This window comes from Acomys russatus, chromosome 31, assembly GCF_903995435.1.
Source record: "Acomys russatus chromosome 31, mAcoRus1.1, whole genome shotgun sequence".
NCBI lineage: Eukaryota > Metazoa > Chordata > Mammalia > Rodentia > Muridae > Acomys > Acomys russatus.
This window is the reverse complement of record NC_067167.1, coordinates 5130121-5233327: the sequence shown is the minus strand read 5'-3', so window position 1 is coordinate 5233327 and position 103207 is coordinate 5130121. Positions and strand designations below refer to the sequence as shown.

At 50.0% G+C, this 103207-nt stretch overlaps 4 protein-coding genes and 1 pseudogene across 9 annotated transcripts; 2 read left to right on the top strand and 3 right to left on the bottom strand.

The window, feature by feature from the left end:
• Positions 1–3719: 3719 nt before the first annotated feature.
• Vav1 (vav guanine nucleotide exchange factor 1) lies at positions 3720–51399 on the bottom strand. Its single transcript, XM_051139605.1, has 27 exons — positions 51095–51399; positions 32358–32474; positions 31819–31877; positions 31666–31734; positions 31281–31389; positions 31093–31188; positions 29472–29540; positions 29180–29283; positions 28494–28593; positions 26534–26629; positions 25785–25853; positions 25549–25635; positions 25373–25458; positions 24499–24631; positions 22891–23000; positions 22064–22165; positions 21581–21678; positions 21472–21494; positions 21254–21299; positions 20703–20839; positions 19907–19972; positions 16842–16873; positions 14217–14333; positions 10366–10453; positions 8109–8223; positions 6551–6702; positions 3720–3819 (listed from the first exon to the last, which is right to left on the bottom strand). The coding sequence occupies exons 1-27, from the start codon at positions 51296–51298 to the stop codon at positions 3766–3768; spliced, it is 2538 nt and encodes an 845-aa protein (XP_050995562.1). The 5' UTR covers positions 51299–51399; the 3' UTR covers positions 3720–3765.
• A 10354-nt stretch (positions 51400–61753) lies between these two features.
• On the top strand, positions 61754–68082 carry Sh2d3a (SH2 domain containing 3A). Of its 2 annotated transcripts, none has more exons than XM_051139797.1 (9): positions 61754–61892; positions 63179–63528; positions 64112–64185; positions 64858–65333; positions 65875–65990; positions 66146–66320; positions 66409–66520; positions 66976–67161; positions 67795–68082. In XM_051139797.1, exons 1-9 carry the CDS (start codon positions 61803–61805, stop codon positions 67953–67955), a joined length of 1740 nt encoding a protein of 579 aa, XP_050995754.1. In that variant the 5' UTR covers positions 61754–61802; the 3' UTR covers positions 67956–68082. The 2 variants fall into 2 exon arrangements, with proteins under 2 accessions (XP_050995754.1, XP_050995755.1); XM_051139798.1 differs by having other exon boundaries at positions 64112–64201; positions 65254–65333; positions 66123–66320.
• A 582-nt stretch (positions 68083–68664) lies between these two features.
• On the bottom strand, positions 68665–81768 carry Trip10 (thyroid hormone receptor interactor 10). 4 transcript variants are annotated; one of them, XM_051172964.1, is made up of 15 exons: positions 81720–81768; positions 80396–80511; positions 80240–80296; positions 77904–78051; positions 77763–77825; positions 76982–77086; positions 76749–76877; positions 75940–76086; positions 75633–75827; positions 74013–74180; positions 73697–73806; positions 70437–70569; positions 70061–70209; positions 69657–69778; positions 68665–69073 (listed from the first exon to the last, which is right to left on the bottom strand). In XM_051172964.1, exons 1-15 carry the CDS (start codon positions 81741–81743, stop codon positions 68925–68927), a joined length of 1815 nt encoding a protein of 604 aa, XP_051028921.1. In that variant the 5' UTR covers positions 81744–81768; the 3' UTR covers positions 68665–68924. The 4 variants fall into 4 exon arrangements, with proteins under 4 accessions (XP_051028921.1, XP_051028922.1, XP_051028923.1 ...); XM_051172965.1 differs by having other exon boundaries at positions 68667–69073; positions 69657–69775; XM_051172966.1 differs by lacking the exon at positions 74013–74180 and having other exon boundaries at positions 68667–69073.
• A 1858-nt stretch (positions 81769–83626) lies between these two features.
• Positions 83627–92310, top strand: LOC127183571 (protein GPR108). Of its 2 annotated transcripts, XM_051139663.1 has the most exons (17): positions 83627–83797; positions 84473–84589; positions 86018–86068; positions 86263–86345; positions 86926–87054; positions 87130–87343; positions 87440–87544; positions 89062–89195; positions 89298–89373; positions 89736–89809; positions 89908–90025; positions 90495–90625; positions 90760–90803; positions 91130–91179; positions 91304–91387; positions 91474–91598; positions 92206–92310. In XM_051139663.1, the coding sequence occupies exons 1-17, from the start codon at positions 83672–83674 to the stop codon at positions 92276–92278; spliced, it is 1734 nt and encodes a 577-aa protein (XP_050995620.1). In that variant the 5' UTR covers positions 83627–83671; the 3' UTR covers positions 92279–92310. The 2 variants fall into 2 exon arrangements, with proteins under 2 accessions (XP_050995620.1, XP_050995621.1); XM_051139664.1 differs by lacking the exon at positions 92206–92310 and having other exon boundaries at positions 86926–87029; positions 87189–87343; positions 91474–91602.
• A 7758-nt stretch (positions 92311–100068) lies between these two features.
• Positions 100069–101142, bottom strand: LOC127183576 (60S acidic ribosomal protein P0-like; annotated as a pseudogene).
• Positions 101143–103207: the final 2065 nt, after the last annotated feature.

The window sequence follows — 103207 nt, the reverse complement described above, 5'->3', positions numbered from 1 at the left end:
AAGGAATTAAGCCTAAAGAGGTTTACATACCCTTTCCCCTCTAACTTTGTTTCTCTCTTACCTAGTATTGGGGTGCTAGAAGGGAGGAAGGGGTATAAGAAACCCCAATAAAGTAAATAAAAAGTATACCTACAGGGTAGCACCTATTGCTATTATTTTCCTAAATGGTCATGTTATCAAAGTACCTCCTAAATATGTCTGCATACATCCACAGCCCAGGTCCCAGAAGCCTCCTCCTACAGTGAACAGTAGTCAATGGAACAAAGCATATGGCCAAAGTACTGAGAGCACACGACGGAGTGCTCATCCCTAAATGGGACAACTACATGAACCCCACCATCACTGAGGCTCAGCGAGCACCACGGAGAAGGGCGTGAGAAGACTGTAAGAGCAGGAGGGTGGGGAAGAGTACACGAGACTCTGACACAGCGATGGCACGTGGGAACTCACAGCAGCTGCGGCTACCTGCCCAAGGCCAAGGCCAAGACAACCAACATCGCAGCACAGCTGGGGAGGAGTTCTCCAGGCTTCAGCCTCCACTGAGGAGCTCTGGGCAACAGGATCTCCTGAGGAGGGGAAAGTCATTCTTGGCTGAGGGTGTGGCCACTAGGAGGTGTCCCACACTCCAGGGGATGGCCACACAGCCCAGCACATATGGGCAACACTGACTGCACTTGGTGGTGAGGTGGTTTGTTCGTTTGTATGTTTGTTTGTTTGTTTGTTTGTTTTAAGAGGTGAAGTGAGGGGGGGCTATGTTGAGTGACATTTGGGTGGACTTGGAGGGGAGCCATGGAAGTATGCATGACCATATCTCATTGTATGTTTATGAAATCCTCAAGAATAAAGAAGTGGGTTACTGAGAGAATGTGTAGCCACCATGTCTGTCTGTGCCCAATGTGTGTGCGATGCCTGCAGAGGACAGGAAAGGGCATCAGATCCCCTGGAACTGGCTTCAGATTGTTGTGACTTGCCACATCATGTGGGGAATTGAACCCAGGTCCTTTGCAAGAGCAGCCAGAGCTCTTAACCACTGAGCCATTTCTCCGGCTCTAGAATAAAGAACTTCTTTTATGTTGTTGTTGTTTTGTTTTGTTTTGTTTTCCAAGACAAGGTTTCTCTGTGTAGCCTGGGCTGTCCTGAAACCCTCTTCTTTGTAGAGCAGGCTGGCCTGGGATTCACAGAGATCCACCTGCCTCTGCCTCCTGAGTGGTGGGATTAAAGGCGTGCATCATCATACCCGGCCCTGAATTTTTTTTATTCTTAAGAGGAGCTTTGTCATCCCTCACTTTCCTGGTACCCAGGGAAGACACTGGAGCTGCAGCCCTCCAGCACAAGCTGTCCTCCTGCTTGGCAGCTTGCTGGCAGCTTTCCAGACACGTGCGAAACCCTGCCTCGGAAGAAACAATGAATGAATGGCACATGAGAAATTACATACACAGTTGACCCTGGCCTCCCCACATCCATGCACATATGAACAAAGACACTTACACTCACATGTACACGGGCACACATATAAACACACATTCACATACATGCACACATGCACAAGAAGAAAAGGAAGTACAGTTCATATGACATTACACACACACACACACACACACACACACACACACACACACACACATACACATATTCTGGTGACCATATGAAACTTCCCAGGGAAACCATATAGTCTCAAATCCTTATCTTGGGGTCTGACTGCAGACAGGACAGCCTAGGACAGCAAAAGTGTGATGGCAATGCTATTGTGAGGCTCTAGTGTCACCTGGGAAACCACTCTCTGGCTGTGACTGTGAGGGGTTGTTCAGGTTAGGTTAACTGATGTGGGAAGACCCACTCTGAAGGTGGGTGGCCCCATCCCTCAGACTGGACTGCTGGACAGAACACCAAAATTCATTATCTACACTTCCTGACTGTGGAGTCACATGTGCCATGCGACCAGGCACCTCACACACTTGCCAACGTGCCTTCCCTGCGGTGAACCTTCTTCCCTTAAGTTGCTTTTGTTGGAGTATTTTATCCCACCAATGAGAAGAGTAAGGACCATGAAAGTGTAAGGCTTTGGAAAATGAAACAGAGTATCCGAGTTAGCTGCAGATGTCAACACAGCTGCTCTGAGGGAATAGCAACTGAAGGACTAATGGGATGGGGCTGGCCTTTGGCGGTGTCTGTGAGAGATCTTCTTGACTGATGGTGCCTGCTGTGGGCGGCAGCATCCCTAGATGAGTGGTCCTGGGCTGTGTAAGAAAGCCAGCTGAGCACAGTGCAGAGACTGAGCCAGTAAGAGCATCCTCCCATGGTCCCTACTTCCGTTCCCAATTCAGCTCCTGCCCTGATTTCCATCAGTGATGGCCTGTGACCTGCAAGTGTAGCCAAAGATAAATTCTTTCCTCCACAAGTAGCTCTGGCTCAGGCTGTTTGCCACAGCAACAGAAATCAAACTAGGTCATAGGTCATGATTAATAACTACACCAGGGCAACAGGCAAAAATGGTCCTGGGTAAAATCAGAGTGTGGCTGTTCCGTCTGGCAGGCAGATAAAACCCATCAAAGTTTAGCATGTTCAAGGGTTCCGGTGTAAGCGATGATGTCTACACCGGAAACAAGGTGACAGAAGAAAGCCAGCTGTCTCCTCAGGACACCAGAGCCTAGGTACATAGGATTTAAGCTGGATTTTTTTAAAGAGAATATATAGAGATTGTTTGCCTTGCTTAGCATAATGTGGAAGGAGGGACCTCAAAATATTTTAACATCTATTTCAAGAAAAGCAAAGTGTGAGAGCAGAGGCCCTTCGTTTTAGCCACTCAAAAAACTGAGGCAGAAAGATGGCAAGTTGAAGGCCAGTCTGGGCTGGAATGAGTTCAAGATGAGTCTGGGCTATATAACAAGATCCCGTCTTGAAGATTTTAAAGTGTGTGAGGGTATAGCACAGCAGTAGAGGTCCCTGCCTAGAATCCCCTAGTGAGGGGCCGGGGCATGGTCAGGGTAGAATCCCTGCCTAGAAGCCCCCAGTGAGGGTCTGGAGATGTGATCAAAGGTGGAGCCCCACCTAGAATCACCCAGTGAGGGCCTGGAGGTGTGGTCAAGGGTGAAGTCCCACCTAGAATCACCCAGTGAGGGCCTGGAGGCGTGGTCAAGGGTGGAGCCCCACCTAGAATCACCCAGTGAGTGCCTGGGGGCGTGGTCAGGGTGAAGTCCCTGCCTAGAATCCCCCAGTAGTGTGTCTTCCTTTCATGCTGAAGCCATGAGATCCATTCTCAGCACAGAGGACAAAAAAAAAAAAAAAGAAAAAAGAAGGTAGTGAGAACTGTAGACTTGATCTTTGTAATTCAGACCCTATAAGCATAACACTCTCTTTTGCTAGGTAGGAATCCCGGATCTCCTTCAACCTGTACTGTAAAAGTCAGAGAAGTGGGTCGTTGCTGCAAGGCCGGCATTGCAGAGTGAACGTTTGTAGGTGAGCACCCTCCCCGTGTGCCCCCTTACACATTCGTTTCTGCTCTCCTCGTTTTATTAGAATCAGTTGCCTCAAGCCCCACCTTCCTTCGGGGACTCGAGGGGGAAAAAAAAATCAGTGTGTTATAAATTAACCATCTCTGGGCTTCATCCGGGGAACCCCGCCAGCTGCCCACTGGCCATCTGCACTCCATCCAGATGCCCCGCCCATGAGAACAGTTCACGGCCCCTCAACCCTGCTGGCGTCTTGGGCCTTCATCTGCTTCTCTCTCTCTCTCTCTCTCTCTCTCTGACCTGCAGGGCGCCAGACTCAGCAGTATTCGGAATAGTCTTCCTCCACGTAGTTAGAAGGAAACCAGCCAATCTGGAGGGAGACGAGAAACCCATCAGAACAGCCTCTATCCTCTTCACTCCTTGTCGCATCAAGCTGGACCCCTCCTGCCTTAGGGCTTTGCATCTGCTGTTAATTCCTCCTCTGCACACGCACAAGGATGGCCCTCTGCCCCTCTAAGTCTCTGCTCGTGTGCCACCTTGTCAGTAAAGCCTTCCTCAACCTCCTTAACATGATAAGCCCCACCCACTCCTCTCTCTCTCTCTCTCTCTCTCTCTCTCTCTCTCTCTCTCTCTCTCTCTCTCTCTCTCTTTCTCTCTCTCTCTCCCCTTGACTGTTCTCCGCAGGGATCATCATCATCTGAATGGTCACATAGTCTGCTTTTTTTACAGGACTGATTGCTAAGCCAGCTCCCCTCCCGCAACACCACACAAAGTCAACAAGGGCAGGGAGTTTTCTCTTCCACTCACCAGACTCCCAAGAGCCTAGAACAGGTCCCAGTGCTCAGTAAACACATTATTAATATTTCTTGGAATGCTGGGATGGACAGCTGGAAACATGAGTGGATGAAAGATAGATAGATGATAGATAGATAGATAGATAGATAGATAGATAGATAGATAGATAACTGAGCAGATGAGTGAGTGGGTGGATGGATGGTGTATAGACAGATAAATAGATAAATAGATAGATAATGAATGGGTAGATGATGAAGGGATGGATGAATGAATAGGTGAATGGAATGGTGGATGGATGAGTGGATGGATGGATGGATGGATGGATGGATGGGTAAATGGATGAATGGGTGGATGGATGGATAGATGGATGGGTGGATGGATGGATAGATGGATGGGTTAGTGGATGAATGAGTGGATGGATGGATGATGAGTGAATGGGTGGGTGATGGATAAATGGATAGGTGAGTAGAAACATAAATGAATGATGGGTGGATGATAGCTTTACGAATACGTGGATGAAAGGATGGATGGGTGGAGAGACAGACACATAAACAGAGATGATGGTTGCAAAGAGAGACGGGTGACTTGAAGGAGCCTGCCCCTAGACTTCTTAAGCACTCTAAATGACTCTTTCATCCACCTTGTTACCCACCACCACTCACTAAACGTGACAACAAATCTGTTTATCAAATTTATAAACATTTCTCTAAATCTTGGGAACCTCCTGAAGTGTTACTCACGATAGAATAAAAGTTCTAGCCAGTGTCCTCAATCTTTACTCTCAACAAACATTTTAGAAACCTTTCAAGGCTACATGCTTGATGCTAGACAGTCAAATTCATCAGAGGATGACCCGAAGAAGGGTGTATACTCCATCCTCAGTACAAAGTAGGAGCTCAGCCAAAGCAAGTTGGCCTGAATCATCTTCAGGAACATCCCTCTTTGTAGCCAGAACCAGAGCAAACAAAGAGCACTGTGGTTCACCCCCAAGTCTGCCTCTCCATTCATTCAGTAGTTACTGAGTGCCACACCCTGCGTCACAGCAATGAGCAACGAAGACACGAATCTCTCCTCTTCCTCTCCCATGTTTGTCAATCGCCTTCTAACCCCAGGGCTTTTTCACACACTGGTGGATGTGTCTTCTGTATGTTCCCCAACCTTACTGTCCTGGCTGGTTCTATGTCAACTTGACACAAACACGAATTATCTTAAAGGAAGGAGCCTCAGTTGAGAAAATGTGTCCATAATATCTGGCCATAGAGCATCTTCTTACGTAGTGATTGATGGAAGAGGATCCAGCCCATTATGGACAGTGCCATCCCTGAGCTAGTGGTCCTGAGTTTTATAACAGGCTGAGCAAGCCATTGGGAGCAAGCCAGTAATAGGCACCCTCTATGGCCTCTGCATCAGCCCCTGCTGCCAGGTTCCTGTTCTCACTACTTTTGATGATGAACTTTTATATAGAACTGTGAGTGAAATAAATCCTTTCCTCCCAAGCTTGCTTTTGGTTATGGTGTTTCATCACAGCAATAGTGACCCTGAAAAAGACACTTACTGAAAAACGTGTGTGTGTGTGTGTGTGTGTGTGTGTGTGTGTGTGTGTGTGTGTGTGTGAAGGCCAAGGTGCCATACCTTGGGTACCATCCACCTGGTTTTCTAAGACAGAACCTCTTATCAGCCTGGAACTCACCAATTAGGCGAGGCTGGCTGTTCAGTGAACTCCAGTTGTCTGTCTGCCTTTGCCTTCTCAGCACTGAGATTGCATGCGGATGCCAACATACTCAGTTTTCTTTTCATGTGGATAAAATGAGGGAGGCACAAAGGGAGGGTGGTCCAGTGGATGGATGTACACTGGGGTGAACAGGTGAGCGGGTCAGTGAGTGAGTGGGTGGATGAATGGGTGTGTTCTGGGTGGGGGGTGAACTCCGTCTTCAGGTTTGTAATGAGAGCACTTTACCAGCAGACTGCCAGTCCGCTGGCTGTCATTTTAACCTTACCTCTAGAAGGTTCCGCAGAGGCCCTATTTCCCTTCATCATCTGAACCACTCCCCAGGGGGACTGCCTGGTTAGAGGTCAGCATGGTCTCACTAAAAATTGTTTCACAAAGATAATAATTGGATAATGTTCCCCCTTCACCTCACAGTAGGTCCTCAATAAATAGATCAAGGTGGAGGAAAATATGCTAAATCTCAGTGTCCCTTTGCCCCTCCGGCTAGGAGTGACCTGCATAGAAGCCTGACTCCATCCCACCACAGCCAGGCTACACACCACACAGCCCACCCAGATGGATATCCCTCCTGCCTCACCCGGCCATAGATCTCCCCACGCCACCAGCCTTGCTGTCCCTTCTTGTTGAGGATCTTGATGATGTCACCCTCCTTAAGGGACAACTCCGATCGGTCCCGGGCACAGAAGTCATAGCGGGCTTTGGCGGTGCCAAAATACTTGGTGCTTCCTGCTGTGAAGAGAAAATGAGATGCCTAAGCATCCGAGACAAACACCCAGGCATCATCTGGAGACAGTATAGAGAGGGGACATACTCTCAGGATGGTACCACCTAGTTGCAGGACTTTTGGGATGGCTAGCTTCAGCTGTCAACTTGACCCAACCTAAACCCACCCAGGAAGAGGGTCTCGGTAATGGACTGTCTGCATTGTGTTGGCCATAGCCTGTGGCCAGATCTGTGGGAGTTGTCTTAATGAAGTGAATTAATGTGGAAGATCTAAGCCAACATGAGTGGCATCATTCCCAAGGCGGGGCTGGAAGGGGGAGCTCTTATACCATATAAGAGTGGACAAAGTGAGCAAGCACACGTTCATTCATCTCTCCCTGCTCCTGCCTGCTGATGCGATGTGACCTCAAGTTCCTGCCTCCTTGACTTCCCCCACAGGCATGGACAGTAACCTGGAATTGTGAAATAAAATAAACCCTCCCACCGCTGTGTTGCTTTTTTGTCGTGCTATTTTACCACAGCAATAGACATGAAAACTAGAGCAGCCGTAGTACTAGGCAACCTCTAGACTGAAGGGACACAACTCTACTCCCAACGCTGTCCTCCTGGCCTGATGAGTACCCAAATTTAGGAAACTTGAATTTTTTAAGTAGGGTTACATGATGTAGCCCAGTGTGGTTCCAGCTCACTAAATAGCCAATACTGAGCCGAAATTTGTCATCCTCCTGCCTCAGATTCCTGAATAGTGGGGGTACAACCATGCACCATCACACCTGGTAAAACCAGGCCTTCAATAATCTTAATAGTGTTTTATGTACAGTCAACTTATCTACATCTGTGAGTCCTTAACCTGCATATTTAAGTCCAGATACAGAGATAAAGTTTACTGTATTTAAAGAAACAAACAAACAAAACCATTGTGGGTGACTGGAAAGGTGGTTCAGAGATTTGATTCCCAGCACTCACATGGAGGCTCCAAACCACCTGTAACCCTGTTTGCAGGAAATCTAAGACTCTCTTCTGGATTCTGCGCACACTGCTCTCAAGTGCACATAGCCATATGCAGACACGCATGTATACACATAATTAAAATTTTAAAATAGGGGTTGGAGAGATGGTTCGGTGATTAAGAATGCTTGCTGCTCTTCCAGAGAACCTAAGTCCAGTTCCCAGGACCCCAAAAATACCTGTAACCCTTTTCTGGCCACTGCAGACACTGTACTCATGGGAGTCCCACACACAGGTGCACATGCATAGCACACATATACACAAATCTTAAATAAAAGCAGAACTCTCCAATCATGCCACATAAATAAGCACTTAATAAAGAGGCGTTAAAAGCAAAGGTGGGGGCAGGCAGGTCCTGGAATTCCTGGCACTGTGCAGCCCTCAAAGCTGGGACATCTTCCTACCAGGTGGCTTGCTGATGGCTCTCCTCTCAGGTTCCTTGTAAGGGAACTGCAAGGTGGTGTCCAGCGACTTGAAGCAATCTTTGAGGGAATTCTGCTGATAAAACTCCACCAATTCCTGGGGGGGAAAATTAACCACACAACAGTCATTATCCCAGCTGGCCAGGCCATGGTAGAGCAGAGCTCAAGCCCTTGTCTGTACTCCTAAGAGCTCCTTGGCTGCACTCCCTGTGGTGGAGCAGCAAGGACCCTCTGTGGAAGGGACCCTGTGATGGGTAATACTGGCTGTCAACCTGAAGGACCGAGACTCACCCAAGAGGCAAGTCTCTGGGTGGTTCTACTTAACTGAGATGGGCTGAGCCACCTGAATGTGAGTGGCACCACCCCCATGGGCTGGGGTCCCAGAGTGAATAAAAAGGGGAAAGCAAGCTGAGCACCAGCCGCCCCCCCTCTCTCTCTCTCTCCTCCCTGTCTACAGATGCAGGATGCAACATGATCAGCCCCCTCAGGCTCCTACCACCACACCTCCCTCCAAGACAGTCCTCAGCCTCCAGCCGTGAGCTGCAAGAACTGGTCCCTCTTCAATCTGCGCTACAGGATGTTTGGTCACAGCAGCAACGAACAAAGTTACCAACAGATACCACAGGCTGAGGGCCGGTTCTCCACATAGTCAGTTCGTTTTTACGTCCTGTCAAGTTTACCAAATAGGCTCACCAAATGCAAGGCCCCCCATGTCTTTATAATTAATAATCATGGAAGCGCAGGCCAGCAGGCACACCACACATTGCCGAGGTTCTCCTAGGAAACTTGAAGGGTGTGGATGTTCATAATTCTCCCATTTAACATTTATTTATTTATTTATTTGTTTGTTTAAGGGGATGAATGTGACAGAGTGCATGTGGTGGTCAGAGATCAACCTGCGGACGTCTCGCCTTCCATCGTGTGGGTTCGAGGGGTCAAACTTGGGTTTGATGGGTGGTAACCGCCTTTACCCACTGAGTCAGTTTGCCAGTCCTCTAGTCCTCACTCATTTTATAGAGAAACAGAGACACCAAATTCTCTCTCTGCCCAGGTCCCACAGCAGACACAAGGCAATGGAGAGTGGCAGCTTATTTTAGACCTGGCCTCTGTAAAAGGCTTCAAATTTGATTTCAACTTCCCAGCTTGTTGGATTGATGGCTATGTCTCCCACAAATAGCTCATGCTATTTGGGTCCAAATTTAAGGCCATTCCACAAACAAAAGTGCCCCCATTCAAGAGCTCCAGGCTAAAAATGTTCAATATCATTTTTTTTTTAAGGGAAGGAAGAAAGAAAACTGGGGGCAGGGCAGCTGAGATGGCTCAGTGGGTCAAGTTCTTGCCTAAAAATTCCTGGAGACCTGGGTTCCATCCCAGAACCCATATAAAAGTAGAAGGAGAGAGGTGAGTCCACAGGGACCTCGGGGCTGCACGGGTTCACTGCAGTGAGCATGTGAATAATAAGAATAATGTAATTTTAAGTTATGAATTGTCTTTCGGGCTCTTCGAACTGATCATGGGTAAAGTCCACATGACTTACATACACCAATCAGCTTTAAAAGCCTAGAGGAAGATAAAATGAACTAACAGGGCAGTAAACATTAGCTAAGCACTCAAACGTTCAGCAAGACAGGCAGTCCCTCAAGTCAAGTGGAGCCAGTTTCAAGATCTGCAAACATGTGGCCTCTTAAAGCCTGTGAAACGGGAAGGCTGTAACAGTAGGAAGGTGAGTGTCCATGCACCTGCCTGTGTGTGGGTGTGGATATGAATGTGGGGACCAGAGACTGACTTCAGCCATCTTCCTCTACCGTGTTCGACCTTATATCTTGAAGCAGAGCCTCTCGCTGAGCCTACAGCCTCCTGGTTGCCTAGGCAGCTTCAGCAGCAAGCCCCGGGAATCCATTTGTCTCCAGCTCCCAGAGCTGGGGTTACAGACGTGTGCCGCCACACCTGGCTTTTACGTGGGTTCTGGAGATTGAACTCAGACCCTCGGGAGCTTTATCCCTGTGTCATAACCCCAGCTCAGCCTACTTGGCATCAATAAATGCTCCTCTGTAAGCACCCGGCACTATTACGTCAGAATTGTTTTCACCATTGGTCCTTAAGGGGATGACTTCGTGCTCCGCGACTACCTGGAAAGGGCTTCTCTAAATACAAACTGAGGACCCTAAGACACGAGTGCAGACAAGTGCTGCATGGGCTTTGAGCAGCTTCGGTGGAGGTAGGAAACAGTGGCCCTTACCGGAAGGCCCCGGAAAGCCTTCTTCTCCGTGATCCGGTACAGCCCCTCTGACGTCATGATTTTAATATGTTTGACCTCGACGTTATACCTGGTACAAGGATGAAAAAAGAATCAGAGGGTTGTATCCCAAGTCTGAGGATCGCTATCACGCCTCTACCCTGGCCACAAGCCCCAAAGACAGAAGAATCAAGCTGGACTCCTTCAAGCAAGAGGAGCCATGCCGTTCAAAGACAGGAGCAGTGCGTAACCCATCCCTTCCCTGGGTACCAGCTACTCTAAGCCTTCCATTTGTTATCTTGTATAGAAGGAGTTTTTTCTTCTTGAGGTAGTTCATCCAGAGGGTCAGCCTGCAGGACCCTGAATATGGATGCCAACATCCCATGGATTGAAGTTCTGGAGAGAGAGAGAGAGAGAGAGAGAGAGAGAGAGAGAGAGAGAGAGAGAGAGAGAGAGAGAGAGAGAGAGACAGAGAGAGAGACAGAGAGAGAGAGAGACAGAGAGAGAGAGACAGAGAGAGAGAGACAGAGACAGACAGAGACAAAGAGACAGAGACAGAGACACAGAGACAGACAGAGAGACAGAGATACAGACAGAGACACAGAAAGGGACAGAGACAGAGACACAGAGAGAGACAGAGACAGAGATACAGAGAGACAGACAGACAGAAACAAAGAGAGAGACAGACAGAGAGACAGAAAGACAGAGAGACAGAGAGAGACACAAACACCCAACACTCATCACTGTGCTGCCTAGTTTTACAACAACTTGATACAAACTACAGTCATTTGGGAAGAGGAGCCACAACTGAGAAAATACCCCCAGCAGATTGGCCTGTGGGGCATTTTCTTGATTGGTGGTTGATATTGGAGAACCCAGCCAGTTGTGGATAGGGCCATCCCTAGGCTGGTGGTCCTGGGTTCTATAAGAAAGCAGACTGAGTAAGCCCTGGGGAGCAAGCTGCTAAGCAGTGATCCTCCATGGCCTCTGCATCAGCTCCTGCCTCCTGGTTCCTGCCTTGTTGCTCAGTAATGGAGTGTGATAGCGAAGGATACGCTGACGCAAACCCTTTCCTCTCCAAGTTGCTTTTGGTCATGGTGGATTTTTTTCCCCAAAGCCATAGAGACCCTAAGACAATCTCTCTGCTCCCTGTGTGTGGATGCAGTGTGACCAGCTGCCTCATGTTCCTGCACTGCGCCTTCCCGGCGCCACGGTGGAGGGTTCTCTCCCTTGTGAGCTGAAAAGGCCCTTTCTCCATTAAGTTGCTTTTGTCAGGGATTCCTGTCATAGCAGTGGGACAAGCAAACCCACCACCTCCAGGCTGTGTTGAAAAGTCAGTAGGACCCTGCGAAGAGGACAGTGTCCTTGAACAGAGAGGATAGGACTCTGCCATGCAACGTGAAGGACAGTAAAATAGGAAGGATGCAAACTGCAGCGGCTCGGTAAACATGGTGGGTCACAGAGCAACAAATGGAAAGAGACACCCAACCTCATCAATATGGCAGACCACAAACTAAAAAAGACAACATAAGGGAAAGATGGTCATTTCTGCCAACGGGGGAGGCTAGGTAACACAAAACCCTAAAAATGCTTCTCTTTCTTTTTTTTTTTTTCTTTTTTTTCTTTCTTTTCTTCTTCTTCTTCTTCTTCTTCTTCTTCTTCTTCTTCTTCTTCTTCTTCTTCTTCTTCTTCTTCTTCTTCTTCTTTCTTAAGGGGTTGCAAAGATAGCTCAGCAGGTAAAAGTGCTTGCCTCAAAGCTTGACAACTTGAGTTCAGCCCCTGGGACCCTCACATTGGAAGATCAGAACTGACTTCGGCAAGTTGTCCTCCAGCCTTCACAGTGCACCGTGGTAGATGGGCACACAGGAAATAAACTTTTTTAAATTTCTGAGCTCTCGCAAAAAAAAAAAAAAAAAAAAAAAAAAAAGGAAAACCCCAAAGCTAAAAATAAAGGTGAAAGCAAAGCTAGAGTGGCCAGCCAGTGCAAGTTAACTCCCCAAATGCTGCGTTGAGCTTGGCACCCAAGGCAGCCGTGTCCGACGGTCACGTGCATGGGTGGACTGTGTCTTGGCATGGCAGCCATTTTCCCCTTGCTTTATGTGACCCCTTTACAAGCACAGGCAGTGTTTCTACTCCCTAATGACCTGGAGATTATGGACTAGACAAAGCTGGCCAGAGAGGCCCTTGGGAGCTTTCTGCCTCCCCCTCCCCAGCACTGAGGTCACAGGCACAGCCAGACATAGTTTCAAGTGGCGGCTGCTAAGAAACCAAACTGAGGCCCAAATGGTGGTTCAGAGGGCACTTTTCGAACTGAGCCATCTCCCAGCTCCTGTCATCATATAGTTTTTTGAAGCTACGGTGCAGATGCAAATCAAAGCTATATGGAGGTGCCATCTGATCCAGTCATTATGGCTGTCACCAAGAAAAAGCACAACCAAAATTCTGGAGAGGATTGAGTGAGCAAAGGACCCTGTGCACAGCCTGATGGAATCACAAACTCCCTAAGCTTGAAAACGTCTACCCTTCAACTCAAAGGGGGTAAGATATCTATCTGTAGGAGCTGCGGAGATGGCTCAGTCAGCAAAGGGCTTGCTGCTCAAGCATGAGGATCAGAGTTCGATTCCCGGCACCCGCATAAGGCCAAGGTGGTGTTAACACTTGTAACCTCAGCACTAGGGAGGTAGAGACAGGTGGTTCCCCAAGACTTACTGGCAGCCAGCATAGCCTGTTCTCAGGGAAAGTAATGCTCCAAAACTCAAGGTAAGGACAGCCAAGATGACTCAATATGTAAAGGCACAACAGGGGTTCAAGTTCTGAGACCCACATGGTGGAAAAGGAAAGCTAATGCTTGCAAGCTGTCATTGACTGCCACACGCATGCTGTGGCATGTGTGCCCTCCCCTACACACATACAGATAGATGATAGATAGATAGATAGATAGATAGATAGATAGATAGATAGATATGGAGTTTTTATTTCTTAAAAAAACACCAAACATAATCCTGCAGCCTTCACATGTGGACACATGAGTAAACTCCCACATACAAGCCCATGAATAACAAATAAATAATACAAGTAAAAGTCACATTTCAGTGGTGGGGGGGTGTGAGTTAGTACAGTATGGAGACCAGGAAATCTGTCCTAGGGCAGCTAGCACATGACACCAACAAGGCTGTGTTCATCACAGAGCAGACAGGACACAGAATCAACTAAGGTATCCATAGATGAAGAAACTATGATAGACACACGCACACACACAGTGGAATATCATTCAGCCATGGAATGGATGGCATCCTGTCACTTATAACCTGGAGGAAAGAGAGGACGTTGTGTTAGGTGAAATAAGCCAGACACAGGAAGACAAATAACACAGTTCCTAACTCACACATCAAAGCTAAAAGTGTTCGTCTCAAATAAGAGTAGAGGAAAAAAAAATGCAAGGGGAGGAAGAAGGAAGGGCACAAAGTAAGGAAGGGAAGAGCAGAGGAAAGTAAAGAATGGTACAATGCAGTATTTCAATAAACTGTGTGTGTGGACAGTGTACACGTTTACATGGTAAAAAGCCAAGATGTCCTTGGCAAGCCCAAGTCAGAAGGAGTATAGTTAGGCAGGAGGAGCCCAAGACAGAGGGCGCGTGGTTAGGGAGAGAGGAGTCCAGGTGAGAGGCAGCTGGTCAGCGAGAGAGGGGTGGTGTCTGGAAGAAGCAGCCCAGGCCAGAAGGGGTGTGGCCACAGAGGGAGGAGCCCAGGTCAGAGGAGGCGTGGTCAGGAAGAAGCCGCCCAGGCCAGAAGGGGTGTGGTCACAGAGGGAGGAGCCCAAGTCAGAGGAGGCGTGGTAAGGGAGGGAGGAGTTACTTAATGCTGATGGCGAATTCTGCTGCATCTTTCACCCTCTGCCGCACCAAGTAGGTCCCATCAGAGCGGTTGATGAGGATGCCCTCGGCGCCTGCTCGCTCCATGGGGCCAGCATACCTGCCGGGACACACCTGAGTCAGTCATGCCAAAGAGTATAGGATTAGGGTGTAGCTCAGGCTTTTAGAGGGCGTCCCTGGAATTCGGTGGATTGCTTTGATGAGCATATTCCTGAGTTCACATTAATCTCTGTGAGCACCAGGACAGAAACAGAATGAGGTATCAGCCTCAGATATAAAGGTTAAGGGAAGGGCGGGCAGGAGGGCTAAGCAGGTCAAGGAGCTTGCTGCCAAGCCTGAGGATTTGAGTTCAGTCCTGGGGAACCGCTAGATAGATAATCAACTGTAAGTTATGCTCTGACCTATACACACACACACACACACACACACACACACACACACACACACAGAAACACACAAGTACACGCATACATATGCACACACATATACACCTGCATACGTACACACACATAGAGAGTGTAAAAAGACATTTAAGGGAAGTCCTAAAATAAATTAATAGTATTTAATGCAATGTGTAAAAAAAAAAAAAAAAATTGGGGCTGGAGAGATGGCTCGGCAGTTAAGAGCAATGGCTGCTCTTCCAGAGGACCCAGGTTCAATTCCCAGCACCCACGTGGCGGGTCATAACTGACTGTAACTCCAGTTCCAGGGAACTATAACCCTCATACAGGCATACACACAGGTAAAACACCAATCCACATGAAAGAAAAATAAATAAATCATTCTAAAAACAGAAAAATTAAAAGCCAACTTAAAAAAAAAGGATGAGTTCAAGCACAGGTGCAGTAGGGCCTCAGGGACACCAGGCTTAGCATAAGAACCAGACACCAGCCGGGTGTGGTGGTGCACGCCTTTAATCCCAGCACTCGGGAGGCAGAGGCAGGTAGATCTCTGAGTTTGAGGCCACCTTGGTCTACAAAGGGAGTCCAGGAAAGCCAAGGCTACACAGAGAAACGCTGTCTCAAAAAACAAAAACAAAAAAACAAAAAAAGAACCAGACACCAAAGGCCACAATCTGAGACTCCATGTAGGAAATGTCCTGAGATAGTGAGATAGCAGCCAGATTCATGGGTGCTGAGGTTGCTCCGGAAAATCTTGCTTGTAGGAATAGGGCTGGCGAATGGGTAGAATGTTCTGGAACCAAAGGTGATGACTGCACTCCATTCTGAATGTACTAAAACATAGCGACTACAAATGTAAATATGAATATATTATGATGTGATGTGTTTATATCTCCTTTGAATTTCTTTATTATTGTTGTTTGGGGTCTGAAGAGTGGCAGTCGGTTCTCTCCTCTTGCCAGGGAAACAAGCCTTGTTCTGTTCCCTGAACTTGGGGCCTCACAGCAAGCACTTTTATGCACTAAGCCCTTCCACTGGCTATGTCTGTCTTCTTACACAATACATGCTGAAGTAATAATATTAAATGCATAACTACATGTAGAGCGTATTATGATGATATATGTAGCATTAATAATGGTTATATGTAATGTATAATCATACAAACATAACTACATCTTTATATATTTTAGGCATAGGCATAATATAACATATTTTATATACCATCACTTTCAACACCATCACCACCACTGCCATCATTATCCTGACCACCAATGACAATTACCATCACTATCACTCTCGCCACAACTACCATCACCACAATCACATCCATCACACTCTCTCTCTCCACCATTAACACCATCATCACCACCATCCTCATCACCACTGATACCATCACCACTGCCATCACCATCATCACCACCATTAACCCAATCATCAGCACCATCACCACCATCCTCATCACCATTACCACTATCATCAACATCTCCACCATCGTCATCACTATCCTCATCACCACCAACACCATGGCCACCATCCTCATCACCATCCCCATCACCACCAACACACCCTCATCATCATCCTCATCACAGTCACTACCATCATCACCACCACCACCATCATCACCATCTCTACCATCATCACTACTCTCCCTATCTCCATCCCAATCAACACCAGCACCATAGCCACCATCCTCTCACCACCAACACCATCGCCACCATCCTCATCACCACCGTGCCCATCAACACCAACACAATGGTCACCGTCCTCAAACAGTCACTACCATCATCACCACCACCACCACCATCACCATCTCTACCATCATCATCACTATCCTTATCACCAACACCATTGTCACCTTCTCACCACCATTACCACTATCCTCATCACCACCAACACCATCGCCACCATCCTCATCACCATCACCATCACCACCATCATCACCATTACCATCATCACCACCATTACTGTCACCCCCCCCCCCATCATGACTGTTACTGTGACTCTCATAATTTCCCAGAATGAGGGACTTTCCTTTCCCCTCTCCCTCTGTAGCAGCTCTCAGCCTAGGGTAGGCTCAGAAGTAAGTGCTTGGGATCCAAATAATAAATTACTGATTGTTCTGAAATCCCCCACATTCAGTCTGAGTTCTCCCACCCACCCACCACATGCATGCCCATCTTAAAATAAAGAAGCATGATTGTACTCACCAGAGGTGCACAGACAGGTCCTGAGGAGGACCCTGGGGACACAGACAAAAACCCATACTCAGAGAAGAGGCCCTTCCCTAGAAGTCCATGTTCCAGGCACTGTGCTATTCATGGGGAAAACAACTCTAGAACCTAGTTGTTTCCCCTCATGTCAATACATTATATATAATATAGATATACTAACCTCAAGTCAAGTCAAGTTTCCAGCATGACCCAAACTACAATCACCCGGGAGGAGAGTCTCAGTGAGGAACTGTGCAGATCAAGCAACCAGTGGGTGTGTCTGCGGGGTAGGTTCTAAATTATGCTAACTGATGTAGGAAGCCCAGCCCACTGTGGGTGGATCATTCTCTAGGCAGGAGGTCCTGAACTGTACAAGAGAGGATAAACTGAGCTGAGCACATGACAGTGTGCACAGCCATTTCTCTCTGCTCTTGAGGTATGAACAGCTGTTTGAAGTTCTTGCCTTGATTTCCCTACAATAATGGGCTATAACATGAAATTATAAGCTGATATAGACCCCTTTCTCCCCCAAGTTTTTTTTTTTTTTCTGTCAGGGTACTTTATCACAGCAACAGAAATGAAACTAAGACACAAGGAATGATGTTTCTTTCCTTCAACAATGGACAAAAGTCTACATGACATGACAGATGCATAATGTGGCAGATGTATAGATGACAAGGAAGTAGAAGCAACGAAGCCTGGATGTTGGCATAATGTTCTTGTGGACTGTGTACAGTTTACCCTTATTTATTCAAATGCTGATTTCTCTACCCCGCTCTCTTCATCAATCCAGATGTTGCAGTGTGGTGTTTATTCTAAGTATCTCCTGTTTCAAGTTTGTGTAAACATATCACCATTTGTTCTTTGTGCTGCTAATAAAGCAAACTAGTCAATGCTGAGCAATAACAGAGAATAGGGTGGGACATCCTGATCCAGTGAGGGGAGGAGAAAAGAGGAGGAAGGAGAGGACGGAGTCACGAGGAGAAGACTGGAAAACATCAGGAGAAATGAACCAGGCCTAGGAGACGATTTAAAAGCAAGTATAAAGTGGGAAATCAGAATGGGATGAAACTATACTAGCATGGAGATTTAGGATGGAGTAATGATTGCTCAGCATTGTATTACAGGCCAATTAAATAGATCGTGGTCAATCTGTGTGGTTATTTGGGTATAAAGCTGGTTAAGCAGTAACCGTTGATTTCACTAAAATAATAATTCATTATTAAATATTAGTAATCTCTCCACACCTGGAGTAAAGAGTGGGAATGACAAGACTGAGAAGGAGAGATGAGGGAGAAGGTAGGTAGACAGGGAGGGAACAGGAAATGCCATCAGAAAGCGTAATACACACGTATGACAATGGCTTCATGAAGTCCATGACCTGTGTGCAATGAGTATTCACCACTTAAAGCTACATTAAAGAAAGATCTTCCTGACATGTGCAGATGAATGAAATCACTCCTTCCAGAGACAACGAGTAGGATCCACGAGTGGCTATGTAGATAGAAGGGGCAGTGCCCCCTAGGCGAGCTGCCTACCACTCAACTACATCCTTAACCCTAGATGGTTGTTATTGTTTAGAATTTGTTGAGGGTAAAGATTCAAAGCCTTGTACACAGAAGCAAGCACTCTAACCCCTAGCTATGTCTCAGCCCCTCAGTGGGGGATTCTAGGCAGGGGGGCTCCACCCCTGACCGTGCCCTGGACCTTGAGATAATCAGTCAGTACTACCCAATCTGGGATGAATGATGGAGTTTGAAACTCACAACATAATTTGACACTAGAGAAATTTAAGTTCAGACTGAGGGCATATAAATGTGACATGAAAATAAAGGGGAACCCTTTGGGAAGAGGATAGGAGACACCAGGAAGAGACATAGAAAACAGGGAGGACAGTTGTGGGTGAATACGGACAAAGGAGGGTGACCTAAACATATAAAACTGTTGTCATGAATGCCATCTTTTGATGTTAACTGAAAGTTAATTTAGGACCAGCAAGATGGTTGGAGAGTAAAGGTCCTTGTCACCACATTTAGCCACCCAAGTTCAATCCCCAAGCTCTCTATACAGTGGAAGAGGAGAAGCAACTCTCACAAGTTGTCCTTGAACCTCCACATATAAGCCATGGAACGCACACCCACACACATGCAAAATAAGCGAATGAGTACAGTGTAACAGAAAAGAAAATTTAAAGATGAATTAAGATTACTGAACTTAGCTGGGCAGTGGTGGCACAAGCCTTTAATCCCAGTACTTGGGAGGCAGGGGCAGGCAGATCTCTGTGAGTTCGAGGCCAGCCTGGTCTACAAAGTGAGTCCAGGACAGCCAAGGCTACACAGAGAAACCCTGTCATGAAAAACAAAACAAAACAACAACAAAAGAACACTGAGCTTGAAGAGTGTGGCCCGTGGTAGATGAACCTAATGCCAGTCAATGGCCTCACTTCCACGAGCAGCACAAATTAGACTCAGGATTATGTTTAAAAGCATAAAATAAAAAGAGCACAAAGTTGGTAGGGAGGAGAATGGATCTGAGAGGAATTAGGGGCAAAGAATGATAGGTGAATATGACAAAAATATATTGTATGCATGTGTGAAATTCCCCAATAATTGATTTTTAAAATAGCTGGTTTTTGAAAGAAAAATAATAATGAACAGGAAATCATTGAGGAGAAAGCAAGAGCTTCTGTCCATCAGGAGCATGGCCAGGAAAGAGGAGGCCGTGATGCTTTCACAGGAGTCAGTTTAGTGTTTGGGAAAGAAGCTAGGGACTGGCTCACCACCATCTGCACTTGTTCTGTCCCATGTAACATCCCAGGAAAAAGTGCAAGTTCTTTCATAGAAAAAGCAAGACATGTCTGCAAGCAGCAGTTGCATGCTAACTAAAGGTAGCTCAGAGAAGCAGCCAAAGCTTCAGTTTGGGAACAGGATGGGTAGGGAGATGACAGATGGACACATGGATGACCCACGAGAGATTCGGGAGGTCACCCCCTGGTTGGCCTAGCCCACTAGGGCCCTATCTAAACCCTTGACCCTCATACAATCCAGAATTGAGGCACTCACGTGGACATAGGGACGCACTCTGTTACAGGGAAACCAGCCGACTTCATTAGTAGCAGTATTCCTTCCCTAAAAAAATGCAGGAGACAAAAACATGAGCAGAATTTATAAGTATCCATTTGTGTGTGTTGGTGTGTGTGTGTGTGTGTGTGTGTGTGTGTGTGTGTGGGAGAGAGAGAGAGAGAGAGAGAGAGTCTATCCACTCACCTACATGTGTACATCCATTTCTCCTTTCAATGGATACTATGTTTACTCATCTCTCCCTCACCATGAGGAACTAGGGACATGTTTCAGAGGTAGAGCCCCAACTTAGAATCCCCCAGTGAGGGGTTAGGAGCGTGGCTTGGAAGTGGAACCTCTACTTAGAATCCCCCAATGAAGGGCTACAATTATGACTCATCAGATACAATATCTGCTTAGCACCCTTGAAGCTCCGAGACCCAGCCTCAGGACCACAAGACTTTAAAAAAAAAAAATCTAACCCATAAAAGAAAATACACTGTAGTAACCTATAGCTAGCAAGGCTCCCAGGAAGGCATCCATCCCCAGATATCTCCACTCACATACCCTTCCCATGGGGATCAACTTCAGGACCTCATGAGACTATGACCCTATTCCTTCAGATTCCCCACACCATGACCCTGACTTGAGCCCATAGCCATGACCTCATCTACACTTGTATTCCTCAGGAAGTAACTCAAAAGCCTCATGGGACTGTACACCGGCCCTTTCCATTTCACCTGTGTCCATAACTCCATATGCATGCCTTGACCCTCGCTCCTACAGCCACAGTCCGTACCTCCCACCAGTTGTGTTCAGCTTCTGCCTTAGTGAGCTCCACAATGTCCCCAAGGTTGAGCCGCACAAAAGGTCCAAAGGCTCCAGGTGGTGGAGGGATCCCATAGTATTCCTGAAACACTTCCATCTTAGGCAGACCTGAAGGGTGGAAGGAAATGGAACAACGTGGCTGCTAGAATGCTCAAGGCTGTGTCTCGAAACCCACCAAGAGCATCTAAAATGAAAAAGACTGATAATCCCAAGTGGTGATGAGGGTGTGGAGAAACTAGAACTCAAGTTGGAGAGCATCTACTAAAAAAGAAAAGTTTATCTACTCTGGTTGCCTAAAATTCCACTGCAATGTATACCTTGAGGAAAATAAAAACACACAGCTGCCTAGAGGTGGAGCCCCTGCCTTGAATCACTTAGTAAGGTGCTGGAGTTGAGGCTCAGAGGGGGAGCCCCTGCCTAGAAGCCCACAATGAGAGGTTGGGGCATACCTCAGGGGTGGAGCCTCCTTCCTCTCCTAGACTAGCAACCAGTTTCCTCCCTCACAATACTCCACACACTCACCCAGTTCATTCCTTTTCTTGTCCTGAGCCCTTCGGTGCAGCTTGTCCTGGAAGGAGAGATAAAGAAAGTAGGTACCTATTCCAAGCCAGGCAATTCCTTAGCCCTTCACTTTCCCCATCTACCCAAAGATGACGATGCGCATTCCGATGGTCTTCTGGTTCCTCTCTCATGAGCCTCTATGATTCCCCAAGTAAAGAACAAATAAAATTGGGTCTTACCTTCTTCATAGTCCCCAAGAAATCTATGGAAGGGAAAGTCCATCATTCAGAAGGGAAATTCCCACCAAAGAGAAGCTAGCCCACCACCCTCACGTTGTCCTAGAAATACCTTGTCCATGGCGACCACATGGAGGCACCCTCCCCAGACACTCCTTGTGTGCAGGTGCCCGGCACCTGTGACAGCGATATCCCTGGTAGAATGTGCCTCTGGAATGCAGAAGAGATAAAGGGGAATCAGGGGGTATTGCTGGCACCCTAATTAACATATGTCCTTTGAAAGAAAGCAAAAGCCAAGTGTGGCAATGCCCACCTGTCATCCCAGCATTGGAAAGATGAAGCGGATGGTGCATTCAGGTCTAGCCTGGACTACTGAGGGAGACACTATGTGAAAGAAGGAAGAGGCAGACGAGAAGATGACGGGGAGAGGAGAGGAAGGATGGAAGCAGAGGAAGAGGAGAAGGAAAAGGAGTAAAAGAGAAGTAATGGATCACAGTACGGCTTCCCTTCCCTCACACAAGTGACCAGTGAAGGGTCTCTCTCTACAGGGGACAGACCAAGCCAGCTCAAGGCTCAGGCTTTCCCACAGACACACCTGAGCAACATCTGGCAAGCCTTGCAGGACGTAGTGTCCTCAAAGGAGAACATCTGAAAGTCATGTCCGTTGGCTGTGGCGTTCTCTGGGTAGATGTTGGAGCTGGAGAGAGAATTTGAAATCAGAGAGCCAATACATGGACAAATAGCATTCTACAGAATACATCTGGGCATTCATGCACGGATGTTTGAGTTGCATCCAGCATCAGGCTGCTGTGAATCAAGGTGCTGTGAATGTCAACAGAGAGAGGAAATAAGTGGGCAAGTGGGTTCCAAAGGCCACGAGAAGAATGGGAAGTGATGGATTCGTGTGAACAGTTGTCTCCTTTGGGGGTGGGAAAAGGGTTTTGTGCTAAGAGATTATAATTACATATTTCAAATGTGATAAATTCTATGGGATTGTAGCTATGAGATGTTTGAGATTTAATTATTCTTCACAGCAATAGAATGTAGGGCATGTGGGGGAGGAGGCAGAGCAGAGGGAAGAGGACATTGAGGTAGGGAAAGAGAAAGAAGTTAAAGAAAGAGAGAAACAAATGGAAATGTGGGAAGGGAGTATGTATGTGGAGGAAGAACAGAAGAAGGGAGAAGAAAAAGAAGAGAATTAAGGGAAGGGTAGAGGAAAAACACAATGCGAAAAGTCTGTTTATTCTTATCTTTGTTTTTAGTTTGTTGCTGCTGTTGTTTTTGTTTGTTTTAGGTTTTCATTTTTCTCTTCTGAGGTTTTGGGGGGAGGGTTTGCTTTTGTTTTTGTTTTGTTTTGTTTATTGATGCTGTCATTTTTGCAATATGGGGATTGAGCCAAATAACAGAAAAAATGGGACTCACATGGCCATTTCAAACTGTTCCATCCACTTCTTCTTCAGCTCCCGAGTCTTGAAGAACAGCTCATAGCCCTGGGCGCCTTGCTCCTCAATCAGAAGGAACATGTGGCTCCACTGTGTGTGGAGAAACATGTCTCAAATGGAACCCCCTGCAGAAGGCAGGACCACGTCGTACCTGCCCCTCACCCCTCAGGGTAATAAGCTGCTCTTGCTCCTGGACCCGTGCATGGCTGTGTTCAATCAGGGCATCCATCTAGACCATGCAAGCACACATCAGCAAGCCCGAGTCACACACAGCCCTCCGTGGGAACACACCAAGTCACTCTTCTCCAGGGGGTAGAGAGGAGAGAGTATGGAGGAGAGAGGAGGAAAGAAGAGAAGGAAGCAAAGAGTGCGACTTCAACTCAAGCACCATCCCCACATCCTGACCAGTGGGATCTTGTAGAATAGCCCAACTCCCTCCCATGCCCATCGCTGATCTGGGACTCTGCGTTATTTTCTTTATAGAATCCATTTCTTTTTTTTATCCTTAGTTCCTACGAGGTAAGTGTCATGGCAGAGGGGACAATGCCTGGTTTTGTTTGGGGTCTTTGCTTTTGTTGTTGTTGTTGTCAGATTTTTGTTTTGTCTCTCGGGGGTTCTGTTTCTATTTTGTAGTTGCTATGGTTTTTTTGTTTTGTTTTGGTTTGGTTTGGTTTGGTTTGGTTTGGTTTTTTTGCAGTCTAGGAATTGAGCCCAGAGCCTCCTATAATCGCTAGACCACTGATCTCATCCTCAAAACTCTCACAATTGATATTGACCCCACTCTGTAGACCAGGCAGGTCTTGAACTTGGAGTCCTCCAGCCTCAGACTCCCACGTTGCTAAGATTACAAGCCAGCACCGCCAAGCCTACCTCCATCTCTGTTTCAATCCTAGTCTCCAGAAGAATGGACGCAGATATATAAAGTGTTCAGTGTTGGGCTGGGGCAATGGCTCAGTCAAGAAAGTGCATGAGGATCTGAGTTCAAACCCCAGAACCTACATTAAAAATATCACGAATGATGTCATGTGCTTGCAATCCTAGAGCTGGGGAAGCACAGACAGGAGACTCTCTGGGCCACCCCTGGTCAGCCAGTCTAGCCTAAAGGACAAGTCCCAGGTGGATGGCCCCTGAGGAATGACATCTGTGCTTGCCTCGAGACTTTACCTCACACACAAAATAGAATGGTTCAATAAAAAGATTAAAGGACGAACAGTTAATTGTGTGTTCCCTCCCCCCTCCATTTCTCTCTCTCTCTCTCTCTCTCTCTCTCTCTCTCTCTCTCTCTCTCTCTCTCTCTCTCTCTCCATTTCTCTCTCTCTCTCTCTCTCTCTCTCTCTCTCTCTCTCTATATATATATATATATATATATATATATATATATATATATATCCATTTTTCTCTCTCCATTTCTCTCTCTCCATACACACACACACACACACACACACACACACACACATATATATATATCCATTTCTCTCTCCATTTCTCTCTCTCTCTCTCCCTCTCTCCTTCTCTCCCTCTCCCCCACAACATGCAGGCCCCAAGGCCAAGCTGCCCAAGCAGCTGAGTCCTCATGACAGAGTCCCACCTTCTTGTTGTCTCTCTCCCCGGAGGAGTCATCTCGAACTTGGAAGCTGTGCAGGTTCACCGAGACCTTGAGGTCGTAGGAGTCCCCCCGGCGCTTACAGATGAGCAGTGCCTTGTCCAGCAGGAAGGCATACCTGCAAGCCTCCGGGTCAGGGGCCCATGTTTTACCCCTCCCAGCTTTTCTCCTCATCTTCTAGGCCTCTCCCCACCACGCTGTGGATTTGCATCCTGACCAGGACAAACTTAGTAAACTCACTGGTGCAGCCTAACTTCAACCACATGATCCGGGCTGGAGTGCAACCCTGTAACACTTCACTCAAGCACATATCCACCAAGGCTCTACTCTAATTAAGGTGACTCCACCAAGCTTTCTCTCAATCAGGCTCCATGTCCATCTTGACTCCCCATCCCCAAATCTAGGATGGCTTTACCCACAGGTCTGCTCAGGAAGCTGGCTCCACAAGAATCCTTCAGGTGTATCTTGGCTCTACTGGCTTATCTATCTGGGTGTCTAGCCACGTCCCCTGGCCAGACTGCACCCCAGATCCATGTTGACTCTACCTACCTGCCTGTCTAAAACCTTGGCCACAACTGGGCATAATGTCACTTGCCTTTATCCCAGCACTCAGAAGGCAGGGGCAGGCAGATGTCTGTGAGTTCAAAGCCAACCTGATCTACACAATGAGACCCTATCTCAAATATAAGAGATCCTGGCCTCACACAGGTTCGGACCCCGCCCACCTACCTGCCAGGCCCCGCCCCACCTTCTTCCGAAGCCTCACCCTGCAGACTCATTTGACTCTGCTCCACTTTCCACCTAAGCACTGGCCCCACCTACAACCTCTTCTCCCTTGGTCCAAGTTGGCTCCACCCACCTGTCAGTCTTGGACCGGCGTTCCACTGAGGCGATCTTGAGTTCTCCATCAATCTTAGGCCGGCCGTAGTTGGCCAGAGACTGGTCCTGCACAGTAGGCATAGCGGGGTCTAGCTACGGATGCCCCAGAAGGGGACCAGCACCCTGCCCGTGAATCCACCCGGCTCTACCCCTCACCAGGTTCTCAATGGACAGCTGGAAGTTCGTGATCTGCCTCAGCGTTTCGTTGTCTCTCTTGACCTCATTCACACACTGGGCCAGGTCCTGTGAGCAAGAGATGGTGATGAGCTTTCTTGCCTACACCCCTGGCCCAGTCCCTTTTTGTGGCCCAGGATAGAGGACCAAGCCCCCTTGAGGAGGCAGAAAAGAGGCTGCCAGCATGGGTGCCCAAGCAGCGGCACCCACTCCCTCACCCTCATGGCGTCCAGGGCCAGCCGCAGGTTCTCCTTTTCCGTAGCATCCTGCGTGTGTTTCACTAGCTCCTGTGTGGACCAAGGAGTCAGACTTAATTAACCTGTGCCTGCCCCTATCCCCCAAGAAGAACTTCCAACTGGTGCTGACCCAACAGGTCCTCCTAGAGGCTGGGGTGTGACCCAAAAGCTGGCGTACTGGATCCCTCAAAGCCAGACCTCCCCCAGCGTCTAAGGCTCAGAGTTTAAGCACACCCCAGATGCTGAAATGATTAATTTTGTCTTGTTGACGTAGTCATGATTACCAGGGAAGAGAATCTCAGGGAGGGGCTGTCTAGATCCTGTTGGCTGTGAGGGTGTTGATGGGGGATTGTCTTAATTGTGTTCACAGAGGTGGGAAGACCTGTCCCTTGTGAGTGGCACCACTCTCTGTGTTTGGATCCTGGGCCAATGTAAGTGTGGAGATTTCGCCAGGCACAGGTGAGCAAGCAGGCCTCCAGTTGGCTCTAAGCCTGACTGTGGATGCCGTTAGCTGCTTAGACTTCCTGCCTCGACTTCCCAAGGCGGTGGACTCTAACCTGGAAATGTGCTTTCTCCCTTACGATTGCTTTTGCCTGGGCGTTGTTTGTTTGGTTTTTTTTTTTTCTTGTTTGTTTGTTTGTTTGTTTGTTTGTTTTTTCCAATTGAAGCAACAAAATGGAGACTAGGCCAGCACCCAGCCGCACCCAGGGGACCCCGCCTTGTGCTAGCACCTGGAGGAGGAGGTGGTATTTCAGCACCCGCTGCATGGGCACCATCAGTAGATCCCGCAGCGTGAATCGCCCATTGTTGGCTCTTTGAGAACATTCCTGGCAGGGGAGAAAACAGGAGCATCATGGGAACCAGGTGGACACAGGGAAGTGGGATGAGGGGGGGGGCAGGGGAGGAGGGACTAAGTGCAGTGGCTCGATCTGTGAAGTGCCTGCCATACTGGCATGGGGAACTGAATTCCATCCCCCAATAACCCACAGCAAAATTAAAATTAAGATTAAAAATACTGGGCATGGGCTGGAGAGACGGCTCAGAAGTCAAGAGCATCATCTGTTCTTCCAAAGGTCCTGAATTCAATTCCCAGCGACCACATGGTGGTTCATACCATCTATAATGAGATCTGGTGCCCTCTTCTGATAGGCAGAATGTTGCATAAATAAATCTTAAAAAAAAAAAATACTGGGTATGTTGATGCAGGTAGTTGTAAGCTCAGCACTCGGGAGGCAGAGGCAAGTTGACCGCTGGTGCTCACCGGCTTGCCAGCTGAACCAAATGAGCAAGCCTCAGCTCCCAGGGAGAGACCCTGTGTGGTAAACAAGGGGTTGGTGATGTGACTCAGCAGGTAAAGAGACTTGTGGCCAAACCTGACAACCTGAGTCCAGTCCCTTATACTCTCCCAGACAGACTGTGGCATGTGCACACCAATAAATAAGTGTAAAAGCAAATAAATGTAAAAAGAGGAAGTGAGGAGATTGCTCAGTGGTTAAGGGCACCAGTTGCTCTTGCAGAGGGCCTGGGTTTGAGTCTCAGCACCCACACAACCATCCTTAACTTCCGGTTCCAAGAGATCGGATGCCTTCTTCTGGCATCCATAGGCACTGCCCAAAAGTGATGCACACATATATCCATGCAGGCAAAACTCCCCCCCCCCAAAAAAGATAAAATTAGTTTAATTTAAATTTAAAAGAAAATGGAATGTGATAAAGATTCCCAGTGTTGACTTTGGGGCACTACAGAAACATGTATGCTTATGGACCCATGCACACATGCACATGTGCCTTGAATAGATATGTATTCAAGGAGCTTTCCACTCCTGTGCTTTCACTACAGCCTACCCAAAGCACAGCATCTCCCAGAGCAACAGAAGCCAGTGTTGCACTTAGCAGGCAGTGGAGGGAGAGGGACCCATGAGCCACACTGGGATCCAATTCAGATCAAGACTCAGCCTGACATCGGTCTCAGGGTAAACTTGGGGCATCGTGAATGTTCAGTGTGAGGTGAGATCTGCATTCAGAGTCAAAGCTCTCCTGGGGTATGGGCTCAGAGTTCTGGGCCATATCTTCCCTGACCCATGGTCTCTACACGGCCTCGGGAAGCCTCACCCTCCCACTAGCACAGAAGAGATGGCTCAGTTGGAAAATGCTTGCCATGCAAGCGTGAAGACCTGAGTTCAAACGCCCAGCATCCACATGAACAGCCATGCACAGTCACATGTGTCTAACTCTAACTCTAGCACTGGGTGGCAGGAACTGTCAGGGGCCAGACACAGACAGAGAGATGCTCAGTGCTCAGTGACCAGCGAGTCTAGCCAATCAGTGAGCTTCAGGCTCAGTGAGAGACCTTGTCTCAAAAATATAAGACAGGAGGCTATAATGGAGAACACCAGGCATCAACCTCTAGCCTCCAAATACGAATGCGCACACACAGTCTGGGGAAGTGGAGACCCACAGGTCCCTGGGGTTCCCTGGCCAGTCTAGCCTACCAGGTGAGTTCAAGAGCAGTGAGAGACTCTGCCTCCAAAAACAAGGTAGGTGGTGAGCCCTAGGTTGTCATCTGATGTCTACAAGCATGCGTGCGCGTGCACACACACACACACACCTGAGTGTGTACACCCCAACCCCATCTTCCCCATGCTCCCGAGGACCCGTAAGGCAGGATCCCACGAGGGTACCACAGCCCCACCTCCAATTTCATCTGCACATCCTCTCGTGCTGTGGCCACTTGATCCAAGTGCTTGCTGGCCGACTCCACCTGACTGCAATACCGGCCATAAACAAGGAACCTGTGGGCCAGGGTGGGATACCGCGCAAGCGTGATCAGTAGGTCAGGGATATCTCAGCACACATTCTGGCCTCGTCCATCCCAAGTGCATAACCCCGAGCCACAGTTTCCCCATCTGTAACAAGGGCCTGGCAACAATACTTCCCAGAAAGGTTAACGTAACAGTAAGTAACCTAACAGTAAATGGGAGAGTGCAGACACCAATGGTTGCTGACTTCACAAACAATTATTGAGCACCAACTGTGTGCCAGCCCTGCACCAAGCGCCTTATACAGTGGTTTGTTCAATCTTCACTGTAACTGTGAATGTGCCGATTCTAGATAAGGAAGCAATAGCATCCCAGTGACACATGGCAGAAGGAAAAGTTAAACAAGAGCTGGGAAAACCAGCATGGCTTATCTCAGAGGTGGATCCCCCTCCTAGGATTCCCCCAGTGAGGGGCAGGGGGCGTGGCTCAGGGGTAGAGGCCCCTCCTAGAATCCCCCAAGTCACCTGTATTCACTCAGTGAAGAACTTTGCCCAGTGGTCTATCAATGTCCCTCTCAAGCATGGTTGTGACCTCCAGAACCTGACCAGCCATGTCTCACCTCTCCTTATACTTGATGAAGACCTGATAGAGCGTTGTTGCTCCCGGGCCAACCAGGGCATCCTTCAGTTCCTTCAGGAAGTGGGTGTGCACAGACAGCAGCTCCTACCCCGAGGGGCAAAGTAAGAGGGAAAAAAAATGGATCTAGGGGTGGAGCCTGGGCACAGACACAGACAGAGCAGTAGGAGAGGAGAGTTACACACACACACAGAGAGAGAGAGAGAGAGAGAGAGAGAGAGAGAGAGATTATATCATTGGAATGGATAAAGTGATCCAGGGACCTGCTAGCTCACCTCGATGTTGACAAAGATGGTCTCCATATCTTGAGGCCTGAGGAATCGCTGTAGGGGCTTCATAAAGTGCTGAGGAGAGTCAAAACAGGGTAAGACAAAAAACGATCAGCTCGCCTTTCGGCTTGTTCAGAGGAACGGAGGCAAGGATGAATCAGGGAGACACAGAAAGGGCAAGAGGCTGAGAAACAGACATAGACAGCAATGACACAGACAGAAACAGCAAGGAAGAAAGAGAAATTCAGACCGACTGAAGGACAGACAGACAGAGTGGTAGAGACACAGGGATAGTTACAGAAACACCCAGAAACTAACATGGAGATTATAGAAGTAGAGGCAGAGATACAGACAGGGAGATAGTCCAAGAGGCACAGAGACACTAAGATGTGCAGAAACAGAAATAGAGACAGAAGCAGACATAGAGAATTGGAGATGGAGACAGAGAGCAAAAGAAAGACAAATAGAAAAAGGCAGATAGACAACGGAAACTGAGACCCAGGCGTGGTGGATGACACATGCCTGACATCCCAGTGTGGGAATGTCTGGGGCAAGGGAATCATACATTCAAGGCCAACTGGGCTACATAGTGGGGATATCTCAAAGAAAAACTGAGCCATGAAGAGATGGCACAGCGCTTAAGAACACTTAGTGATCTTGCAGAGGACCTGGTTTCATTCCCAGCACCCACGCAGTGGTTCTCAAACTCAGTAACTCCTGTTCTAGTAGATCTGATACCCTCTTTTATTTTCTGAGACAGGGTTTCTCTGTGTTAGCCTTGGCTGTCCTGGACTCACTTTGTAGACGGGGCTGGCCTGGAACACACAGAGAGTCACCTGCCTCTGCCTCCTGAGTGTTGGGATTAAAGGTGTGCGCCACCATGCAAGGCTGATACCCTCTTCTAACCTCCCCGGGCACCAAGCACTCACATGGTGCACACACATAGATGCAGCTAAAACACTCACTTAAAATAAAATAAATTTAATTTTTTAAAGAGAAATCAAGAGAAAGGGAATTTCCATACCAAAAAAAAAAAAAAAAATTGCCTTCAACTGTTCCAAGGCAGAGTTATCACTCATAGGACAAAGTGGACATCATGAAATATCCACCAGTAGATGGAAGACCAAGTGTGGGCCAGTACTCAGATTACTCAGCAGTGAGTAGGCTCTGGCACATGCGGAGGGACCCCAATGATACCTTGCTAGGTGAGAGAACCAGACACAAAAAGGCCACATGGTGGGGGCATCTCAACAGGGGCAATCCAGAGACAGAAAGTGGATTCCTGGGTTCTGGAAGTTAGGGAGAATGGAAAATTGAAAGGTAAGGTGTACCGTGTGTCTGTCTAGAACAGTGGTATTTTCTATAATTAGACCGTGGCATTGGCTGCCCATGGCTGGATTTAACAACCAACTGGCTGACTGTTTAGCATATTTATCCATCTCTATTAAGCTGGTGATTTCTTTTTAATGATGGGCTCAGATGTGGCAGCATATACTTGTCATTCCAACACTCAGGAAGCTGTGGCAGGAGATTGTGGGTTTAAGGGTAGCTCAGGCTACGTAGGAAGATCCCCTATAAGGAGGCAGAGGGGGAGACGTTCTTGGCAGGACCCCTGGGTGCAACGCACCTGCTGGATGGAGCCCAGCGTGTCCGTGTACTTCTCCTCAGTCTGCTGGATCTCCCGCAGGCAGCAGCAGCGCTTGTCATACTCGGTCATCTTGGGCTGTGAGCAGGGACCACAGAGGCTGGTGAAACCCCGCCCTGGAGCTCTTCCCACCCTTCCCCACCTGCCTAGTCCTTCCCAGACCCACGCACCGGGGTGGGCACCGACTCCGAGCGCATGAGGTCCTCGTAGATCTCGTCTCCTTCTGCCTCCTCATTCTCCACGCAGTCATAAAGGTCCTCATCTTCCTCTGCAGTGTCACTGGAGGGACAGATTCAGACCACGACCCAAGCCGGGAACCCGTCAGATCCCTTGGGAATCAAGGCTGGATATACAATGCTCCCCTAGCCTTGTAATGTGTCCCCTCGGGCCCTGGGACAGATTTGTGTCTTCTCAAACCCTAGGACAGATCTATGACGCCCCTCAAACCCTAGGACAGACTCGAGTCCCTCAGAGCACGGGACAGATCCATGTCTCTCCGTATCCAGTCTACACTGTGTCCCACAAACCCGGCACCTATCGGGCCCCAATACTCACTCAATCTGGTCTGAAAGGCCACTGTAAATATCTTCATCGCCCAGGGCACTGTCCTCTGTTGGGAAGGGCCTGGGGAACCAGATGGGCATAAGCAGGGCTGTGGGACAATGGGCCGGAGCTTCAAGGAGAACCCAGCCTTTGACTGCTACTCACATGATGCCTTTGTTCTGGGCAATGGGTGTCCATGACAGAGCAGACAGGGTGTAGATGACCTGTGATAAGGACCATAGCTGCTCAAAAATCCTTTCTATACTTACCCCCTCGGGCCCCCAGCTCCTGAGATTAGACACGTCCAGACTTTAGGAAGCATAGTTCAGCATCTCTCATGCATCCCGACAACCCAAACAAAGCCTCCCCACTATCAGGTCCATGGGATCGCTCAGGCAGGGCAAGGCAATAGTTCATTACATAGGAAGGATGGGGCATTGGAGAGCCAGAACTACGCAACACCAGCCACAATGACACAGTAAGTAGGTGAACAGACCCTGAGCTTGTCCCATGTGCCTCAAGTTCATGATATGGGCAGCATCCGGGAAGGCCAACCTGGCTTTGCCACCAGATGCCCAGTAGTCTATGGGCATATGCACGTGAGTACACATACCCCCACACATACATACACACACACACACACCAGGCTATACTGCAAATAAATTAAAGTCCAATCTCTGGGCACCCCCTCCAATCCAGCTCACCTTTCCAAAGTCCTGTACATCAAAGAGGTCGAAGGCCTCGAAGAGTTCACTGCGCTTGAGACCGAACTTCTCACAGCAGGTGGACAGGAAGGTTCGGATGTTCTTAAGACAAAGGAACTATGGGGAAGAGAAATGAGGCTGGGGACACCCTGTGGTGTGTGCACACACAGGAAGACTCTCTCGGTGTGTTTCTCTGTCTCTGTCTCTCTCTGTCTGTCTGTCTGTTTCTCTCTCTCTCTCTCTCTCTCTCTCTCTCTCTCTCTCTCTCATGCACACACACACATAGGCAAATCAGAAAATACAGACATTAAAAAAATAAATATATGGGTAAATAAAAATAAAGTAAGGCTGGCAGGATGGCTCAGCAGGTGAAGGTATTTACTGTGCAAGCCTGAGGACCTGAGTTCAATCCCCAGGAATAAAAGGAGAGAACGGACTCCTTTCACCTCCACACACATCTATGCCACACCCACAACGATACTGATAATAAACAAAAACTCTGCTGGCCTTGAATTCACTATGTAGCCTCGGCTAGTGCTGAATTTATAAAAATCCTCCTGCCTCCAGGTAGTAACAAGTGCTGGGATGTGTCACCATGCCCAGCTAGGAAACGTAATATTTTTATTACATATATTTATGTATGAACAAGTGCACACGTGGAGGTCGGAACACAACTTGCAAGAGTCGGTTCTCTCCTTCCACCATGTGGGCAGAGGGGATCAAACTCACGCGATCGGGCTTGGTGGCAAGCTCTTTTACCTCTGGGCTCTGAAAATGCTATTTTTAAGATAAGACAATGTTTGCCAAAAGCTCAAGGAGTGGTGATAGGACTCAGCAGCAGTTGCAGGGGGGAGGGGGGTGGGTATCAACTCAGAAAGGAGGCACAAAGGATGAACACATTCTTTATTTTGGGAAGAGTGTGGGCTGAGCAAGAGTTCACAGTAACCAGCAGTGACTGAGCGGAGAATCCAGAGAACTGAGCATCTTGTAGGAAAAGTGGACTTTGTGTTGAGGATAAGAATAAATGTTTGGCATCTATATTAACCGCACCCGAACGGAGGCTTAGGGAATGCTGTTCAGGAGGAGGGGTAGCGGGGTGGGGGGGGGGAGGCATAGAAGGTGTGGAAAGACCATGAGAGCCAGAGGACGGGGAGGAGGAGAGCTGTGAGATGCTGTCCATCCGTTGGCACAGCCATTGCTCGGGAAGTGACGGCAGCTGTGGGTGCCTGCATAGGATCAAGCTAGCCTGACCCCAGCATACACTGGTAGATGAACGAGGCCTCACCCTTGCTAAGGAGCTCTTGCCAGCAGATAGCATCGGGGGGGGGGGGGCAGAGAGTCAGTCTTTGCTAAGGGTACACAGTGATTGGTGGGGTTCTCAAGCTCCAGTGGGTGCCCCCACGCATGGGCAGCACTAGCAGGGTATAGTGAACTATGCAAAGCAGCATAAAGTTGGAAGGCAGTGTGTTGGGTGGGACATAGGAGAAGTGAGAGGGTGGATGGAGGCGAGGTCATATCTCATTATACCTATAAAGTCCACAAGAGTCATGGCTGAAGAGACGGCTCAGTGGTTACAAGTACTTGTTTCTCTTGTAGAGGACCTACCTGGGTTTGGCTCCTAGCACCTACATGGTGGCTCACAACCATCCACAGCCCAGCTGCAGGGGACCTGATATCCTCCACAGACAGATACTCAATCACATAAAACAATTGGGTTTCAGTTTTTCCGAGACAGGATCTCTCTATGTAACAAACAGCCCTGGGTGTCCTGGAAACTCACTTTGTAGGCCAGGCTGGTCTTGAACTTGTAGAGATCCACCTGCCTCTGCCTCTGGAGTGCTGGGATTAAAGGCGTGTGCCCCCACCCTGACTAATATTTTTATTTAATATAAAGAATAAAGTAAACCTTTTAAAGGAAAACTGGACTAAATTTCCCCCATATTCCATTTTCTTCTTAATATTAATTTTTATTTATTCTTGAGAATGTCATACATGTATACAGTGAAATACCATGTTGTCCATGGTGTCTATACCCCTCAAATCTCCCCCAGAGGGGTCCCCTCACAACTTCATGTCCTGTTTGTTTTTCAGCTCACTCAGTCCACTTTGTGCTTCCCATGAGGGCATGGGTGTGGAGCATTCACTGGCACATGGCAAACTCCACCCCCCAGTGGCCACACTGTCAGCAAAGAATGGTATTGGTACCCCTGGAAATTGTGCACTGCCAATAGCTCCTCAGAGAGCATGAGGCCTGGCATCATCTGCCCGCCATGCTGGAGATGGGTAAGCTGGGCCCACGGCTGTGCTCAGTTCATGAGAGTGATGGCGGAGCCATTCCAGAAGACAAGCCATTCCCAGCACCTCTCCTGGCTCTTCCCACCTCCTCTGGTGAGACATTCTGTGAGCTTTGGAGTGGGGAGACGATGCATTTCAACGATTCCAAGACTGAGCTATAAATTCAGTGCAATTTCTACTAAAATCATTTTTCAATCGTCGGGGCTTGACGCATGACTCATTAAGATTGTGTAGAAGATCATATAAAGTATAACTAAATACTCATCGAAATGTTCTGACAGTGGGAAAATTCATGCGGGGCTGCTTGCCTTGCGAGATATTAAAAATTATCAGAAATTTGGGGTTCATGTGTGTGAGCAGGTGTACTGTGTGTGCGAGCTGAGACCAGTTTGACACTGGATGTCTTCCCCCACACGCTCTCCAGTTTGTCTACCCCGAACCAGAGCGTCTCAAGTAAGCCACAACTCACTAACTAGCCTACGCTGGCTGGCTGACTCCACCTCCAGTGCCAGGGATTATAGGTACAGTCCCAGCATTTTATGTGGGTCCTGGGGACCCAAACTCAGGTCCTTATACTCGTCTAGCAAGCACTTTACCCACTGAGATATCTCCCCTGTCTCCAAGAATTAACACCATAGATCCACAGCTATTCCAACAGTGTGCTAATGGCTGCCAGCCTCCAAGATGGCGCCCAGCTCCCAGGGTCCATGAAGGAAACGCAGCAAGCTCTCCTGTAACCTCCTCCCAACCTGAAGCGGATGGCCCCCTGTGTGACTAAGAGGATTGGTTAAAGTAACGATAAGGGACTCTTCAAAACCGGGCACTGTGGCGTTGTGGGTTCTCTTTGACTTCTTACATCATTCAACCACAGCCGTGTTGTAAGGGCTAACCCAATCAGTGCTGTGGAGAAGGTCTGAGGCCGAACCACCTGAGGTGTGGATCATCAAATGATAGCGCATCATCCAACACTTGGCTGCGACCTCATGAGAAACCTCAAGGGTGAACTGCCCAGCTAAGCGACTTCAGAATTCCTGGCCCAAAGAGCCTATGAGAATTGTACTATAAAGCTATAGAATCATTCGTTATACGCTGATAAGCAGGTAAGCGGGGATAAGACAAATGCAGTGAGAGCTTGTCTGAGGCAGTTGATAATTCAGTGATAAAACCATTCAAAGAGCTTGACCTGGTGCAAGCCCTTAGTGTCTGAAAATTATAGGCATTGTCATCATAGTCATGAACACGACCACCATCATCACCACTGCCATCACCACCATCACCACCATCACCATTACCGCATTATCAGTAGCCATCAATACCAGTGCCATAATCACCATGACCATCACCATCACCACTATCACTGTCAGCACCATCACGACCAACATCATTACCACTATTATCACCATCACTATCATCAGCCTCATCAATCAACACCACCATCATTACTCATGGCGCCATCACCATCATCGTCGCCATCATTACTATTCCCATCCTCACCACCATCGTCATGACTACCACTGTTACTATCAGTACCAGCACCATAAACACCATCAACACCATCCCCATCATCATTGCTACCACCATGTCCCTCACCATCACCATGCCCACGATGGGCACAGCTCTCTCCCACCATCAACCTACTGTTCCAATGGCTAAATGTCTACTAATGAATGCATGGTATTATAATCACATCATGCCGTAACTGTCTGAACTGATGGTGAGATCCAGTGAACTCACCATTCATCATGAGGACAGTGGTCAGTTCTCAGCAACTATGGGTGTGGCCATTAACCCGTTAAAGACCCATTGAGTAACTATTGAAGCTAAGCTGATTTGCTCTTTGCCTATGAGAAGTCTTGACTCCTCTTTGTGTAAGACTTTGTGTGTGTGCATGGGTGCTTGTGTGTGAGTGCTACTACACATATACCCACATGTGTGGAAGTTGGAGGACAACCTCGGGTGTTGGTACCTGGCTTATACCTTGCTTGAGGCAGGGTTTCTCTTCTCTGTGCTTGTGAACCTCCAGGGACTCCCCCTGTCACCGCCTCCCATCTCATCACAGGACAACCTCCATTCCTGGCTGTCCATTGGGTTCTAGAAAACAAACTCCAGTCTGCACACTCCCCCGGCAAATGCTTTCCTTTTCAAGACATCTCTCTACAGCACTTCTTTCTGTTTGTGAGACAGGTTCTCATGTAGCCCAGGATGGCCTGAAATTCATTATATTTATCCAAGGATGAGGATGCACTCCTGATCCTTCTGCTCCACATCTTGGTGACAGGAGTGTACCCCAAGATATTTGGGTGCTGTAAATGACACCCAAGACTCCATGTGTGCCAGACAAGTGCTCTACCCACAGGGGAACAGCCCTAGATCCCGACTATTACACACACACACACACACACACACACACACACGTGTGTGTAATAGTAATAATAAAGCTAAAAGTTTTTAAAAGATACACTCTGAAGACTGACTAAGGAAGACATCATAGGCTGTTATCTAGCTTCCGCACACATATTCACAAGTGCATGAAAACATAAATACATGCATGAATATATACAAATACACAGAGAGGGGGACAGAGAGAAGGAACGAGAGAGGGGAGGAAGAGAAGGGCACCAAAGACTGAACAAATAAAATGGCTGAACAAATGACTTCTGTCTGATGGGCAGGATAACTGAAGCCTGTCAAAGGGCTGTCACCTGCCCAGAGACACCCATGTGAAAGCAGGAGTATGGAGAAACACAGACCATGGATGCCAAGCCCTACCCTGCTCCACCCTGGCTCCATGAGCCACATTGGGCCATCACAGGCCCTTGCCCCAGGCCTTGGGGACCTAGTAGGGACCAGCGTTCAAGAAGAATTATATATACCACTCAGAAGTCCTGTGGGCCCTGGACTAGCCCTAGACAGGCAGACAGGACTAGAGGCCACCACCAGAGGTGAGAGATGTCTATCTGGCCTAGGAGAGGAAATCCCCTCCTTAACCTCAGAGGATCAGCTGAGACTGCCTTCCCTCCAGTCACGTGACCCCTCCAAAAGGAGTATGATTCATCACCCCTTTCAAGGCTTCAGAGTGGCCAGTTAGAGAACAGGCCTCTTTCAAAAAGCAGCAGTGACTGCGGTTAGACCACCAAAAGAACTTCCCGGTATCGTGAGGCATGTGAAAAGGTAATGAAGGACAGGAAGCCGCTGATTGTAGTAGGCATGTGGAAGAAGAATTCCTCCTTGTTCTGTGGGGACAACCCTGGAACTTCCCTTATTCTCCAAGACAAAAGAGGACCAAGGCATTTGGGCAAGCAACAAGATCTTAAGCAAATCAGGAGTTAGCACTGTGGTCAAGCCGGAAGTTGGCTCTTGGTGCCTCTGCACAAAATAGAATTGTGTTCGAGGAAGTAGCACTCAGGGGGCCAAAGGCCTCTGTTGGGGGCTGGGGAAAAAGACACCAACAGTCAACACAAATTCTGTCTTCTGTGCTTTCCACACCCACAGCCCCAACCCAAGGAGATGGCAGGAAACAGGAAATGCCTGCTACCCGGCCTGGCTGGGGAAGTTAGAAAAAGGGGTAGAGGAATGGCTCCCCGTCTTCCTTCAGCCCTGCAGTCTTTCAGGCACTGACTGGCTCTCTGAGGCAGCCATGTGGCTCCCCAGAGAGGGTCGTCATGCTGTGCAGCCTGTCCTGAGCTATGAAGTGGAGGAGCTAATGACACACTCAACCTGAGTCTAGAACATTCTGGGAGCCAGGCTGCCTCTCCTCTCCCCTCCACCTCACACCCCAACACACCCTCAACATCTAGGTGTCAGGTTAGCCTGGTGGTTTCCAGCTGAAGTCAGTAAGCAGGGGACCTTGGTCGTCATACCTTCGGTTCCCCAACCCAACATCAGGAATGAAATTGCAATATGCTGGTATATGCCTGTGAGCTCAGTACTCAGGAGGGTGAGGCAAAAGGGTGGCTATAAGTTTGAGATAATCTTGGACTACATAGTGAGTTCCAGGTTGGCCAGGGTACCACAATGAGACCCTATGTCAAAAGTGGGTGTGGGAGAGGAGGGAAGAGGAGAGGAGAGGGAAGAAGGGAGGCAAGGGTGTTGTGTAGCAATTTCCTCTAAAACAAAACCCTCCATCTTGGAAGGAAGCTTATTAAGACACAGGATGTGCTAAGGGGAGGTGAAAACACTCCTGTCCTACAGAGAAGCATTTAAGGTTCAGGAAATAATACAACAGGAAGTAAATAGGAAGTCCTTGAACCAGACCAGATTCTCTAGGCTCCTCCCTCCCCAAGCACAAGCTGTAAGGACTGCTGATGGCCACTCTCAGACAGGGCTGAACTGTCCAGAAGATGCTCAGACAGGACACATTATCCACCCTGCGGAGTGGCCTGCCGACTGTGCAGTGCCTGTCCTCCGGGTTTCCAGCTTTCATGGGTCACCATCCATGCTGGGCTTTGGTGATGCAATGTCTTTGAGTAATTTCTGCTCCGGGAAGTGACCCCCCCTCACCTACATTCCCATATGCAACCCAGTAACTCTCAGTGGTTCACCAAGTTGAACTTTGGCGGTGTCCTCGCTGTTCTCCACTGTCGGCTCTCTATCTGGGGTGAGTGGACGTGTGCTCATGTCTCCCCCGGAAGACATAGTAATCACACAGTAAAGATAAGGGAACGGAAAGAAAAGGGGTGTAGATGAAGGGGTTGGAAGGATGGCGGAGAGAGAGAAGGAGAAAAAGAAAGAGGACAGACAGGATAGGCAAAGAAGGAGAAAGGGAGAGACGGAGATAGAAAAAGGAAGAAAGAGTTTCCTTCTCCCCTCTAGAACTGAGCACCAACACAAAGCCTGAGCAAGCGTACATTAAGTGTTTACTCTTTACCCAGCACTAAGATCCAGGTGTGGACGAGGAATATCGGACCCTGACGCCACAGTGCTTGTAACCTGGAGACGTGGGATAGACGAACGGGTGGGACTCTCAGCACAAAGCAATCCTTCTATTGATTGGTGACAGCGCTGGGGACTAGGTGGGAGGAAGTACAAATAATCTGCGATATGCAGTAATGAGGACAGGTAACTGTACAGCTTTAAAACAATGGCGGGGGGGGGGAGGCAGAGCTCAGCTAGCAGCCACAGCAAGACAGAGGAGATAGACCATGTTGGGGGGGGGGGGGGGGGGGGGAATGGTGGGCAGCGTAATCTTCAGCGGTGCAGGTGCATCCATTTTAAAAAAGATCCTCTGGCTGAAACACCAACCAAGGACCATGTAAGGACTGGACTGACCTAGGCCCCCTATACATATGTAAATCAATGGGCAGCTTGGTCTTCATGTGAGTCCCCCTAGTTAGCGGAGCAGGGGCTGTGTCTGTCTCCCACAAGGACTTTCCTGCATGCTTTCCGATCCCCTCCCCCTGGTGGCGCTGCCTTGCCAGGCCACTTTGGTGGAAGATGCACTCAGTCCTGATGCGACATGATGCTCTGAGGTGGGTAGGTAGGAGAGCCCCCTCCCCTTTTATAAGGACTAGGGGTTGGAGGATACAGATAGGAGGGAGGGAGGGTAGGGCTGGGAAGAGAGGAGGGCGGAGGCTACAATCGGGATGTAAAGTGAATAAGTAAATGAATTCATTTTTAAAAAGAAAAATACGCACACAACTTTTAGTTTCTACTTATTGAATTCCAACACTGATAAGTTCATATTTTGAAGAAATTAATCTCAAAATAAAAGACCAAATTTTATAACCCCCCCAAAAAAACCAAGTCTCCCAACTTCTATAGTGAGACACACAATAGCTGTGCACCCTTTAGTCCTGACAAACAACTCTACCCAAAACATAAAAAATATCTAAGGACTAGGGTGTGGTCAGGGATGGAGCTAGAATCCTCCAGTGAGGGGCCATGTTTGGCTATGTGCACATGACTGCAAGTACCAGAGGAGACCAGAGGAGGGCGCTGGAGTCCCGGAAGCTGGAGTTACAGACGGTTATGAGCTGCCTGACCTGAGCACTGGGAACTGAACTTGGGCCCTCTGCAAAAGCAGGCAGTGCTCTTAACTCTTGAGCCATCTCTTCATTCTCCCACCTTATTTTTTGGAGACAAAGTCTCTTTCTCAATCTGGAGCACTCATTAGGCTAAGCTAGCTGGTCAGAGAGCCCCAAGAATCCTTTTATCTCATCCTTCCCAATACAATGATTACAGACATGTTCCATCACGTCTGATCAACTCAGGTCCTTGTGGTTGCATGCCAAGTGTTTTATCCCCTGAGCCACCTCTTGGCCCCCACACCTCTGTTTTTAAAAGAACAGCTACATCCCAGGCGTGGTGACACACACCTTTAATCCCAGCACTTGAGAGGCAGAGGCAGGTGGATCTCTGTGAGTCTGAGGCCAGCCTGGTCTACAAAGTGAGTTCAGGACAGCCAAGGCTACATACAGAGAAACCCTGTCTCAGAAAATAAAAACAAAAATGAAAAAAAAAAAGAGCAGCTATAAGCTGATCATCTGTATCTGCAAATGGACCATTTTCAGGGCCCTGACCCTTTCCCCCATGACAATATGAAAGTGAACAGGAGTCACCTTCCCTCCTAGACCTCTTCAATGTCATGAGGCAGTCTGCATTGGACCTGTATATCTTCCTAGAGACTTGGGAGTCACCTGTGGTGACTTATCTCAGCTGACAGAATGGAAGTGCTGTGGGGAGAGGTGAGCTGACATCAAGCTAGACGATTTTGTTTTGTTTTGTTTTGTTTTTAAGATTTATTTGTTTGTTTATTTATTAGTATGCATACAGTGCTCTGCATGCATGTACACCTGAAGGCCAGAAGAGGGCACCATATCACATTCTAGATGGTTATAAGCCACCATGTGTTTGCTGGGAACTGAACCCAGGACCTCCGGAAGAGCAGTCAGTGCTCTTAACCTCTGAGCCATCTCTCCAGCCCAAGCTAGATGATTTGTGATGACCAACACAGGCAGGACTTCCCTCCTCAGTGCTTCTATTCAGCTGTGCACATCTTTCCTCAGGATCCATTCACAGGGTCTCTCACTGGCCTGGAGCCCATAGGTTCAGCTAGGCTTGCTGGGCTTTGAGCCCCAGAATGCCTGTCTCCATCTCCCCACTGCTGAGGGCTACAGGTGGACAATACTACACCAGGCTTTTTTTTTTACCTGAGTGCTGAGGATTTGAACTTAGATCGTAAGGCTTGCAAGGCAAGCGCTTTACGGCCTGGGCCATCTCACCAGCCACACGCTTTTAAACAAGGGAATGTGTCTGAGCCATGACTGGCTAAACTCACAGACATAGCACAGTTAGATATGGAGGAAGAAATGAATTACACATCATTTTATATCACATGCGTGCATGTGTGCGTGCGTGCGTGTGCGTGCGTGTGTGTGTGTGTGTGTGTGTGTGTGTGGTGTGTGTGATTTTTTTTCTTGCACCATGTAGGATCCAGGGATCAAACTCAGGTGGTTAAGCTTGCCAGCAAGTGATTTCACCCACTGAGCTGTCTCACTGGCCCGCATCTCCGTTGCTCTCGCATGCACATGCACGTGTGCACAGTATCACGCACTTGACTGCACAAATGCTTGTACCAGTTTCTCCCAGCTGTGTATCCCACATCCAGACCTGGCATGCACTCAATAACGTTTGCTGACCCTGCGAAGAGATGGCTGGCTGAAGAGGAGCCTGCTGTGTACTCTTTCCTGCCAGGAGCAGTCTTGAATCCCCCCCCCCCCCCCCGTGGCTCTAAGAAAAATGGATTTGCATAAAGGCTGTACACACTTCCCTCTGACTTGGGGTGTTTATTAGCAGAGAAACGGAAACATGAACAGAGAGAGTGTTTTGTGTTACTTGTCGACGGTGGCTTCATTTTCTCTCATTACCCCATCCTACTCACACCTCGTCCCTGTGAAGGCCTTTTATAGCCTGCTGATTTTAGGAGACAGACCAGAGCAAGCTGTAGCTACTTCCTTCCCGCCTTGTTCTTTTCTTTCACTTTCCTTTTATCGTGTGTGTGTGTGTGTGTGTGTGTGTGTAGTATGTGAGTGTGCATGTTTGCATATATGTACATGTGTGTGCATGCACAGTATGAGCTATGCATGTGTGCAGGTAAGTGTGTGTGTGTACACACGCGTGTGTAAGCCAAAAGAAGTCAACCTTGGGCATCTTCCTTCCTTGAGTCACCTCCAGCTATTTTTTTTAATCACACCCTTTTGCCTGTACAGTGAAATCAAGGGCAACCCGAGCCACATGAGACTCTGTCTCAAGAACTTTTTCTCACTAAATTGTGCTGTGCTCGGCTCGCAGGGTGGTTGGCTGTCACCATCGTTTCCTAAACAACAGAGTACGTGGCTCCTTCTGTAGCTGGAGGGGGAGGGGGGTCGTGTCACCTACAGATGGCTTAGAAGCCAAGGGAGGATACAAGCAGGTTTCATCAAAAGAGCACGCCATTTTCTACAAGAGATCAAATCGTAGGCTGATCTTGCACTCCATGAAGCTAGCCTCTCTCGTGGACTGAGGGACTGCGTACGGCTAGTCAGGAGGCTGTGGGCATTATAGGAGACGAATACATGAGAAAATTATGGGGTGTGGCTAGGGAAATGACTCAGTGGGTAAAGCACTTGCTGTGCACACAAGAGGACATGAGTTCAACTCCAGAGCACCAGCATAAGAGCTGGCATAGTGGTGGCACTTGTAATCCCAGCACTGGAAGTAAGGGCGCGGGGTGGGGCAGACAGGAGGATCCCTGGAGATCACAGGCCAGTCTCAAAAAAAAAAAAAAAAAAAAGAAAAAGAAAAGAAAAAAGATGGCGGGGCTGGAGAGATGGCCAAATGATTAAGAGCATGTGATTTCCGTGACATGTTGGAAGCCTTGTTGAGAGGCTGATGTTTAAGCGAAGGCTTGAAGGAGGTGAGGGGCCAGCCAGGTGGATACCAGCATGAACAGTGTCCCAGACAGAGGAAACAGATAGCACAAAAGACCTGAGGCAGGACTGTGCTGGGTGCATTGGAGGAAAGGCTAAGAGGCCTGTGGCTGAAGTGGACTGCCAGAGGAGGGTGGAAGGGACATTGAACCAGGTGTCTGAGGAACCAAAACTAGGGCTCCTGAAACAAACACGCTTGTGATTGTCACCACAAGACCCAACCTTGACACTTTTTTGTCCTTGAGAGGAAACCAATAATGACTGAATGACTAGCTTTCCAGTGAGGGGCTGGGAGATGTGGTCATGGATGGAACCCTTACCTATAACACCCCCCAATAAGGGACTAGGGGCAAGGGGCTAAAGGCACAGTCATAGATAGAACCCTGCCTTTAATCCCCCAGTAATGACTGGGGGTGTGGTCATAGATGGAACCCCTTGCCTATAATCCTCCAGTAAGGGGCTGGAGGCATGGTCATAAATGGAATCCTGCCTAGAATCCTCCAGTGAGGGTCTGGCGGCGTGGTGAGAGGGGAAGACCCCTGCCTAGAATTGCCCAGTGAGGGGCTGGGAGAATTTCTCAGAGGTAGAACACTGGTTTAGCTCAGGAAGTTCTAAGTTCCATTACAGCTGAGACAAAGATATAAATAGGGAACTGAGTCATGGAGATTTCCAGTAACTTCCTGTCATGTTTAGTGTCACCGACTTGACTGGATATGGGGTTAGGTAGGAGCCAGGGCTCCAAACACACCTGTGAATGATTATTTAACCTCTGTGCCTGCCTATGAGAGACCATCTAGATCAGGTTAACTGTAGGTCCCGCCCTGGGCTGGGGGCCAGGACGGAAGGAGAAGGAGAGAGCAAGCTGAGCACCAATGCTCATCTCTTGCTGCTTCCTGACTGCTGACGCGAGGCAGCTGGCCGCCACCACTGCGTCTCTTCCATGACAGACTGTGCCATGGAACTTTGAACATGAATAAATCTTCCCTCCCTGTGATGGTTTGAATGAAAAAAAATGTCTCCCATCACCTCTGGCATTTGAACGTGTGGTCCCCAACTGACGGCATCATTCGGTAAGTCTCGGGAGGCAAGGCCATTAGAGAAAGATGTCACCGGAGGCAGCGATTGAGTTTTCTCCCTCTGCTTCCTGCTTGCTGGTCAAGATGGGAGCTCCCAGCAATTCCTGCCACAGGACTCCCACATTAATGGTGATGGACTCTTACCCTTCTGCACCCATAAGCCCAAACAAACTCTTCTAAAGGTGACCTTGGTTATGATGTTTTATCCCAGCAATAGAAGAGTAACTAAGACACTTCTCCAAGATCTTGCAACTGGAATTGAAACTCGGAACCTACCAGACCACTGACCTCAGGGCCCCATACTGAGTCCCATTGAGCACGCACTGAAATGTGGGATGGGAGATGAGTTCCTGTTCACTGCAGGATAGTCATCAGCTTCATTGGCTCACACGCTGTGCACAGCAACAGCTTCCCAGTCTCCCTGGACATGACAATGCACCCTGGCACTGCTAAAAAGCCCCCTCAGAGGAAAACTGTGCCTCCCTCACACTCATGTGCACCTGTGGTTAAGACCACGCACACACACACACACGTCCATCTTGGCACTCAGAAGGCAAAGTGTCAAACAGGACTGTCATCTGAACCAAACTGGCATGATCTTCACAAGCTCAGCTGTGCTTCTTACAAACGATCATCACAGGTGGGCTTGCAGACTGTTAGCATTCCCTCACAGGAGGATGGTCAGGAGGGGTCATTGGACCCTGATCTGAGCATCCAGCCAATGCCCCCAGCCACTATATGCAACTCTGCCCTAACTGCATGTGGCCTCGGGGTCTCTGGGAGGGGCTACCATATACAGCTTGGGAAGGGGTCCATATCTGCACGGCCACAGCAAAGCCATCATCTGTAAGGAGTGCAGACCTTCCAGTATGGCTGTCTGCTTTGGGGTCACTCTCTTGCCCATAACCACCTGAATTCCTACATGCTGTCTGCATGCATGCACCTCAGGGAGACTCGGTAAATGACCAAAAAAAAAAAAAAAAAAAAAAAAAAAAAATCAAAAGGAAAGTACCTCCGAGCAAGAGTGTAAACTGAGGGACAGCATTGGGAATTCCATGTCCCCGCATCTTTACACTATCTCAATTGCACAAATGTGCCATTTAGCCAAACACCTTCCAGTCTGGGAGGTCCTGTTGTGTTCTCTGACATCCAAACATGGTCTGACACCCTGAGGATAACCCTGCTCTCTGTCCATACTTTGCTGTGTAGGTGTGTCTTTACATTCCTGTTTCAATTGTGGCTGTGCGTGCGGAAGGCAGATGTGGAGTCAGGCATCCTGCTCCATCACTCTCCGCCTGGTTGAGACAGGCTCTCTAACAGCTAGGCTGGCAGCCAGCAAGCCCACAGCTCTGGGGTTGCAGAGAGAGGTTCACAGCCATGCCTGGCTTTTTTTTTTTTTCTCCTGAGACAGGGTTTCTCTGTATAACAGCCATGGCTGTCCTGGACTCACTTTGTAGACCAGGCTGGCCTTGAACTCACAGGGATCTGCCTGCCTCTGCCTCCCGAGTGTTGGAATTAAAGGTGTGCACTATCACGCCCAGCTCCATGCCTGGCTTTTTCATGTGTTTTCAGGCACTGGTTGTTTGCACAGCAAATGCTGTTATCCAAGCCACTAAACCCAAGCCAGTCACCCTGTTAATGTTTATTTAAGTTCAGGCATGCCACCTAAGGGCTAGTGACAGCACACACCCACCTGTACAGTTTTCTGGGACTGGAGGCTTGGTAATGTCTAATGAGACTTCCACCCTGCCAGGTCTTTCCCAAAACACATCTTTTTCTCCTCGGACCCTGAGCCTCAAAGTTCCACATGAAGGGACTGGACACTCCCACAGAGGAGACAAGTGCATGTTTGCGATGTCTGGGGCTTCTGCTTCAAGCCATGGTGTCATCAGCCTTTCTGTGGGTCTTAGACCTCATGGGTACTGGCCAGTCTGAAAATGCTCCCATCTAACCAGCAATGAAACCAGCAGGAACAGCCACTGCCCTGAGCACATGAATCCCTGTCTGCCCCTACCTCAGGACCTTTGCACAGGCAGCACTCCCTCCTGGGTCTCCATCCCCACATCCACAAGGCTCATCCTTCACTGAGCCCAGGCTTCTGCTCTAGTGAGGTGCCCTAGACTCCTTCCTCAAAAATGCCACCAAGCACCCTTTCCAAACATAGCTTTCTTCAAAGTATGAGCCACCTCCTAAAAATGTACAGGTGTCCATGGTTCCCATTGATGCACAGAACATGAGCACATGTGTCCCACTCCCATAGTCCCCAATACCAAGGGCAGGGCTTGCCTTGCCCAGTAACTGTTTGATGCTTGGGTAGAAGGTAGGTGGGTGGATAAATAAATGAATGAATGGAGGAACAGGTGAATGAATGGCTGGATATGTCAGCCTTGGCTATGACACACAGGGGTGAAAGTTCATTGTAAGTCTAGCTGGTGAATGGGTGGATGGAAAAATAGATGTATAAATGCATGGTGGTTGAATGGATGGATAGATGATGGATAGATGGATGGATGGATAAATGGATAGATGAATGGATGAATAGATGGATGGATGGATGAATAGATGGATGAATAGATGGATGGATAGATGGATGGATGGATGGATGGATGAATAGATGGATGGATGGATGGATGAGTAGATGGATGGATAGATGGATGGATGGATGGATGGATGACTAGATGGATGGATGGATGAATAGATGGATAGATGGATGGATGAATAGATGGATGGATGGATGAATAGGTGGATGGATGGATGGATGAATAGATGGATGGATGGATGGATGGATGAGTAGATGGATGGATAGATGGATGGATGGATGAATAGATAGATGTAGATGGATGGATGAATAGATGGATGGATGGGTGAATAGATGGATGGATGGATGAATAGATGGATAGATGGATGGATGGATGGATGGATGGATAGATGGATGGATGAATGGGTGGATAGATGGATGGATGAATAGATGGATGGATGGATGGATAGATGGATGGATGAATAGATGGATGGATGGATGGATGGATAGATGGATGGATGGATGGATGGATGGATGAATAATAGATGGATGGATGGATGAATAATAGATGGTGGATGGGTGAATAGATGGTTGGATGCATGGATGGGTGGGTGGATGGGTGGGTGGATGGCATACAGTGGGATTTTCAGCACCAGAAGTATAAAGCGAGTACATGACTGTTTTGAGATATGATTAAGGGAAAGGTTTTTACTGTAGATATGAGAGAGAGTACAGCCAGAAGCATCTGTGAGAGTCTAGAGCATGGAGAGAAAGTAGTAGACTGAACATGGCCATGGTGGGAGAGGGGAAGCAAGAGAGGAGAAGAAGAGAAAGCAAAGAAGAGAGAGGACCAAGAGCCGAAAGGGCGCATGGGCAAAATGGTAGGGTGCTACAGGAATGAGAAGCTGTGGAAGGCAAGCCCAGGAGTTGGTGACATTTAGGGTAGGGAATGGGGTGAGAAGAGCTGAGACTAGCCGCAGGTGCTGAGTGAGGCTGAAGGGCAGCATGTGCTTTAATATGCTAAGTGGCAGGACAGTTAGCCATTTGTCCAGGTCCACTTCTTTTGGACCTGACAAGTGGTTGGGTGAGTGGATGGATAGATGAATGAGTAGATGGGTGGTGGAGGGATGGATGGGGGGTTAGATGGAGAGATAGGTAGATGGGTGGGTAGATTGATGGATGGATGGAGGGATGGATGGGTGGGTAGATGGAGAGATAGGTAGATGGGTGGGGAGATTGATGGAGGGATGGATGGGTGGGTTAGATGGAGAGATAGGTAGATGGTTGGGGAGATTGATGGATGGATGGATGGATGGATGGATGGATGGATGGATGGATGGAAGGATGGATGGATGGGTGGTTAGATGGAGAGATAGGTAGATGGGTGAGTAGATTGATGGATGGATGGAGGGATGAATGGGGGTTAGATGGAGAGATAGGTAGATGGGTGGGTAGATTGATGGATGGATGGAGGGATGGATGGGTGGGTAGATGGAGAGATAGGTAGATGGGTGGGTAGATTGATGGATGGATGGAGGGATGGATGGGTGGGTAGATGGAGAGATAGGTAGATGGGTGGGTAGATTGATGGAATGGCGGGAGGGATGGGTGGGTAGATGGAGAGATAGGTAGATGGGTAGGTAGATTGATGGATGGATGGATGGATGGATGGATGGATGGGGGGTTAGATGGAGAGATAGGTAGATGGGTGGGTAGATTGATGGATGGATGGAGGGATGGATGGGGGGTTAGATGGAGAGATAGGTAGATGGGTGGGTAGATTGATGGATGGATGGAGGGATGGATGGATGGGTGGGTGGGTGGGTGGATAGGTAGATAGGAGGATGATATATATTTTTTCTTCTCTATTTGCTGGACAAAAAAGAATGATGAGGAAATGGAGGGACAAAAGAGTCTTCTCATTCCAACCTCTACAACTTTATCTCTGTTGTTTCCCAGTCAGTGGCTCCTTTTCGTTTTCTTTCTGCTTTCTATATCCGATGGACCTCTCGGCTTCATTCTGCTAACAATGCCCCAGAGGCTCAGAAGGGACTTCCCTGGAGCCCCTCCTCTAGCAGACTGTGCATAGGCCATTGGTTCACACACACACACACACACACACACACACACACACACACACACACACATCTCCACCAGATACAGAATTTCCAAGGAAGGCAGAAGTAGCAGAGGCTAGAAGCCACAGAGAAGACAGATGGGGAAGGTTAGAGTGAACACTGACCCAGCCTGAGGAGTTATACAACTGGGCATAAGGAGCCAGAACAATGAAGAAAACTCCTACTGACTCTTCAAAACCCAACCTAAATATCCCCTCTAACAAAAAGTCCTAATTCTCTCAAGCAGTGTCTTACCCATATCCCCTGAGACACATTTTCTCCCCCTCCCCCCTTGGGCTTGAGAGCTCTTTGTGGGCCAGAGCTAATTTCCCAGCAATGCCTGGTACATATTAGGACTGTTGTTGGAACACAGCCGGTCCTCTGGGGATTAACACCATGCACACTTGCCCTTCAGGAAAAAAATCTCCCTTAGCTATGATGCACAGGGGTGGACATTCACCCTTTATTCTAACTGTTTTCCCAACAGCTGCGATTGCCACATCATAGGCCACCCTAAGTCCCGCCAGAGCTGGGGCCCAAAACGTCCCATGGCTACTTCCTCAAGCCCTTAAAGCCACTGGAGTTCAAGCAAATGTAGGCAAATCTCTGATGACCTGTAGCCAGCCAGAGGGACAGTCTGTGAGGGACAATGGGTGTTGTGTTCCCTGTTTCCTTCAGGGAACTTAGGATGGCTCCAGGGGCCACGACCTCACTCACTCACTGGCACCCCTGGGAATATCCTAAAGACCCCAGCAGGCGATTCTTAAAGTAACTTCTTTCTCCAACTACATGAGATTCCTCACATGAGGGAAGAGACCAGGCCCCAGCCACCCACTGCTTATCATTGCCAGAGATGGTCTCCTGGGACTTGGAGGAGCAGGCTGTGCAGGCTTGGAAGACTGTGGGCAAGATAGTAGATGTTTCTCCTGCCAGGGCTGTGTCCTTCGTTCCCCAGGGTAAGACCTTGTTCCCTTGTATGTAACTCATGTCCCTCATATCCCGTAGTAAGGCTACGCACCTCTCTGTCTTACACCTATATGTTCCTTTTCTGGGGGGGGGGGTGCCCCATCCCACCCTCCCCACCCCACCTCCGCCCAAAAAACAAACAAACCAGCATCCCTGAGGAAGCCAAGACGAGAGTACAAAGCCACCAGTCACGTTTCACCATCACCCCTGCCACATTCAAATAAAGATTTGAATACATTTCCTAAGCTCGCCAGGGCACAGTCTGACCATGCCTGCCCTTGAAGCATGGCGTGTACAGAACTGCCAAATTGAGGGACACCCAGGGCCTCTCAGGATCCCAGGCCTGGCTCCTGCATTCAATGGGCCCTTCGTGGGGATGCAGAGAGCTAGGAAGCCACAAGGGCTCACATTGCAGCCCCCCACCCTCCATGCCACACAGCCCAACGCCCTGACAGGAAATGGAGGTGAGGGAAGATGTGAGGAGGAAGGAGGAGGCCAGAAGAGGCGGAAGAGGAGGAGCCACAGGTGGGGGAGAAAGGACCGTAGGCCTCGCTCTTCTATTCCAGAATCTGGTGGCTCCAACCTCATGCACCGTCTTGGCTATCCACAACGCAACCGGGTACCTCCAGCACCCTCTAAATGGATCTCAACAGAGTTAGCCTGGAGCTGACGGAATTTCCCCCTAGTTTGCCAGGACAGATGCAAGCCAACCAAGATTATATAAACCGACCCAGAGCCGTGTTCTGCTCAGCACCTCCTCTTAGCCAGAGCCGGGCCTAGAGAGGTGCCGCCCCCACCCACCCCCAAACCCCAGCCCACCACAATCCAGCCTCGCCATGGCATCACCCAGCAGGCTCACCTGGGACATCTGGGGCCGCAGGTTAACCTCCCTCAGGTTGATGGCGTGAGGAAGCAGGTTGTTAAGCAGCTGACACAAGAGGACACCATCCCGCAGTGCTTGTGCCAGCTCACACACCTGGGCCCCTTCCCAGGTCACACGGTGGCTGGGAGGCAGCACACGACACTGGATGAGCCAGTGGGTGCACTGTCGCCAGAGCTCCATAGTGGCTGTCTGCCTCCCCCTCGGGGAGGCCCCGTGCACCCTCGCTCCTCCACCACCTCCGCTGCTGCCTGCCCCAGCCGGGGACAACTACAACACCACTTCCTCTTCTGTGACTGTAACTGTCGCAGGGGGTGGGGGTTGGGGAGGAGCTGTGGGGCGGAGGGGAGCACCTGCAGTTCCACCCCCACGCCTTCCACGCACTGCTGTGACCTCGCCTCTCTCCACCCACACTGAGCAGTCCTGGGTACCTGCTGGACTAAGTGGCCACTACCTCATGCAGCCATAGGCACCTTTGGCTCCTCCTCTGGACCCTCCGGGTCCCCCCTGTTTAAGGCCCTGATCTTTCACAGTCTGTTACCCCTGCAGCAGCCAGAGGAGACTCTTGAGCTCTGACTCAAGTCTCGACCATTTTCCCTCTACCCATAGCTCTTACGGCTCCCACGTTCCTTCCTCCACGGAGTCAAAACCTAAGTCCTCCTTGCACCCCATAAGGCCCTAATTACCCTGCCCCAACCTTCGACCGCCTCCCATCCTCTCCCTGGGTCCCTCACTTGCCTGAGCTCAAGTCACATCACCCTCCACCCTGCCCCAGAGCCTTTGCTCTTGTGCCCACCACTTTACACAAGGTAATGACCGACTCCATCATTTCTTACGTGCTACTTTTTGACGAGTCAGTGCTCAGCCAACTGTTAAGTGTGGGTGTTTATACTACCACCACCCAAGGCTTGAGGGAGAAGAGACAGAAGGGAAGCAAGAGCTGGGGGGCACAGAAGGAGAGCTGTGAGGTGCTGTCTCCCGGACATGCCTGACCACTGTGCTCATGAACTCAGCGCAGTTATGCTGACAGCACAAGATCAAGCCAGGAAGATGAGCCAACATGCCTACAGGCAGCAGTAATGGATGCAGCAGCGGGTTACAAAGGAGCAAGTGACAAGGAGGTGGAGTGGGTCCGGGACTTGTTTGGAGTGCCTGAGCGAAGTGAGAAGGGAATTTAGAATGAATGGGACCAAGATAGGTTGTTACCATGCTGGAAACTGTCAAAGAATATAAATACAAATATACAATAGAAAAGACACTTGCTGGGCGTGGTGGCGCATGCCTTTAATCCCAGCACTCAGGAGGCAGAGGCAGGCAGATCACTGTGAGTTCGAGGCCAGCCTGGACTACAAAGTGAGTCCAGGACAGCCAAGATAACATAGAAAACCCTTGTCTCGAAAAACCAAAAAAGAAAAAAAAAAAGAAAGAAAAAGAAAAAAAAGACACTCTACTTTTAAAGTTATTTATTTTTTCATTTGTATTATATTTATTTGGTCACTTTGTATGGATATATATGTTGTGTGTGAAGGTACACGTGTGGCACTGTAGATGTGTGGCGGTCAAAGGACAACATGAAGGAGTAGATTCTCTCTTTCCACCATGTCAGACCCAGTATTTGAACTCAGATCATCAGGCTTGGCAGCAATCCCCTTTGCCCACTGAGCCCTCTCACCACCCTTTTTTCTTTTCGCTTTTAATCTTGGGCTGTGAGTACCATGCACTTGTGCGTGTTTTTGTGTGAGTGTGGGTGCACACACTGTGGTGTGTGTGTGTTGAGGTCACAGGACAACCTCAGCGTGGGCCCACATCACTTAAGGCAGGGTCTCTCTTGCTTATGGGTAACTGCTCCTGGTTAGCATGTTCCTGAGCTTCCACAATTGTCTCTGCCTCCTATCTCATCCTAGGAGCACTAAGCATAAAGAGCTCAGACTGCCTCCACCTGCTTTAAATGTGTCCTGAGGATTTGAACTCTGGTCCTCTCATTTGCACAGCAAGCATTTGAGCCATCTCCCTGGCCCCCAGATGTCTTTTTTTTTTTTTTTTTTTTTTTTTTTAAGCCACAGCCTTTCTCCACCCTTCTGCGTTCTTTAAACTCTGACTGTACCCAACCAACCTGACAATCACATACAGCCTACCTTCCCTGCTATGAGTTCTCCTCAGAGTCAAGGCCACCACTGCCCTTCCCTGTCGTTTCTTAACTCATTTGTTTAACAAATATTTACTGCCTTCCTGATCATAGCTTATCAGGAGCTAAAGTCACCCTTAGCCCACCAGATTCGAAGCAGATCCTCTCCCACTCCCCTTTTATCCTTATGGCCACTAGGCGGCGCTAGGCCTCATATCCGGACCTGCTTGAGTCTGAGTTACAGAGTCCGGAGGTGGGAAGGGGTGGGCACAACCTGGAAACCCTCCCTCTGGCAACCCTACCGGCGGGGGGCCGTTTCCATCCCCTATTTTTGGCATCTGTGACTTCCTACGCGTCCCGTCTCTCCTCTGTAAACTGGGTAACAATTTACTTTCTCTGCACACAAGTCAGGGGCGGAGAAGATTAAAGGGGGCGGCCAGGCTGTGTGGGCGGGGGCGGGGTGGGGGAGCGGAAAGAGGCAGACTGGAGAGCTCCCACTAGGGCTCTAGATTCGAATTCCACCCACCCACCCCCCAGCCACCACCACCACTCCCAAGCTGGGGTACATTTGCACGAATGGCTTAGCTTCGCCACGCCCGTGCCTCTGTTTCTCCGCTGGGAAGACGAGGATGAGTGGAACCTATCTTATTCTAGGGGGATGTGAGTGGAAATTAGCCCACTTGAGGCAGGGCAGAGAAGCTGAATTGTCATGCTATACAATAGATGTTCAGTAAGTGCTGCCGCTATTAAACAGAATACTTTACAAAGAATCTCATGTAGCCCAGACTGGCCTTGAACTTCTCTGGGTAGCTAAGGCTAAGTAAAATTCCAGATCCTCTTGCCTCCACCTCCTCCCGAGTACGATAATGACAGGTGTACATCTTTATTCTGTGCTGGGCCTGGAAGCCAGGGATTTGTGCTTGCTGGGCCAGTGCTCCACCCACTGAACCCCTGCCACTGACAAAGACTTACTAAAGAGCTTTGAACCAACGTGCCCTTTGCCTCTCTTGCCAGGGAGTCCCAACCCCCAACTTCCTCTAACCCACCTCCAGCACCAGGATGGAGCCCCTGAGAAACCGTCCCCTCTGTCCCAAACTCCAGCCTGATGCCATCTTTGGTGGAGGCTATAGCCTTTTCCCGCGAGTTTCTCAACTCCAAATCGGGGGCGGGGTGGGGAGCGGGCCTGGAGGAAGGTTTGAGCCACAGCCCAGGGCTGCCCTGAGCTGACCAGGATCCCTGGGGATTTGGTGGGATGCCTCAACTCGGTGAGATCCTACGGATACATGGCATGCAGTAAAAGTCACTCTAGAGCTTGAGGGTGGGGCTCAGCGAGTAGAGCGCTCTCCCAGCGTGCACCAAGCAGGGTCCGGGGAGAGGGGCAGTGACTGGGTGTCCGTTCCTGGCACCATTTAAACCAGATGTTGGCGGTGCACACACCTGTGTGAGCCCGGAGGATCAGAAGTCTAAGTCATCCTCGGATACATAGCTGAGTGCCATAAAGGAGCTGGGGATGGGGAGGAGGAAAAGAAGAGGAAAAGAAGGAAAGAGTAAGAAGCGGTCTAGTTTCCCAAACCACACTACTAAGTGGGGCGTGGCCGTGAGGAGGCGGGGCGCCTGTCTAAGGAGCCCGGCCATGAGCAAGAGCCACTAGGAGTTACACAAACACACACACACACACACACACACACACACACACACACACACACACACACACACACACACACACACACACACACGTACGTCCTTAGGGAGCGCGGTTACCGGCACAGACAGTTTCCGTAGGGTGGGGGGGGGGGGCAGGTGAGCGTCTAGGAGATTTCTTAGGAGGCGGGGCCTGCAGGAGAAGACCCCCCTGATAGGCGGGGCCTGCAGGGGCGGGGCCAGGTGCCGGGGCTAGGCTCCAGCCAGGTGAGGGCGGGCCAGGCTGGGCTTTGCTTAGGCGTCGACACTGGGCTCCTCACCCGCTGAGCCTCCGGTTTGAGTCCTGTCGGATCCCCTAGAGACCAAGCCAGGTGAGTGAAGGGCTGGTCCTTGGTAGATCCAGGGGTCCCTACTGATTGGGGTGGCTATTAGCTCTCAGGGAGAACCCGAGAGAGTCTGCGGGGGCCGGGAGAAGTCTCCTAGTGAGTGGCCCCGCGTCATGCGTGTCCGGAAACCCGGGTGTGCCTTGAGTGGCCTTCGCTCAGCTCCCAGCGTGTTTTCCTGCTCTTTGCGGAAACACTCTTGGCTTCCACTTTCGTGAGCGCCTTCGCAAATACGGATCTGCCCCTCCCTCCTTGGCTGGCTCCACTGCGTTCCTAAACGTGCCTGAGGTCACTGGTTAAAACCGGGTGCGCTCCTCACTGCGTGGTTTCCCCTCCTGGCCTCCTTTTCTTTCACTCTCTCTGCGGCCCGCCGCCCCTGCCTCACAGCAGCACCTTAGTCCTGTGGAAACATCAAGTCGTCTAACATCCTCACTCTTCACTTGCTATACTCCACCACCACACTACCCAGGCTTCCCAAAACCTTACTGTCCTGCCTCAGCCCAAACCTAGGTCTCAGCTCCCAGGCCCTCGCCTCCTAGAAAGGGTCTTTCATACTTAAAGAACACCAGCCCCGAGGCTGATGACATGGCTTAACTAATAAAAAGCTCTTGTCCTCAAGGCCCGCTAGCCTGAGTTCCGTCCCTGGAACCTACCAGAAGATGGAAGGAAAGAATCATGTCCACAGACTTGTCCTCTGACCCCCACCTCGAGCCTTGGCACTGTCACACACAATAAAATTTAAATTAAAAAAGAGCCCTGTCCCTCTAGCCTTCCTTATCGAATCTTGCTGTTTCATTACTTGCACCCCGGACTCTTAGAAATTATCTTTTTCGTTCTTCTGTTGGTTGTTGGCTGTAGCTGGCGATAGGGTAATTAGGGGCCCAGGGTCTAGGACAGGCTAGTACACAGTAGATCTTAAATCATCGATATCAGCTCAGTGTTAAAGGTGAGACCCCAGACTCCACCTGCATCTGTGGGGTGTCTGCTGGCGACTGCACCCCTGAATGTGTGTGCTGCTGTACACAGACACTGCAGACCCACAAACGTCACCCAAGTTTGCCCACCTCTGGTTCCCTTCCCCCGCCCAAATCAATTATCTCCCAAAAGACACGGAGGATGATTTCATTGACCGGCGGCTGACCTGTGCCCTCCTTGAGCTCCCAAAACTTGAACCAGAGCTTGGTCCTGCCTCGCCGCTCCACCCCCCCTCCCCCCCACCTCCCCGCCCTTCCTGGAGAAAACAGAAATTTGTCAGTCCTGAAGTTCCTGGCCATAGGCTTGGGCCCCACCCAGGTGACAAACCGGAAGTGTGCAGGTTCCAGATGGAGCACATCTGGCTTCAGGTATGCAGAGCCCGTAGCCTCTCTCTCCTACCCCCAGCCTCACCCCCTCCCAGGCTCAGCCCCCTTTCCAGGAAGTGGTGACTCAGGAGGCAGGAATCCTGCTGCCTACCTCTCTGCAGCCTAGGCCAGGGTCACTTCTACACTCCCAAGACTCCAAGGTGGAGTCTGGAAGTAAGTAGACAGACATACACATTGATATGTAGTAAGTAGGTAGGTACCTAGATAGATCAACAGATGGCCAACCAGCCTCCCCCCCCCCCAGGTGTTTTGTTTTGTTTTTCTGACAGATTTGGAATAATATCTGAGACCTGAACATCTCATCATAATATATACTAACAAAATAGCTACATTCCCAATACAAGAAGATACTCAAAATGTAAAACTGCCATTTGCCGATCAGAATTTGTATTGATGCAACAAAACACCATGACCAATAAGCAAGCTGAAGGGAGGAAAGGGTTTATTCTGCTAATATTTCCAGATCACAGTCCATCATTGGAGGATGTGAGGACAGGAGCTCAGTCAAGAAGGGCTGGACCCTGGAGGCAGGAGCTGATACAGAGGCCATGGAGGGTGCTGCTTACTGACTTGCTTCCCATGGCTTGCTCAGTCTGCTCTCTTGGTTTGGTTTGGTTTGGTTTTTTTGAGACAGGGTTTCTCTGTGTAGCCATGGCTGTTCCAGGAACTAATTCTGTGGACCAGGCTGGCCTCGAACTCACAGAGATCCACCTGCCTCTGCCTCCCAAGTTAGGGGATTAAAAGTGTGTGCCACCACTGCCTGGCTTCGACCTGCTTTCTTGTCAAACCCAGCACCACCAGCTCAAGGATGGCACTACCTACTATGGGCTGGGCTCTCCCCCACTGGTCACTAATTGAGAAAATGCCGTATAGCTGCAGCTCATGGAGGCATTTTCTCAATCAAGGGCTTTCCTCTCTGTTGGCTCTAACTTGTGTCGAGTTGATACAAAATCATCCCATACACCATACAGTCTGCAAGTTTGAATTTTAAATAAAGATGGGATGGTGCAGGAGGCCTGGGCCTGTGATTCAGTAGTAGAGGCTTACTTAGCATGCATGAGACCCTAGGTTCCATGCCTAGGGGATGGCCTGTCATCCCAGCACTAGGGAGATGGAGACAAGAGCATCAAGAGCTCAAAACTCATCCTGGGCTATATAGTGAATTCCAGGCCAGTCTGGGCTACATGAGACCCTCAAAACAATAAACAAAAATTGTGTTCTGCTGGAAAGTACTATATACGTTAACACCTCACGCCTTGGCAAGGAGCCCACGGATGTCACCAGCAATATAATCTAATTTATTTTTCTGTTTGGATTTTCTCCCCCCTCCCCCGCCCCCCGATTGGATCTCACTCTATAGTCCAGACTAGCCTTGACTTATAAACTGTTAGACCTGAGAGAAAAAGACGTTTCCATGACTGTCTAATTAAGCAAGCTTTGTTGAGATTGGTCAGACAGCTGCCTCACCCTAATTTGGGATTTCAGAGAGCAGCCCCTCAGTGGCTTCTGGGGTCCCTTTTATGGGGAAGGGCTAGGGTTTGATAGAAAACAACTTTTGAGATAGTTAGCTGTTAGCACTTGGATAGAAGGTTGGGGAAGCTCAGGGCTCAAGGCTGCCTGTGAAGGAGATAAATGTAAGAACACATCTTTTGGAAGGGGAGCCACCACAGGTGCTCAGGAGCTTAGCAAGGCAAACATGAGGTTACAAGTTCAACCTAAGTTGAAAGACATGGTTTGCAGGATATATTAGGTTTAGGAAACTGAAATGTATTCTTGTAAAGTATGGAGATTTAATAACAATATGTTACAGTGGGGCTCCTGTTTTGGTGTCACAGACTCTGACATAGCTCATCCCCTAGGGTGCTGAGGTTATCAACGGACTCAGCCATACCCAACTTAAATAATGGTAACTAAACTAAGAAAGTTGCTTATGGTCAGCTTTTACGTATATATTGTAGCATTTATATATATATATATATATATATATATATATATATATATATACATACATACACACACGCTGTTTTTCCTTTATGTGTGTGTATATCAGCCCTCTGTGGGTGGTGCCACACCTGCTCAGGTGAACCTGGGCTGTATACGGAGCTAGCGGAGAGCCAGTGAGCAAGCCAGTCACCAGTGCACCTACTTGGTTTCTGTGAGTGTGTGTGTGTGTGTGTGTGTGTGTGTGTGTGTGATGGGGGTGGGGAATGTGGATGTCAGAAGTTGTGGAATCTCCTGGAGCTGAAGTTACAGGTGGTTGCGGGTTGCAATGTGGATGCTGGGATCTGAACTCAGCTCCTCTGCAAAAGCAGTCTGCGGTTTTGGCTGCTGAGCCCTCTCTCCAGCTTTGTGCTTCACTTCCTCCCCGAGTTCCTACCTGAGTCAGGGATGGAGTGTGGTCCAGAAGTGCAACCCAGGCAAATCCTCTCCCCTGAGAAGTCGCTGTGATCAGTGTTTTCTCACAGGAACAAAAAAAAAAAAAAAAAAAAGCAAGTAGGGCAAATGAATATCATTTGGCTTTATGTAGTTGTTAAGTGATTATTTATATTTTACATTGAATTGTTATTTTAGTAAAATCAGCAGTTTACTCTCTAACCAGCTTTATACCCAAATAACCACACAGAGAGACTAGGACCTATTTAATTAGACTAAAGCACAATGCTGTGCAATAATTACTCCATTCTATTCCTCCAAGATGGTATAGTTTCCTCCTGTTCTATTTTCTGGCTTTATACCTGTATTTTACTCATGTCCTAGGTCCAGCTCGTTCCTCCTAGTGTTTCCTGGTCCTCTTCACCTGCATCATTCCGGTCCTTCCTGCTCTTTCTCCTCTCCTCACTAGAACAAGATGTCCCACCCTGTTCTTTGTTATTGCTCATCATTGGCTAGTTGGCTTTTCTGGGCAAAACAAAGAACAAATGGTGACATGTTTACACAAACTTGAGACAGGAGATACTTAGAATAAACATCATGATGCAGTGTCCAGATTGATCCAGATAGTAGGGTAGAGAAATCAACATTTGAATGAACAAGGGTAAACTGAACACAGCCCACAAGAACATTATGCCAACATGTAATACATATTTTTTTATAAATAAGTGCATCGTATTAATTTGTGTACAAAATTATCTCATCTGAGCTAGAAGCTGTAGTCCAGTAGCAGAACGCACACCTGTCATGAGCAGGACCCCGGCTCAACCCCAGTGTGAATATAGCAAAACTGTTAATATTGAGATACTTAGGACTGGGAGGCAGGCAGCTCAGCATCAGTGTCCCTGGCACCTAGGAGGCCCTAGGTTCAAGCCTAGCAACACACACACACACACACACACACACACACACACACACACACACACTGAGCATAATGGCATACACCTTTAATCCCAACATTCAGGAGGCAGAAGCAGGCAAATCTTTATGATTTCCAGGCCAGTTTGGAATATATAGTCAGTTCCAGGCCAGCAAGGGCTACACAGTGTGACCCTGTTTCAAATATGTGTGTGTGTGTATGTGTGTGTGTGTCCACATTATATATAATATATACATGCATACTAATGTGGATGTGGACTGCTTGTTTACTTTATTGTATGTATTCATTATATATGTGTGTGTGTTTATCTCATCTGTAGGGTCATTTGAGCTGTGATATAATGTGGACTTTTCACAACGGCCCAGTGTAGAATCAGCATAGATGTTCATGAGCCTCAGCACTCAGGAAGTAGAGGCAGGAGTTTAAGGCCAGCCTGGGTTACATGAAAGTTTATCTCAAAAAAAAAAAAAATTGGAGAGGAATAAAAGAGAAATCTGGTGTTTATATAATGGAGTACCATGCAATTATAAAGAACAAAACGTCATTTGCAGGAAAATTGATGGAACTAGAGATTTGTCATGTTTTTTTTTTCAAATAAGCTAGACCCAGAAAGATGGATACCATGTTTTCTCTCATATGTAAAATACATATGATCAAGTATGCATATGTACACACGGGCACATATATATGGCATGAAATTAAAAGGTGAACCTTTAGAAGTAAAATAGACCCAGCACAGTGGGGGTGTAGATATTGTGGGGAATGGGCTGGAGATGTGACTCCGTGGGAAAGAGTGCTTGCATACATGGTCCTAGCACCCATGGCCACACATTCTGGTAAGCCCAGCGTTGGGAGGGCAGAGACAGGCAGGTCTCCCAAGCTCCCTGGACAGACAGCCTAGCCAAAACGCCAATCTTCTGGTTCACTCAGGGACTCCACCTCAAAGAATAAGGCAGAGAGTAAGCAATAGATACCCAATACCCTCCTCTGACCTCAACACATGGATAAGGATGCAAACACCTGCCCATGCACACACACACGCACACACACACACACACACACACCAATACACACAGATTTTTAATGGGGGGGGTGATGGGGTTAATATGAGCAAAATATATTATCAATGGGTATGAAGATGTCATGGTGAAACCCACTGTTCTTTGTACTGAATATGCGCTTGCTCCATCCAGCTTCATACCTGTTGCTGGGATAAACCACCGACCAAATGCAGCTTAGGAGAAGACAGACTTTAATGTAGCTTCCAGGTGACAGTCCATCACTGAAGCAAGTCAGGGCAGGAACACACCTTGCGCATAGACCTGCATCAGCCAGCGTCTTCACACAGCTCAGGGCCCCATTCCCAAGGAATGAGTGGTGGCCCCCACAGGCCATCTGTGCCCTTTCTCCCACCAGTAAGTCTGGTCTCAAGCTCTCACCTGAGAGTCCCTTGCCAGGTGACTCTGTGCTGTGTAAAGTTGACAGTTAAAGAAGACTAGAGCAAAGCCAGAATGAATGAATGGAACTGCTACTTTTCGAGGCCAGCCTGGTCTACAGTGAGTCCAAGACAGCCAAGGCTACACAGAGAAACCTTGTCTGGAAAATAGAACAACAACAAACAGAAAAGAACTAACCAAACAAACAACAACAAACACACACAGACAGAGGCAGACAGATCTCTGTGAGTTTGAGGCCAGCCTGGCCTACAAAGAGAGTTCCAGGACATCCAGGGCTATATAGAGATGATATATATATGTAAGATAAGAATGAAAGGATAATACCCAGCCCCTCAGTGTGCAGGACTCATTGCTCCCATTTTGCAGATGTGAAAGACTGAGGCAGGGTGACTACACAGAGCTCAGCCCCAATGTCCTCCAGCACGAGATCCATGCAGGCACCACAGGATAAAGATGACGTTGCCTACCAGCCCTGGTACCACGGCCAGCTCTCTCGACAGGTATGGACCCTGCAGGCCTGGTGGGAACCTCTCCCACTGCAGTGTGAGAAGTCATTTGTCTTAGATGAGCACCTTGGACCCAGGGCCTGCTGGGAATGGGTAGGCTGGAGGACCAGGGACAGTCTTGGAGCACGGATAAGTAGGAACTGTCAGTCTCTGAATTGAATCTGCCTTTTCTGGGATCCTGTTGAGGATGGTAATGGAGACTGGACAAGGCCACCAATGTCCACCTCCCACTCAGCTCCTATCTCTCTCCTGGCATTTCCCTTTGAAGTTGAGCCACCTTTCCTTCATCTTCAACTTAGTGTCACAGACTCAGGAGCCCTAGAGCCCTGAAACATACAATAAAATTATGACAAACAGAAGGCTAAGTAATTGCCGAGGAATCAGATAGTCTGGGTCCAGATCCTGGTCCTACAATTTACATTCTATGGGGCTATGTGCAATGTACTTGACTTCTAAGAAACTCAGTTTCCCAATCTATAGCGTGGAGATCAAAAGTTTGCTGTGATGGTACATCCTGTAATCCCAGCACTCAGAAGGCAGAGGCAGGTGGATCTCTGTGAGTTAAAGGCCAGCCTGGTCTATAAAGCAAGTTCCAGACCAGCCAGGGCTATGTAGAGTGACCATGTCAAAATAAAAATACTTCAGCCAGGCCTGGTGGCGCACGCCTTTAATCTCAGCACTCGGGGAGGCAGAGGCAGGTGGATCGCTGTGAGTTTGACACCAGCCTGGTCTACAAAGCGAGTCCAGGACAGCTAAGGCTACACACAGAAACCTTGTCTCGAAAACCCAAAAAAAATTAAAAAATAAAATAAAAATAAAAATACTTCATAGAACCAAGCAATGTGATAAACACGTACACACCTACAATCACAATGCTCCAGAGCCTCTACAGTTCAAGGCCACTGTAGATTACATAGTAAGAATTTATCTATAATTAATTAATTAATTAATTCTAGGGTCTTGACCAGCAGTAGAACACTGGCCCAGAATCCCCCAGTATGGGGCCTTTGGCATGGCTCAAGAGTAGAGGCCCTACCTAGAAAGACTTCTCAAGTGAGGGGCTGGGGGTGTGGCTCTCTTCCTCCTCCTCCTCCTCCTCCTCACCCCACGCCCCACCCTTGCTGAGAATTCTCTAATGTGGCCCCGAGTGGAGCCTCACCTAGAATCTCCCAGGGAGGAGCTGCGGGCGTGGTCAGGGTGGAACCCCTTGACTCGGTGGCTTTTGTGCGGTGGGGGGAGGGGAGGGATCTGGACACAGGTCACCTGTTTTGCATCCTCAGGAAGCTGAAGCCCTTCTATTACAAGATGGCGACTTCCTTGTCCGTGCCTCTGAGTCCCGTGGGGGCCGCCCTGTAATCTCCTGTCGTTGGCGAGGCAAGGTCCTACATTTTGAGGTGTTCCAAGTGGCACTGCGCCCCAGGCCTGGTCGCCCACAGGTCCTCTTTCAGCTAGAAGATGAGAGGTTTGCCAGTATGTCCGCCCTCGTCCGCAGTTACATGACTAGCAGGCGCCCACTGTCCCAGGCCACGGGAGCTGTGGCTTCCAAACCTGTGAGTCGTCGGAGGCCGCTGACACGCAGCTTCAGTGAGGTTGTGCTCACAGACAGCCTGGCTCCCACCAGGCCTCTCAGGTACTTATTGCGTCTTCTTCTGTCTTATTATTTCAGATAGGATCTCATGTAACCCAGGCTGGCCTCAAACTCACTGTGTGGTGGAGGATGGCCCTGAACTACTGATCCTCCTGCCTCTACCTCTTGTCTAAGAAAATGCTATCACCTGACGGGGGTGGGAGGTGGGGGGGGGGGGGTGGCGCTCGCCTTTAATCCCAGCAGAGGCAGGCGGATCTCTGCAAGTTTGAGGCCAGCCTAGCCTACAAAGCAAGTCCAGGACAGCCAAGGCTATCATAGAGAAACCCTGTCTCGAAAAACAAAACAAAACAAAAGAAAAAAGAAAGAAAATAAAATAAATGCTATATCACCTGTGTGGCTGGAAGGTTGATAATATTGGTTGGTGGTAGAGGCAGGTGGATCGATGTGAGTTCAAGGCCAGCTTGGTCTACAAAGCGAGTCCAGGACAGCCAAGGTTACACAGAGAAACCCTGTCTCAAAAAAAAAAAAAAAAAAAAAAAAAAAAAAAAAAAAAAAAAAAGAGATATTGGTGGCATTTTCTTTGCTCAGGCTGGACCCACAGTCTTTTGCACCTCTTGTTCTCTAGGGCTAGGAAATGGAGTTCCAGCGAGCCTGCAGATCTGGACCATTCAGGAAGGCGCAAAGATGGTGCCAGAGCAGGTGAGGGGCTCCTGAGGTGGCAGTGGCTCAGAGATTGACCCTGGCACTCTCCCCTGAGTGAGCTCAGGCCCCTGGATCTACCTCTTGGGGCCTTGGTTTCTTGCTTGGGTCAGTGGAGAGGCTCCTAATACTGACACAGGGTCATAAGTGTGTATTCGAGTGTGTGCATGCATTAGGCCTGTCAGCCCAGCTGCTTGAGAGGCAAAGACAGGAGGAGCTCTAATCCAAGGCAACCTACACTATCAATTAAGACCCTCTCTCAAAAGGGGAGGGGCCTGGGGAGGTAGAGACAGGAAGATCCCTGGGGCCCACCAGCCTGACCTAGTCAGGAGTCCCAGGCCAGTAACACAAACCATACTCAAATAAAATTAAGTGGATGGTGTATAAGGGACAACTAATATTCTCCCCTGACACCCTTATACACACACACGCACACACGCACACACACACACACACACATTCAAATTTAAAATGTAGCATTCGGAATTGAGATCACTCCCCCAAGTGTTGAAGGTTTGCCCTCACGGTTGCAAAGGTTGAGCATGAGGGAGTCCTCAGTTACAGGGCTGAGCCAGTAGCTGAAGCAGGAGAGCCAGAGACTCTAAGTCTCATTTTCACTCACTCTGGCCCAGCCATCTTCTCTATGCGCACCCATATCCCTCCTTGTCTCAGGAGCACCCCCTACTTTTGGCTGTGCCCTGCACCGCACAGGCAGTGAACCCACACTGCTGAAGGCCCTGCCTCACCTGAGAACTATGACAGACAGCCTCAGAGCCTCTGATGGGCAACTTCACGCAAAGCCTCCCTCCAAGCCGCTCCGGACACCCTCCTTGGCCTCTGGACAATCCCCAACGTATTGTGAACTCCTCCCCCGAGTGCCCAGTGCTCGGAGAACAACTCCTAGACCAGGCTGCCCAGAGCGAGAGGTCCATTGGTGGGAAGCCGAGGAGGAAGAGGAAGAAGAGGGGGACAGATGCTTCGTAAGACCACAAGCTGAGGTCTCATTTTGTCCCCCTGTCCACACTTCCCACCTGCTGGGCCCCCATAATCGGCCCTTGGATCCTGCAGTCCTGCGCACCCTCCGGAACATGTTTGTGGCACACCACCCTGGGAGTACTGCTCTGCACCTGCTGTTGGTGGACTGCCAGGTGGGTGACCTGCTAGGGTCCTCCTGTCAGCAAGGAGCTAATCTGTGACTTTTCCTGGGGAGTCATAAACAAATTTCTGCTCACTATAGATAGGGCACCAGTGGGCAGAAGAAGGAAATGATTTCCCCTCAAGTCTAGCTTAGTGAACTGGAGAAATTTGTGGGGTTACTTCCTGGAGTAATGGTGAGAGGCCACTCATAGGAGCACCGGTGACTCAAAGGCAGCCACCATCACTTAAAAAGCCTAAGACCAGCGTGGGTAAAACTACTCATGAAAGCCTGCAGGCAGCTCCAGAAATTTTTATCACGTATGAATTTTGTGAACCTTGTAAGCTTCTGAGACTTTCTGAGACTTCCAAGTTCCCTCTGCTTCCCCAGCCTTGCTAATTCCCTTCTCTTCTTAGGCGCCTCCCTGCTCCCTCCAGAAGGGAGTGTTTCAGATAGGAAGGAATGGCTCACTACAGGAGCAGAAGAAAGCAGGCTCCAAGGGATCCGCCAGCACCCTTAGTCTGTGTCATCTCACTTTGTGTTCTCTTGTCAAGGCTACAGGCCTACTGGGGGTGACCAAGAGTCAGCGGAGTGCCATGGGCGTCGCCTCTGGTCTGGAACTACTCACACTTCCTCATGGCCATCGCCTGAGGTTGGAGGTGCTGGAGAGGTGAGGTATGGGAGCGTGTGTGACTCCCTAACCAGTTTCCTACTGATGTTCTCCGTGATGGAGGGGGCTGGGCAACCAACTTTCTGCCCCCCCCCCCTCGCCTTCCATCACAAACTCTCCTACTGTCCCCAGACCCTTGCATTCCACCTCTATAGGATTGAGATGCTGTCTTTGGCCGGGGCCCTAGCAGTGCTGGGTTGCTCGGGGTCCCTGGAGGAGCGCACAGCTGCTCTGAAAGGCCTTGTGGAGCTAGCATTGGCGCTGAGGCCAGGAGCGACAGGGGACCTGCTGGGACTGGCTGGGGTCATGGGCGCCCTGCTTATGCCCCAGGTGTGTTGGGAACAGAGATGGGGAGGAAGCCTGGGTGCAGGTGACAGAAAAGAGGGTTTAGTTGGGGCTCCTGTCTCTTGGTGTCTAGGTGTCCAGGTTAGAGAGCACTTGGCGTCATCTACGAAGGAACCACACGGAGGCTGCGCTGGTCTTTGAACAAGAGCTAAAGCCTCTGATGAGGGCTCTGGATGAAAGTACAGGTGAGAGAGGACCTGGGCTGTATCTTGCCTGCCTAGGGCTGTTTTTGACCCAGCTCTCCGTTACCTGCCTCAGGCTACTTCCCAGCTCTGGCTTCTTGCTCTAGGCAGCCTGCTGTGCTACGCGCTCCTCCCCCGCGCCCCAGACTCCTTCCCATCCCATCCCCTTGCCTTAGGCTCCTCCTCTGCCATTTGTTCGCGCCATCCTAGGCTTCTTCCCGGCTCTAGATCCTAGACTCCTCCTTTGCCCTATGATTGGCCTCATCCTAGGTCCCTCCTCTTTAACTAAATACTTCCTCAATCCTAAACAATGCTTCTACCCTAGGCCCTGCCCGTCCCTGACTTCGCCCCGCCCTCCTCTGCCTCCTCTACCCCTAGCCTTAGACCACGCCCTCATTCCCACCTAGGCTCTGCCCTATGCCCTTGCTTCCCCAGTCCAAATCCCGCCCTTTCCACAGGACCCTGCAACCCAGGAGAGGTGGCCTTGCCTCACGTGGCACCGGTAGTGCGCCTGCTGGAGGGCGAGGAGACCTCTGGGCCGCTGGAGGAGTCCTGTGACCGTCTGCTGCGCACCCTGCTTGGGGCCAGACAGGTGGCTCGCCATGCACTCCGGTTCCGCAGGGCGGCTGCCCGGCGCCTGCAAGGTGAGCAAGGACCGCATGGAGGCCACCGAGGCCAAGCTTTCCAAAGTCTCACACAACTGCGAGGCCACAGCCCTGGAGGAGAGTCTAACCCTAATTATAAACCCCAAATATTGCTCTCTACTATAAAAGAAACTGCTACGCCCGGCAGAGCTACACCCATGGTGTCTCACCCCAACCTCTGGGCCTGGGAAGATCTGGCTTCATTGGAGTCTCCTCTAAGATGACTCCTAACCCCAGTCAGAGTCCCATCTCCCAACTACCTGGGCCAAGCCCAATCTCTAAGACCCTTATCTTAGGTCATTTCTAAGACCTTAGATGTCTCCATCCTCCAAAGGGGCAGGCTCAGCCCAAGGTTTGCCAAGACAGGTGGCCATGCCCTTCAACCCCACCTCCAGGCACAGCCCCTAAAGCAGGGCTCCCTGCATTGTGCACCCAGATGGGCCACCCTTGTGCCTCGTGGTTGTCCTGCACCTTGCCCTCACTCCTGCAGAGATCAAGGGTGGCCCTGCCCTCGCCAACCCCTGCCCAGGCACTTCCCGATGGCTCCTATGGTCAAAGTCTCTAGCATTAAAAGACCGGTAGGTATGGGAGGAGCCTGAGCCACACCCACAGCGCACCTGACTCTGCCTACAGGATTCAGGCCCAACCCAGAACTATGGGAGGCCCTGACCACCAGTTTCCTGCGCCGCCTACTCTGGGGAAGCAAGGGGGCCCAGGCCAACAGAACCGACCGCCGGCAGAAGCTCCATCACATCCTTAGCATCCTGTCCCAACAACTAGAGCCACGTGGCTGAGGGGTCCAGCCCCCAGCCAAGAGACTGGGTGCAAAAGCTGCCTCCTTTTTAACCAAAAGGCCTACTCGAGTATCCAGAGACCGACCCTCACACTCCAGGATGCAGCTGGGTTACTCAGAAAGCAGCCACATGGGGAACGTATTGCTTTTAAAAATAAAAACATCTTACAGATATGGTATCCCAGTTCAAATCTGACTCTGCCTCCTAAATGCTGTGTGACTTCCAGCAAACCACCTGACCTCTCTGTGCACTCTAGGGAAATGTGGCTAGAATGAAGGCTTAATGGACTAGTGAGATAGAAGGTAGGTCACAAGCATGGATAATACGCACAAGGAGTCTACTAGGTTCACCTCCACTTATTCCCTGTGTGGGACAGGGTTTCTCTGTGTAGCCTTGGCTGTCCTGGACTCGCTTTGTAGACCAGGATGACCTTAAACTCAGAGTGATCTACCTGCCTCTGCCTCCCGAGTGCTGGGATTAAAGGCTTGCGCCACCACGCCGGACTTTTTTTTTTTTTTTTTCTTAAACTTGGAAGGGTTACATGCAGGTCTGAGTGCAGTTGCCAGAGTTGGCCAGAGGGGGCGTAAGCTTGGCTCTGGGTGCTGATATTCAAAACCAACTTTAAATCCTACCTCTTCAGAGGTGCCTTGGGAAGGGCCATTCCTGATAAATGGAAGCACAGACTCCAAGGACTTTATATAATTATATATAGTTTTTAATATAAAACAAAACTTGGCCCAAGCCGAGCGGCAGGAAGAAAGGTCTTAAATGACGAATATGTACAACCACGCGGGAAGGCACAAGTGGGTCCCTGTAGGGTGACAGGTGAGGTGGAAGAGGGGACAGCAGGTTACACAGGTCTCAGCCAAAAGCCACGAGGGCAGGTATAAAGTGCAAGGTCCTGGGGGCCCCCTGTGGCCCAGAAGCAGCAGCTGACAGCCCTGCCCCTTGTCCACGCTCTGCTAGGGTTCAGTTGAGTGTGACTCGGAGGTAAGAGGTAGGCACATAGCCCTCAGCTCCCTGTTTCCTCCTGACCCGAGTCCATCCATCGCCCTTGTCTTCCTCCATCAGACTGAGGTCTTCGCCCTCGGACATGGAGACGGTTCCCTCACTGGAACCTGGTGGGGAGTGGAGGGTGGGGACAGGTCAGACTCGGTGAATCTGTTTGGAAGTCATGACTCCAACAACTGCCATAACCCCTGGTGTGAGGATTAATACTGTCAGCATCCCCTGGTGTGAGGGCTAACACTGTCAACTTCAGGATCAGGGTCTCTTAGTCTCTGGGACATCTGAGGGACTCTCTAGATTGGGTGACTATAGACGGGATGCCCCACCGTGAACGTGGGCAGCACCATCGCACAGGCTGGGGTCCCATCGCACAGGCTGGGATGCTGTACTGAATAAAAGGAGGAAATCGAGAGCCTATGAGGTGGCTTGGTGGGTTAAGGCATCAGCTGTCATGTCCAACAGCCTGGATTTGACCCCCAGGATATATGTGGTAGGAAGGAACCCCCCTGAAAGTTGTCCTCTGACCTCTCTTTCACACAAACAAAAAAAGTTTTAAAATAAAAAAATAAAATACTGGGGATTGAACCTAGGGCCTCGTGAACAGTAGTCAAGCATTCTACCACTGAGCTAGTAGTCTTCAGATGAAGTTCTTTTTGTCAAAACAAGAAAAGTTAACTCCTGCTCCAGGCCCACCTTCAAAGTGGTAGATAGCCACACACTGGCCAATAGGGGATGCAGGCTCTTCAAAGTCCTCATCGAACTCAGTATAGATGGGGGTGTCCTGACTTTCTTCTGAAGGGGGCTCTTCTGAGCTGCTTAGAGACGGAAAAAAAGATGAGAGCGTGACCCTCCAGGGTCTCTGAGCCACGTTCGCAGTCCCTCACTGGGGGATTCTAGGCAGGGCTCCACCCCTGGCCACGCCCCCAGCCTCGCTAGGGGATTCTAGGGCTCTCCCCCTGACTACAACCCCAGCCCCTCACTGGGGAATTCTAGGTGTGGCTCCGCCCCTGGCCACGCCCCCAGCCCCTCACCGGAGGATTCTGGGCGGGGCTATACCAAACCAACACCTCATACCTGCTTCTGGTTTCCCTCCTCACCTCTCCTTATTATCCTGGGATCCACTGTTGTTGCTGCTACTGCTACTATCAGGTGGGGCAGTAGCTGGGGGATCAGGGGGTCTAGTGTGCCGGCTTAGGCTGTCCCCTCGGTTACTGAGGACTCGGCTTTCAGCTTCTGCCAACCAAGCCTAGGATCGGTTGGGGATCACAGTGTGAGTTCCCCCAGCAAGTACTGAGGTCATCCCATTCTGAACTGGGGACATTTCCTGACATCACCCATGCACACCCAAAACTTAGACTTGGAGGCCATTGGATTCTATCACAGTCCCCCTCCTCCCCCCTCCCCCAGCACCGCCCACAGTGACTCATATACAGCTGGGCCTGCCCCCACCCCTCCCCAGGGCACCCCTCTGACCTCATACTTCTGTACTTCCAGCTTCAGCCTTTCAATGTTGCCCAGGGTTTCGGCGATGCGGGGCTCTAAGCTGGCAGGGTCACCCATCTGTGGTGTTTTCTCATATACGTCTTTCATCTTCTTCAGGGCCTCCCTAAGACCGGATGGAGAGACGACGGGAAGGAAAGCACACGCTCTTACGACTTAACAAGCAAAAAACAGGCTCAAGCTGGTTGGTGGTGACACACACCTTTAATCCCGGCACTGGGATGGGGGGGGGGGGGGAGGGGGAGGTACCGCCTCGGCTACAAGAGTAAATTCAAGGCCAACCTGGTCAACTTAGTGAGTCCCTGTCTCAAAAAAAAAAAATCAAAACAGAACTATAGAGATGAATCAATAAGCATGAGGACCTGAGTTTGATCCCCAGAGCCCAGGTAAAAAGTCAGGCATGGTGGAGTTATGCTTGTAATCCCAGCACTGGGGAAGTTGAGGCAGGAAGAGCCCAGGGGCTTGCTAACCCGCCTGTCTAGCTGAACCTGAGCAGGTCAGTTAAAGACCCCTGTCTCAAAAAACAAGGCAGAGAGGGGAGATGGCCCTTTGTGCATCAGCTTAAGGACATAAATTTGGGTTCCCAGCATCCATGTAAAAATCTGGGTGTGGCTCCCATAGGTGCCTATAACTCGAGCACTATGGGGGACAGAGATAGGAAGAGGCAAAAACTAGGACCTGCTGGCCATCGGCCCAGCTGCTGGTTCTTCCAGACCTTATCTCAAGGGACTGAGATAGAGAGATAGAGCAAACACCATGTGAGAGATCCTGTGGCCTACGTGCTCGCAGGGCTGTGCGCACGCACACACACACACACACACACACACACACACGTACATGCAACGCAGGCGCACGCACACACGCACACACACAGGAAACTATCTGAGCCACACCTGAGGAGCCATACTCAAGGCTGGCCTGTGGCCGCTACAGTGAGCGTACATGACCAACCGCACACGTGAAATAAGTAAATAAGCCAGGCATGGTGGCACACTAAAGTCCTAGGTCCGCCTGTCTCAAAACAAAATATAAAAACAAACAGGAGCCAGCAAGATGGCTCAGCAGATAAAGGCCCTTGCCACCAAGCCAGATGACCTGAGTTCAATCCCCGGGACCCACGTGGTAGAAGGAGAGCCGACTCCGGTGAGCTATCCCTGACCTCCACATAGGAGCCGTGGCACGGGGAAGCCCATACACAAAATGAAATGAGTAAAAACAAAACAAAAATAAATAAATAAATAAGAAGCAGATAGATAAACTGACAAGGCAGCCTTTTTGACTCTGAGCTCTATAAACGCCCAGGCTGCATGCCGTTCCAAGCGTGGCTTCTGTCCCACGGTTTCCATTGTGTGGAGAAGGCCACATGTGAACAGCCAAATAGAATCTGGCCGGCCACCTGCAAACAAGTGGCAAGCATCACTCCTGTTATGTAAGGAGGCTGGGGAGAGGATTTTGTTGCTTGGAAAGAGTGACTAAAGATTTTCTTGTCCTTTAAAAAAATTTTAAAAACAAAAAAAACTCTGGCAGATTTTTTTCACGTTAGTAGTCTGTTTCAACATTAGATAATTCCGCTCTCTCTCTTTTTCCTCAAAATGGCGACTCACACTGACAGAGCTCCTGACAGTCTTGGCATTCATGGAGTAAGAGTCTGTGGATTGGGCTTTCTGTTTTGTTTTGCAGTCTACAAAATGCTTTCAAACCGAGCCTAGACACCAGTTTTGTCATTCTGGCTAGTTGAGAGACTGAGGCAGGAGAACTGAAAGTTCCAGACCAGCCAAGGCAACTTACCCAGACCTAGACTCAGAATAAGAAGTTAAAAAAAAAAAGAAAGAAAGAAAAAGAAACTGGGTGGGGGTTGGAACAGGCCTTTAATCTCAGCACTCGGGAGGCAGAGGCAGGTAGAGCTCTCTGAGTTTGAGGCCAGCCTGGTCTACAGAGTGAGTTCCAGGACAGCCAAAGCTAAACAGAGAGACCTTGTCTTGGGGTGGGGGTGGAGGACTAAAAAGAGAGGGCTGTAGGGTGTGGTCAGGGGTGGAGGCCCTGCCTAGAATCCCCCAGTGAGGAGCTTGGGATGTGATCAGGCCACTGAGCATATTTTCGGGAGTAAAATGAACCAGTGGATTTTCTTGCCTTTTGCTCAGTGATGTGAGGAGGGAGACTGACTGTACAAGCTAGAGTGACTTAGAGGAAACGGGAAATGACGGATTCTTTCCTGCTTTTATGTTCTGGCTCTGCACTGACACTGTTCTGAGACAGTCTCTCAAGAGGCCCAGGCTAGCTTTGAACTTAGGATCCTCCTGCCTCGGCCTCTTGAATGCTGAGATTATAGACTGGGTGCCACCACACCCAGCTGGGTGGCAGGAATCTCCTCTAAAAACTATTGTGACCGAGGTGACCGAGGTGACACGACTCAATAAGTGCTCACTGTGCAGGCACTAGGACCTGACTTCGATTCCCAGTTCCAATGGGCATAGCCCTACAGACGTCATTATCTGTAATCCCAGCACTGGGGAGCAAGAAATAAGAGACCTCCAGGTTTTATCGCCTGGCCAGCCTCGCAAGCCCAGGTCCCTGTGTCAAAAAAAAAAAAAAAGTCATGTGAAGCCAGTGTGGTGGTACACGTCTTCGATACCATCACTTGATTGCGAGATCAGCCTGGGCTACGTAGTAAGTTCCAGGCCAGCCACAGCCAGAGCCACATAGTGAGACCTTGTCTCAAAAAAAAAAAAAAAAAAAAAAAAAAGAACAAAGTTTAAGGCTGGGAGACTTCTCAGTGGTTATGACCGTTTACTGAGCAACCTTGAGAACCTGAGGTCTAGTTCTTGTACCCATGTAGCAAGCTGGGTATACAGCCACACACCACCACCTGCCACCTTGGTAGGCAACGACAGGACAAGCCAGCGCTTGCTGGCTGCCGGCCTAGCAAAAAGATTCAAAGTCCCAGTGTGGAGAGAGACCCTGCCTCACACAGGGAGAGAGTAAAGCGGACAATGACCTCCACCTCTGGCTCCTGAGCATCTCCTACACCAATACACACACCCACGACCTTCAGAGCCCAGACTGTGTTGGCAAAATCCTTGAGACATGGTAGCAACAGGGATGAGACCCAGGAAGGACCTCAGGTAGCCAGGCAAGTGCTCTACTGTGGAGCATATCTACAGCCCTTAGCAGCCCGGCTTCGCTTCGTTTTGCAGTAATCTCCTGCCTCCTTCTCCACCACTGCGAATGCTCACCTCTGGTCCTCCTCCTTCTGCAACTCCCGGTTCCGCTCTTCCAACTGCTGCTGGAGTCGTTTTCTCTGCTGCTCTGGGGGCAGGTGACTGAAATCCTCGGTGACCACGGTCTGCAAGGTGAGACAAAGTCTGAGTTCAGGATTTGCAACCCTGTGTTTCCCAAGCACCTCTGTCTTTCCTGAGACACCGGGTCCACCTTCCTCCCCTGGCAGGGTTTTTGGGGAGCGAGGCCATGCATAGAGCAAAGCTAGAATCTGGGAGGACCCAGCAGGCGGCAGGAAAGAGCCCAGGGTCCCACCATCCGGCCTCAACTTACCCCACGGCCGCCTCGAAGGCTGCGGAAGGATGCTAGCCGCGGTTTGACTGACTTACTGATCTCGCTCAGTATGGCCAAGGGGTCGCGGCCAGAACGGGGGGACGGGGGTCCATCAGACAATGTGGAGGGTAGGTGACCCCCCAGGAAGGACAGGGATGGGGGACGCGGCTACCGGTGGGGGCCAGGGAAGGGGGACAGGTCAGGGATGGAGGCGCGAGGATGTAGTCGGAAGATGGATGGACGCAAGGAAGGACGGACGGACGGGACACAGGAAACAGGAAAAACAAAATGGAAAAAGAGGGAAAAATAATGATAAGAAAACCACAACTGAACTGTAAGATCACACAGAAAATACCTGTAAAAAGCAACAACGGAAGACCTGGGAGGTGCCAGGGAAGACAGGAGAAGGGGAGCCAGGGCCAGAGAGAGGGCTCAGCAGGGAAAGGTGTTTGCCGCCAAGCCCTGAGTCCCATCCCCCAGGACACACAAGATAGAAGGAGAGAAGTGAGTCCCATAAGCTATCCTCTGACCTCCACACACTCCAAAAGGCAAATAACTAAGAATCTAATAAATTAAAAAAGACTGAGGCAGGTGCCACAGCCACCTCCCAAGCCCTCTTTGCCCCTTGAGGCTTAGGACGCATGCAGCACCTCAGGAGGTGAGCGTGCCTGCTCTCCTATCTGCTGGGCTTTCTGGGCTTACAGTCTAGAAGGTAGAATGCTTGCCAGAAGCAAAGGCTGGGGACAGAGCAATGGCTCAGCATGTAAAACGGCTTGCCACCACCAACCACGATGGCCTAAGTTTTGATCCCTGAGGCCCTGGAGAGACCTGAGTCCTGAAAGTCCTCCTGTGACATCTACATGGGCTCAAACACACACACACACACACACACACACACACACACACACACACACACACACACACAGATAAACATAAATAATAAATAAATGTAATTTTTTTTACAAAGAACCAGGGTAGTGAGACACATAGGCTAAAGGGGACACACAGGGAGATGAGACAGGGGGATAGGACATCAGGGTACTTGCCTACCACTGGGAAGCCCAAGTTCAAAGGAGGAGGGATGGCAGGTGTCAGATAAGGGGGGGGGGCGGGGGTCTGAGTCTAAAAGTTAAGTGGGAATCACTAAAAGAAGGAGTGATTGTAGAAGGGATAAACCAAGGCATGTCAAGGTATACATTGGACCCTAAAAGTCAAACTCCCAAAGAGGAAATGCACAGGAGCTGGAGGGTCCCCAAAAACAGAGGATGGAGATAAGGAAGTGGGGGGGATGCTCAGGGATTGGGGAGCAGGGTGAGGGTGGGGGTGCCAATATTACAGGCCAACATGAGCTGTCCAAGGGTCTCAGGATGTAGCAGAAGATGCCACGCCCCCACCCCCACCCTCTACCCTCTCATCCGCAGAGGGACTCCGAAGCCAGCCAGTAGACTAGCAGGCCCATCTTCCTCTGTTTCCTTCCCTCCAGCCTGGGCCACAGCCAAGAGGAAAATTCCTGTCCCAGGACTGAGCGTTCCATGTGGCTGGAGCTGACTCAGTGAAGACCTCGGCTGACTGTTCCCCTTTTCCTACCCACTCTTCACCCCCAAGAGCTCAGGACCCCACCTTGTTCTTTTTCCCAAAAGGCCAGCGCTTGGCACGGCTTCGGCTGGAGGCTGCTCGGAGCTCCGGCCTGCCGTCCGGGGTGCCCAGGCTGCTGTCCGAAGGTACTCTGTTCATGGCTTGGCTGAAGTCTTCGAATTCCAAGTCACCGGGGCGTGCGAACCCTGACTTGTGCAGTTCGATAAGGACCTGTGAGTCCTGTGGGTCAGGGAATGAGAGGCCACTAGCTGCTAGTTCAAGAAGCTACTTTTGGGGAGCCACCCACTCTTGGCCCACACTTTATCCCGCTGCGCCCACGCCGAGCACCCACGTTCTTAGCATCCACGGACTCCGCGGCCACCTTCATACCCTCCAAGCATTTGCCAATGATGGGAACCACCTGCAGTTCAGCCTCGGATAAGAGCCCGTACCCGGCCCCAAGGCGGGTGGCCCGGCGTTCGTCCATGTCTTGCAGCTTCTGGAGAGGAGAAGAGAACACCCACGGTGAGTCGACCCCGTAAACACTTCCAGGTTGAAGCCATCAGCCCCCAAGCCCAGATCTATAGGGAAAACAGAATCCGCTCTGCCCTCAGGACCCTAGGGGCAGGGATGAGAGATGAAAAGGCCAAGAGTGTTTTCTGAGGGTACCCAGGATCTCAGAAAAGTCTTCACAAAAGAGCTTACAAAGAGACAGAACTTTGAATTTAAAAAGTACATGCAACACAGACAATCCTAAAAAGCTGGGATAGAGAGTGAGGAAGGCAGCTGGGGAAATTTGAGACCCGGGGCTTTTTAGACAGGGCCTTAGAAGGATGAATACGAGTTTCAAAATCCAAGAAAGATGTCTCTTCCTTCTTGCTTCTATCCACCCATCCCTTTCCCATTTTTTCCCTTTCTTCTTTCCCTTCTGAGACATAGTCTCTCTACATAGCCCTGGCTCTCCTGGAGCTTGCTATGTAAACCAGGCTGGCTTTGAAACATCCGCCATGCACCTGCCTCTGTCGCCAGAATGCTGGGACTATGGGCGTGCGTGCTCCACTCTCTCAGTCTAGGAGTAGGGACATGGCATCTGGGGTTTTGACACCCATGTGGGAGTTAACCGACTCTGAGGGCTGTCGTCTACATGCTTAACAAGCTCACGTCGAATATCTGGGGCATCTGGGAGAAGTAGAAGTGAGCCTGGTCTCGGTTGAAGCGCTGTAGCTGGGCTGCATACTCGTTCTTGCTCTCTTCCGCCATGTGGTTCCGAAGGTGAGCTTGCTGCTTGGCCTAGGCAGTGGGACGGCCAGGTGGAGGTCGAGGTCAGGCACCAGCCGGGCAGCCACCCCTCTGACTGTCACAAGCCTGTCGCACACTTCACCCCACATACACACCTTCTCCACATCCGCCTTGGTGGCATTAATGTCCTGGTCCAGGCGCTCGGCAGTGTGAGCCGCTTTCTCGGCCTCCCGGCAGTCTCGTTCAAACTTCCGCTTACTCTAAAGCGGGAGACAGAGGTGGAGTAAATGCAGGGCCCGCCTTACCCCTGAGTACCAGAGTGAGGAGGCCAAGGTTGACAGGGAGCTGTGCACCACCCAACTGTGGGGGTGGCACACGCCAATCACCCCAACACCAGGGAGGTGGAGATAGGACAATCAGAATGTGAGGCCAATCTGGACCACCACATGAGACCTTGTCTCCAGAAAAATAAATAAGTAAATAAATAAAATTTAAAAAAAAAAAAAAAAAAGAAAGCAAAACTGAGACAGAAAGATGGCTCACCAGGTAAAGGTGATTGCCAAGAAAGCCCAGCTACCTGAGTTCAATTCCCAGAAACCCCACAGAGGTGGAAGGAGAGAACTGACTCCAGAGTGTTGTTCTAGAGTCACACACGCACCCACCCCACAGTGTGCAAATGTGCCCCCTCCCACACACACACATGCACACACACACACACAATAGAGTTCAAAGCCAAGCCAACCTGGGCTACTCTAGACCCCATCTCAAAACAAAAGGTGTAGGTAGGTACAATAGGTATGCTGGGTATCCCAGAGCTAGAGGGGGGGCCCCAGGCACACAACATGAGCAGCTCTATGGATCAGCAGCCATCACCCGCCCCTACCCCCACCCCCCAACTCTTCAGGACCTGAGCCACCAGCCACCCCATACACTCACACTCTCCAGCTGTTTGAAGCCATTTTCCAGCTGCTGCTGGGCCCGCCGGCCTTCTTGGAAATGCTGTGCAAACAAAGGGAAAACCCTCAGCGAGGTTCCAACAGGGTCCCCAAGCAAGCCCAGGTGGAAGGGAACTCTCACCATCTTCCTCTCCTGCTTCATCTCCTGTGAGTATTTGGCCAGCTCCAGACACACTCGGACGCCAAGGCTCTCAGCCACCAGCTCTCGCTGGCCAGCGAAGTCATTGACCTCTTGGAGCAGCTGGACAAATGACTGCTGCTGGCTGAACCTAGTGGAAGGAGACAAGCAGATGTCAGAGCCAGAGATGCGCCAGTGTGAATCTTGCCTGGCACAGTGGCACAGGCCTGTCATCCCAGGGCCGAGCAGGGGGATCAAGAATCTAAGGCCAGCCTTGGCTACCTAGCAAGTCTGAAGTCAGCCCTAGCTACTTGAGACCCCGGGTGGAGAGAGAGGGAGGGAGGGAGAGGGAGCGACAGAGGGAGGGGAAGTCAGAGAAAAAAAAGAGACGAAGGAGAAAGGAAAAGAAAAGATGGAAGGAAATCTTGAATTACATTCCTTCCCAAGTCTGTGTTCCTAACTTCCAGCCCTTAATTCAGATGGGTTTTGCAAATCAACTTTTTGGAGACATAATGCTTATAACATCTTTGCTGTTGTTTGAGATAGGATCTCACTATGTGGCCCTGACTGACTAGTAATTCACAGAGCTCTGCCTGCTTCTGCCTCCTGAGTGCTGGGAATAAAGTTGCACGCCACCATGCCCACCTTTGTAACATATTCTAGGTGTCACTCCTTGCCGGGGGGCAGAATACTAGAATCAAATCTTTCTTTATTTGGGTTTTGAAGCAAGGTCTAGCTACATAGCCCAGGCTAGCTCAGAATCCTTGCTCTTCTCGCTCCAGCCTCCGGACTATAGAGATCACAGACATGAGCCACCATCATCAAATTTTACATGGAGAGGTATGAATACAGCAAGCCTTTGGTAACCCTGGCAACCATTTCTAGGATTTGATACCTAGAGGGTACCAAAATAAAGGATGTCCAAGCCCTTCTATGCAATAGCAGGGTTTGCCTAGACCCTGTGTAAATCCTCCTGCTGGCCAGGACCCTCCCTTTGTGACAATGTAAACACTATGCACTTAATCCGAACTGTCTTGATTAGGGAACAATGACCAAAAACACTGCCTGTGTTCCAGAAACGAACAATTTTGTTAGAGTATTTTCGATCCTTGGGGCCGGGGCTGGAGGGGCTAAGTGGGTAGAGTGCCCACCTAGGGAGATCAGGAGTTGGTGGTCATCCTGTGCTATATAGTGAGTTTGAGGCTAGCCTGGGCTACGTGAGACGACACGTTTTTTTTTTCCAGTCCTGGAAAACCCTGGTCACGCTAAGTGGAGCATCATTTCCACGAAACCACCCATCTAGCCAGACATCTCAAACAAACAACTTTCTTAATTGCTGGAGCTTTTTGGATTAAAACTTTTACTTAACGTATTTATTCAAAATACAGTCTCACTATATAGCCCACGCTGACCCGGAACTCACAATCTTCCAGTCTGAGCCTCCAGATCCACAGAGCTGGAATTATAGGGATTTGCCACCACACCCAGCTTACCTTTTAGATTTTTAAAGGGAAGGGTTCAGAACCCAGTTGAAAGTTTCTAGAAATAACTACAGGCTGGCTGCCCAGTTGGTTCGTTTCAAGTGTTGAGACAGTATGTCATGTAGCCCAGGCTAGCCTCACACTTACTACATAGGTGAGGCTGGCTTTGAACCCAAGGATGCTAGGATGACAGGCATGCCCAAGTTTGGCTAGTGCTTTTAGACAGATAAACTCAGTTCATCTTCGAACACACAATATAGAACAGGGAGTACTGCCATCAGACCCATTTTACAGATGATAATAGAGGCAATAAAAGTCACTGATGCAAACCTGGCTTAGGGATACATGCTGGTCATTCCAGCTCTTGGGAGCCCGAGGCACTAGGACTGCCTCGTTTGAGACCAGTTCTGGCTACATAAGGAGTAACGGGACATCCAAAACCTTGTCTCAAAGATGAAAACCAGGGCCAGTGACATGGCTTAACAGGTAAAGGTGCCTGAGGCTGAGCATGATGACACAGTTTCATCCCTACAGTCTACATGGCAAGAGTTGAGAACGAACTCTTACAAATCGTCCTCTTGACTTCCACAGGTGCATCTCACTCTCCAACATCGATAAATAGTAAGCAAAAAGCTGCCTGCCCAAGTAACTGGGCTACAGCACGTGGGGGAAAACAGAAGCTGAGAATTCACAAACCTTAAACGGCTTTCTGCTAGAAGTGAGTAAATTCCACCTTAGGTCATCCAGACTCCTATCAGGAGTTGAATAATAGAGGTGCAGAAGTGGGGTGGCCTCTAGGAAGGAGAGAGACCCAAGCCTACCAACCCCCTCCCCCAGGGTGCCATAACCCATTCTTACTTGACTTCGGGGTCATCTTTGGTAGGTTTCTTGGGAAGATACTTTTTCACCAGGCTCCTAAGGGTTGGAGACAGAGGCAGGGAGGCTGAGAACCCAGCGGCCCTTCTGGGCTCCCCAAGGAGTCACAAAGCTGGGAGAACCCACCCCTGTGCTCACCGGAGTTGCTTGGCATAAGCCTGCTCCACCTCTGCGCGTTCTTTCACAAACTTCACGTATTTGTCCAACAGATCCAGTCCCCACTGCGTGTGGCGTTCCAGCACTTCAAACTGATCCTGATTGCAGGGGAGCAATTGGGGAGGGTCAGGGTCACCTGGGGCGGGCGGGGGGGGGGGCGTAAGGGGGAAGGTGCACCGAAGCTCCAGCGACCCGGAGCACCGGGCAGACAACCTCAGGGCTTAGCGGTTCCAGCCAAGGCTGGCTGGCTTCCCCAGGCGCCGCCCCGGCGTGGCGCAGGGGGAGGCAGGAAGCTGGCGGGAACCCCCCATCTCCTCCTCCTCCCGGGAAGGGCCTGGACAACAGGGCCAGGGCCCCAAACCAGGCGGCGAGGTCTCTAGGAGTCAGGGTGGCCAGTAAAGGTGTGGAAGAAGGCTAAGCCACTCTAGCGCCTCCGGATCCTCTTATTTCCCCCCAAATTCCGGAAAATCCAGAGGACTTGGCACAAAAGTCAGGCGCAGAGGGGAAGGGTTCGTGCAAATCAAAGTGCGTGGAAGCGGGGTCGGGGGCTCATTGGCCTGATTTCTCCATTCGCCACAATCCCCCCAGGGATCCTCCGTTGAGTGACTCAGTTTCCCCTGCTTCAGTGATGCCTCCACAACAGTGGCTCACCCCCCACTATACTCGAAGACTCCACCGCCTCCAGAAAGAGGAGGGGTCAATAGTCCGACAGGGATACAGGGAAACTTCTAGGGCTTCCTGGGTGAGGTTAGAGGCGGGTAAGGGGTGGCTCCGCCCAGCGCCCGGGGCTGGGTCCTGCAGCCCCCCCTTCCCCTCCCCCTCAGTGTCCCAAGCTCTTAAGGGCAATTGCAAGCGGGCAAGGAACCGGGTAAGGCCCCACGTGGGAGAAAAGGTGACCAAAGGGTCCCCTCCCCCTCCCAGACAGACAGGCGGACTACGGGCAAGGACCCAGTGGCCGTAAGATTAGCCTCCAAGCCACGCCAGGACGCTCAAAATAGGTGACCTCGCCCAGCTGTCCCCCCTCCCTGGCCTGGTCCAGGGACTTCTTGTGATGGCCTCACTCTCAACTCTGTGCCTCAGTTTCCCAATGCTAGTCCTGGGCAAAGTATCCCCAGGGACCTCTGGAAGTCTTTAAAATCCCAAAGGAACTTTTGAGAGAGTGTGGAGGGCAGAGGGCGGGGACCCATGGGATCAGCAGCGAGGGAAAGCGCGGAATCCCATGGCTAAAGTACTTCGGGGGACAAAGAGCAGAGAGGCTAGGACTCCAACAAGGGAGAGCCGTGGGAGCTGGGAGAAAAGGACTCACCCACAACTCGGTACCCCAATCCATGCTGCTCCTGCCGCCGAGGACGCCACCGCCTCCTGCCCGGGTCCCCGCCGCCCTCCACCGGAGACTCAGCCCCAGGGCAGTGTGCCCAGCCCAGCCCGACCCGCCGACAAGCCACGCCCACCAAGCTAAATGACCACGCCCCCGCACTTTACCACGCCCCTGCCCCGCCGAGCCCCTAGCAGGCATCCTAAGGGAGGAGCCCACGGAGGCGGAACCCAACGGGTGCTCCGCCCCCTCTTAAAGGGCTATGGGCCACCGAAAGGCCTCAAATTATTTTCCAAATCTGTATTCTCATACTACTCTCCTCTGCCATGCCAAAGTACTTGTCCTTTCCCTTCAACTTTTCATTTCTTATAAAGGGTCAAAATATCAAAACGCCAAACCCAAGCAGTCTCTCCTACTTCTCCCCCACTCCATGGCAGGGAAAGCCTGTGGTCGGTCACTAGGCCCTTGCGGGGACCGACTAGGCTCCAGAAATCTCCATTTCGTCCCACTAATGGTCTGGTTCCCTCCGGCCACAGAGCAGATGGGATGACTTCGATCCAGGCCAGGACGCACCTCCAGCCAAGATAAGGTCCATTAACGCACTCCCACCGCAACCTGACTTCTCTTCCTCTCCACTACAGCCTCCTCTGGGAAACTGAGGACAGGTTGTCCTTGGGGCACCAGCCCTGGGACACACACACACACACACATGCACGCACACACTCGCACTTGCACCCGACTGTCCATTTTCCAGCGTCATTCACTGAGGCCCAATCACTACTACCCTTGAGATTCCCGGGTATTCTCCCACCAGCCCCTCCCTGGGGCAGAAATTCGGATCCTCCCAATCATAAAAGTCCTTTCACACCTTGTAAATCCCCTTGAGGCTCCCTGATGAAAGGAAAGAGGCCCTGGTGATTCCCACCCTCTCTCCACAGCTGTAGGTACTATCTCCGCTGCTGCGGAACTGTCAAAACACCCCTGTGCTGCAGCTGAAAGAGCAGCCTAGACTTCTGAGGAAAGATGTCCTGGAGTCCCCACTGAAAGTGAGGCTCCGATGGGCCTCGGCCCCACCTGCTGGCGACTTGTGGGCTAAGCACCCAGATGCAAAGCAGGGTGGAGGGGGGCGGAGGGTGGAGAAGGAGTCGGACGCCCGATAACGATTAAGATCGTGCCAGGGTCAGCAATCTAGTTAAGAGTTGGAAACTATACAACTGGGGTCCAGCAGTTGGAAGTCTTCCAGATCTGGAGGTTCAGTAGGAGATAAGGACCCAGTGTGTAAAATGAGGTGGGGGTGCCTTGGATCCGAATGGGGAGAGGTCAGGGTTTCAGGTTGAAGTTGGGGGTTCACCGGCTGCAAGGAGGTTAAGCCTGGGGCGGAGTCTGCAGGTGGGACTCACAATGGCACTCAGCCTAGCTCAGCACAGGGTGAAGAATTTTAGGCAGCTCTTCGGCCCCGGAAAGTTGAAATAGGGCAAGCCTCAACAGACCCTTGTGTCTACCAAAAGCTAGACTTCTGGCCAGGAGCCACGTCTCGGGGAAGGGGAAAGAGAGAGGAAGTGCATCCAAGGGCATACTGGGAAATGTAGTTTATTCGTGCTTTGTTGCGCGGATCGTCTCCCTCTGCATTCTGGGTAGTGTAGTCTTGGACCGTTAAGAGTTAGTGAAGGAATTCCGCTTTAAGGGACGGGTATGGGTTTCTGGATCATTGGTAAGTCGTTCTGTTCATCAAACTACATCCGGGACGACCTGTTTAGCGATTGGAGGGCATGAAAGCGGAGCTAAAAAGACTAAGCACGCCCATTTGGGAGGCCTCCTTTCCATCAAAAGGATTCCAGTTGATAATTGGATGACCCGACCACGTCGTGAGGCGATTGGCTGAGAAGTGGGCAGGCTTTATTAGGTGTCAGAGGCGGTGTCGGGGGGCAGTCGCAGCCCCAGAGATGGCAGTGAGCGAGAGGAGGGGGCTCAGCGGCGGGAGTCCAACGCAGTGCGGATGGGGATGCTTGTCGCTGCTGGTGCTGATGCTGGGAGGCTGCTCAGGCCGTATCCACCGGCTGGCGCTTACAGTGAGCCCCGCGGGCTTGGCCTCCCTTCCCCCTTCCCCATAGCTCCGTGGGTGGATGGAGAGGCCGCACACCCCCCGCCCTGCAGGCCACAAGTGGTCTCGCCCCAGCCCCCTCCTCCACCTGGTGCTCTCAATGGGTTCGCCTGGTGTAGGAGGCGGGCCTCCATTTTCCGGGACCCCCCCCCCCTGACTCCTGGCCCTTTAAATTCCGGGGACCCCTTGATAGCAACCATAAGAACACTTGGGAAGATGAGGTACTTGGTAGGATCTTCCTGGAATCCACTTCGATGAGGCGGGGGGGGGGGGGGGGGGAGCGGGGGACTACTTTGAAAATTTAGCCCAGAGAGAAACGAGAAGTTTTTCAGGAAGTAAAAGCTAACCACACCAGCATGTGTGGCCCACTCTCGGTGTAGTGAACATAAATAAGGGGCCTTTCATGGGAGTGCCAGGGTTTCACCTCCTGGACACTCAAACCCACCCCGTAGTTGCCTGGGACTGAAGTAGAGAAATACCACCACCACCACCACCACCAAGACCCTGCACCGAGGAAGGCTTTCTCATACGGTCATGTCACGAGTAAAATTGGCCAGAGGTGCTCAGGAGGATCCGTCCGGTGGGGCTGCACTGGTGGGAAGAGTGCCCTTGCTGCTACTGCTGTCTCTTTGGTTTCCTGCAGGGAGACAAGCGAGCTGACATCCAATTGAACAGCTTCGGATTCTACACCAACGGTTCCCTCGAAGTGGAACTGAGTTTACTGCGACTTGGCCTCCAGGCGACGGAAGAAAAGCCAAAGGTGAGGGAGCTCATGGGAAGGCTCTGCCGGTGCACACTTTCTAGACTTTCATCCGAGTCCTGTCCCTCACCCATGTGATCTATGTGACAAGCCCTGTAGCCTTGTCTCATGTGGTCTGGATTTTGGGGTACAGATCAGTCATCTTAGCATCCCTGCTGGCTGAGGCAGGAGTGATCAGAAGTTAGCCAGCCCAGCTTAGGAGGTCTCTTTAGGTGCTCTACTGCTGAGCCACCCCACCCCACCTCAGCCCTTTTGTAATATAACATTTTATACCTGTGTATAGTGTATTGCAATCGTACTCAAACCCCGCCCCACACACACACTTCTTCCCTAACCCCCCCTAGATTCAGCCTCACCTCCCCAAACTCCTCCTGATCTCAAATCTCTTTTTATTTGGTGGTTGTTTTAAGACATAGACTCACTATGTAGCCCCAGCTGGCCGAGAACTCTCTGTGTAGACCAGGCTTGGCCACAGACTCAGATCTGCCCACCCTCTGCTTTCTGAGTGCTGGGATTAAAGGCCTGTGCCCTTTTTAAAATTTTTCATCTGGGGCCACACCCTTAAAGAAAACCCACTCCTTCTCCGCCCCTACCCCCCATAGCTCTTCAGCAAGGTGTCGGGGTTCAAGCACCCCTCTGCCCTCTGTGCTGGAATGTTGACTGGCTTGGTATTCTGCAGGCAACCATTGGCAGCTGTGAATTCAGAAACAGCAGTCTGCGGTGTCCAGAAGACATTGTTTCGCTCTGGTCCCCCTTTGCCCCCCTCCACTGGCTCTTACTGTCCCCCCACCCCCTCTTTCTCTCTCTGGTTCTTGGTTTTTTGGGAAGAGGAGTGTAGCCCTGGCTGGCCTGGAACTCACTCTCTAGACCAGGCTGGCCTTCAATTCACTGAGACCCACCTGCCAAGTGCTGGGACTCAAAGGCGTGCACCACCATGCCTGGCAAGCAGCCTCATTTTGACAGTTTTGTTTTGTGACAGGGTCTTACATAGTCCAAGTTAGCCTCAAAATGGAGCCCCTCCTGCCTCAGTCTCCATAGCCCCCGAGATTACAAGCATGCTCTCTGTTCTGTCCAGCACCGTTAACATTTTAGGTGGGTAAAACCAATCAGGCTGTAAGAAGTCTCTCAGAGAAAGTGCATTCCTCAGGAGCACCGGGGGTCAGAAGTGGGGCAGGTCGTTGAGAATCTAGTGCATGGTGGGTACTCAGTACCTGTGAGACAAGCCAGGAGCGGTGCTCCATGCTGAGGCAGCAGTAGGGTCGCTGCAAGTTTGCAAATTCAACCCCCACCCTGGACACCATAGTGAATATCCCACCAGCTAGGGCTGCCTGGGTGAGTCCTGTCTCAAAGCAGACCAGAACTAGGTTGCATCTCTTCTGATGTAGAGGGTGGTTGGGGAGCCCCTCACTGTTTCCTCTCTTCCTTCAGGTGGGGTTCAGCTTGAGCCGAGTTCGCTCTGGCAGTGTTCGTTCCTACTCGGTGAGTGGAGAGTGTCAGAGGGCATGAGGGAGACCTGGAGTGGTGTTGGGGGCCTGTCTTTTCCATGTAAAGCCTACCCGCCCTAGGTTATTTTCCAAAGGAGGGGCATGGAGAGTCCATGGATGCATGGGGAAGCACACCGAATGAGGCTAGACCCATGGGCAGTTGTAACCCAGGTCTCTGTCCACTCCCAGAGCCGGAACTCCCACGAATGCCCTCTGGAGAAAAACAGCAGCAACTTCCTGGTCCTGTTCCTCATTAATATCAAGAACTTGCAGTGAGTCGGGGCGGTGGACTCCCAAAGACCCACAGCCCAGGGAGAAAGCCAGTGTGTGTGTGCGCGCGCGTGCGCGCGTGTGCGTGTGCGTGTGCTAGGGGATTCTACACAGGGGCTCCATCCCTGAGCCACACTCCCAGCTTCCTCTCACTGGGGTATTCTAGACAGGAGTTTCACCCCCTGACCACACCCCCAGCTCACTCTTTCTACTTTTAAGACAGGGTCTCAATAAGTTTTACCAGTTTGGGCCTTGAACTCACTCTGTAGCCCAGGCTGACAGTGAGCCTCCAATCCTCCTGCCTCAACCTCCTGAGAATCTTGGATCTCAGGCCCATGGTCCTTAAACCATGCCACATTGTCTTTTAACTTGGTGCTTAAGTAGCCTTTCCCAGTGGACCAATAGTTGCTAGTACAGGGCAACCATGAGTGTGTGACCTGCCATCGTGGGTGGTGGCCGGATGCTAAGATTTGGTGATCAGTGAGCAGAGAGAAGCACCAGCCCCTTAGGGAGGGCATCCATCCACATTGTATACCTGACCACAGACTTCACCCTTCCCTCTTATTCCTCCCCTCACCCAAGGGTCCAAGTCCGAAAATATGGGGAGCAGGAAAAGCTGTTCATCTCCCCTGGCCTCCTCCCTCAAGTTCCTTCCCAGTCAGGCCTTCCAAAGCCAGCTCCGACAGGCACCCCCAAGGAGAACAATGGTAAGTCCAGGTTGCTGGGCGGAGCTTCCTTGGACGTGCCCCCCCCCCCCCGGTTTTCTGCCCGTCTGTCTTTTGACAGTCCTCTCTCATCTCCTACAGAGAGCTCTGCACCCAAGGAGGATCAGGCAAAGCCTACAGTACCCCAGGTTTCAGAAGGCAGAACTACCCCAGCGGGACACGGGCACTCGACTGAGGGCCAGCCGCCAAGGCAGCTGCCTGCACGAGACCCCAGTGGCAAGGAGAAGGAACTGGTATTGGGGCTCGGCCACCTCAACGACTCCTACAACTTCAGTGTGAGTGCCTGCCCTGCCTACGTGTCTCCACCTCCCCCAAACCCTGCCACAGCTGAGGAACCCTCCAGACTGAGACCCCCTTCTCCCCGGGAACAGTTCCACGTGGTGATCGGCTCCAGAGCCGAGGAAGGTCAGTACAGCCTCAACTTCCACAACTGTCACAACTCCATACCTGGCAAGGAGCAGCCGTTCGACCTGACTGTGAGTATCAAGGGGCAGATGCACTCCACCCCACTGAGCAGTTTTGCCTTCGGTCTTTGGTTTTCTTTCTTTCTTTTAAATCATAATTTATTTACTGGAGCCGGGGGCGTGGGGGCAGGGGGCACAGAGGCATGTACCATAGCACATGTGTGGAGGTCAGAGGACAACGCTCAGGAGTCAGTTGTGTCTCCCCACCATGTGGGCTCCAGGGATTGCACTCATGTTGTCAGGCTTGGCAGCAAGCTTTTTTTTTTTTAACCCACTGAGCCATCTCACCAACCCCTGGATGGACTTTTTCTCAAGTCCTCCCTTGGGCTTTGGTGGGACACGCAAGCTAGGATATCCAGCCCTTCTCCAATTGGAAGTATTGAGGGAAGATAGAAGTGTATGTGTTCCAGGTATTTACAGAACTTGTGTGCGTGTGCTCATATGTGCGAGCGAGCTTGTATTATGTACACATGGAAGTCAGCTAACCCACAGTGGTAGTCCTCAGGATATGCTGTCGGTCTTGATCCTGCTCTTTGTGTGTTTCGTTTTGTTTTGAGACAGGGCCTCACTTTGTAGCCCAGGCTGGCCAAGAGCTCACTATGTAGGCCAGGCTGGCCCTGCACTCACAGAGATCTGCCTGCCTCTGCCCACTGAGTGCTGAGATTAAAGGAGTGTGACACCACACCCAGTTCACCTTGTTCTTTGAGACACGGCCTCTGACTGGCTTGGAACTCATAGATTTCTTCAGGCTGGTTGCCTAGCAAGTCGCAAGGATCCCCCTGTCTCTCCTTCCAGGCTGGCATTTTGAGCAAATGCTGCTACGCCTGACTTGTTTTTGTTTTTTTTTTTTTTTTTTTTTTTTTTTTTTTTTTTTTTTCTTTTTTTCTTTCTTTCTTAATATAGGTTCTGGGGATCCAAACTCGCTCTTCCTGCTTGGAAGGCTAGCGTCTTGCCAACTACACTGCCCGCCCCACCCCCAGCCCCCCACCCCCAGCCACTCACGTGTACAACCGAATGTCATGAACAGCCTACAGACTTGTTTTACATTTATTCTGAATGTGAGTGTGTGCGCACACGATGCATGTCGAGGTCAAAGGGCAAGCCACAGGTTCTCTGGTACCTTCCTGTGTGCTCCAAGGGCGGCATCCAAAGTTGTCTTTGGCACCCACACACGTAAACAGAATCACACAATATGCCCTAAATGATCCCATCACTGCATAGGTACACTGTGTTTGATACTGTGGGTAACCTTCTCCTGGTGTCCCCTAATAACATCATGTGCATCGGTCAGCTGTTCTGAGCCTTCTAGAACTGTGGCAGACCCTATGCAAATCCTCTCTATAGAGACAACACCCTGGGTGTTGGTTCTCCTGGGGTCCTAGAGCCAGTCCTCTGTGGCTACCAGTGTATAGCTGTATACCCATTTGAGAGACAGGACCAACTGAGGCTCTAGCTATAAAGGGGGAGAGTTAGAGCTACAGGGGTAAGGCCACCCACCTGCGTCTTTCCCACTCCCGCCCCTTTTACAGGTAATGATCCGAGAGAAGAATCCAGAAGGCTTCTTGTCAGCAGCAGAAATCCCCCTCTTCAAGCTCTACCTGATCATGTCTGCCTGCTTCCTGGCTGCGGGCATTTTCTGGGTGTCTGTGCTCTGCAAGAACACGTAAAAATCCCTTTCCCATCCTGCCCTCACCCCACCTCTCCTCTGAGGGCCTCACGTGCTAACCTCAGCGGTGCTCTCCCCACCCCGTTCTCCCTCTGGCAGATACAGTGTCTTTAAGATCCACTGGCTCATGGCGGCTCTGGCGTTCACCAAGAGTGTCTCCCTCCTCTTCCACAGCGTGAGCATCCAGGGCCCGGGAGCGCGCACAAGGGTGGGATGGTGAGATGGGACATCTTTCCACCTGTGCACCTTGTCCATTTCACCTCACTTCACACTCAGCCCAGCTCACACACTGGCAGCCCACCCTCCGGGACCATCCACTGGTCCAGCACTCACTGTCCCCATACCTAACCATGACCCTCTGTCGGGGAGGGAGTCTGTGGTGACTGACAGCTCTCATTTCCCTTCTCACTCTCCTGACTGTAACTCTTTCATTTTACTCCCCACCAATCACCCACTCATCCCATATTATTCTCCGTGCTCCTATCCCCAACCTGCCCATCCTCCTCTCTGAGCATCCGTGCATCTGCCTGCCTCCAGATCAACTACTACTTCATCAACAGCCAGGGACACCCCATCGAAGGCCTCGCCGTCATGCACTATATCACCCACCTGTGAGTCGCCCATCGCTGCACACGGGTCCGGGGAGGCCGGGAGGGAGGGCTGGAGCCCCCAGCTCAGCATCAGACCTCCCCGACCCTGGCTCCCCCAGGTTGAAGGGTGCCCTTCTCTTCATCACCATCGCGTTGATCGGCTCAGGCTGGGCCTTTGTGAAGTATATGCTGTCGGACAAGGAGAAGAAGATCTTTGGGATTGTGATCCCCCTGCAGGTGTGGGGGCAACAGTTCCTGGGGGGGGGGCGCTAAGAGGGCGCGGGGAGGGAGGCTCAGGAGACAGTGGAGACATGGAGAGGGAGCAATGATAAGGGTTGATGTAGGGAGGGTTACAGGGGAGATGCCAGGAGGGATGCTTAGGTTGGATACAGGGAGAGATGTTCCGGTGGGGTACGGGGAGGGATGCTTAGTTAGGAAGTAAGGAAAGATGCTTGATCCGGATGCTCAAGTAGGGTGTTAGGAAGGATGCTTAAGTCGGGTACAGGGAGGGATGCTGGGGTAGGATGTAAGGAAGGATGCTTGAGTCGGGTACAGGGAGGGATGCTGGGGCTGGATATGGGTAGGGATGCTCAGATGGGATACAGAGAGGGAAGTCCATGGTGGTAGGAGATTTGACAGTGGCTCATTTTCAGTGGACAAGGGTCAGAGGACGGGAATATAGACAGGTGGCACTCTGTCCCCACAGGTCCTGGCTAATGTGGCATACATTGTCATTGAGTCCCGTGAGGAGGGTGCCAGTGACTACGGACTCTGGAAGGAGATCTTGTTCCTAGTGGATCTCATCTGCTGCGGGGCCATCCTCTTCCCGGTGGTCTGGTGAGGGCCCGGGCCTGCCCCTCAACCCACTGAGGCCCTGCGCCCTCACCTGGCTGAGGACCTGCCTCCCAGACCCCTGTGCCCTGGGGCGGGGCCAGTGCTGATCTTTTCCCACATTCCTCCACCTGTTCCAGGTCCATCCGACATCTGCAGGATGCATCTGGCACTGATGGGAAGGGTGAGGACTCCCTCCTCCACTCTGTCCCTGCCCCGCTTTCTCTCTGACCTCGGGTGCCAGGGCCCAGTGTCTACATGACTGTATTCTTGTCTTACTCCTCTCTCCGCTCAGTCATCCCCACCCCGCCCTGCGCGCGCGCGCGCGCGCACACACACACACACACACACACACACACACACACACACACACACACACTTCAATTGCTCTTGCTACTTTTCACCCTATTGCTCTGTAACCGCCCTCTCAGGCCCTGTCCTGGTCACCATTGCCTTCCCCTCCTGCCACATTTAAGGAACCCCCTGACCCCGTTCTGTGCCCCCCCACAGTGGCTGTGAACCTGGCCAAGCTGAAGCTGTTTCGACATTACTACATTATGGTAGGAGTGCAGCCTTCCCACAGGCCTGAGTCCCTCCCCGCTGCCCTCTGCCCCTGACCCCCAGCCTTGACCCGTCCTCTGTCCCTGTGCCCATGTCCCCCCCCGCACCCCGCCGTGCCCCCAGGTCATCTGCTATATATATTTCACACGCATCATCGCCATCCTGCTTCGAGTGGCGGTGCCCTTCCAATGGCAGTGGCTGTGCCAGGTGAGCGGGCAGGGTTCCCAGTAGCCTGTGGGGCAGGAGTGTTGGTGGCCGGGGAGTCCTGCCTGACCCCGTGCCCTGGCCCCCAGCTCTTGGTGGAAAGTTCCACGCTGGCCTTCTTCGTGCTCACCGGCTACAAGTTCCAGCCGGCTGGGGACAACCCATACCTGCAGCTGCCACAGGAGGATGAGGAGGACGTACAGATGGAACAAGTGTGAGCAGAGCTGTGGGGTGTGTGGTGGGCAGGAAGGAGCCGGAAGGGCCAGGACCAAGGTGTCTTTGGAGTTGGGCCCGACTGAAGAAGTTAAGGAGTACACAGCACCGGGGCAACAGGAAAGAATGGGGCGAAGGCCTAGGCTGCTTCTGGGGGTGCAGCTAGGCAGGATTGTGGGTGGGTGGGGCAAAAGGGGACTAAAGGTGGATGGGGGGGTGGTGGCTCTATCACTGGTCCATGTGGTAACTGGAGATAGGCTAGGAGTGGGATGTACTTGGCTCTGAAGCGGGCTGAGGAGGGATGGGATCTAGGCGATCCACAGAGATGTGTGGGCAGTTTGGATGGTACCCAGGTCTGGAGTCACTGTAGGAGAGGATGGGCTGTGGCACCCATCCTGCAGGCCCTCAGAGGCAAGCTGGGCCAGGACTGTACAGCTCTGGAGTGGCGGGAGCCAAGTTGATTTGACAGCAGGGTTCAGACTGGTGTACTGACCACTGAGCTTGATGTGGAGGGTGGAATTGGAGTGGGCGGGGATGAAGCAGGTCATGGGTGGGGCCTGCTGCCATTCAGTCCCTAGACCCTGCTTCTGCTGTGTACCCTCTCCCAGGATGACAGACTCTGGGTTTCGGGAAGGCCTGTCCAAAGTCAACAAGACAGCCAGTGGCCGGGAGCTGTTGTGACTTCCCTGCACCCAGCCAGCCGCCCTCAGTCCTTCTGACTGTCCCCAAGTGTGCAGGGAGCCTGAGGGAACCATGCCGATGAGGCACCCAAGGATTCGGGTGCCCAAGGAACCTTCCAAAAATGATGCCCTTTGCCCAGCATCACAGCCCGCTCCTTACCAGGGGACACTTCAGCCTCTTGCAGTACAATAAGGACCAGACTCTCTCTTTTTATTTCCTATATTTCCCGACTTTAAGGGTTTTGAGTGCTAAAGCAAGCTGCATTTATGATCTCAAATCCTGAATCCTCACGTGGTGGCACGTTTTTCTGTCATCCTATTTCTCTGGAGAGCCTGGGCCTCCTGAAACCTTGATCAGTAAACAAATAAAAATAAAGAGAAAACAGAATTCACAGTGAGGGGAAGACATCGGCTGAGCTGACACTGCTCTGGGGACAGCATGACCAAGTCCTCCCTCTGTCCCTCAAGTGTCCGTCAAGTCACCAGGCCCAGGATGAGGGTCACACAAGGGAAAGAGCAGCCACAGAAGTCTGGAAGGTAAACAGAAAGGTGACGATGAACGAACACACGTCCTCTGAAGATGTGTGCTTGCTGTGCTTGGATCAGGACCTGAGGACAGCTTCCAAAACCTCAATAAAGAGCTGAGTGTGCCTGTAATCTCAGGGAAAGTGCAGGGGGCAGATCTCTAGGCCTGGCCATCCAGCCCGCCTAACCTACTTCATTCATCCCTTGAAATATCCTATCTCAAGCTAAGGTGGGTGGCACCTGAGGAACAGCAGGCAAGGCTGACCTGTGGCTGTCACACCTCCAGACACACAGTCAGTGTGGGGAGTGTGAGTTAATGGATGACTTACAAGTACCTGAGGCCACTGAGTAAAACTTAATAGGCAGGCGTGTTGGTTCAAGCCAGTATCTCCAATATTCAGGAAGCTGAAACGGGAGTTACTAAGGCTTGAGTCTAGCCTGGGCTACATAGTGAGGTCCTGTCCATGTGGAAATGCATAGTCATGGCCCTAAGGGACCAGCTGCAGCCTCAGCCTGACCTCTTGGAGACCCCGCTGAGGTTAACTCTTCAAGATGGCCCTCCTCTCTGACCTCTGAGGATACCCAGGAATGTCTTACAGATCACATACACATGGAGGGGAAGGGAGGGAGGTGAGAGGGGCCAGGTGAAAGATCCGTCAATAAGAAAATGAAACCAGCTGCAACCCAGATGAATAAATAGCCCAGCCAGTGGCTGGGAAGGGTATGAAAGAGGTGGTTGGAAGGAAGGCAGAGCTGGGCCTCGCTGAGGTAGCAGCAAGCAGAGTCCTAAACACAGGTTCTCGTGAGGTTTTGTGTGAGGGCCCACAAGAACCATGGAAGACTCGAGAGGAGGGTCGGGGCCCTGTGCAGTTGTAAGCACTGAAGTAGACAGCTATAACCCTCCCACTCCAAAGATGCACACACCCTAGTCTTCAGCAGGTGTGGAAACAATCCCTAATAGCTTAAGGGCCTCTGAGGTTGGAGTTAAGGGAAGATCCAAATGTGAGACCAATGACAGGGCCCAGTGGGGCCCAGTGTCCTCACAGGATTCTTTATAAAAGGGCAGCAGGAAGCGGAGGGCAGCGGAGTGACTCCATAGCCTTCACACCTGTCTCCCCAGCGCTCAGATGGCAGTGAGACTGTGATTCAGACAGCCTGGTTTATATAGTGAAAATGTCTCCAAGAAGAAGAAGGGAAAAGGCGATGTGTGGAAGACACTTACCTGAGGGTTCTATTTCCCAGGGTGCATTTCACTGTCTCTGGAGATCAGGCAGTCTTCCCTGCAGAGCTGTATTCTGTCCAGTCCCCCTCTGTGTCATCTAGGCTATGCAAGCCCCACAGAGCTCAGGAAAGCTGTTGTTGTCACAGGCCATGTGGATGGTGCAGGGTCAAAGTCCCTGGGAGTTAATGAGTTACTGGGTAAGAGGAGAGGTCACCCAGTCCCAGGTGCTACATGCACAGGAATTCGAGGAAAGGCACTCAGCAGGGACTTGTCCTACAAGTGGGGAAACAGAAAATGGGAACTTGGGCTTTCAAGCATGAAAGGACTCCTGTGGGGGAAGAGGGGGAGGGGTGCACAGGGGTTACTACACCCAGGCAGAGTTGAGGAACCTGCCAAGCAAAAAGTCAAATCCAGCCTTCCATTCTCTCCTGAAAGGCACAACACAAATAGACAGGTCTGCAGCTCTCTCATTTTGTTTGAGAATGGCAAGCTCTCTGTCTCTCTGTCTCTCTCTCTCTCTCTCTCTCTCTCTCTCTCTCTCTCTCTCTCTCTCTCTCTCTCTCTCTCTCTCTCTCTCTCTGTGTGTGTGTGTGTGTGTGTGTGTGCGCGCGCGCACGTATGAATGTACACAGATACACATGCAAGCAAAATTGATGTCCAGTGTCTTCTTTCTTCACTCTCCTCTTCCGTTTGTTTCACTGGTTCCCCCTGGTCCAATAAGCCAACTTGCCCAGGGCCCAGGGAATGCCTTTGCTGAGGTTATCAGTGGATGCCAAAATGCTCAAATCACTAACTCTGTACATGGGTGCCGAGACCTGAACACACACAGAGCCACCTCCACAGGTTTCCATATGCACCCCAGGTTGGTCTCAAAGGACAACTCTCCCTCCTAGGCCTCTTAAGTGTTGGAATGATGGGCGTGCACCTCCATCTCTGGCAGGACTGCTCTTTCATTGCTTGTGAGTGTGTGGGTGTAAATTGTCTTAGCTAAGTACTTTGCACAGATCTTATAAACAGCCTTGAGGCCAGAACGCTGGGCACGTGGCCCCCACTTGCTGGAAATCACCCTCACACACTCCCTGCCCTGCTGGCTCAGCAGGCCCCCTCTCTCCAAGTTCTTACTTCCCTAGAGGAGAGTCACAGGGTTCAAGAATTCCCCCTCTTTCTCTCTTCCCTCACTTTCTCCCTCCAAGTGGGCCCTGGTCCAATCCTGGCTTCTGGGTTACATCCCAGCACCAAGCACCCCAGTCTGGTGACTTCCAGTAAGTCAGGATGCTCCAGACCCTTCCCACACTCCCAGGCAGCCCAGGTGCAGGAATGAATGGTGACCAACAAGGTGAGAATTGATCTTTCTTCCCCCCCTCAGCCACTGGGCTGGCTCCTCTCAGTTACTCACCTCCACCCAGTTGGGTAAACAAGTGTGCAAAGATCAAAACAAACCCAGGAGCCCCAAAGACACCATCACTGGTAAATCACAAAGCCATCCTATTTCAGGCTAGAGTGAAGCCATGGGGCCAGGAAGAAGGTGCATCTGGCGGGTAGGGCTTGCTGCCAAGCCTGGCAACCCAAGTTTGACCCCAGGGATAGGTACAGTGGAAGGCGAAAAGGAACAGCCACAAGTTGTCCTCTGACCTCCACACATGTATAAGTATATACAATAATAAATAAGATGTAATTTTTAAAATGTGTTAAATATAAATAAATAAAATGCAGTTTTAAGATGTGTTAAATAGAACAAAATCAAGAAACAGAGGGTCTGGAGTGGGGCAGAAAGAGAAGAAGACCTGGTTTCAAAAGTTGGGCTCAGGTTTTGGAGGCAAGCTGATGTGTGCACCTGCCCCTCCCCCTCCCCCCTCCCCTCTTCCCTTTCTGTCTTCCACAGAAAGGGTGTTGCAATCACAGCTAGAAGACAAGCCAGGTTTGTTCTAACTCCCAGTCACCCCCAGGCTAGAGAGGACAGGGAAAATAAGTGTTTTCCAGGAAATCAGAGCAAACTGTCCCCTTAACCCCTACATGGAAGGTTCCACAAATACCTGTTCTTGGATTGAGTATCACTGTCTTAGTTCAAAGTGTTCCCCCACGGCCAGTCACATCTAGGTCTCAAAGGACAGCATGGTGGCACTGGGCACTGAGATTCCAGTTATACCCAAGACTGAAAAAATTTCTGGTCAAGCTGTGTGGTGGTGGCACACACCTTTAATCCCAGCACTTAGGAGACAGAGGCAGGTGGATCTCTAAATTTGAGATCAGTCTGGTCTACAAAGGGAGTCCAAGTCAGCCAGAGCTACACCCAGAGAAACCCTGAGAGGTGGGAGACCACCTTGCCCAGTCACAGCACCCGTGGTCTGAACAGGTCCAGACCCGAGCCAGGCTGCCGGCTGCTGCAGACTGAGCCTGCAGACTTGGCCAGTCCCCACAGCCCTTCCAGACCTCCCACGCTCTTGGGAGAGGCTGGAAAACCCTTAGGGGTCTAGACACTGGTCTGAAAGGCAGCCACAACTCAGGACTGGTCCAGGCAGGGGCTTGACTTTGGGAGCACGGGGAAGCCTAGGTGGCTGTGACCATCTTGCCCAGCCACAGGGCACAAGGTCTGAACAAGTCCAGACCAGACCCAGGCTATCGGGTGCAATGGATTGAGCCTGCAGATTTGGGCAGATAGAACCATGCCTAGCTAGTCCCCACTACCCAGCAGGATCTCCCAGGCTCTTGGGAAAGGCTGGACAACCCTGAGGGATCTAGACGCTGGTCTGAATGGTTGCCACAATTCAGTAGGATTGGTCCAGGCAGGAACTTGACTGACTGCTGGGCTGCGGGGAAGCCCAAGCTGCTGTGACTACCTTGCCCAGCCACAGGGCACGAGGTATGAGCAGTTCAGACTGGAGCAAGGCTGCCAACCACAGTGGACTCAGTCCACAAAATTGGGCAGATACATTCCCAGCCTGACTAGTCCTCATTGTCCAGCAAGGTCTCCCAGGCTCTTGGGAGGGACTGGACAGCCCTAAATGGTTGGGTCAGAAAATTAAACAGCAGCCCCAATACAGCTGGTCTGAATCGCTGCAGTAGCACCAACCGGGCAGAAACCTAACTCTGCTGACCCAGTCTGGAGCCTAAGGTGTGGAGCAAAGTCTCCTGGAGTGGAAACCAGATCACCTGCCTGTTCCAGGAAAGAACTCCCTGATCCCCACTGGCAAGGGCACATGACCTATAATCATTCACCAACTATTCACTCTCAAAGACCAGTGAAAGACACCAGAAGCTACCTCCCAACATCAGAGACAGCAAGATGACTAAAGGATAGCATAAGAACGCAAACAACAAAAACCAAAACAATTCAGCATCTCTAGCTATCACAAAGAAAGCAACCCTGGGAACCCAAACACAATCGAAATACAAGAAAATGACTTTAAATCCTTTGTGATGAAGATGGCAATGGAAGAAACAAATAAAATCCTTAAACAAATGCAGGAAGATGCAATCAAACCAGTTGAAGACATAAAAGAGGCCCTGGAAGAAATTCAGGAAAATACAATCAAACAGATTAAGGAAATCAATAAAAGACTTCAAGATCTGAAGATGAAAATGGAAACAGTGATAAAAGCACAGGCAGATGACCTTCTCTAACAGAATCCAAGAAAAGAGGAACGAATCTCAGGACTTGAAGATACAATCATAGAACTTGAAGTAACCATCAAAGAAAAGGCTAATCTGAAAAATTCCTGACACAAAGCATCCAATAAATCAAGGACTCCATGAAAAGATGAAACCTGAGAATAATAGACATTGAAGAAAGAGAAGATGCCCAACTCCAAGGCCCAGAAAATATCTTCAACAAAATCATAGAAGAAAATTTCCCCAATCTGAAGAAGGAGAAGCATATGAACATACAAGACACCTACAGAACACCAAATAGAATAAACCAGAAAAGAAAATCTTCCTGCCACATAATAATAAAAACACAAATTATACAGAACAAATAAAAAAATGTAAAAAGCGGCAAGAGAAAAGGGCCAAGTAACATATAATGGCAAACGTATCACAATTACACCTGACTTCTCAGCAGAGACCATAAAAGCCAGAAGGGCCTGGACAAAGGTCCTGCAAATCCTAAGAGACCACAGATGCCAGGCTAGACTGCTATACCCAGTGAAACTATCAATAACCATTGATGGAGAAAACAAGACATTCCATGACAAAAACAAATTCAAACAGTACGTATTCACAAATCTGGCCTTACAGAAGTTACTAGAAGGAAACCTTTAAACCAAAGTGACAAGCTACAACCAAAACTACACAGAAAATAGATAACTACACCATCGCAAAAACATAACCACACAAACACTCTACTGCAACCAACATCAAAATCAAGGGACCTAACAGTCACTGGTCATTAATATCCCTCAACATCAGAGGTGTCAATTCTCCAATAAAAAGGCCCAGACTAACTGAATGGATGCATAAACAAGACCCAACATTCTTCTGCATTCAAGAAATGCACTTCAGCCACAAGGATACACATTACCTCAGGGTAAAAGGCTGGAAAAAGGTATTCCAAGCAAACGGACAAAAGAAACAAGCTAGTGTAGCCATTTTAATATCTAATGAAATAGACTTCCAACCAAAATTAATAAAAAGAGATGAAGATGGTCACTTCATACTCATCAAGGGTAAAGTCAACCAAGATGACATCACAATTCTAAACATCCACGCTCCCAATACATGGGCACCCACATTTATAAAAGAACTATTAACAAAGCTTAAACCACACATCAATCCCCACACAGTAATAGTAGGAGACTTCAACACCCCACTTTCACCAAAAGATAGGTCAGTGAAACAGAAACTAAACCAAGAAATAAAGACACTAACCAACATCATGAATCAAATGGATCTAACAGATATCTACAGAACTTTTCACTCAAACACAAAGGATTATACCTTCTTCTCAGCACCCCATGGAACCTTTTCCAAAATTGATCACAAAGAAAGTGATCACAAAGTAGGCCACAAAGAAAGCCTCTACAGATTCAAGGAGAGTGAAATAATACCTTGTATCCTATCAGATAACCATGGTCTAAAGCTGGGCTTCAACAACAACAGAAATATCAAAAAGCCCAAACACATGGAAACTAAACAACTCTCTACTTAATGACACCTGGGTCAGGGAAGAAATAAAGAAAGAAATTAAGGACTTCCTGAAATTCAAGGAAAATGAAAGAACAACATACCCAAATCTGTGGGACACATTGAAAGCAGTGCTAAGAGGAAAATTCATAGCACTAAGTACCTTTATAAAGAAATTGGAAACATCCCATATATGCAACTTAACGACACAGCTGGAATCCCTAGGAAAAAAAGAAGCAGAAATACCCAAGAGGAGTAGACATCTGGAAACAATCAAACTCAGGGCTAAAATCAATAAATTAGAAACAAAGAAATCTATTCACAGAATCAACAAAGCCAGGAGCTGGTTCTTTGAGAAAATCAACAAGATAGACAAACCGTTAACCAAACTAACTAAAAGGCAGAGAGACACTATCCAAATCAACAAAATCAGAAATGAAAATGAAGACATAACAACAGACACCGAAGAAATACAAAGAATCATAAGATCCTCCTTTAAAGGCATATATGCCACAAAATTTGAAAATCTAAGGGAAATGGACAATTTTCTTAATCAATTCCACTTACCAAAACTGAATCAAGATCATATAAACAAGTTAAATAGTCCTATTTCTCCTACAGAAATAGAAGTAGTCATTAATAGTCTCCGAACCAAAAAAAAGGCCAGGGCCGGATCATTTCAATGCAGAATTCTACCAGACATTGAAAGAAGTGCTTATACTTAAACTCTTGAAGTAATTCTAAAAGACAGAAATGGACGTAATGTTACCAAGCTCGTTCTATGAGGCCACAATCACTTTGATACCTAAACCTCATAAAGACCCAACAAAAAAAAAAAAAGAAAGAAAATTTCAGACTAATCTCTCTCTCTCTCTCTCTCTCTCTCTCTCTCTCTCTCTCTCTCTCTCTTTCTTTCTTTTAAGAGAAGTATGCCTTTATTCCTGTGTTTCTCAAATTAAGCTGGCTGAATTGGTTGCTTTGAGAAGTGGTTTAGTCAAAGAGAGCAAATCCCAGATCCCCATCTGATTCCTCAGATTCTTCTTTGGCTTCAGCCTTGGCTGGGGCTGCAGCAGCAGGGGCAGCAGTGGTGGCTGCAGCCACAGGGCCAGCAACCACAGAATCAGATGGATCCGCCAGAAAAGGCCTTGACCTTCTCAGCAAGAGGGAATGTGTAGTCAGTCTCCAGAGACAAAGCCAGGACCCTCTTGTACCCATTGATGATAGAATGTGGCACTGAGACAACAGTTGGGTAACCAATCTGCAGACAGACACTGGCAACATTTCGGACACCCTCTTGGAAACAAGGGTGCAGAGTCTGCTCAGTGATGTCAAGCACTTCAGGGTTATAAATGCTGCTGTTGTCAAACACCTGCTGGATGAGCAGCCCAAAGGAGAAGGGTGAGATGTTGAGCATGTTCAGCAGTGTGGCCTCGCTGGCTCCTACTTTGTTGCTGGTTTTTATCAGCTACACATCACTGAGAATTTCAATGGTGCCTCTGGAGATTTTAGTGGTGATGCCCAAAGCCTGGAAGACCAAGGTCTTTTCAGGCCCCAGACCCGTGTTTTGGGCTGGCACAGTGACCTCACAGGGTGCGATGGCACCAGCACGGGCAGCCGTGGGCACCTTATTGGCCAGCAGCATGTTCCTAATCTCAGTGAGGTCCTCCTTGGTGCACACAAAGCCCACATTCCCCCAGATGTGAGGCAGCAGCTTCTCCAGAGCGGGATTGTTTTCCAGGTGGCCCCTGATGGCCTTGCGCATCATGGTGTTCTTGCCTATCAGCACCACGGCCTTCCTTCGCAGGGACATGAGGATCTGCTGCATATGTTTGGAGCCCCCATTGTCTGCTCCCACAATGAAACAGTTTGGATAATCATCCAAAAGTTGGATGATCTTAAGGAAGTAGTTGGACTTCCAGGTCGCCCTGTCTTCCCTGGGCATCACGGCGGTGCATCAGGGATTGCCACGCAGGGTTTAAAGACGATGTCACTCTAATGAGGGAGCCTGGAGAGAGCAGACTAATCTCTCTTATGAACATTGATGCAAAAATACTCAATAAAATACAAAACGAATACAAGAACACATCAAAGATATCATACACCATGACCAGGTAGGCTTCATTCCAGGCACGCAGGGATGGTTTAATACATAGAATCCATTAATGTAATCCACCATATAAACAAACTGAAAGAAAAAAAACCCACATGATCATCTCCTTAGATGCAGAAAAAGCATTTGACAATCCAACACTCATTCGTGTTTAAAGTTTTGGAGAGATCGGGGATACAAGGTACATACCTAAACATAATAAAGGCTATATACAGCAAGCCAATACCCAACATAAAATTAAATGGAGAGATACTCAAGGAAATTCCTCTAAAATCGGGGACTAGACAAGGCTGCCCATTTTCTACATTTCTCTTCAATATAGTTCTTGTAGTTCTAGCCAGAGCAATAAGACAACAAAAGGCGATCAAGGGGGATCCAAATGGGAAAAAAGGGAGTCAAATTATCCCTATTTGCAGATGATATGATAGTGTACATAAGTGACCCCCAAAATTCCACCAGGGAACCCCTATAGCTAATAAACACCTTCAGCAAAATGGCTGGATACAAAATTAACTCCAAAAAGTCAGTAGTATTCCTATATACAAATGGCAATCATCTAGAGGAAGAAATTAGGAAAACTACATCTTTCATGATAGCCACAAGCAATATAAGATATCTAGGAGTAACTCGAACCAAGCAAGCGAAGGACTTGTTTGAAAAAAACTTCAAAACTCTGAAGAAAGATTGAAGATGACATGAGAAGATGGAAAGATTTCCCTTGTTCGTATAGTGAATTAACATAGTAAAAATGGCCATCTTACTAAAAGCAATTTACAGATTCAATTCAATCCATATCAAAATACCTACACAATTTTTAAAGACATTAAAAAATCAATCCTCAACTTCATATGGAAAAACAAAAGCCCAGAATAGCTAAAACAATCCTATACAATAAAAGATCCTCTGGAGGAATCTCCATTCCCGATCTCTAGGAAAAGATCTTCACCAACCCCACATCTGACAAAGGCCTACTAACCAAAATATATAAAGAACTCAAGAAATTAAACACCACTGAGCCAAATAATCCAATTAAGAAATGGGGCTTAGAACTAGACAGAGAATTCTCAACAGAGGAATATTGAAAGGCTGAGAAACGCTTAAAGAAATGCTCAATGTCTTTAGTCATCAGAGAAATGCAAATCAAAATGGCTCTGAGATTCCATCTTACACCCACCAGAATGGCTAAGATCAAAAACTCAAGTGACACCACATGCTGGCAAGGTTGTGGAGAAAGAGGAACACTCCTTCATTACTGGTGGGAATGCAAACTTGTACAACCACTTTGGAAATCTATCTGGTACTTTCTCAGAAAACTGGGAATAAGGCTTCCTCAAGATCCAGCTATCACACTCCTTGTCATGTAGCTGAGGGTGGCCTCTAGCTTACTACACAGCTGAGGCTGACCTTGAACTCCTGATCCTCCTGCCTCCACCTTCAAGGACTGGGATGACAGGCATGTGCCACCAGAATGAGCCCTGTGTCACTGAGGGCCGAACCACTTTCCCACTGAGCTGCGTTCCAGTGCTGGTATTTGTCCGTTACAAATATTAAGCCTTGTGAATGCAATACCTGCCCACAACTACAAAGTCAGCACAAGTGAAAGTGACAATGTCCTTGTAGGTACAGGGCAGCTCCCAGAGATGGAACCCAGAGCCAGCCTTACCTTAGTGACTCTCAAAGCCTGTCACAGTGCTCTCAGCCACCCTGGATGACAAACACACCTCCTGGAGAGTGAACTTCGAGGCCAGGCCGCCTTCAAAGCCGAGTTGAATTGTCCTACCTCCAAGAAGCCCCGCAAGATCCTCTAAAAAGCCGAATGCTTTCCCACTGCAGAAAATGCTCCACAGAGCTGGGACTGTGTGTGGGGAGCTGCCCTTATTATCCTCAAGGGAAAGGCTTGGTTTACAAGTGCCTGAGTAGGGTTGGGTAATGGCCAGCAACTGGGAAAGCTG

Coding starts and splice junctions, on each gene's coding strand:
- Trip10 (XM_051172964.1), bottom strand. CDS start 81,743: ATGGATTGGGGTACCGAGTTGTGG. Junction 78,052..80,239: donor AAAGATGACCCCGAAGTCAA/GTAAGAATGGGT, acceptor TCCTTCCACTAG/GTTCAGCCAGCAGCAGTCAT. Junction 76,087..76,748: donor AGATGCCCCAGATATTCGAC/GTGAGCTTGTTA, acceptor TCTCCTCTCCAG/AAGCTGCAAGACATGGACGA.
- Sh2d3a (XM_051139797.1), top strand. CDS start 61,803: ATGTCCTCCAGCACGAGATCCATGCAGGCACCACAGGATAAAGATGAC. Junction 61,893..63,178: donor ACGGCCAGCTCTCTCGACAG/GTATGGACCCTG, acceptor TTGCATCCTCAG/GAAGCTGAAGCCCTTCTATT. Junction 66,521..66,975: donor GGCTCTGGATGAAAGTACAG/GTGAGAGAGGAC, acceptor CCCTTTCCACAG/GACCCTGCAACCCAGGAGAG.
- LOC127183571 (XM_051139663.1), top strand. CDS start 83,672: ATGGCAGTGAGCGAGAGGAGGGGGCTCAGCGGCGGGAGTCCAACGCAG. Junction 90,026..90,494: donor GGATTGTGATCCCCCTGCAG/GTGTGGGGGCAA, acceptor CTGTCCCCACAG/GTCCTGGCTAATGTGGCATA. Junction 90,626..90,759: donor ATCCTCTTCCCGGTGGTCTG/GTGAGGGCCCGG, acceptor CACCTGTTCCAG/GTCCATCCGACATCTGCAGG.
- Vav1 (XM_051139605.1), bottom strand. CDS start 51,298: ATGGAGCTCTGGCGACAGTGCACCCACTGGCTCATCCAGTGTCGTGTG. Junction 32,475..51,094: donor TGCGGCCCCAGATGTCCCAG/GTGAGCCTGCTG, acceptor TCTTCCCCATAG/TTCCTTTGTCTTAAGAACAT. Junction 21,495..21,580: donor ATGTGGTCGCCATGGACAAG/GTATTTCTAGGA, acceptor TCCCTTCCATAG/ATTTCTTGGGGACTATGAAG.